The following is a 142,654-nucleotide window of genomic DNA, read 5'->3' on the forward strand; positions in this document are numbered from 1 at the left end:
ATATTCTTCTAGCTAAGAGATCCAAAGTCACAGACAGACAGGTAAGTCAGTTATGGACACAGTACGTTTGGAATAAAGGTGGGTAGGCGACCGGGGAACTAATTTGGAGGGTTTCTTTTCATAACCTGCTGAGCCCTGATAATTTCCCATGTGTAGATTCCAAAGAATGTTGCATTCTTCTCATCAGACTTGCAGACACCTGTGTAGGAAACTCCAGGGCAGTTTAGCTACATGAACTGCCCATTAGACCTGTTTTTTGAATTATAATTTAATTCCAACCCTCTGAAATATTTACCTAAAGCCAGCCTTGCCTTGCCTTGTTTTTCCCTAAATGTCTGGATCTGAGGCAAAATCCCCCTCCCCCATATGTGTCTCCTTTAGCTTGTGTGTATTTGGGGGAGAGGGAGGTCATCGTTCCAGTCCATAATCAAACATGGCTTTAAAAAAACAGCTATCGCTTTCGACCCTAGAAATCGAATTAAAATGAAATCACCAAGGCTATGCAAAATTGTGGACTCACCACAAGTATTGAAATGGCAAAGAGGACTTTTCTGCTGGGGGGTATACGTGAGGGTGGGGATTTCTTAAACTGCAACCAGGATCTTCATAATAAAAGCACCAAATTGTGAGATTGCACTTTTAATGGACTACCTCGCTTTAGCCAAGTTACCCTTTTTATTTTCACGAAGCCATCCTAATTTCTTTGCTTCCTGATACATTTTTAACGGCGCTATTTATATTGGTTATGTAATTGCTATCCTTTGAGTGGACAAGAAGGGCTGTCTCTTAGACTTGAAATTATGCGGTCATTTCAACAGGACTGCCAAGTCCACCCACCTCGGGAGAACTCGTCCGGTTTATGTTCCTCTCCACGTCTATAGTGCTGTTTCTCCATAGAGCTTAGATAGATAGACATACATTTTGCTTCACAATTATTGTAACTTTAAGTGCAATTTCCTGGAAGTTCCCTACTTTCTCTAGTTCTCTACTAACAGTGTTGAAAACCGTGAAAACGACCTGTTAGTGCAACGGGCTTATTTAAACAAATGAATCCATTAATTCTTAACTGTATTCCCCTCTGAAACTAACCTGAGGTTAGCAATTTGAATATTTTATTGAAATAAGAGCATAGTTTTGTATATTTCCCTGGACTGCCTTTGTCAATCAGCAGTTCTAATTCTTGGCAACGGAGAATTATTAGAAAGATTTAAACCTCTTTCAAAAGTATCCCTGGAATCAAGGTAACTGGATGAAAGTACTCGAAGCAAAACAAAAAACAAACGACCCCCCCACCACACACACACACAAAAAACTCCAACAACCCTGAAAACTGGTTATGTTGTAATCTTTCGAAGTTTTTTTGGTAGGTTAATGCCTGAAAGAAAAGGGTTTACACTATGATCCCTTGAGGCTATATGTGAAGCAACTAGACTAAACATTTAATTTGGTAAAGTTAAATGTGCATATACAGATTGGACTGCTCATTGGATCATAAAATAAGTTTTTTTAAAAAAAAACATTTTGGTATTCCATTATTTAATGGCAATCAACCTAATGTTTCCTATATTATGCTGTACCTGCTGCTAAATTACTTTTTAAGGCTTAGCCACTCTGCCAAAATACTCTACTACTAATTAAAGAACATTTCAACTGACTGAGTCAGTAACTTTGCAGCGTCTGCAGAGACCAATAAAGATTTAAAAATAAAGTTTGGGTTTTTTTTTTTCACACTGAGAGCTCGATCCTGCCAAGCACATGAAAGCCTTTACTCACGTGAGTTGTCTAAAGGATTGTTCATGTGACTAAAGTTACGTGCTGAATTTAAGGATTGGCGTTCACCATGACAATCAGTTTAACCCCAACTGCATTAAAAACTAGATTATGTGTGTTTAAATATGTCCCTTATTAGCCACAGAAACAAGGCTATTGACCTCTAATACATTAAAAACAAAGCAGCAAACAAAACCTGAAGCACGCTGCTGCGGAAATATAGTTTAGCGTTTGTGCCTTGCCACAGAGGAACACTTTTGGTTTTTATCTTCCTTACAAAGCGTTCACTTATATTTAGCACCTGCAGACAATAAGAGAAGTATTTTGAGAAAACTTTTAACTGTGAGGGAACCAGGTCCGTGGGGGTTTTTTTATATATATTTCTTAGTGTCTGAAAAATTCCTCTCCGCTGTTGGGAGACCTGATTCTGCTCTTAAGTACAAGGATCTATATCATGGAAAACAGAATTTGCTCCTACAGTTCGATTTGCTTAATTCTTCACATACTGGGGGGATGTGATCATGCTGTAATGACATATAAGGTGTGGGTCGGATTCTAGGGTTTTCTATCCAGAAAATGACTCAGTCTAGAAATGATTTTAGGCCCTGGAAACACATTCACTGACAGCTGTTTTTCAGTATGTTCAGGTGTATGCTGGACGGACCAAAATGATGTGTCGAATGGCTTCCTATTGAGTTCTTTGACTCACTTAAATGGACACCGTCGATTTTTTTTAAAAAATCGCTTTTCTCTGAATCATGTTGACTTTCTATCGTTGCACCTGTCTCCGAAAATGACTGAAAGAGATTAGATTGAGAATTTTTTTTTTAAATTGTGCCCATTTGACAGCAGCAACTTGTGTCAAGTCAGGTTCACTTTTCACAGTCAATTCCTCCTTTGTTTTGTGGGAAACTTTACCACAACAAGAGGTCAAATAGTATTCAATACAATCATAAATTGTTAACATGTAATTGTAAAACCACAGACAACTGGCAGGGGGATTCAGGAGCAGGTCTAATACCTGAAGCTACCTTTAGCTTTAAAAAAAAAATTGAGCATAAATTACAAATTGATGGTGTCTCTTTCAGTTTTGCAAGGATGATTATATTATATCTTATATATTATATTATATCTTTTTCCCCCTTAATTTTTTCCACCACTCTTTTATTCTAGTACATGCACACATTAAGGTGGGATATGACATCTTATACTGGATATGATTTTCACTGGTCCTTGGAGTTTTACATGTCCTGTGGACATTTCCAGCCAATCGCTTTCGCGTCTAAATTTCGGAGACGAAGGCTGTGTCGTTTCATTATCTCTGATCAGGGTTATTTCACTGCGCGCCTTGTATTAATTTGCTAATCGCCATGTATGATGCTGCGGCTTTAGTCTTTGAGTCTGCATTGTAAGACTGGTCCTCGCAAAATGTGATGCATTTGCTTAATTTATGTACGCCTGAACATCAGTGAACTACTAATATAATAAAGTGGGTTCCGCTGGTAATAAGAAAACTGTAAAACTACGCAGTTGTGTAATATAAAGGCTTCTGGTTTTAATTTCATTCCTGGGTTGCTATCTCATATAAAGCTGCTTGGGACTGGAAAATCTTGGTTATTCCATGCCTTACAGAAACTTTTTTTAAAAGCATAATTCAATTTCTTTTATCTGGGATTCACAACAGATACTTGGGTTCAGTGAAAAAGGAGCTAAAAGATTGTTACTGACAGTCTAAATTCAGGTACCTTCCTCTGAAGTTGGTTTACAGAGAACTAGTTTTTTTTTAAAGTGGACAAATTAGTTGCGTTTTCTGACTCTTTTAATGAATAGAAAATTATTCTTTCTTTCTTTCTTTCTTTCTTTCTTTCTTTCTTTCTTTCTTTCTTTCTTTCTTTCTTTCTTTCTTTCTTTCTTTCTTTCTTTCTTTCTTTCTTTCTTTCTTTCTTTCTTTCTTTCTTTCTTCATTTGCATCAAAACACAGTTACAAATGTTTGTCTTATACTTGGCAGAGGATTCAAAAGCTGCAGCTATAACTGGCAGCTGGCTGACTGCAAAGGGTGAAAAGGAAAAAAGAAGCCCTTATACTAAATACCGGACGCTGGAGCTGGGAAAGAAATTCTTCTTTATGTATTTGACCAGAGAGCGCCGCCTAGAGGTCAGACGAAGTGCCAGCTTCACAGATTAGACAAGTCAAAATCTGGTTCCACAACCGCAGAATGAAACTGAAAAAAAATGACCAAAGATAATTGGGTGCGACCAGAATTTAACAGCTCAGTTCTCATTGTGACAAGTGACTAAATAAAACCAACGCAAATCAATTTGTGGGGAAGAAAGGGAGGGGTAATATTTATTTTTTGTCTTTGTTACCGCTGCTGTAACAATGTTAAGGGGTTTCAAATATATATTTTATTATCTCTTAAACCATGTGGTTAAGAAATATTCCGACGTAGTGTTTTCTGTTTGTGATATATCCTTCAGGCTGAAGCATAGTTAAAAAGAACTCACTCTAAAGTAATAGCCCCACTGACATTTCTTTCGAATGGCGCTCCTACAATGCTAGACAGTAAGGGTTTTTAAGACAACTTTTTAATCTTATCCATTTAAATGCGATAAGCACCTTCCATATGTAACACATTCTGGCTGAAAATATTCCCCCACTCTTACAGAACTGATGACAAATACTCCCAGAGGCTAGTTCTGATGGATGGGAACCCTGACAAACAGCTGTTGTAACAATATTTTAATAAAACCATAGCGTGGTGCAGGTCTAAATAAAACATAATGAGAACTTGAGCGTCAAAAGCACATATATATATATGTATAATATATATATAATATATATATATTAAAAAAATAGATACAGACACAGATATACATATATTGATATATACGCATACACTTTCATTTTCCCTTGCCTATTAATTATTTTAGCAGGTATCTCTTGACGAGTGGAAGTTGTCCTATAGCTAAGATATCCATTAACTATATGAGAGCAGGAGCTGGTCTGTGACGCCTAAATTTAAAACCTTTTGAAGAACTTTCGCAACAGCCAGAAAGGGGGTGGGGGTGGGGGAATCCCATTACTTTAAAATGTTATTCCAGCTCAAGGATTAAACCCAATATATAGTTTATGAAGTTTTATTATGATTATTATTAAGCTTTCCATTATTTATTTTAAACCTGGTCGTGAAATTATATGGCACATGCAGTTTTGTACTTCACACTTATCTAGGTCGTTTTATTTATGTTTCAGTCTGTAATTTGATGGGGGGGGTGTATTTAATTTCCAAATTTGAGCAGTGAAAGCTCAATGATAAACATATTCTTTCAGTTTGTTGTTTTGTATAAGTGGAAGAGCTCTCAGTACCAATGTCACTCCAACGCTGGAAGCTTTGAAGAAGATAAATGAAAAATGTTTGAACTAGTGGTTTCAATTTTTTTAAAAAAATCTCTGTAGCAGATAGAATTCAATATAAGACGTTTTGACATGTGTGGGGCGTGGATTATTTGTCAATGAAACACAAATAAAGTTTGATAGCAGTATAGCCTTTTGACTTTTTTCCAGAGTTTGATTTAAACTTGAACCTGCCCCTCTCTGGTGCACTGTGAGTCATGACTGTGATCAAAAACGAAACGATACATTTGAAATAAAAAGTGTATCTTTGTTTTAAATCCCAGTCGATGCCAGAGAGGCTTACTAATATTTTTTCTATGCCTTGTAATTTTCAAAAAAAGGTCTAATATTGCACAAAAATAAAAATCTAGGCTGCTTGATATTCTGATCGTAAATTATTTCTCTTTTTATAATGTATGGTTGGATGGTGGTGTTGTGGTGTTTTCTTTTAAATCTGTGTTTTCTTTCTGTTCACCGCCTGATGTGATGTAAACTGTTTGAAGTTCAACAACATGGCTAAGTTTTATTGTATTTCCGGTACAATAGATTTATATACCACCCCGTCCAGTCTTTAAAGGCTTTGCAAATGAAATGAAGCTAAGTTATAGTCAAGTTTCAGGCTCCTCCCTGCATCTCTTGAACTCGGACTAGTTGTTGTGGTGGGTTTGGTTTGGTTTGGTTTTTCTTCTAATGAACTTTTAAACGCTAGGAAACTTGTACTTTAGAAACATGGCTATCTTTACTTTATTGTCTTTCGAGTGAGTTGATTTATTTATTTAACCCACTTATAGAAGAATACAACGCACGAGGTAAGACATTTAATTTATATTTTATGACACTTAAAAAAAGATGGCAGCGGGAAAACTGAAGTAGAAAATCTCAGTGTTATATATTTTAAAGGAATCTAAATTTAAATCCTTTCATGTTCTTGAAAAGTTCTAAAAGTCTTCTAAGAATTAAGGAAATCTCACAGAACCTTGAACCTCAGCAAAAACTCCTTTTGGGGCTGTTATCCAACCATCTTTCCTCACCCTCTCCTCAGCTTGCTAGGTCTAATTCTCCCCCTTTATAAAATTGGTAATTATTTTATATAATCACTGTAAACATATCATTTATATATTCAATGCAAAAAAGGATAAGTTCCTTAAGGTTGCTAGGTTATAGCTATAGAAGAGATGTGGCGATGCTCTTCCTATTGTTCCCATCGATTCAAACTTTTTGAAAAATTGGATTAAGTTATACTTACTTTTTGGGGTGTGGGAGAGAGAAAATGAATTATGATTTTTGATTTCCAGAATTCACTGGTTTTATGTTATTGTTATTGTCAGCAGGAAGTTGTCCAAATATTTGGCGGTTGTTGTTTTTTTAACAAAAATCAGATTTTTCAAAAAATATTTTCACACGGGAAAAGATGCTTTCATTTGCGTTTATTAAAATTTTTGTGCTCTATTTATAGCTGAGATAATCTTTTGTTTCTCAAACTCAATAGCATTTTACTGGTTCCTCTAGTCTATTTGTAAACTATTTGTAAACTCCTGCAGGAGAGATCCGTTCTAGACACTGTACATAGGAAATAATCTGAATGGATATTTCGTGAAATCGTAGGGGTTTTTTGTCTTTGAAAAGACCCTTTTGTTGCTTTTGTTTCCTAGCAACTGTTTTCTATTATAAAAGTTCAGATTGTAAGTGATGTCAAACAAAATGGCCGCCCGGGCGCCTTTCTTGGTAATTTTAGCCTTTGACCCAGGAAAGAACTAGAACTGCTCTGTGAATTAGGTAGTTTCATGTTGTTGGGGTTTTATTTTTAAACACAAGAACATAAAACTACCTGATTTACTCCAGTTATTCTCCTCGATTTTGTTTATTCAGGCAGTTGGATCAGAGGAAAATGATAGGTACGTTTATTTATTTATTTATTCCTTTATTTATTTATTTATTTGTCAACTCAAACCATATTAACGAATTTTTTAGTATCTAAGGGCTAAGCAAGTTGGCAACAGTCCCTGTTAGCTTTGCAAAAAATAAGAATAAAAATCAGGGATTATGCAGACAGGGGTTTGTTTGTTTTTTTCCTTCAAAATTCTGTTTCAATGCCGTTTTGCGAGAATGTATAATGACGCACAAAACAATTTAACGACTGATGAAGGGCTCCATCCTGCTCCTGCTAAATTCCGTGGGATCAGGATCCGTTCCCAACAGGAGACTTCTTAAAAATATATTCTATAATTCCTTTATGTATATAAAGGGAATGGAGGGTTTTTTTGTTTTTTTTTTGGAATAAGAAATCCACATCTATGCTTAAATTATAAAATATTAATTCAGGGAACACACTAAAACTCCCTCCAGGTTTCTTCAGTTGCCCCGAACTATTAAGTTATGTTCATTATAAACCCTATTGCAAAGATGCATACAAAGATGCATCTATTTCATTTATTTGAGCATAAGCTTTCGTGAGCTACAGCTCACTTCATCGGATGCTCACGAAGGCTTATGCTCAAATAAATTGGTTAGTCTCTAAGGTGCCACAAGTCCTCCTTTTCTTTTTACTGATACAGACTGACACGGCTGCTACTCTGAAACCTTTCTATTTCAGTTATTTATCAGACATAGTTTGAATGGTACTGTGCAATCGGTTGTCTCTTGAGATCTCCTGTTTCTTCTCTACCTACATTCGAAATAGACACGGTAGCTACAAAGTGAGTTTAACATAATATGGACTAAGAACAGATGCTACTTATGTACTCCACGTGCACATTGGTGTTTTTCTATACTGATAAATTAAAAATATTTTTACAGGTGGGTACACACGCGCCTCCGTGTGAGGCTGTAGATAATTTGTTTTCGGTTTAGTAGTAAAACAACCGTTTATCGTTTAACTTAAAAGATATGATCTTCAAATGAAGCTAACCAAGGATAATGCATGCAAAAGTATTTAAATACAAGCCTCCCACTGTGGTAGAAATATTGATGATCAAAGTTATTTCTCAGTAACCTAAAATATTCCACGTTAGTAGGCTCCTAAAAACTATATTTATACTGTGTAATGATATCAAAGAATGGAAATACCTTTCTGTATACCAGTTTCTGAAATGAGCATAAAAGTAAATATTATATCGTCTGGGGCGAGATTTTTTTTTTAAGTGTGCTTGCCTCACACTTTGAGTTTCGAATTACTAAAGATGGAGGGGATATCCAAGTTTAGAATATTATCTGCTATTTCTTCTGTAGCCGAAGGATTGCTGTGAATTCAGTTTATTCTAGGGTCGGAATGGTAAAAAACTGTTTTATAGCCTTTAACCAGGGGCATGCTTTATCCCTGCAACTGGTGATTGTTGTAGGCAATGTGCCCATCTTCCCTATTAAACTAGCAGCCATTCAGAAAAAAAAAAAAACGGGGGGGGGGGGCGGGAGGAAGTCAGCATAAAACTATTTGCATTCCATACTTGTAATAAGTTCTGTAAGTCTTTATAATAGAAACAAAGTGATATTTATGTTATCACCAGAACATCGCTCCGGAAATGAACAATCTTGCAAAGTTAATAATCAACGATTAGGTTATAGTATCCCCATAAGGCGAACACTAACCTGTCTTGTAAAGGCATGGCCTCCAGATTTTGATCTCACTTGCCCCAATGTAAAGACAGCAGCAGGGTTCATTGAAGCTAATGGAGTTACAGTGCTGTAACTGAGATCAGAATCCCCCCCCCCCGAACCCCCACGGTTGAAAACAGAACTGGGTCTATTTTCCAAAGGGCGGTGGGAAGGAAAAAGGGGAAACATCCTATATGTGAATTAAAAACTAGTTGCCATGATGCATCTGATTTGCCTGGCTTATATCTGAAGCGGTTTGTTTTCTTTTCATTCCAAATCAGAAGGATAAGAGCGACTTCACCTGGAGAAGCAGCGATGCTGGGATTGCTACAGAAAGCTCCGTATAATAACGGATTCGTTTGCAAAATAACATCAGCTCCTGCTCTGCACTCCCCCACCCCCGCCACACACACGAATGACAATGAACAACTCCTGTTAAATGCACCAAATTAACCCCAACATCTTATTCTTTCGCAGCGCTCCAGTCTACCTAAAATTCTCTCAACCCCATTCAGTATGAGTCTAAGCTGTTGGCAAAGTGCTGTAAAAATAGCTATTTGAAAGAATACCCCCCATCTCTCTCTCTCTCTCTCTCTCTCTCTCTCTCTCTCTCTCTCTCTCTCTCTCTTTTGGCAAGGTCTCATGCTATAGATTTTATTGAAGGAATTATTTAACGACCTAATTCTAGTGTGCTTTTCTTTTCCTTCTGTCCCTGGGTGGAAGCCACCGGCCTTCTCTCACTACCATGGCTTGTTAATTCCATTTCCCTCTTCCCCCTCCAATAATATGTTTGGGTCCCAATTCTATCCCAAGACCCGATTCGGATTCCACTAACCCAGCAGCCACTCTCCGGAAGTCAGTGGAGTTCCATGTGGGAAAATCCACATGCAGCCAGAAGAGACTCAGACCCCCACTTATTTCAAACAACTTATCATATTCTTTCAAAGGGCGAAAGCCACAATACTGGTTCAAAGCAACAATCCCACTTTTATTTTAATTTTCTTTCCCACAGCTTATCCTTTAAAAGGCACACAAGGTTTTACTGTACCAGGGGTCTAAATGCGTTATTAACTGCTAAGATTACAACCCTCGTTTCGGATAGTGTTTTTAGCCAGAGTAAAGTTTCGTTTCTTGTCCACATGTGTAAGTTGTTTTGCTTCTCTTCAGACCAGGATTTCCTCCCCCCCACCCCCCGCCACTCACCACTTGCGGATTTTGAACAGACGGCGGTATTCATACTCAGAGGCAACACAGGAAGTGGTAAAGGTAGATGCTTCTGCTTTTAGGCTACAGAAACTTATTTCACTTTTTGAAAGAAAGGTTTTACTCTTCAGGACCTTTTTGATTATTTTTATTTATTTATTTATTTATTTATTTATTTATTATTCGCCCTCCTCATGAGTTTTGCAAGTACCCCTGACTGAATTTCCTTTCATAACGTTTTAGACTCGTGTAAATGTAAACATTCTGTTTTGTGCTACTGTTTTATGCTGAGTTTTGAAGTCTGCTTCCTTTCTCTTTTTATTCCCTTTTAATCAGTTATTAGCTTGGTTGTTATGCTTTAACGCTGAATGTTCTTCCCAGCTGCCGAATGAACGCTAGGATATTTGGGATTTGGGGTTATCTTGGAATCTGGCCCTTCAATCGCTCGGTAGCTATGAAGTTCATTCCCAACTTTTATTCACTCCATCTTGCCCTTATGTACTGAAAAGAAAAACTGCATGACACAGTGAAATTCTCTTAAATGAAAGGATATGATACACATTGTGCACAGACGCCATATTGGCCTCTTGGCTCAGAACTCCTACAATCCTTACCCAATTCTGTTTTAAGATAAAACTATTGAGGTCAATGGGTTTTTTGCCCTAGAAAGGAATACCGGATCAAAGCTTTTGTGTCCGCAGAAGGGTTCCATCTTCTTCAAGTGGAAGATAAGGAAGAAAAATCTCATGGGAAAAGGTGCCATTTCTAATAACAGATTTTTTTCTTTAAAAAAAAGGGGGGAGGTAACTATGGTTTTGGTAAGAAATGGATCGTCTTTTTTTTTCTTGTGCCAGATCTTATAAATCAGTGAAATGTGACTGTTACACCGAGTTATAATCTTCGTATTTAAAACACACTTTATATTTGGCTGTTTTCAGCAGAGAACTATCAGCCCAAGTAGCTGATTGTTCAGGGTGAAATTTGGCAGATGTGTATTTCAATGGGAAGAGCTATTTAGAAATTATTTCTTTCCCCTCCCGTAAACAATAAATATTATTTATAAATAGCAGCTGGGTTCAAAAAAGCTTTGGCTTTCCAGTCCAAGCACAAAATATTTAGCATTTTTCCTCACAGCCAAAAGGACTTGGAAAGTTTGGCAGGGATGCTGAAAACAAAACTAAAAAAAGCGGCTATTCTAGATTTCTGGGAAATAACTATTCCCAGTTCCGCTTCCTGTATCCAGTTCATAAATGCACAGCTCTAAAATGAATCCATCTAGTACATAAATCAAGCAGAACTTGTACGTCATCTGTCCAAATATATCAAAGTTGCACCCGTGCAATTTACATTGAGAATCTCTAATACAGTCAATTTCTCTTTTGCTTTTCCTGGTCCAAGTTGTTTGCAAAGCACTGAACTTTTCATGCAGTTTCTGGTGTGTGTCGTTATTATTATCATCCAATTCTCTACAATGTACACCAAAGTACACACATAAAAGTGCATCTTCACAACAGATAGATTTGGTATTAAAATATAGCTGTGAAGAAGAATGCAGACCATCCTCCAACCCTCCTTCGGCCCCCCCCCCCAAAGGATACAAGAAGATGAAATATGGGTGATGCAAATTAAAAATAAACCATCGGACAAACAGAAACCTCCAAAGTAGCCAAAATAGATTCATTCTGCAGATCTCCTTGTGTGGTTTCCATTCACTAGGGATCCCAAGACCTTTGGATTCTGTTTCAGCGTTAGGCTCTTGGAATCTTTTTGGTTTTAATTTATATACTACAGAAAATTATATACTCAGCAGCTGACATGCTTCATAATTATTTATAGGAGGTGCACCAGGATTCTTCCAAGAATATATTTATTACAGGTAAGACATGCCCTATTTATCTTGCAACCCCAGAACAGGTGTTTGGCTTCAATTAATGTTCAATAGTTCCACACACACTTATTCACCATCACCACCACCACCGCCGTGGCTGTTTATCCATCATTTATATCATAAACACACTCCCACCAGCCAACCAAGTTTGAGGGCCACAATGCACTTAAATCTGTCCACTCCTTTTCAAGCTATCATAACATTTGGAGAGTTCCTCCGAATCCGTTATGAGAGAGATTGAGTTTTGAAAATCATTCCTGTAAGGCAATACAGCTGAGAAAGATGACAAAGTACTCAGCAAGCTCGTATTTCACTTTTAATAACATCGGGGTATTTTCATTTCGGAGCCTTTCCGACTCTTAGGGAAGTTTTAAAAAAAGTTAGAAAACGCAAGGATTACCCAAGGCGTTTTACACAAATCCTTTTTGTTACTGGTACACACTGGAGATTGTTCCTTAAGGAGCCCGGTCCCGCACACTTACCCAAGAGAGTAACTATGATTATGAGGAGCCCCATGGAACTTAGTGGGTCAGAATTCTGTTCTTCCATCGATTTATATCCAATTGGAAATGGAGTTACTTTGGATTTACCCTGATGTAAGTGAGGGTAGAATCTGAACCAGTTGGACTCCTCACCTGTGCAAATGTATTCCCGGCACTATTTCAAGACCCCAGACCAGTGGATATGAACATATCATAGAAGGGTCTGCAAACCGTGAAAGAAACAGCACTTTTGTTGTTATTGCCAGATGTATGTATAGATGTGATTAAAAATACTAAATACAGGATTGAATATTTACAATCCTTACACACCCACCACCCCGATTTATTTTAGAGAAGAGCCTATTTACTAACAAGAACTCATCTAGAAGAAGACACATCCAGGAGATTTAGACATATGTCATTCTACACATTCTATAGCTCACTTGCTTACATAAGACACATTTTGTGGGAATTAAGGGAAAATGCAGAAGGCTTGGGGATTGGCTTTTAAGTGCCTTTAACATTTTCCACTAGTAAAATGCCTCTGTCTTAGAGATATTTCACACACATTATGTGTTATATCTCTATCTATATAGTAAGAGAGAGAGAGGAGAAAGATTTGGTTTGCTTTCTCTTAACTGGAAGATGGTTACTTAACACCCAATATCTGATTATTAGTAAACTCCTAAAGACATATCAAATATACATCAGAGTACACTTAGAAAATATTCTTAATGGGTAATATTTTGAGCAAGTTATATTCGATTAACTTTAAAAAGAATTCTGTGTTAGGAGAAGAACTCTAGAGAGATACAAGGAGGCAAATCCGTCCAGACTGTATATAGCTCAGCTGAAGACCGGGGATAATTTTGCACATAGTCACAGCAGAATTTAACCAGCATTTAAAATCTTAGTGTAACCCTCTTGGAAAGAATGCATCTGCCATAATTTGGCTGGACGGACGCTGTTTCCTCTACGGTCCAGACTAGTTAGTAGCTGTATCTCGTTTAAAGCCTGTTACTCGTTTCCTGAGCTATTAGCAAAAAGAAATCCACCCCGTTTTAAAAAATCATGTTTACATACAAGTGGATTTTTTTTCATACATGCATATATGTGAATGTGGGAGTGGGGTAGGTGGCGAGCCATAAGCTGCAGTCTACAATGTGAAAGCCTCCTTCCCTCCACCCCCCCTTTTCTTTTCCACAGGCAATAAATTCAAGGCTATAAAAATCAAAGAAAGCTAATGTAAGTGTTATTAAACTATTTAACCGTCACAAGTGTAACGCATTCTGTAACAAAGCAGGATCCGTGCCACACTGTATTTTACTAGCCTTGTAAAGTTAAAGGAAGGCTCCTAGTTTCAAGCGGTATATGCGACTATTTCAGCCCTAGCAACGCAATCCTGGGGTTACACTGGTGAAGTACCGAGACATGCATTCTTACTTTTTCCGTTTTAGACAAACCCATCTATAGACAATGGAGGTATTATGGTCCGCCCGGCAAAATTATGATGTCAGATACATTACAATGACATCTGAAATTTCAAATCTACTCCGGTTATTTTCCTGTGTTAAGAATCCAAGTTTTGACCCATTCCAGAAGGGTGAACGCTTTATAACCACAGCGCCTTCCCTCGTTTAACAATGCATCAACGTCTCTCTCTAATAACTAACTTTTTGGCCGAATTGTACCACATTCTCCGGCTTGTTACAATTGCACTTGGGCAACTGAATGGCAAAGATTTGCTTTCGTTTCTATTCCCCGCCAGACGATGGTTATTAAAGCTAGAGAGATCCGCGTGTTGTGTCTCTCTCCCGCCCCCCGCCCCTTATGTTTCAGAAGCAAATCTATGAAGGCGTATTAGCCCCTCACTGTATGTTTCGTGGCTTTCTAAACTACTGACGCTTTGCAACATTGCATAAACATAAAACAATCCATCCTTGATATGGAATGCAAGGGCGAATGACAGCGCTGCTCAGCCCCCTCGCCTTCGATTGATTTACGCCTCCACGGACGCTTTATCAGGCGCTCGAAAAAAGTTTGACCAATCATTTTGCTAGGAGCTCACAACACAGCAGCCCAACTGTACTTTGTTGGCTAGGAAGTTGGAGAAGGGGGTAGAGTACAAATCTAGATCTGTCCTATCTCTCTCTCTCTATATTTTTTCCCTTCATTGAACCGTGCTTTGTATGATGTCTGAGAATGTCCATTTCTGGGACGCTTAGCAATTATTATGTCGACTCTATTATAAGTCATGACAGTGAAGACTCGCCTTCAGCTAAATTTTCAACTGGGCAATATACAAGTTCCAGGCAAGCTGGACATAATGATCATCTAGAATTCCCCTCTTGTAGTTTCCAGCCAAAACCTCCAGTTTTCAGCGCCTCCTGGACTCCTCTGAATCCACATTCTTCTGGTACCCTTCCTTCGGTCTATCATCCATATATTCAACATCAAAGCGTCCCTTCTGATAGCAGGTATCTACGAAGCTGGCTGGATCCAGTGCCCAGAACAGAGAACATACCCGGGCAGGGATCAGTTAAATCAGAGCCTCTGCTGGGGCACCCCGGGGAAGTCCATAAACAAGGAGCACAGGAGTACAATTTAGAAACTTCTGCTGGAAGGGAGGCGATCGTTTCCAATCAAAGGCCCAGCTTCGAGGACAATAAAGTTTGTGAAGGAAGCGAGGACAAAGACAGGCCAGATCAAAGTAAGTTATAAAAGTGAGGAAGTAAACAGTATAAAAGCTGAGGCGGTGCAATAAAACGGGACAATGCAAAGCAAAGTTAAAATCATGTCTGAAAGAAAATCTCTCAGATTACTGGTGCCAACCTAAAGGACAGGAGGTGGTGGTGGTGGAAAGAGGTGGTGGTGGGGAAGAGAATGGCATTGCTTTGATTAAAACTCCTTACGCAGTGTGGAGTCCAGGGCAAATGCAAAAAGCTTGATCAAGCCTTCCTCTTTGCTGGCATGCATTCTTTCCAGACTCATTCAAAGCTCCAAAACTGTCGCTTTTCCTAGCAAAGGGTGATGTTTGTGGGGAGGGGAAAAAAACCGTAAATATTGGGAGGAAAGGGAATGGAGGATGAAAAATGGAATAAAACCGGGGGAGGGGGTGAGAAAAGAAAAAGGTGGAAGAGTTCACGTGGAGAAGTAAACAGCAACAATGTCTATTTCATGCTAGCTGCTCTTATTTACCTTGAGAGATCCAAAGCTGACGGTCTGCCTCGTTGTTTCATCTGTCAAGTTGCCTCTTTTTTGCTTGTTTATGAAATGTAGGGTATGAATACTTCAGAGCCACGCTTCCAAACAGGAAAGGGGGTCTGAACTTAAGTCTTTATTTGTACTGAAGCAGATTGGTGACCTGTTAAACCAAATCCTGTGTCTCTTTCGTGAATTGTTTTCTGCAACGTGGAGCAAACGCTTGCATTTATAATACGTACATATATGTATAAAGCTGCACTTTTAGATGGACACCCACACAGCTTTAGACACAAAACAAGGACATTCGAGCAAAATATCACGCGTGTCAGCTTCTCGCTAGCTCGTGCTTCTTTATTGTACCTGAAAGGTAAAACAGGGCTCTTCTCAGTCTAGAAAGAGGAGGGTGAAACCAGTCAAGATTCAGTCCCGTTATAAATATTTTGCATGGAATGCACACGTTTTTAAAACGAACTTGACAGCCCAATTCATAGTGTATCCAGGAGCAATATTCGCCGAAGGAATAACTCTCCAGCATGTTTAGAATGTGTAATTACACATTGATTTCTCCCCCCTCTTAAATTATCTTTATTTTATTTATTTTTGCAACGTGTAACGGGTATTGCAATTGCAACTACGTGATTCCAAATAAAAATATACATTTTCTTGGTGTGCAGTGGTGGCGTTATGTCCATCATTTAACTTACCCCGTGCACAAAAAGAAAGTCCTAGTCTATTGTACTGGGCAGAGATCCAGAACAAACTGCGAGTGAGGTGAATGATTTGGGAGAATTAACAGAGCCAGGCTCGGTGCTCAATGTCCCTGAAACGGAATAAATACGAATCTTGTCCAGGACAGCGTTGTGAAGGTGCAGGTATCCACGCTAATAGGCTACTCTGTGGTTTCTACAGTATGTGGTTAAGACGCAAATTGTGTTTTAAATAACAGTTTGATTTTGGCGGATGTTGATAGAATGCCAGCAAAAAAATCTGTAACAGGACTGGAAGAGGGAGCTGATTTTCAGAGAGCATTCCCACCACTCTCACTGGCTGTTTCATTTTATTTTTAATATTACATAATAAGGAAGCTCGTGCCACCACAAGATTTTCATTTATTTGTTGGATTTTAAAAGAACGACCTGCCCCAAAAATCATTTCTCATTGGCTTTGCTGGGTTAAAGCATTGTGTAGAGTCACTAGATCAACCTATTCTTCCTGTATAAAATGTCATGTTTTTTTCCAAGAAGATCTTTTATGAAGAAGAGCCTCTCCGTTGCCATTAAAAGATAGGTAGCAGGACTAACGGTATCAATTATTAACAGCTTTCTTCCTCTTTAATATTTAATTCTGCATATTAGATCAAGTCAATTCCACTAAGGAAATAGCCGTGCAAATTTGTAAGATGCAGTACTTACAGTGGGAGATTAACAGGATTATTTTTAAAATATTCAATACATTTCCTTTTACGTAGAGGAAACATTGTGTTGGTCTGTGCGTGTTTTTTTAAAAATATAATGCTCCATTTAATTTATGTTCAGGTTTATGACTTTATCTATAATTTCAGAAGAGGCAAAGGAAGTAAAACAGAAGACTGTGATCTGGGTCATAATCTTTTCATTTTATTCCCCCAAGTTAGTTCAATGTTTACATGTAATTAGTAAAACTGTGCAAAGCATTTCTCCCCCAAAAAATATTTCAGCACACCTTCTTGGTGACAAATTCACCAGCATACCTTTGGCACCTAAAGCTAGTGTGCTGTTAATGCAAATGATCTGGGATACTGTACTCATCAGACTTTATTTCTGATCTTTGTTCCAAAATCTTTTTGTCTCCACCTTGATTCGATGAAATTATTGGAAAGTGTTTATAAAATGTTCTTCTTTCCAATGCCACGTTAAGCGGGGAGGGGGATGGTGTGTATGTAACTTTGCTCTTTTCTATTGCATTACTTACATTTATAATACAACTGCAAATGCAATTGTGTTTCTGGATAACATTGACCAGAGCCCACCGAAGGGAGGTTTATTAGGATTATTGCTTGGCACTTAACAAAAATAGGCATGATTTACTGATGCCTTATTCAGAAGTAATCTATGTATTTTCTTAAGTACAATGCAGATAGGAATGGATATAGTCCTATGTATACACACATATCTGCAAAATATGCCTATAGATGCCTAAATTACTCTCTGTCCATCTACATACACGCGTGTGTGTGTGGATTTAGGCACATGTACACATACATGCATCTATACACGTATAGGTCCCGATCCTGCAGACACTTTAGGGCGTGCTTAATCCTGCTACCTTGGAAAACAATGGGGCCACTGCAGGTGGTCAAGCTGAGCACGTGCGTAATTGTTTGCAGGATCGGGATCCTATACATCAACCATACTCCCAGGTGGGTGGATATACTTTTGTCAACGTATATGCTTTTCAAGTAGCCTTTTCCTGGTACCTCATAACTCAGTGGGCATTTATTCATCTATATAAATTTGGTGGTATTATTGATTAAGACCATTCTGAGAAAAGAACAGGATACAGACTATTGACCTTACTGCTTGTCTTTCAGCCAACCCAGCGGCCAACTGGCTCCATGCCCGCTCCTCCAGAAAAAAAAGATGCCCTTACACCAAATACCAGACCCTGGAGCTAGAGAAGGAGTTTTTGTTCAATATGTACCTCACCAGGGACCGTAGACACGAAGTGGCCAGACTCCTCAACCTGAGTGAAAGACAAGTCAAAATCTGGTTTCAGAACCGAAGGATGAAAATGAAGAAAATGAACAAGGAACAGGGCAAAGAATAAGATACAGGAGGCAAATACCATGCTCTGTCTCCCAGCTTCCTCTATATTTATGGGTGATAGCTTCCGAACTATACTAATGAAGACACATAAAACATGGGGAGGGGGGATTTGGTTCCACCTTTGCAAGCCGGAAGTTTATAATTTTTTTCGTATTGTTGCCAGTTAGAAAGCTACTAATGTGAAGGTGAAAATCCTGATTTAGGACACGTGCTGAGTTTTGTTTCTGTTCCTTGTTGTGGTTTTTTTCCCCCCATACAGTGTAGACATGCCAGGTCCCTAGCCTGTGTTGCCGTCAGGATACGATGCCTTTATTTTCTAAATGAAAGACAAACAAACAAAAATTCCAACAACCACCACTACCTTGTCATAAATAAACATAGTCTATGCCCACGACACATCCCATTGTCTTTCTGTAATCACGTTACATGATTGTGTCTCTTAACCGATCCCCACATACATAAATTGAAGTGGCAAAGAAACCAGACCATTTACTAGAAGGCAGACACTTTCTTAAAATTCGAGTTTAATTGCATACAACACACCATTTTCAATTCACCAACTTTATACCGGTGTATTCAGATTAATGACAGTCAAATATCCCACTGCGCCTCTGTTTTAGTTTTTAAATTGTTTTAATCGCTCCGTGGTGGTTGAGTGACTTTGACCAGAGAATTTAGTATAATCTTAGAAATAATCTTCCCAACCTGGTAGTTTTATACGGGATCATTTGAAAAGTCTATCAGAATAAAAGTGTTAATTGTTTAGAAAAAAACAAAAACAAAAACAAAAACAAAAAACCCAAACAAAAAACAACCCCCCACAAACAAACAAAAAGAAAAAAGAAAAACAAAAAAAGACAAAAAAGACCCCCCCCCTTCCAACTTATTTCTAACTTTTAGAGGGAAAATGACATTTTTCTAGTTAAAAACAAACAGAAAACAACAACAACAACAAAAAAAACCCTACCTAAGTAGATCTATAAGAGAAGGTAAACTTGTGTTCTTAGTGTTAGAGTATTTATAATTTATTGTGAAATGAATTTTCCTAAAGAATTAGATTGTTTCAGAGGTAAAGTGCCACGGCTGTTGGTTGTACATTTCTTTCCCCTGATATTTCAGATAAGAAGTTTATACTTGAATATTTCCTTCTGATCTGTTAGAAAGGAGTTAGTCACGTTTTACACTGATACCTTGTTTACATTACACTCTAATACGTGCTGTTGCATTTCCACACGAAAAAGAACACTGTTACTGGTTGAGTGACATAAAAGAATTGTGATTGTCTTGTGGTTGGCTTTTGTGTGTGTGTGTGTGTGTGTGCATTTAACGTAACAAATATGTATCCTAATTGTTTACAAAAGAGGTCTCATTTCATGCTGGAAGGAATTGAATTCTCATCTAAAAGCTCTCTTGGAGGTTTCTCTATACCCGTCCAACCACGACTGTGATTCCTTTATCGCTCTGTAAGATTTAACTTTTGGGAGGGGGGTGGGGGGTGGGAAGGGGGGAAATAAGGGTGGGAGAGGAGCGGGAGGGAGATAGGGAGGTGGGGGAGTAACTTTAGTACAAGTTGACTATATGGTGGGTATTGTAAAATGTGTCTGTGATTGTGTTTCTGTGGACGTTGACGCTTGTTTTGTTTCCAATGTTGCTTTTTGAGTATACGTTGAGATCTTCAATTGTTACTTTTCAAAGAATGCTGAAGAAGATCAAAATAAACCTACCTTTTTTTTTTTCGTGTGCACATTTGTATACCAAGCTACCAAAAGTCTTTCTAGGAATAACACAGTGTATGGTGGCAAGTTTTAATGACAAAAAAAAATGTAAAAGGAGAAAAAAGAAATATATTTCTGGTGATGTGTGAGCAGAACAATACAATTCTAATTTCATAGACAAGAAAACTGCTTGTACTTTTAGGAAAAGATTTTTATACTACTAGAGATTCGAGAGGGATATTTTTCATCTTCGGAGCCTGCGCCTGCTTTTCAGATTATCTGAAGATCAGAGGCAATAGCGGCGCTGTTCTGTACACTGCAATTTACACAAGTTTAGTTTTCTCCCATTTTTAAAAGAAAGGTTTCAGTCGACTAGAAACCAGATCTGAAAATGTTGAAGGCCAATCTTCAGATGCTTGTTAAGCCTCGACTTTCTCATGTAAAACTTTCCAACTTTAACTGCTGAAGAGCGTCAGTGTGTTAAATCTAACCTAAACTTCACATTGTATGGAAATTTTCCTTCTCAAAAGAAATTCAAAAAAACCAGGATTTCCCCCCATTTTGAGCTGAAAAAAAAAGGGGAAAGGATCATTGGGTTTACTTTCAAAATCATCTGAATTGAAAAGCAAGGATTGGGCCTGTTAAAGTTTGAGGTTCTGTATATTATATTTTGTTTTCTCTCTCTCTCTCTCTCTTCATTTAAAGAAGGACAAATGAATCTAAAGTCTAGTTTTAACGAACTGAATATACTGCCTAAATCTGGCATATGGTTCCATACTGTTCCAAGACAGGCTTATCTAAACACTTACTATTTATAAACAAACAAACGATCAAATAATACCCATAACTTAATTCACTTGTTCAATCTACTGGAGTCTAGGATATAACATCTCTTTTCACTTTCCTTAGCATTGTGGTGATGAGCGGATATCTTTAAGGCAACAATGAAATAAGCTTTTTAAATATGGTAAAAAATGTTACTTCGTTTTAGTAGAGGATTTTGTTTTTTTAAAGAACAAATTGTTGGAAACCCTGTTTTCTGTTGCACAAGCCCAAATGTATTTTCCACAGATGTTTAATGCTCCAGAATAAAAATCGATTTTAGAACAACAATACCTATTTCTCATTGTGTTATACTGCTTCATCTAAAATTTTAGAAATATTTTCAGTGTGTTTTCCTGAGTTCTATAGTGGCTCGTTAAGTGTATTATAAAGATCAATTTTTTGCCAGTGTAGGTGCGGGAAAAGTGTCCATAGAAGAAATGAAATTTATTCATTTCCAGTGTAGTAAGTGTTTCCTGGCTTCTACTCTAACCTACTCCGTTTCTAAATCAATTTTGCAAAGTATTTCTGAGACCTTCCTTCTTGGGTTAGATGCACCGTTATTTTAAATCTAGATAGGCTACAATGGCCATAAGGTGAGTGGGGAATTTTAAAAAATTCTTTGCAAACGAAATAAAATATTCCCACCTATGGTAGGAATGACCAGAATATATAACATAGGATTCCTTTTCCCCAGGGCTTGATCAGTAACTCCTGATTTAGAAGTCGTTTTACACTTTATGTCTCATGCAGAAACATAAGTGCCTGGAAAGTAAAACAAACAAAAAAAATTAGACCCTAAAGTTCAGATCAGCAGGAAACAATGAGAAATACAGTCAAGAGTCTCTTTCCCCTAATTTTGTTAACATAAAGAAAGAGTGCTCTAAAAGGCAACATTTTACTTTAAAAAGATGGGGGGGGAAATCCTCTTTCTATGGGGTAGCCCAAAGAAAACAAAATAAGTTAAAAGATTTTTGGAGCTTACTGGAGAAAGAGAGGAAGGGAAGTAACTTGTCATAAAAAAATACGTGCAGTGTGCTGCAATAAAAGAATATGACCGCTATAAAACTTTACAGGGTATAAATTTCTGAAGGTTAAAGAACTAAACGGCTGTAAAGCAAACAGTGCAAGAAAACTTTCAGGAGCTCCTAAATTACTACAATGACTTGAGGATGTGGGGAAACCCAACACGTAAATACTCTTCTTTCAGCCTCAATCACATACAAAGTTTTTGTTTAAGGGATTTTTTAAAGGGGTGGAGGTGGGGGGAAGGGAGTATGTTAATTTATTCTTCTTTATTCTTTTCTTGCAGATGCCGTGAAAATCCAGCACTCTGGATGCTTCCCTTTGTTCTTTCTTTCTTAGCAATTCCAGGCTGCCAGAATCCCGAGCCATAAACTCACAACAACAACAACACACATACACACACACACACACATACACAGAAGTTCTGGCGAGACGTCTGGGCTTGGGAAGCTCTTTATCTGTTTACAGCCCTAGCCTTCCCCCTCCAGAGGAGAATGCCCAATTGTTTAGTCTCGGAATTGGAAACAATAGTGGTTTTCAGAAGCAAACCCGTTTTCCCTGCTTTATTGCTACTAAAAAGACTGGATGGTAGGAATAGTTTGCAGAAAACTCTGGGGCTTGCTTTTACTTTTTTATAACCACCTATCCGCAAAATGTCAAGAACGGTTTCCCGATTTCCATGCTTCACCCCTCCCTCAACAAATAAGTTTTCTCTCTCCCCCCACCCTCCCCGCGCCTCCATCCCTCCACCTTTCCCCTACTCTGTTTTTATTGGATTCATCTGTTTGTGTGGCTAGGGGGATTTTTAATTCGGATGGTCGCTAGATGGCGATGTTGCTCCATGTTAAAAATCGCAGACGAGCCCGTTCCTCAGCATTAAGGCTATTTAATAACACCTTGATTTCATTAGAAACAACAAACTGGGTATTGCAGAAGAGTATGAATAATCCTGAGAGATAAAATATAGGGTTAATTATAGCTACTTTGCCGATTTTACAGGCCACATCTATTTTTTCCTGCGTGTGTAAATTATATGAGATTCAAAAGAAGGTAAATCTGGGAATCCGGATGCTAGCAGGATTTGGGATGAAACACGCATCTGTTTTAAACGTCCATCTGAAAAACTGCTATTTTGTCTTCTACGCCGTTAGTTCGGTTTGTTATACGCCAACATTTTAATTATGCTAAAATCTAAGATTTACATGTTCAGAAATGAAAAAGAATGAATCAAAGATTTCGCGGGGAGGGGGGAGCGTGTTTTTTGCTTTTAAAAATGCTTGTACAGTCCTTTCTCATTTGTTTATTTAAAATTGTTTACACTCATAGACACCAAATAATGTCTCCATAACACATGTTTTACGGCTCTTGAAGCACTGTGTATGCTTGTATTTTTGCCCAGCGGTTCCATTACATTGCTGATTGCTTGCTCAACTGGCGTCCATAGGTATTTAAGAAAATATAAGAAAGGAGCCTAACCACAGTATAAAGTTAATCAAAAATAGTAAATTTACCGTGCTGAAATACTTAGAAAGATTCCACTGGTCTAGCAACAACAACGATATAAAGTTTTGTATCTGTAAATTCATTTTCATTCTGATCTTTCCCCCCTCCAAATTATGAATCAATAATTGTTAAAATATAGTCACACACATATAGGTAAGGAAGAAGCAAAACAAGGCAATACAATAATACAATTTTAACATAAGATTTCTTTTAAACTTTTGTATCAAAACATTCTCTGGATAAATGCTTCTCTTCACAGATACAACAAATGTATGACTTTTCAGTATATAATTTTCTGGAACGGAATATAACAAAATTAAAAGGATACACCACTGAAAGCAATAGTTTCCCATGCAGAATTTAATATGTTGTTTACAAATCTAAAATTTAAATAGCTCTAAATTGTATTTAAATATGCTAAAAACCCAAATACATATTTAAACAGAAATACCTGTAAAATTAATAGAAGTCCATTTTATACACTCAATAAAATGCAAAATAATGAAAAGTTATGGTTTCCGTAGTATGCTTTTTTTCTATGTTATTTCTTAATAAATCTTTTCTCTACTGGGTATTTATAAATTATCCTCTCTCTCTCTCTCTCTTTTTCTTTTTCTTATAATAGAAACATTTTCCTTTCATCAGGAATCACTAGTACAGTATATGAATGATTTAAGGTCAGCCATTGATTTCTGATGCATTGATGAGTTAGTACCACATGATGACCATAAAATTCTACTGCACTTGATAGAAATGCTAACTTCCAAGAACAACTGAATTGTCTCCTTCTCTGTCTCTCTCTATACCAACATCTGAGTTTATAATATGTTTTATTTTATATAAATCTATACAGACACACAAGAACGTAAGTTCCTTTCTGAAAATACTTTTGTCTTTTTATTTGGTTTTTATTTGTTTGTTTGTTACTGAAAGTAATCATCCTAATTTTTCTAAAAACACACACACACACAAAACCCTGAGATGTTTTGCTGTTTACTCAGGTGAACCATCTATCTATCTATCTATCTATCTATCTATCTATCTATCTATCTATCTACCTATCTATCTATCTATCTATCTATCTATCTATCTATCTATCTATGATAAAAACAATCTGTACTCAATCTATAGTAAAATTGTCTAGAAAAATAAAATCTTAACTTATCTTTTAGGGGAGAAGAAAATCTTAATTTTGCTTCTGCAAACACTCCAACATCAATAATTACTTCAAAAGGATTTTGGAATAGGATGAAATTATCCCTATGAAAAATAGAGGAAAAGAAATACTAAGGATGGTTTAAAACTTTTATTCTCTGATCCTAACTTTCTTTCTTTCTTTCTTTCTTTCTTTCTTTCTTTCTTTCTTTCTTTCTTTCTTTCTTTCTTTCTTTCTTTCTTTCTTTCTTTCTTTCTTTCTTTCTTTCTTTCTTTCTTTCGTAAAATGTTTCTGCTGTCCGTCTTTAATGTAGGTTTTTAAGCAAAACAATAGAAAGAGTGACTCTCTAGCAGGAACATTTTTAACTTTTTCTTATTAGCGTTTTGGAAGCAGATGATTGAAAATTGTCCCCCAGTTTGAGGTTGGGCACGAAATAATGTTTTATTCACCTTTTGTGTGTAAGTATAAGGTAGTTGGATGGAACGGAAAGCAATTTATGTGTAGGCAGGGCGGAAAGAAAGATACAGAAGTGTCTCTTTACGTCCCATTGAAGGTTGAAAGATTGAAAAATATAGCTGGAAGTATATAGGGGGTGTAAGGAGAGAGGGTGTTAGGGACACTGAGAAGCGTTTAAGTTGGGAGGGTTTTGTGTAGTTATTATCTGAAATATGTTACAGAAATATTTGCTGACTGCCATAAATGAATTTCAAAATCTACCCCCTGTGTGTTTATATTGTGGAAAACTGCAGTGTTGGCATGTTAGGGGTAACTTTGCTCGGCTGTTACCAAATGTCAATAAAATACAAAGTCTTGCTACCTCATTCCCCCCCATCCCACCCCCTCTTCTTCCCAGCTTCCGTAAGCACCATGTTAAAAAAAAATTAAAAGTTGAAGTTGGAGGGGAGTGGAGATGGGGGAACCAGCATCAGTTAATGTCCATAAAGGTTCTGGTTTGGATGTGATAAGCGAAACAATTCTTTAGGTTGCCATCATGCCCAGCGACATCTTTAACAAATCCTCTCCGGTGGGAGGGAGGGGGAGATGGGATGGGGGGGGGGTAGCGGGGAGCCACAAAAAGTCAATGTTGTATATGAAAAAACTGTCATCATTTTAATTCAATATTGACACCCCAACATCTTGCAATAATGAGAAAGGTTCCAATCGAAACCTCTGTTTTATAGCAGTAGAGGAAGGAACTCATAAAACCCTACCAGCTTTTATGTAGTGCGGTATAAACAACAACAACATCCCTGGCTTTATGGCGTTTTATAGTTGGTTAAACAGTTTACAGCCTTTTGGGGGGGCTATTACAAACGCAATTCCCTTCATGGGATAGTTAAACCTTTATCAATAATAAGGAAATTGATCATTAAAATGTTAAATATGACTACCTCGTTTGTTTTAAAATATGTTTAGGATAAGAAGCTGTATGATTTGATAACTTGTATTAAAATACCAATTACATTTATAGGACCTTTTAAAACTGGTAGCAATTAAATCCTGTTCTTTTACAGTTTTCCAAAGCGACCCTGACATTTAAAAAGGCTAAAACTGCCTCGTTAAAATTTTGAAATTAACGACTGAGCGCGCCTCTCTTTGATTTTCCAGCACTCCCCAAAAATCAATCTTTTGGGTGGTCTAGGTATTTGATTTGTTGTGAGGCGAGAGATATCTCATTAATGTAGGTAGTTAAACATATTTAATCCGTATATTCACCCCACCTCTCTCCCTCTCTCTCTCTCGCTCTCTCTCTCTCCCTCCCTCTCTGGCTTTTCCTTCTTTATTCCCTCACACTCTTCTTTTCACAATCATGCAGTGCAGAGTCCGTGTGGAGTAAGGAGAAGCCAATAGGATGAGGTTTTGGTAATAGATGCAAATGATCATGAAAAGACACTGCAAAATATGAAACAACTCATTTGCGCCGAAGTAAATCACTGAAAACTGTTTATGAACTGGCATCTCTTCTTGGAAATGTAAAGCGAGAACTCTATAAGTGGCGATTTTTTTAGGGGGGGGGGGAGCAGGAATTCAATATCATGCAGGCTTAGAGTTTTGATTATATCCTCCTTTTATATTCCTGGAAATCACAAACTGTTGTTGCTTAGCATCTTAGCTCTTTCTGCGCTAATAGATTCCCGTGGTTTTTTTTTTAAAAAAAAATTAAAATGAGCTCTTATTTTGTCAATTCACTGTTCTCCAAATACAAAACCGGGGACTCTCTGCGCCCCAACTACTATGACTGTGGCTTTGCTCAGGATCTTGGAGGTAGACCCACAGTTGTGTATGGACCCAGCACGGGTGGTACCTTCCAGCATCCGACCCAAATTCAGGAGTTCTACCACGGAGCATCCTCTCTCTCCAGCTCCCCTTACCAACAGAATCCCTGCGCTGTAGCGTGCCATGGGGACCCAAGCAACTTCTATGGATACGACCCATTGCAAAGACAGAGCCTGTTCAGTGCCCAGGAATCGGACTTGGTGCAGTACACGGATTGCAAGCTAGCTTCCAGCGGCCTGGGGGAAGAGGCGGAGAATTCAGAGCAGAGTCCTTCTCCGACACAGCTTTTCCCTTGGATGCGACCGCAAGGTGAGGCGAAATAGAAAGGGCAGAGAGGAGGCATTTCCTGAGCCCATAAAGTATCCCCTTTCCACAGTGACTTTTTACTGCTTTATGGGGGTAAACTTTTGCACTTGTAAATTGCTTTATAGTTTAATTACCCTGAAGGAGACCTTTTTCTTCTCCTTGTGGAGAGCTGGGCTTTCAATGTGGGGCGCTTCCCCTAAAGTTTATTGCACTTTTATAGCCTGAAAGCGCCTTCATTTGAGGGTGTTTTTGTGTTTTGTTTTGTTCTGGTTTTGGTTTTCGCCCGGGGTCTAGCTATACACTATGCTTTGACTACAAAGGAGTGGGGAGAGATTTTTTTTTTTTTGCAAGTGAACCCATTTTTGCTAGCCCCGCTCTGGGAGAGTGGGTTGTGTGATTTTTCCACCCCCACACGCTTTCCTTGAGAGTTATCCCCCCCACACACACCTTTGTAATGTTATAGAAGAGTAGGGTCTGTCTCTGTGTTTGTTTCCTGCCTTTGCTTCTGTGTCTCCTCTCTCCTTTCCTCCCCGCCCCCCCTTCGCTTTCTATTCCGGAGCCTGGTTTATGTATCTTTCAACCTCCTTCTCTTCTCCCCCAACCTTTGCCACCCCCCAGCAGCCGCTGGACGCAGACGGGGGAGGCAGACCTACAGCCGCTACCAAACCCTGGAGCTGGAGAAGGAATTTCTCTTTAATCCCTACCTGACCCGCAAACGGAGGATCGAGGTGTCGCACGCCCTGGGACTGACAGAAAGGCAGGTCAAAATCTGGTTCCAGAACAGAAGGATGAAATGGAAAAAGGAAAACAACAAAGACAAGTTTCCCAGCAGCAAATGCGAGCAGGAAGAACTGGAAAAACAGAAAATGGAAAGAGCCCAGGAGGTGGATGAGGAAGGGGACGGACAGAAGGGGGACAAGAAATAAGATTTTTAAGAACTGAGAGGCAAGCACTAAGGGTCTGATGGGATCCTGACTCTTACATTAATGGCAGTTAATGTAAGGGGGGGGAGGGGAAACAATGCATAGAAAAGAGGGGGGAAACCCTTTTATTGCTGTAAAACAATATAGCTGTAAGCACCCACTTTCCCTGATTGTCCTTTGGTACAATGAACAGTATGCAAAAGAGATCCGGAGGTCTTTCTAGCCTTTCGCCAGTTATTAACTAGTGGTAGTGTATCGCAATAGCTTATGTAAAACATGACTGTGAATTTTCTCTCTCTCTCTCGCTCTCTTCTTTGCTGGGGGGTTGGTTAACTCTGCTTTCAATGCTATAGGAGTTTATGTGAAATTATATTGTGCACTTTTGAACCCTCCTCCTTTTTGTTGTGGTTAACTGTATGTACTGGAGGTAGCTATTGAAACGGACATCCCGACAACATGAAACTGCCTATTTATGCTGTAGTTATCTCTCCTATTCTGTCTCTCCCTCTCTTTTATGATTATTATTTCGTCACTTTCCTTGCTTCTGTTCTTGGGGTTTGGTTTGGGGGTTTGTTTGTTTGTTTTTTTTTGTTTTTTGTTTTTGTTTTTTTACAATTTTGTGTCTCTTCCAAAAGGCTTTTCTTCTTCTTCTTCTTCTTCTTCTTCTTCTCCTCTCTCCTTTAGTTAGCATGCGCACAGTGGAGCAAGTTGTAAAGTGATCCTTAGGTTTACTGTGAAAAAGAATGTATACTGTATACGTGAATTACTTTATGGGGGAACTAATGATATATTTTGTTGTTCTTTCATCACTTTGTTCTATTGTCTAAACCTGGAAGCGGCGGAAGAAAGTTACAATAAAGTTTACAAGCGAGAATCCCGTGACATCATTCTTTTACTCTGCTTCATTTCCTCCAGGACTACTTTGATAGAAAGGAAATAAAAGTCAATTGTGTCAGAATTGCAGACCTTGCAGTCAAAGGAGTGCTTACCCTGTAGCGAGACTGAAGAGTTTAGGTTGCTATTAAGGCTGGAGGAGGCAGAGGCTGAATTGGCTCGCAGGGTTTTTCTTCTTTGGAAGTGTGTGGGGCGGGGGGATGGATTGTTTTGCTGTTGTTTTTTAACAGTTCATATATGTTGACAGATTAGGTGGCTGTGTGGAAATCCTTCCTCAAGGTAAATATTTCTTTCATTGCTTACTCCCAGTTTCCCCAAGATGAATCCCAATCACTCAGAAATGAATCACTCCCCCCCCCCATCCCCTAATCTGTTTGCAGAATTGTCAGTTATGCAATTGAGTGGCTGACATGCTAACCCTTCCTGCTTTGCCTGATATCTTCCACCATGGAACTACTGAAGTGTGTGTGCTTGAGGTTTATTTTCCCTTTCAACAGAACCTTGGAAAGGCGGAACAGCGAAAATCTGAGATGCAGATCAATCATTATCCTCTCATTTCTCAGTAAGGCTTTGATTTAAAAACGAGAAGGGGAGAGAGAGAGAGAGAGACAGGTTACTTTTTGGAAGATCTCCCTGCTTCCCCAGCAGAAAGCTAAGCAGCCAGCTGGTAACGCTTTACTTATAGTTGTAATTGGCTGCCCTAGAACCGCTGACAAGCTAAACAAGGGATCTGTATAGTCTTTATTTTTCGCAACAAGGAAAGCAAATGCCAGCTCAATGCGCAGCTCAACGCCCGTGGCACGAGAATGAATTAAATATACGGCCGAATAGCTCTTTTTATTTTTTTTTTACAAAAACCCTAAAGTATTAGGTATCAATGAGGCATTTGTCTTTTCGGGGCTACAGATAAGGGGGTGGGGGGAAGGGTGTACAGGCTCCTGAAAAACTACGACAAAGACAGTGGAAATCTTATGGGGCGAAGGAAGGAATTTTAGACAGAATCAATAAAGGAATAAAGAGAGCCCCGTTCATTTATTTCTCCCAGCAAAGAGAGAGAGAGAAAGATGCTGTTTTATAACCAAAGTGTTTCTAGCCTCCCTCCCCCCCCCTTCGTCTCAGTTGAAAACTGATTACAGGTTGCTTATCGACTCCAGCACAATTCCGCCCCATTCTCGCATAGATCTTGGAGGGTTTATATCACATCCATTATTTATCATATTTTATAAATCCAGCCATACTCTAGTTCTTTTTTTTTTTTCCACATTACCAGGAGCCAGTGGGGAAGCTGGCTGCTGATTGGAGCGGGCAAAATCACGTGCCCCGGAGTCACATGGTCAGGGAGGAAAAAGGGGGTCCTTTTTGGTGTAAATCTGGACTCTAATTCCGTAATATATCACGGTACCTCGTAAAACCGACACTAAAACGTCCCGGCCTACAAATCACGCGGCCAAATTATGAGTTCATTGTATTATGCGAATGCTTTATTTTCTAAATATCAAGCCGCAAGTTCAGTTTTCCCATCCGGCGTCTTTCCTGAGCAAACTTCGTGCGCTTTTGCCTCCAATACCCAGCGAACGGGGTATGGATCCGGTTCCAGCGCCTCGTTTGCTACCAGCATGCCTGGGCTCTACGCCAATGGGAGTAGCATGCACCCCCAAACCTCCAGCATGTATTCCACCAGCTACGGCCTGGAAACCAGTTCTTTCAACATGCACTGTTCTCCGTTTGAGCAAAACCTCTCGATGATGTGCCCGGGAGACGCCTCCAAGCAGACTTGCAGCAAAACGGATCAGAGGGACTCAGACTTGCAAAGCGAGAGCAACTTCCGGATCTATCCCTGGATGAGGAGTACAGGTAAGTCAAAAGCCTCCTTAAAGAAAGTCGCCGGGGGGGGGGGATGTAAATTATTTTATGGCGTGCGGGAGGGGTGGGGGGGGAAATGAGGGGAGGGGAGGGGGGAATTGTCCCCAACTCCTTTTATGACGTTTCGCCGAAAAGGAAACGCTCTTTCGCTCTCTCTCTGCCTTCGAGAGGGAGAGAGAGACACCCCCCACCCCACCCCCATAAACCCATCCTTTTAGCTTTAAATATTTATTAGAGCGGCTGGTGCTGCGTGTATGCGATGCAAAAGGCAGTTTGTCTTAGCGAGGAAAGGCAGGGCTGCAAAATCATAACCATTAGCTAATTGTCCCCATACTTAACTCTATTTTTTTAAAATGTTTTTGTTTGCTTGTTCCTAAAGAAACTCCGTACAGGCGGCTCGCAGGGTTTTTTTTTTTTTTAAAATAAAATTAATTAATTAATTTTGCTGGCTTGTTTAAGATTGCTAGAGCGCTAATTACCAGACCCTTAGCATAACGTCCCAGACAGCGCAATTAAGCCCTGAATGTGACCATTCGTCTAATAGAAACGGCAACACATAATTCCAGTTTGCAATTCAATCCCTGCTTTCAAAATTGTGAAATTGCGGAAGGGGAATAAATAAATAAATAAAGAGATGCGGGTCTCGTGTAAATAACGCAGCGGCTAGAATCACTGATTAATCAGGGTCGGCGTGTTTATGCTTTTTCATGGCCTATTGGAGAAGCTCTGGATAAGGTGCTGATCAGCGGTAATGGACCCTGCATTGGACTTATTAGACAAAGTGCCTACACCAGGTTCCAAAAGTTGTTAGACCCACATGATGCTGTCAGAGTGATGAACAAACGCTGGCCGTGGAACTGTGGGTTCTGTTTCCTCGCCACAAGATAAGGGGAGAGGGACATGATCTCATGAAGTGAAGCTGCCTACTTAGCATATGTATTTAAAATACAAATCTGTATAATGCACCCATCCCGGCTGGCATACGTATATTTCATTCACAAACACGCGTCCTCTCAGCATATTAGTGTCAATTAACATTTAATAAATATCCTTATTCATTGCAAGAGATAGTGTTCTGACATACCCTTGGTTTCCCAATAAACTGAATTCATTTCAATAATTAAGAAATGCACTGGTTATAAGGCGTGAAAACGCTGGCCTGTCTCTCTCTCTCTCTCTCTTTTTGTTGGACGAAATCATTTCTAATTCTTATCTGGTCTTTCTGAGACCACTACCTAGCAAACTGAAATATTAATATCTCGTTTTCACTCTAAAGGCAGGTTTTTAAAGAAGGATTGCTGCCGCATTGAAAGCAGTGTGGAACATGTGAGCTCATTTCGATGCTACTAAAAGCTCTGACTTTCCTATGATTTGCCAGATTGCAACTTGATAGCCTCCTGAGTGATGAGTTAACTTTAAGCCAGATAGTTTGAACGTGTCTTGGTAGGAAACTTCAGGGGAGAACAAACTCCTGCCCAATGTATGTGCCAGTTGAAGGAAGCCCAATGCAGGCGATTGAGCAAGCAAGAGTTTACCCTATACTTATTTGTGGTCAGTATTTTCCATTACCTGCTCCATAATTCATTCACTTTTACAGCTGATGTATCAAAGACCAAATATTTCTGGTTGTGAACACTTCATCTCTGCCTTTCGATTTAAGGATTCCCCACTCCTTCTTTCTAAAATGTGCCACAGGATAACAACAAGGCTAGGGAGGATTTTGAAGTCGTGCGAATATGCTGGATTCCTGCGAAGACAAGCCCTCCAAGAGGCATATTTTGTGGTTTGCAGTGCCTAAAACTAAAACACTACCTGCTCCTAGAGATCCCCCACCACCACCACCTTTGCCCACCGTGTAATTGCGTTTGTGGAATTTCATCCGCGATGGGAAGATAGTATAGCAATTCCCCATTCAGCAACAGTTTATGGCTCTTTCCTCAACAGATTTTACAACCCACATTCCACAGAATTGCACATTTTACTTCCTTGCCCCTTTTACAGCTCGCCTGGCCGTTTTCCTTTTCCTTTCTTTAATAAGTCTTTTCTTCCTTACCTCCCCCCCCCCAAAAAAAAAGTCCACTGGAATGTTTTGGATGGATGTCGAGGGCTTGTATTGGCCATCCTGGGTATCAACTGAATAGAAACCACAAACATCATGATGCTGCATAATTATTTCCAATTGAATTCCAGCAAATGGCACGAAAATGTGCTCTGGTTTCATTCCAGTCCCCTTTCACAGACAACTAAATAGTTGCGGGTAATGCCGGATGACTGCCGAGTCTTTGTTTCAGCCTGTTCCCATGTAGATAAAAATATCCTCTTCAAAAACCTCTGGTTATGCAGCCCCATCTTTCTGACAGATTTTTAAAAAAATACCCCACTTTCATCTGGGGAAGTAACATTATCCATGTCAACCACTGCCTGCCCCTTGCCAGTAGACCAGAGCAATGTAATATAGAAAATATTCCGTTAAATAATTAAGACCATTGCGCAGCTTACAAACAGGGCTAAATGATGACAGCTTTAACAGAGGACAAATAATTGAAATGGTATATTTAGCAGAGGCTTCTATCTAGCTATGGAAAGTATTTATTAATGTATTTATTCCCTGGTTAATGGGAAATTTCTTAGGTTAAAAATAAAAACAAATGCTTTAATATGAAAGTGGTAGCAAACTTGTTGAAGTTCTCTCCCACACAAACACAATCTGAAAATAGGTAACACTTCCCCCTGCTCCCCAGATAAGAAAAATAATTAAATATGCGATGGGTGTGTGTGTGTGTTCTATTAGAATGTTATATTCTTCCAAAAATACAAGGATCGGATTCTAAGTTGTCAGCGCTCTTTTGAGGAAACAACTGGGGATCTGCCGTTGGTGTATTACATAGCTAGGCTATTATGGACAATATCTGGAATATGTTTAAAGAAAAAAACAACCAAACAACCAAACAAACAAAAAGGCAACCCAACAGCTACCCAGAGTTCATTTGATTCTAATTTATTGTTTCACAGGGACTGACAGGAAAAGAGGACGTCAGACCTACACCAGGTACCAAACCCTGGAGCTGGAGAAAGAATTCCACTATAACCGCTATTTGACCAGAAGAAGACGCATCGAAATCGCTCATGCTTTGTGCCTGACAGAGAGGCAGATCAAAATCTGGTTCCAGAACAGACGCATGAAGTGGAAAAAAGAAAATAAAACCGCATGCACCAGTTCAAATAGCCAGGAAAAACCAGACGCTGAAGATGATGAAGAAGAATGAAAGGGATGGGTTTGGGTGAAGGGGACTTTAGTCCAGAAAGCTAATCCAGGAAACGTGAAACCTAAACATAAAGGACTATATATATATATATATATATAAAATAAATGAAATCAAAATAAAAACAAGCCTAAGAATGGTGCATTCTGTTTCCTGATACTGAAAAAAAAATACTACCTATGTTAGTCTCTTTTTTTTTTGTACAATAGAATGGATAATAATATCTACCTATTAAATGTGGCTTTAGAGTCAGATAGACACATTTTTCTATGTGAGTCTTCATACAGTACAAGTATTTGTAAATCTCCCTGTTTGTATTTCCTTGTGTACTTTTTTGGTATGAAGTAATGTGGCCGTGTTAGCACCTTTAATTAGAAAATGTGATCTGAAAGTATGAAGGGAAATTATACATAGCGTATATAGTACTCTGTACATAATATGAATTATGATGATCGCTTGTTCTGTTGTAACCTCTGTGGTTCTTTTCTGGTTGCGATGCTGTTTTTGTCTGTGTATATTTTTACCTGGACCACTTCCTTGTTCAAGTCATTAGAAAAAATGAATTAATATTGTGCTGAGTAAAGCGGTGTATATCAAGGTAGACGATTATTTAATAGCAGCGAGTTTCTTTTTCCTGGTTTGTGATTATTATTCTTCAAAATAATAATAATAAAAACACCCACCAATAGTCTAAAACTGTGTTCAGTTCATTGCACTTTTCTTATGTGTTTGCATTATTAGAATTCAGTTGTTTATTTCTGGATATAAAGAAAATATCCCCTTTAATTTCCCCTGATAGGTCATCTTATTCGGACCAGATAATTTTCAGCATAACAGTCGTATTTAACATTTTAATGACATTTCTACAAATGTTAAGACTTTAAAACATTTAGCGAAATAAAACTCATAGTCGGGTATAAAAAAACAATTGCCAAGAATATGGATTTGCAGATTTCACTCTTTTCCCTTCCTCCAAATATCTTCAGAGATTATTCTACTGGGAAAAAAGACGGGAAAGGTAAAAGCAGAGAAGCAAGAAACAATAAAAAAAAAACCCTATTTCTATATTATATATTGATTCTTGTGACTAATCTGACCCTTTCCCTAGGACACAAGATATTTTGCTATGGTTTGGGGTTTGTTGTTCCCCCCTTTCGATTGCTTTATCGTGGATTGTAAGTATTTCATTAGCACGGCATAATGTTTAACATCAAAACACACATAAAATAAATGAAACCAATTAAACTCAGGAAAATCAACAATGCAAAACAACGGTAACTAATTTTAAGCACTTGCGAGCATCTCTCTCTCGCTCTCGCTCTCTCTCTCCCTCTCCCTCTTTTTAACATTTCCAGTGTACGCAATAAAGGAACGTATTCTTCAAGTAGGAGATGTACGCAGTTCTAGAAATGTGTGTGTAATAGGAATACGAATATAGCAGACCGCGTGGAATTAGGTGTAGCTGTTAAATGGCTTCTTTCTTTCTTTCTTTCTCACGGAAGCTGAAAACATTTAATAAAATATCTTTCTTTCATTTTATCCCCAATACACAACACTTGATTTCCACTTATTAATACAGTGGGATGCCGAAATAAGAATATTAAATCTTTTAGATAAAATAATGTAACACATTACTAAAAAAAAAAATCACGGTGTTAGGCCACTTACTATATGGATCATATATTATGGCGTTTACACAGAAATCCCACTTGATCAGAGAATAAAAGGTGAAAACTAAATGTTCCCTTATCAAATCCCCCCATTGTCATGTGTTTTCATACACACTCTTTCCAGAGCGAAAACTGGGTTCCAGAAAATTCCTATTGCTCGTGAAAGGTGTCTTGCTGTATTGGGCCAGATCTATTGTCCCTGGGACATGTACCTCTACAGCGACGGGCATCTCTGAATTAAGGATTTTTTTAAAAAATCTTTATTATGCTCAATCTATTGAAGCACATCTTATCAGCGTAGTAGCAAATCTTACAGCCCGCCCGTGATTTCCACACACGAAAATTACCTAGTGTCAGGATTTCCAATTAACGTTCTGAGTGCGTGGTGTGTTGGATCCTAAATACGTAGTGACACATAAATACATAGGGTTAGATTACGTTCTAGATACAGACAGCATTTCTCTTTCAATATATTTGCATTTCTCTATTTCCAAATTCTCCGACGCCCGCAATGGTTCATTTTCTGTTTTAGCAGAAGGATTCACAATTACACAGCTAAATAAGGTTAAAATAAAACCCGCTGCTTGAACATCGCCTGTCCTTTAAAAATCTTTTTTTAGCCTTCTGTGTAAGGTCTGATTCTGGCACCTCCATTAAATCCCCCACCAGGGAAAAAAAGAAAAAAAAAGATCTTTGCATATTCTTATATTTTTGTTTAAAAAATAAAAGATGGCGTCTAAGAAAAAGACTGCCGGTAAAGCAGTCATGAAGAAATGCAATAAATTCCTTGTTGTTTTATGAAAATTTACAACTTTGTGATAGAACTTTATGAGTGGCTGGGTTCTGGGATTGGCCAGAGCCGGTCATGTGGACTGCTAACCGTGAACATGAACTTTTTATGATTTCCCATGTGGTTATATTGCACCATTCTTTTGGCCGCTGTACCTTGGGTCGGATCAGTGTCCTCTATAGGGCTCTTGCTTCTTTACATTGTTTTACTTTCGTGTATAAACTCGAAAGGGCTAAAAGGGGGAGGAGGTGGTGGAGGGGGGTAAACACAAGACACACGCACTCTCACCCCCCAAAAGAGAGCGAGAGAGACTTAAAAGGTTTTTTTATTTTAATTCCTGTGTTAATTTGCCTGCTGATTTTGGAGTCTCAGTAGTAATGGAGGGGAAGTGGAGATTCTGTACCGAGTGGAGGCTGATATTTTTCAAGGAGGGAAGTTACTCCATTTTCTGTGCAAATGACAGCAATGCAAGAAGCTATCACAAGTCAGAGAGACAATCGACGGCTATCAGGTTGGGACAATATTTGTCAGCTAAAAGATAAACAAACGCTACTTGCTTAAAAAAAAAAACTTATACCACAGAAATGGACGTCAAAAGGTAAGGGAATAATATATGTTTCTCTTCATTTGATTATTTTTTTTTTTGCTTTGAGAAAATGCAATTATAAAACTCCCTCTCTCCTCCCCCACCCCAAGAAAGAAAGAAAGATTAACAGAGACAGTAAGACAGCAATATCACCTGGATATACTGTCTTAGATATCTGACTTGGAAACAAGGCTGCTGTGGTCTTCGGTGACGGGGTCTTTTAGATATTGCCTTAAAAAAAAACTAGCCAAACCCTACTTGGTTTGTTGCCTGGGATATGTTTTATTTTTTACCCCTCCCGAGCAGAATTATCTTGCCATTTTGCCTGTCTTCAGGCGAGCCCAGTAATTTGGCGAAGTTTGCATTGAAGCCAGTTGGGTTTTGTTTTGCTCTCCGGGGTCATTATTACGTGGGTGGTTTCTTCAAAGAGGGCAGTCCACCACAGTCCTGTAGAATAAGGTTCTGGAAACTAGAAAACATAATAAGAATAAGAGCAACTACAGGGCTGCAACGTTATGATTACGTTTATTTTTAAAGTGAAAGTTCCAAATGAACGAGGATGCTGGGAGGGAATGAGGATGGGTGGGTTTCATTGCGTTCTGCAATGCTCCTGCAAATGTAACTCGTCTGTGGAGCTGTAAATCCCTAAATATCGTTTATTGTTTATTTCTGTCTTCCTTTTCCTCCGCTTGCTACCGTGCGGTGTGAAAACATCCTTGTATTTGAATAGCTTCTCCTCTGAACGAAATGGTTGCTTTGGTTTTAAGAAAATACTTCTTCGGTGAGGCACGTCATTTTGAATGTTCCTTTTCATTATTGCAGGACTTAAAAAAAAAAAAGACACATGGCTCCTGTTTTCTGATGCTTTTCAAATAACACAGTATCCGAGGTTTATGCATGGCAAGGGATATTGATTAAGGAAGGCACCAATGAGTTAACCATTAAAAATAGATGACAAGGCGACTTATATCACCCGGCTTGACTATTCCTGCATATTGTAGGGGCAAGAGTAAATGATAGCAACGGTGGAAATAGCAAACAAAAATTAATTTTCAAAAGATATTTTTGAAGGAGCTGTTACGTGTTGATACATAACAGGGGAAAATAAAAGCCAGTTGACGGGCTTTTCCTTTTAAGTCCATAAATGTTATAGAATCCGTGGTTACTGCTGTTCTTTAAAAATAAAAGGGGGGAAAATGATTATTTCATTTAATTTAAATAACATAATTCCAGAATCTATGTCTGCTGATGTTTTTAAATGCTGTGTGAGAAACCACTTGTAGAACCCAGGAGATAAATGTCACTCCAAGTAAGTCTTTTTAATCACTTTACCCCGGGCACCCTCTAATGTCTGATTGTCTATGAAATCTAAATGTTTTCGCTAGACCATAGATAAGTTGCTAATTAAGGAATTCCTGTAGTTTAAACATCACCTAGCTGTTTATTTTTAAAAACGGAAGGTCTATTTCTCTTTATGTCTTTTCTGTTATAAATTGCTTTCCAGCCCATTTTATGCGGTCTGCTGCCATCTACCGTCCAATGCAAGAAAACTTCGGTTTGCTTAAATATTTCTCGGTGATTAATATCCCTTGAAACTGGTTAACAAATTCCATTTTCTACATTTTTGTTCGAGTAGTGGTTTATAAATGCATTGCACGTTTGTATATCTCCTGGAAATGGAACAAATGTGACCTCCCATTTGGTACAGGAACCTCAGACCAGATCCATTTTTATTCTGAGGCCTGCTACATTGCCGAGGATTTCAAGTTATATAAGTTCATTATCTATACGTTATCTATTATGTAGTACAAAACCAAAAGAGGAAAGAAAGCTGGTTATTTCTTGACAGCACACACAGCAAGTGAGCTTGTGAAATGAGAGCCATAATTAGATGAGGAGACAAGAAGGCAGGAGATTTGAGCTAATTATGAAGTCAATGAACTATTTATTTGTTTGTTCGCTTATTGTTTCGAATGATCATTTTGGAGTGGTCTGTAAAAGGTAGGTCTAGTGGTGTGCACTACACTGAGGTGATGGTTGGGGCAGGGAGCAGAGGGTGAGAGCCTAAGAGGAATCCCTTTTAAGATACAGTAGGCTTTGAACGGACAATGCAAGCCTGTTATTTTAAAAGCTCTCTCTCTCTCTCTTTCTCCCTCGTTTTCTCCTACTACCACACAGTTTCCTGGCAACTGTTTATGTCTAGACTAGGGACATTCCCCTATATGAAAGTGAGATGCCCAGAGACTATGTTAAAATAAATAAAAAGTTTCTCCTTTTGACTAATAACAGCCATGATTAACTTGTTCCATTCTGTAACTGCTCACACTCTGTAGCATTCTCCAAGCAACCTACATGCTTCATGCTTTGATTTCTCTTCCACCCGTTTCTGTTCCCCTATTTTTAGTTTCCCTAGCAAGATTTCTTTCCCCTTACCCCTCCCAGGGTTTCCTTTAGCGGAAATAAGGTAATATGGATACATTTTTTACTACCCCAAGGTCCTTCCCGCAACCCCTCCTCTCACTTTTTTTTTTGTTAATTATTAGCTGCACTGTTTAATGGAACAATGGTAGATTATTATTGCTTCTTTTCAAAGATCCCATTAACGAGGTTATTATGCACTGCACGGGAAGTCAGGTAAATTAAACTTAAATTGCTGGAAATTAAGTTTCAAATGGTTATGTGCGGATGGAGAGAGAATTATTTTTTAAACACCTTCAGGGGTCATTGTTTTAAATATGCCAACAATGTAGAAAAAAATCCTTATGCCGTTTTTCTAATAGGAATTTGAGTGAGGTTGTATATTACAAGAGCAATCTCCTCCTCTGTTAATAGCTTTATATGTCTAAATACAGTAACAAGGCTTTTCAAGTGTTGTCTTAGTGTTAGCTTGACTTTATGGCTGCAATAAGTCCCCTGATTGGGAAGGTCCTGCTGTGTTGTCACTTCAGAAGGCTTGAGAATCCCAACTCGACAGGAAAAAAAAGCGACCCGTTTTTTACTGGGACCAGCTCCTCTTAACTTTCCACAAAGTTCTTAACTAGCTTAGCTTTTATACAAGCAATTCTCTGTTCTGTTTGCATTTCAAAATATTTGTGCGCTGTTTGAATCCCCTCATTTATCTGCCTCTCTCTCTGCTTTGTGGAGTTGGCATTTGCTAGCAGAAGAGCAAAAATGGAGAAAAAAGCCCAGCCAGCACTCTCTGAGCCAGAGAGCTGCGAATGTACATGCTGTAAATAAATCCCTTTAATCTTTATTTATACCCTGCCAGTCGAGTTATGTCAATCAGTAGGGAAAGATGGATTCTCAGTGCTAAATGAAACATTTTATTCCTCCTTATGTTGTCTCTTGCAACTACACCGACTAGTGGTTTCTTTTCTTTTTAATAAAACCAAAGACTTCTTAAGTAAACGAGGCCCAGTTCTGAATGAAAATATGCAAAGAAAATACAGTGGAAGACACAGTGACCACACTGCAAGCTGTATCAGCAACCGATATGTTAAGGTCTCTATGTTCCACTCCCCATGCCTGGTTGCCTTTAGAAACATCCTTAGGCAAAATATTTTCCATAAGAAACCCCGCATAGATTTATCTTAAAAGTTTAGCAAGCAACTCAGGGTATAGCCCAAGCATCTTTCTAAACAAAATTAAGATACCTTTTGAAAAAAGCTATTCAGATGATATCAGAGACCAACTTGACACTAAACACACAATTCTAGCTAGTGATCGAATGCATTCTGAATACTCTGCCGCATGTTACAGATGGTAAACTTGCCATCTTGCAGGTCTGAGTATATGGATGATGGACACTTTAAGATCTATATATTTTTTTCCAAAATGGAACAAAAGCTTAATTCAGGTTTTATACCAAGTTTTCTTCTTTTATATTTCTACCACTAAAAGTCTATAAATATTAAGTGAAGCGCTATCTTCCTTTAGCAGGGCGCGTCATATTATTCCAGCCTAAATAACACCTCTAAATAATCAACAATAAGCAATTAGCGCGAGGCGAGTTTCAATTAGTGAATTTTATTTTTTTTCTTTCACAATAAAAATAAAAATTACTACAGACAAAAGGTAGGTAGCCTTAGCCACAAGCATGCTAAATTGAGCTGTGTTTCATAGAAACGCTACATCACCATGTGTGGGGGAAACAGTCTTTAAACATGCTTAGGGAAGAACATTTTCACAACTATCATCATTAAAAAGAAGTAAAGAAAACGTTTTCAGCGATTTTACTCACTCATTTAATTATCAGGAATTCATACTTCATAGCCCAGATTCCGCATGCTGTGCAAATCATCCCAGATGTTCCTGATTTTACTCTTACATAAATTTTGCGTAACTTTCTAATCAAATGCCTGAGCGTTTGCCTCCTGCAAAGCAACTAACTTCATTGTGTTCAATGGAGGTTGTTTTTTTCTCCCCAATAGACAGTCAAGTTTCTCTTTTAATCTCATGTTCCCATGCCAATAAAACAGATCTGCGTAGGTTTGGGTCCATTCCATACACAAAGGAAAACTCTGTAAGAACAAATATAATAGATATCAGTCAGAAAGGAGGGGAGAAAAACTACTTCCTTTACATGTTATTTCCTTGAATTATAAAGATTACGCTGAGTCGAGTGCCCATTGCAGTGATGGCATGAAGTAGGCTTAGCTTTACAGCTGTAAACATGTTTAAAATAAATTAGCTCCTAATAAGATAACAGTTTCCTAAATACTTAACCCCCATCAGGGAGAATAGGCATTGGAAGTTCTGCAGTGATCATGTAATTATGTGTAATTCTAGACCAGGAGCATACACAAACGTGTATTCATACATACAGGTGTGTACCTTGTGTGGTGTATAAAATTCACTGCATATGATAGACAGGTAGATACATAGTGGGGTGTGTATGGGGATAGATAGATAGATAGATTAGATAGAAGTTTAGAAATGCACCTTAAACCAATCAATTTTCAATTTTATTGTTGAGGAAGTTTCTGAAGGATATGACAATTTCCCACAGCTAAAATGCATAGCAAAATATTTAAATCCAACCAGATCTTCCGCGTACAGAAATCTGAAGAGGAGGTGACTAGCCATTGAGAAACACACCTACAGCTAATGAATAAAAGCAGAAACATGAGCCACCAGCCCAGACCAAACTCATTTCATTTGGTCTTTCGCCCCAGTTTGAGAAAAAAAAACCCGGAATTTCGAGGTTATTCCTAAAGAGGTTTAAACTTTTTTTAAAAAAAAATAGGGACCTCGTAGTGGGGCCAGACACAAATGGAAAGGGTGATAAAATATGAAAGCAGGATCATCGCTCACCTTATAGGCAATAGACACGCCAAACAACAGCCTTTAAAAAAAAAAATCTTGATCAGTGACAATCAATAAAGACACTTCTTGACCGTAACCGAATGCTGCCTTTAACTGCAAAGGGTCGCACAAAGATTTGGTATTAACAATAAAACGCAAGAGGGCACAATTCGGTACATATATCTATATCTCTGTAAGTATTTAGTCCGGAATAAAGGTAATACTTCAATTCCCATCCATCTCATAGATTTGTAGCTCTTTCACAAAATAAATACGAAGCATAGAATTTGATGAGGCAGGCGAATGATACTTTAAAAGGAAGCCTCTTCTCTGTCAATCTATGATAATTAGATAACCATGAGAAATAAGTTACCAACATTGACTTCTCTTCTCTCCCCCCACCCCCGCCACCACAAACACACTTCCCATCCTAAACCCAGGCTAATTAAACAAATGAGACCTATTTACCCCACCCTCAATAACACCCCTCCCCCCAAAAAAACACCTAAAAGTTTTTTTTATGTAAAATAAAATATCCTAGCAATATTACCCGAATGGTCTGCAATCAATAACAGGCACCAGGGGTTAAACTTTTCAGAATAAAGGGATTTAACTTTTTTCTCTGTGTGTATATATCTTTATATCCATATCTATCGCTCTGTCTGTGTGTGTGTGTGTGTTTGGTCTATTTTTTAATTATTGTTTTAAAGACTCCAAACGTTTGGGGATTTATCTTTCTCAGATAATACGTATTTGGTTAAGGGGGTGAGTTTTGTTGTTTAAAAGCGAGGAAAAAGAGGGGCTGGGTGGTTTGTTCTGGGGGTCCCCAGTGCAATGCAAGCCCCTCATGGGTGCTATTTTGTAATCTCAGACTCTTGCTATTGGTCAGTCCATGATCAGATGGTTCTATTTCCTTGTGTCCCTCGCTGGCACCCAGCCATCCCCCTTCAGCTAAAACCCAATCTCCGATATACTACTAATAGCTAAACCACTTGGACTATAAAACACAACAAATCATAAAGCCAGGAAAGGACGGCTGCCTCCTCCCAATGAGTTCTTATTTTGTCAACTCTACCTTCCCGGTGAGCCTGGCTGCTGGGCAGGAGCCCTTCCTGGGACAAATCCCGTTATATGCCTCAGGATATGCGGATCCTTTAAGACACTACCCCGCTACCTATGGAGCCACTAGCGTCCAAGATAAGGGTTATCCCTCCTCTTCTTATTACCAGCAAGCTAACGGAGCTTACAGCCGGACCACAGCCTGTGACTATGGGTCAGCTGGTTTTTACAGAGAGAAGGACCCTGTCTGTGCCACCTCAAACCTAGATGACCAGGTTCAGTTTGCCCCAGATCAGCGGAAGACAGACTGCGCACAGAACAAAACTGTTTTCGGGGAAAGCGACGACCAGAAGTGCTCCACTCCCGTCTACCCCTGGATGCAGCGGATGAACTCTTGCAATAGTGAGTTACTCTTTTTTTTTAAATCTCTCTTTATTTATTTATTTCCTCTCCCCACCCCACCCCACCCCCCTTCCCCCTTTTCTTCTTTGCAAAAGAAACAGGAAAAGCTTAGTTGAGATCCAGCTTCCAGCCGGACGAGTCAGGCAAAGTACGAGACTCAAAGTTGTTTCTGACACAACCCCAAACTTTATGGCAGTCTTTTTCCTCTATCCCAGTTCTTTAGCCAGATCCTTTAAGAAGAAGAGAGAAAAAAAAAACAACAAGTTTGTGCCATACTTAGAGAGGCACGTATCTTCTTTCTTTTTGCACGCTCTAATTCGTATGTCACTCAGTTACAATGATTTATCTATCTCTGTGTCTTCTACACATACAGAGAGATATCTATTCACAAAAAAAGGACAGGATGACTTCACACACCCCCACCCCCACACACCCACCCTTTCTGGAGTTAAATAATGTAAAAGTCTTTAAATATTTGAAAGGCGAGAACTACATTTTTAATGAAACTCACCCATAATGAAAAGTCTGCCTGGAGAGATTTTTTCTCTCTGTGATGTATAGCTGGTTTAAGTGCTATCTCTTCAATCAGAAAGAAAGAAAGAAAGAAAGAAAGAAAGAAAGAAAGAAAGAAAGAAAGAAAGAAAGAAAGAAAGAAGTCATAGTGCTTCCATGTTTACATTCATTATTTGTTGCCTTTTAAGTTCCAAATTGATGTCCATTAGTGCAGGGACATGAAGTGTTGTATCCCCTTTAATGCACAGAGTTTGTCTAGATCGATACACTTCATTATTGCTTAAATGCCCAGATCTATTACTGCTGCCGGTAGGGAGGAAAAATTGAAAGGTGTGGGGAGGAGGGGGGGCACCTTGAGATTTTACATAATGGAATAAGACAGATCTAGCAATCTCTTCAAAGCACGGTCCTGGACTATCTGGCAAGTTCTGCATTAACCCTCCTGCCCAGGTGCCCGTGGAACTTTCTTGCCTTGAGCTAAGCAGCAGGAAGAAGCAGCAGGCATTGCAGAAACCCAAGACAAATTAGCAACTCTTTCCAAGGCGAACTAGCAAGTCAGGAGGTTTGCTAGAGGGCTGGCTTTGCCAAAGAAAGGAGTCTTGGGCACTTTGGCTAGATGATTTTTGGTTGGTAAAAGTATTTAGCGGGGAAGGCAAAGGAAGCAAAAGACCACACCACCCCTAAACACACACCCTTGATTAGAGTGCTAAGTGGCCGGCTCCCTGGCATTATTACGCACCTCTTAACTAGAATAAACCTTTGGGTATTTTCTCCCCCCCTCCTTTCCTTGCCTAACAGGTTCATCTTTCGGGCCAAGTGGCAGGAGAGGCCGTCAAACCTACACCCGCTACCAAACCCTGGAACTGGAGAAGGAGTTCCACTTTAACCGCTACTTGACCAGGCGCCGCCGGATCGAAATCGCACACGCACTTTGCCTAACAGAACGCCAGATCAAAATCTGGTTCCAGAACCGGAGGATGAAATGGAAAAAGGAAAATAAACTGCTCAACTCCACGCAGCTGAGCGCGGAGGAGGAGGAGGAGAAAGCAACGGAGTGAAAGTATTATTTAAGAGAAAGAGAGAATATCCCAACAGTTGGAGGAGATAGAGGGTGGAGGGGGGGGGAAAGGGTTGGAGTGGAAGAGAAAATGCACCCCAAGTGGTGCACGCTTTGTAAAATAACCGAGACGGTTTGAAGGTGGCGAGCCACCACCATAAATTTGCACCGTTGGACTCGTATTCCGTTAATCTGTCGTGTCAAAAAAAAAAAACAAAAAACAAAAAAAACAAAATACCAGGCTTCTAGTTGAGTTATTTCCCCTTTCTATTCCTCCAAATATAATATAAAATAAAATAATAATAATAATTTGGAACTCTTACCTGTGTTTCTACCCTTGGTGTCACTGTTAGTAACCCGCTAACACTTGTATTTAATGGAGGTGCTGCAATATATGTCATTTTTGGTGTTAATTGTCTTAATTTTGTAAAATGTTTCATGCACGATCGACTTATAGATTCCCCCTTCCCCGGTTGCTTTTCTTTTGGTAAATTAATCAGACCCTGGGCTCTTCGTAATTAGTTTCATTTTTTAAAGAGAAAACCTACTGAAGGAACAAGCGCTACCTAAAAGGATGCAAAAGCAACAACAAGAAAAAATATATTTTATTAATTTTTGTACGTGTTGTGATTGTAGTTTGTCTTAGGTATGGCCATGGAATACTCTAATAAAAGCAAAGTATTCGGACTCATCCACACCCCTTTGGTATTATTATCGTTATTATTATTCCTGTCTATGAAAATATGCCATTCATGTGGAGCTGAGGGGTTGTTAGCAAAGCAGGCGCTGCTGCTGTCTGCGTGTGACACTCTCTTCTAATCAGCAAGGACAAGCACCCATGCAGGATACGGAAGTTACAGTTGAGAGATAAATCTGCTTTTCCCCCTTTTTGCCTAATCTTAAATGCAGGACCTTTCACCAGCGATATCTCCGAGCTGACATTCTGCTTTAAGATCGCTCTTGTTTATTGTTACAGTCAAAAGAGTTATGAGGAAAAGCTCTCCATATACATAATAAATCAAAGAAAGAGGCAAAAATATGCTCTCGTCTATCTACCAAAGATACATAACGTTTGTCTAGCATCTTTCAAACATCTGGTCCCTTATTTCACTTTCCAAAATCAGGGAGATGTGCATTGTAGACATGTACATGTGGTAGGTTTCAGACTTGTTTTGTTTTTAAATTATTTTTAGTTGCAACTTTTTTCACTCCACGACGATGGGAATTATTTAAGCAGGAAAAAACAAACAAACCCCGGTAAGCTAAGTACAGTTAGATTGTTTCATGTATATGTACACACACCCACACACACCTTTCAGATGGCTCTCTTTACAGTGTCATTGGACTCGGAGGCTGTGAAGCTGGGCGTTATGTCTCTTCTGCGCTAAAGAACTAAGAGGTGTCTTGTAGTTGCAATGAAGTAAACTTTTCTTTGATTTTTTTTATTAAAAAAAGGAACCAAAAGAAGTCCTTTTCTTCTTGGGATCAGCAGATTTACAACAAAAACTTGCTCAGCTCAATGCTAATAAAATGTCTGAAGCTTCAGGAGAGAAAACATGCCTTTAAAAAGAACTACTCCTTTCCCCCCACCCACCCAAAAATACCTATGTATGGATGCATTCCCTCATGTCACAAGCTGTTTTAATGCCAGTCACTTTTAAAATCAATTCATGCAGAAGCTCCAAAGCTGTAGGACATTTACTATTATTGCCACTCTTTTCATTGCCTGTAATTATTATAATTATATGTCAGTTTCAATATGGCGCATAATTTCCAAGGAGTTGCAGACAAGCACTTGAAATTCCTAAACTGCCTGGGGAAAAAATAGCAGCCTTGCACAAAGCAAAACCCTGGTCAAATTTCAGGTTTTCAGGGCTACCTAATATTTCTTGCAGGTTTGCCTATGGGGGAGGAAGGGGGGTAGAACAATGTTCTATTTAAAGGGAGTGTGTGTGCGGGGGGCTATTCATGATCAAGAATATCTTAAAAGCAACATTGTCAACCAGTTTCAACGGCTGATCTCCCTTCCCGTCTCTTTTTTCCACACATACAACCCCCCCCCTCCAGAATTACAAGGTGTTACTGTGTATTTGATAATATGATGAGAAGGTGAAGAAAGCCAAACTTTCATTGTGCCAATGAAAATAAATAAATTAAATAAATAAAGCACACATGGTTTTCTTTCAGCAGGCTCCGGTTTTTCTCCATACACCCCCCCTCCCCAAGATATGCAAACACAGAACCTCCAGTTCCAAAGGTGACTTATCGTCCCCCTTCACACCCCCCCCCCACCCACCAATGCCATTATTATAACAGAGTGGCGATCATTTAATGAAGATAACAACCCCCATGCAAAGAGCACACCACGAAAACAGATTCCCGGGATGAAAATGGGGTATTTGCGCATTTTTTTAAAAAAAGTATTAATATACGAAGAGTGCAAATTGCCAAAAAATTACTTTTTTTTTTTAATGAAGGGTGGGTAGCCACCCTCCATGCCTGCTAAGTCACCGTGTCCCCAGTAGGTGGCGCAGTCCGCCAACATGGAGCCATCTCTCTCTCTCACGGATTTTTTTTTTCTTTTTTTTTTTGAAGCCTTGCATTGACTTGGGCCTAACGATTCTCAGATCGTCATTATTTGTAACCATAGAGCATGAATTACCTCTTGAGGTCATCAGTGAGAATTTACGACTGGTCAACAAAAGCACGTGATTACCAAACGCACCCCCACCCCCCATATTTGGCCGCATACATAGCAAAAACGAAGTACAGTGCATTGCTATAATTCATTAATACATCATAAATCGTCAAGCACAGGGTTATAACGACCACGAGCCACAAATCAAGCCCTCCAAAATAACCCAAATGAGCTCTTACTTTGTAAACTCGTTCTCAGGGCGCTATCCAAATGGCCCCGACTATCAGTTGCTAAATTATGGGACCAGCAGTTCTATGAACGGTTCGTACAGAGATTCAAGCACCATGCATTCCAGCTCTTATGGCTACAACTACAATGGGATGGACCTTAGCATCAACCGCTCAGCCTCCTCTAGCCACTTTGGGGCTGGGGGAGAAAGCTCCCGCAGCTTCCCTTCGCCCGCTCAGGAGAGCAGGTTTAGGCAAGCGTCTAGCTGTTCCTTGTCCTCTCCCGAGTCCCTGCCCTGCTCCAACGGCGACAACCATGGAGGCAAACCCGCCCCGTCCCCCTCCGACCAGGCTACTTCTGCCAGCACCAACACAAATTTCACAGAAATAGACGAGACCAGCGCGTCTTCGGGAACCGAAGAGGGCACCCAAATAAACAGCAACATTATTCCCAGGGCACAGGCTGAGCCCGTCGCTACATCCACAGCAGCCACAGAAGGGCAGACACCACAGATATTCCCGTGGATGAGGAAGCTTCACATTAGCCATGGTACAGCTGCTTTTTTTATTTTCTCCCTCCCCCCCTTTTCTTTCCCCTCCCTTCTTCTTTTTTTCTTCCTTCCTTTCTTCCCCTGGCTTTATTTGAAGGCGCCTGCTAAGTAATCCAGCTATTTATCGCGTTTTATTTATTTATCTGATCGTTGATTTAAAACAGAAAACTGCCTTTGATGCTTGTTGGGGGGGGGGGGGTGATTTGTAACCCCTGCCGCTAAATGTGAGGTTATTTAATATATATATAGAGAGAGAAAAAAAAGGTAATTTAAAACTGCGGGGGTATTTGCGGATGGGGGAGGGAAAGTGGGGGGGAGGGTGAGGAAAAGGAAAGGAAAGAACTGATCATTAAAACAGGCTCTCTATGCACAGATGGGGCTCCCAATTCTTTATTTTTACGTTTGGTGTGTGTATTCTTGACAATCTGCTCATTACAAAATAAAAACCAGGAGTAGATCCATTGCACCGGGAACAGGGGTTTTTTTGTTTGTTTGTTTGTTTTGTTTTGTCTTTTTAAGGACAATATTTAACAGATCCAAGCACACAAACGTAGGAGGAATTATTAGGTTTTAGTCTGCGAGGTTAAATTGTGAATACTGAATTGTATATGCCGGAACTGGGCGATGGAGGGAGGGGGATCTTACACGTGGGGGAGGGGATGTTATTTTGAAATTACCAAGTGAACGTTCGTGATTGTCCGGGGAAGGTTAATAATTTGCTTTTTTTTTTTTTTTAATAAAAATCAAACCAAACACCAATGTTGTCCGTATTATCCAGACATGACTGGACCAGACGGTAAAAGGGCAAGAACCGCCTATACTCGCTACCAGACCCTAGAATTGGAAAAGGAATTTCACTTCAATAGATATCTCACCCGCAGGAGGAGAATAGAAATCGCCCATGCTCTGTGCCTCTCCGAAAGGCAAATTAAAATCTGGTTCCAAAACAGAAGAATGAAGTGGAAGAAAGATAATAAACTGAAAAGCATGAGTGTAGCCTCCGCGGGCAGCGCCTTCCAGCCATAAATTATAGAAAAGGAATATCAAGGAAAGAAAGAAGAAGGCGAAGAAAGGGGGGGTGGGGAGGGAGAAACAGCTGCAGATTTTAGTTTCAGAGTACTGTACAGGAAGGCACCTTTTTTCGGCATGTTGTTGATATTTTAAACAACTCCTATGGTACTGTTATCCCAGGACTGCGTTCCTGCTGTGTTTTAATTTTATTTTTTAATTATTATTATTATTAATTTTTTTAAAAAAAATTCCAGATGCTCCTCCACGCTCTTGATGTTCTTATAAATGTTTGTGACAGTGCTCTCTTGATGCTTTCTGGAAAGCTAGCATGTTTCATGTGAGCCCTTTAAATGTTATAACTTATTTATAAATTGATAACAGACACGGTGGTTTGTTTGGGGTTTGGGGTTTGTTTTTTTGTATCTGAGTTTACAGCTATTGGGCGGGAGGGGGGAATTTATTCTCTGCCTAAGCTAAAGTCGGGATTCCTGCGCTAAAATAGCAGGGGGGGGGGAATCAAAAAACTGTAAAGAAAAAAATAAAAAGCAAAAAAGCTCTTGTATCTTTTTGTCTTAAAAATTGTCGAATCTGTGGTTTAGTTCAAATGTAAGGCCATGCTTTCTAGTCCCAGGCTAATTCTGAGACGTGTTCTTAGACGTGGGTAAGCTTCACTATTAAAAAAAATGTATAAAATTGGACCAACCATAAAGTGTTCCAATGTCTGTAAATACTAGGAATATTTCTGATGTGATTAATAGACAGTTGGTAGTGGGCAGAGTGAATGCAGTGTTATGTGTAAAATGGCATCTGTCATGTCTAGCTGCCTGTTAGTATTTTGCCAATAAGCTTTTTGTATTTGTTTTGTAGCTTTAATTCAAGTCAAATAAACATTTCTCCTATTCACAAAGGCTCCCATTCGTATTTTCTACACAACGCTTGAGTCTTAACGCTGAGAGTTCGCAGTGCATTCTAAACACGACTGGCATTGCTGTGTTAGGAGCATTTGAGAAACACTACGCACTCTTCGCTCTCCTGCATAGCACTTTGGAAACTCTCAGAAGCCAAAAAATGCAAAGTTCACATAATAGAATCTCATTGCTGAGGAGGAAAGCAAATGCTTTCTACAGAGGAAATGCAACCTGTCAAGTTTCCAAACTTTGTTTTGTCAAAAAATAAAAATAAAAAAATACCAAATATCAAATAATGCAGGCTGTTTTAAAGTAGCTTAAGTTACAATAACAAGATATAAATGTTTTGCAAAATATATTTATGTGCATTTGAGGAACGGGCCTATATTACTTTTTGAAAAATAAAGAGATAGATCTATCTATCTATCTATCTATCTATCTATCTATCTATCTATCTATTCATGCGCTCGCTAATCTATAAACACCCCTCCACCCCTCACCCTCAATCTCATGAGCATACTGTTTTTATATCCTACTTTCTGGCTCAACATGTAAATAACAGTTCTGTAACTACTGATAGTCACTACAAAGCTTCCTTTTCGCTGCAAATAATTTAACATAATCAAAGGTGGTAAATGTTTCTGTTTTGCTATCCAGGGTTTCTTACAAGGCACAAGATACTTCAGTTAAAGTCTCTCTGTTGGCAAAATGCGACTGACATATTTATAATATAGTTCAGATTTTTGCTCGTATTAAGTAAAGTTGGATCTTATAAACTTACCAAACTTAATCTCCCACTGTTTAGGTACTTCTTAAGTGATTTTGAGAAGAATGTGAGGTGGACTGTCAGATCCAAAACCATTTGCTCGCCTTCCCTTGATATATAGCTCTCTCTATATATATTTTTACCAATAGCAAACTATACCAAAAGTAGGTATGACATTTAGATGTCAAATGGATAGGGTTTTATCTAGAAGTTAGATCGTAAAAATCGCCCAGACCTCAGACAGATACCCCTCACTGGCTCTCAAAAGTCACGTGAGGTCCATAAAGTTAGTTTTATGGTTTTGGGGAGTTGACAATGTACAATATATTTCACATTCTCTAGAATGTTAAGTGACACTTTAACTGCTTGGTTTGGCTTGTAAGGGGCAGAAATGGGTGAGCACTTTTCCAGATGAGATAAACCCTTGCAATTGCTGGTATCATAACTTTCCTGGTCCAGTGTTCAGTCCAGAGGACCAATAGTTTGGGCTCCTGAAAGTAAGTCCTTCTGAAATATTATCTGATTAAACTATTTTAAGGGTTATATTGCTAAAGATTGAGCGGGATGAAGGAGGAGGATCTCTCTCTCTCTCTCTCTTTCTCTCTCTCTCTCTCTCTCTCTCCAAAGCTTTATTTCTCACTCTGAAAAGTCCAAATTCTTACACTCCCTAGATTTGACGTTTCATTAGGTCTCAGGAAAGCTCTGAGGCCCATATGCAAGCAACGTAAACTTTGTGGAACGAGGGGAAATAGAATTCCTTAAAGATTAATTACGATTGCATTGCAAAAGCCATCCAATCTTTGCCTAGGGGCATATGTACTTCAGACAAACTTTGTTTTATTCTTAGCCACGTCAATAGAGAGTCAGTTATTGGAGGTTGCGTTGGTGAGTTTTATACTGATCACAGTCACTAGCAAATATGGGCCAAGCTTTGGCATTTCAAGGCTCCTGTTGTACGTTTACATTCTTGGTTTCATTCACACCCTTTAAGAATTTTAGTTCTTTTTTCACCCTGAGTTGCAAGGAAAATTTTTAGCCTTTTTCTTGGCCTGGGTATAGACCAAAATATTCGTTCTAGGCGTTTTTTCTTTCTGTAGACAGTATCCTAATAGTTCCCTGGTTTGTTTGTACAATATGTGGACACTGGATTACTGTCCTTATGTCTTTCTTCAGTATGCCTTTAAGTGACTACAAAAATAATACAAATCAAAAAATCAAGCATGCTGCTGTTTGCATAAAGGGGGTGGATTCGATTAACTTTAAAGCCTATATGTGTCAAGTATATGTATTCCTAAGGTATTGTTTCTGCTTTTATAAAGAAGGGACAGTTCTAAAAAAACCCACCCTCATTAAAACAGCTTTTTCTTTGAGAAAATAAGCAAGTTATCAGAGAAGGGTGAAAAAGAGATGCACTGAGTATTTACCAGGGCTGGGACATCAGCTAGCGGTGGCAAAGTCCTGGTGAGGTGTCTATTTTCCTTTACGTTTGTAAGGCTAGAGCCCAAAACGCCTGTCACAAAGTCGCGTTCAGGAATCTTAACATGAAACACTCTGTTCAATTGCATCGAGCCTCGCTAAATTTAGACTGAAAAGATTTTTAACTAACGGGTTTTCCCACCCCAATCAGAATGATTTTTTTTTTTTACCAGCACAAACAAATCCTCTGAGAGCTGAGGGCTGCTTTTTTAATTATTTTTTTGAACTCTAGGGATTTACATTTACACTGGGGGGAAAGATTCTATATTTGCCCGCTCACATCTGTAATTCTGTTCCTGTATCTTTAAAAAGCTTAAAAGAAAATATACTGAGAAGAGGGATTTTTTCCCCTTGGATCCCAGAATGCTGCAGCAGCCACTAAACGTTCCATTTCCCCTCTTAAGCCGTTTTTTTTTTTGTTTTTTTTTTTAATGGTAGAGCAACATTTGGTGGACACATGTCCGTCTCTTTCACACAGAGCAAAAGAACGCCACCATTTTGCGCAGTTTGGGATAGTTTTTCCTTCCTTGGGCTGTTTTTCCTGTCCTGGTCCATGTGTCTGATGTTATCTTTATTGGCACAATGTCAACTTCTAGATTCTATCTGACCCAATTGACTGACTATCCTAGAACTCCTGACTAATATTCTGATACAAAATCAAAATTCTGGCAAGGGAGACTTGGGTGATTGGGGGTGGGAGAGTGATAGGTAGTTGAGTCACTTTAATTTTAACATCCTAAACTGATTATCTAACCGAGTCTATGCTTCTTTATAAGTTCATAATAAAGACATTTGCTGGCTTCTAGACACTTGAATGGAATTGGTCTAAAGTGTGAAGTTTGCAACCAACACACCACAAATTACAGAAATCTTGCCTACACAGCAAGATAAATATTTACTGAAGGTAAATAGGGTGTAGGTATGATGGGGTGGTACCAAATTACAGACCTGAACATTCTTTAGCCATCTGGTTTCTACTGATGTTAAGAAATAATGTTGACTGATGCAATTGTTACCAGCAAGCTAGGTGCGTATTGTCATTCACCTACGGTAGTACCTGAATGACAATGTAACTGCAAGGAAATATATATTTGACAATGACAATGTAACTGCAGGGGAATATATATATCTCCAAAATTTTTATTCTATCTATCTATCTATCTATCTATCTATCTATCTATCTATCTATCTATCTATCTATCTATCTATCTATCTATCTACATTTGGATTAATGTCATATTCCCATATCCTGATTCAAAAGGCAAAAAGGTTACACATTAGGGTTTCAGTATTTGTATATTATCCCAGTCAAACTTTCCTTTAAAATCAGGTCTAATGACCCAAAGCATATAATATATCAACTTAAACTACCACCATTTTTAATTACATGGAATATGCAACGTGTTAATGGGATGGAAAGAACAATCAAAGAGAGATAGGATACATAGAAAGTCCATCTTCACTTAGAAATGCAGACTGAGCCCCAGGTCGGTTTATTCTTTCTGCATAATCTTCCATATCATTACACTGATATTAAGAAGTTTATTTAGCACAGGTTAAAGCAGAATGGAAACAATGCTTGTATGATTTCCATTTTTATCCCAGTCAGTCTTTGCTACAGTAGCAGGTAACCCCATTTATCTCAGGAATCTCAACCTTTTACAAAAGTTTGTAGTAGGTATGGGACTGGGCCTTATTACATCACCTAAGCATGTTTGAGAAATTATATTCCTGTCATATTAAAATCATGTCCCCTTCTTCTGCACTTTAAAAATTCCTGCTTTCTACCTATATTGCTTTCTCTGTCTCTTACAGGCTGGGTTTATTTGTGTAGTTCTAGTCTCCCCAGCTTCCTGTGTGGCTAATGTGTACAACTGGCTACGACTTTATAGCAAGGAAGGATTCACAGGCTCAGAATCTCCCCCCCCCCCCCCAGCGGCCCTGCGTCCTTAAAAAAACCACCTCCCTTTGCTGGTGAACTGAGGAAGTATAAGGAGAGGAAACAGGAAAACAGAGCTCTGACCGTTCAGATTGGCGAGGGTTTCCATTGCATTTTTCATCCTTTCCCTCCCTTTAATGGTATGCATCAGACAGTGGAACAATTAGTTCTTCAGCAGCTGTAAAAGATAGAATAAATATGAGATATTTTAATACTCTGTGTGTGTGTGTGTGTGTGTGTGTATTTCTCATGGAAATGACAACTGATTTGAAAACAAAACAGCCCATTTATTTTTTTTAAACTTCCCTTGAGGTTCTTTCTTTCTATCTATCTATCTATCTATCTATCTATCTATCTATCTATCTATCTATCTATCTATCTATCTATCTATCTATCTATCTATCTATCTAGAATCTGGTTTAAAAAACTATATATGGAGGTAGTATGCTTGCCAGGAAATAAATATTTGTCTGTTTCACCAACAACATACAGGATCAGACCCACAACCCACTGATTCAGTGAATCCAGTTGGGCCTATAAGGAGCCCAGTAATTTACCACATCGACTGGAAATGCTAACCTAAAAATGGGCAGGTGGGCCTACATTTTGTTTTTTTGATGGGCAGCTTTAGAATTTCTTTCCACTCATGAAGGATCTCAACTTAATTGGGTAAACAAAGTAAAAGTGTTTCCTGCTCTTGAAATAAAACTGTTCCTCATATATGGGAGACTAGTGGAGGAACCAGTACATGATAATATATCTGTACCAGTGTCCCTCTTCTGAGAGGGCAATGTTGAACATCTATATTAATTAACATAGCCGTCCCCCCTATGCATACCCTCTCAAAAGTGACTTTTTGGACATAGAGGGGATGTTCAGAATTCTATGCTTCTACATTCTCTGTATAAACAACATAGACAGTCAGACAACCCTTATCTCAGAAAGTATCTGCTCTATCCACTCAGCAGATCAATCAGCTATTTAAAAGAGACATGTCAAAGAAAAAATAGACAATAAAGTGAAAATTCAATATTAAAATATCCTGCTAACCTTCTGGCTTTGGTTAAGCAATAAGCAGAAGACCCTGGTAGAAACAGCACTCATTAGATGTACAGATAGATATAGCAATAGAAACCGTTCAGACAAAAGGCAATTCAATATCACTGTGTCCTTTCCAGACTACCTAGAGTATCATGGCATAGGAGGCTTGATTGCTTTAAAACAACAACAACAACCAAGCAAATTCTAAACTAAAAGTTCGGTATGGCTTTTTAGCATTTTCCTGTGGACGTTTTTTATTTGGATGTAAAACGAAAATAATAGGGATGAAACCATTTTATTTCACCCCTTGTTTAAAAAAGCCAACAAACTTAGAAACCAAACAAAACTTACCCAAGGTAACCTAGTTACAGATGTGTATGAGGTCTTATTTTATTCAACAAAAAGTGATTAAAATCTGTTAAAGGGTTTAATTAAGAGAATTAAATGAAAAGGAAGGGGGCACAAATGAGTTGGAAAAAAGCAAAGCTATTCTAAACGATTAAATCGCCATTTTAACAGTATAATGGGGTTTGCATACTGAAAAGAGAAATCAGAGCTCATATCTCATCAATAATTCATAGGAACCCGGGATCATTCTGAGGTCAGCAGACTAGCTTCCATCTAGGAGCGCTAAGACACCCTATCAAAATACAATAGTTATATCTCCCACGTACACTGGGGTCTGCAGGTCACAGGTTTAAGAACAACCTAAACTGCTTTTCTGAAAGAAAAATAAAAGCCCGAGAAGAACTCGCGAATCAAATTTATTGGTTGTTAATACCAAAAAGGTTTTGAAAAGAGCCATCAAATTGGAGATGGTCATATTGCTCCCATCTAGCAAGAGCAACAGTAACAAATGTGACAAATGCATTTTTTGGCAAGCCAACGGGTCATTTTGCAACACACGACCCCAAATTCTCCCTCTCTTTATTAAAAAAAAGAGAAGGTTGGAATAATATTGTTTTCTATCTATCTGGGCAAAGATAATCTGGAAGGGAGAGGGATGAGTAGCTGTAATTTACTGATTCTTTTTTTTGAAAAAAAAAAGATTTTCTGTTTGTTTGTAATAGTCTTGCGAATCATCCCAACCTATGCACAAATAACCCTATATCTGAGGGTTTCACATCACTGTTTGACAGGAAACCAATCCCCTTTCGTGAAAGCACTCTCCAGAAAATGCAACAATAGAATTTCAATTGCAGAAAAATTTCTCGTGTCCTCCCCCCATTTAAAAATAAATTTAATTATTATTATTAGTTAGAACTGAACGTAGCTAAGTAACATAATTATTTAAAATTCACGTGATAAAAGATCGTTCCGCAATTAGGAAACCCAAGAATTGTTGAAGTGATTTCTTTCCGTTTGTGTCTTCGTCGGGGGGGGGGTCTCTGTCAACTCATGGATTTAATTTAAGAATAAAACTTTCCTTAAGAATACTGGAAAGTTCTGATTATTTATCTCGAATATCTGACTGACCCTCTATCATCTTTTCTCCCCTCGTGTTAAATAAATGGCAGTTTAAAGGGGGCACAGAAAACTTAGCTAGAGAGGTGTCTACCCTGTGCAGTTTTTCCATGTTCGCTTAGCCTAACTAGCTTAAAAAAGAAACTATTTTGACAGGAAGCGTTGAAAGAGTAAGACTGTAGGAGTTTTCTTTTCTCTCTCCCTCTCTTTTGATGTATGTCAATTTAACATATATAGAGATACATACATATATTAGCCCTTCATGTCAAAACAAATCACAGCATATTTTTTAAAAAAGGGAAGATGTAGTTAGCTTAGTGGCAAATTATTTTTTAAAAAAGATCTTTAATTTAAAACAGTAGAAATCGGAGGGGAAATGATTTGGGAAGAAAATCTGGGAAATCTTTGAGCCTGTAACGTCCCCAAGCAACCAGCAGAGCTCGCTTCAGACCAAGTTCACAGTCATGACAGGGTCTCTCTGAGTTGCTCGCTATAGTAGCTAAAGCTTGGCTTTTGGTCTCTGTCGGTTCTTTTTTGTGCCACAGCCCCCCTCCTCCCCGCCCCAACACCTCCCCACACAAACGTATCTCTCAGACCTCCAGTCCCCCACAGATAACCAAAAGCTCCTCTAATCACCCAGTCCTCCAGCGCGGGGAAAAAAAAAATTAGAACAGGCTAATTACTGCAGTCAACAACTCACCTAGTCAACAACTCACCTATTTGACATCCCATTAGGCAAATAAAACAGAAATAATTCAAAATGAGATGAATCCAGCTGTGGTTTAAGGGACTTTTTTTTCCTCTTGTTCTTCTAAACACACAGAGATAAAAGAAAAGTGTAAAGGGGGAAAAAAAAAACGGACAGCCTATGAACCTGGTGACTTGATGTGGAGAAACACGTCTAATGTTTGCAAAGCCTGGACATTTTGTCCCCCCTTGACAAAGAAGGAACCCAGAAATGTTAAGAGGGTTTTAAAAACAGGGAAATCTGTACAGCTTTACTTTCTGAGGACGTAGAAGGTGACTATGGTCTTTGGGGGGCTTGTTAGTACAGCATTATAGCTCAAGGGGTCAAAAAGTTGAGGGTCAAAAGTTTACGCTGTGCGTGACTCAGTCTTGTGTATAGCCTGATAGACTGGATGTCAGTGTTTAAAAAAAAAGGGTAGTGGTTTGGCGAAGGGGGTAGGGTGGAGAGAGGAAGGATCCTTTTCTTATGGGCAGAGATGAGAGAAAATGATAGCGAGGTAAGAGAGAGAAGGGTAACAAGCTGCCAACCTAGAGAGAGAGAGAGGGTGTGGGGTTTAACAATTCGGAATGGAAGCCGGTAGAAAATAAGGTGGATTTATTTGGTTGGGTCTCCAGTGAGGAAATGTGCAGTGACTTCTAAATACTTTGTTTAAAAAGATAACCTTTGAAACACCATATAGAATCTAATTAAAAGAATACAAGGGCAAAATACATGTATTAAATCCAATTACATGGAAGTCCCTATAGGATATTAACATGAGCTGTTATGCATACATATATATATTACTTTAGAATGAAAACTCTTTTATATATATATGAGCTGTTATGCGTATATATAAATGTATATATATGACTTGAGAATGAATATTCTTATATATATTTATAAACTTTTATTCTATCGTCACGTATATATTATATAGAAACAAATACATTAAGAATGTTCATTTTACAATCATTTTCATCATTTTAACCTCCAGACTGAATGTTCTAACACTTTAAATATATACTAATGAAAATACTGTTTACAAAAGATCTAAAGGACAAAATCAACATTATTGATAGTATATACAATAAGTGTTGGCAGTTACACCTCAATTGTATATAATCCACAATGCCGCCTGCTATACACAATAAATAGGGTGATAGTTAACAAAATATTAAATGCACATTAAGGCTTTTTGGAAAAGTATCCATTATGCCCTTTAGTCCAGTTTAACGATCTCATTTTGCTCTTCCCTAGACTTTCCTTCTGAATTTGAATTAAATGTGTTATATTTATTGCTAGAAATGTGAATCCATTCTGGCCAGTTGCAACAGTTTAATGAACTGATTTAATAAATATTTCCCTTGGCATTTAACAGTTATTTCAACATTCACTGCTGTACTTCGCATCTCCAAACTTCAAATATTATTTTTATCAAGGCTGGGGGTGCAGAAAGCTACTTTTCAATAATAGCGTCTAAAGCAAACATTTGAAGCTATGCCGACTCTTAAAAAAACATCGCAAATTCGCTTTTGTTCTCGTTTTTAAAAATCTGCAGTGACTAAATACTTATTACAAGCATCATTTTTCTTGGAAAAATAGAGGGAGAGAGAATGTTAGAATCCTGGGAAAGGCATCTTGGATAACCCATTTGCTTTGCCGATTTGAGTATGTTCATACAGTGGGTGAAATTCGAGAGAATGTAAAGCGTTTTGTTTCGCGTGATAAGGCGGGGTTTAATTAATTACCACGAATTTGCTTGGTATTTATAAAATATCACTATATAAGAGCTACCGTTTAGTGCTAACTTGGGCCATCCATCTTTTCGCTCTTGTAATTATTATACTTATCTCTGTAGAACAGTCATTTCAACTCCAGGTTTATACAACAGGTAATGGATAACAACTGCCAGTTGTTGTCGGGATATTAACACAAGCAGGTATAATTTCAAGGCAATCCTAATAATCATAACAACGTTTAACTTTCATTTTAGGAATGCAAATCTCTACTGTTCTCTGGAAGATTCACTTGAAGTAACAAGTTTTTTTTTTTAAAAAAAAAAACCAAGCCAAACCAAACCAAAAAAACAAGGAGAGGAAAGGAACATATTATTTGCAAGGATATTTCTAGTTTATCTACCTTGTTTTCCCCCGTTGCACCGTGTCTGAGTGTGTGAATTTGTATATAACATAAAAGAAGTCGAAATAAAATTAAAGAAGGTGATTTCTACAAAAACAATAGATTAAAGGTGCTTCTAATCCCAATTTACTTTTCAAATTACTTGTTCTGTCATTGGAACAAGCAGGATGCTACATTTAGAGTGTGTGTGGATAGATAGATAGATAGATAGATAGATAGATAGATAGATAGATAGATAGATAGATAGATAGATAGATAGACAGACAGACAGGACTGTAAACTCCCTGCAGGCGGCTTTAAAAAAATGTATGTAGCCTATATGACTCAGGTATCCTAGAGATTATTAATCTTTATCCCCCTAGTAATGCATACTACAGCCATAATTTCTATTTGGGTATTTAAAGGATAGTGGGAAATGTTGCACTTCTGTCTTTCAAGTACAGATCTTTGTAAATTGCTGTAAAGCGTTTAAAATAAAATGATCAGAAAACAGACGATTTAAACCTTCAGTGAATCGTTTGCCTATAGAGGAAAAACAGGGGTGAGCTGTTTTCCGTCTAAACTTACACTCACTCGATTTTTTTATTATTAATATTTAACTGTGATCTAGATCAAGTTTCCTTTTATTAAAAGTCCCATCCTATAGAATCATCTCAGACCTTCATGGCTTCGCGTTATGTGGAGGAAGTCCCTGCTTACTACGAGACACCAAAACGTTGATGCTTTCGATAGCAAAGAAAGCAGGGGCGGCAGTCATAATTACTGGATGACTAGGACTCCTTCAAAAAAAAATCTTCAAAGGGAAATTTACAAACACAATGGTGTGCGCTCAGCTCTCTTGGAATTTCAAGCAATCGAGGAAAGGTCTGAATAAAATTCTTTGCCCTGCCATTTTTCTCCAAAGTAATGACCTGGGTAAAATTCAATATGACCGAGAGAACTATGCAAGCGTATTATAGACCAGTGGGAGCGGCCCCCGGAGTGGGGTGAAACTCAGGTCAGAGCGTCTAACAAATATTAAAATGTTCGAGAGACTCGGGACACGCCTAGCTGTTTAACAAAGACTGACAAAGTATGCGATTAATACGAAAACTTGCGGGTTTCCAAACCCCAAATACTCAGAAGGGCCTATCGTTTGCTCCCTGCCAGTAGCAGGGTTTTGTTTGCCTTTAAAGACAATGCTGGGGGAGGCGGGGGGGGGGGTGCGAAAGAGGGGTTCTTATCGAGAAATAATCCCTGTCCAGGGGGAAGATAGCAGAGAGGAACTCGGCTCTCGGGGTTGGGGGTTCTTTTATTTGTTTCTTTTGTGCCCGGGAAAGCGTTACGAACTTTTGTGGGAGCTTCCTCAAACGGTATAGGAGACTGTTTTCAGCTGGGGAAGAGGAGGAGGGGGGCTTTTATTTTATTTTTTTAAAGGTACGTGTTGTTGCGCTTTCTTTTTGCTTTTTTTTTTTTTTTTTTTTTGGCGTTGCACCTAGAGAGAGAGTGGGAACGGGCAGGAAAAGGGGTGGCTTTCAGAGGTCAGACACTCAACCTGTAGAACTGAAAGGTAAGAAAAGCCTCGGGTGCAATCAGGGGGACAAGAGGTGTGGGGGTGGGGGGAGGAGAGATCGTGTACCAGTCTAGATGTCTTCTTTATCATTTTTCCCCCAAGGTAGGAGGCTATTGATGGGGTGGGGCAGAAAACGGGCTGTTTAGGCAGGGAATTAAGGATGCAGCTGGGGGGGGATTTTGCCTTGGCAGGTGTCTCACCACTTCAGCGATCCTCTCCTTTTAAGCTCCTTCTCTCGGAGCCTTTTTTATGGTCTTAATGGTTCCAGCCCTCCCTCCCTCCTGCTTTCCTTTTATTGTACAATATAAATAAACAGTGAGGCGGCAGGCCGACCGTCGAAAGGGAGAGAGGTAGGTTTGGATGGCGGCTAAGCGGCTTCCCCCCCTTTGAAATGGAGAGAGAACATTGGCTAGATCTATCTTTCTAAACTTCCGAAACGTTAGACGTTTTTATGAGCGGAATAGAAAGTGTGAAAAAAAACTGCAGGCGTGTGTGTGTGTGTTGGGGGGAGTGCGGGGCAGTATCCTTGGCTTTTTAATTCGGGATCTGTTGTGTGAGACTTCTGGAAAAAAAAAAGATTTCTGGCAAACACTAGGGGTGCTGGTGCTGCTAAAACCCCTTTGTCTGTCATTGCAAAGGAAAATTAAAACGGCATGTTTTGGGGAGGGGGCGGTAAGGGAGCCGGGTATCAATCCAGAATAGGCCCTACCTAGCTGTGTATGTTTAAGGTGTAGGGTGTACCGGTGTTGGTGAGGATATTACTGCTGTTGGGGAAATTAACAAAAGGACGGGGGCAGATGGAACCGAAATATAAAAGTGTAGTCCGGCTGGACTGGTTTGGCAGAATTGGTTTATTATCGTTTCAGTCTTTACCTGGTTCTAGCAGATTTCATTTGGATTCTTATGTACTTAGAGCACACTTTCTAGAAGGCGGTCTATTTCAGAATCACTGTCTGTTCCCCAGTACACTTGAGGGGTCTGAGGCATTTATGCAGGCTTGGGACCTCCTTGTCCGGTGTGAAAGGCATTATAAAGCAACCCGCGAGATCTGCTTGGTGTGCAAGAAACTTTTTGGGAGTGTTAGACGCTGGGGAGATTGCAAAGGGTAGATTTTGCCAGTTGTCGTTGAGAAGGGCTCTCGATTGCATTACCTTGCGAGCGATACAGTCGACTTACCTTTAAGCAGCCGGAAAATCTTAACGCCTGATGTGTCCCAAGCAAAGCGGTGTTCATTCATTCTCTGCCATTACAAGGTCTTTTTCTTTCTTTTTTTTTTTTTAAAGCAGTGCTATTTGAAATACGTTTCGATTTGAGGGGAGGGGGAAAACAGTATTTCCAGCCAATGAAGGGGGAAATGTAGCATCTTTATGGCATCTTCTGTGGCTGGGTGCTGTTAAAATATGATTAAATCGGAAATATTCGAACAGAAACGTGTGTTGCTCCCTTCTGATCTTTTTTGGGTGGGTTTGGGGTGGAGGAGACTGTTATACTTTTAATCTCTGGAGCTACTGGAATTTTAAACGAAGTGTCAACACGATGTTATTCTCATTCGCTCCGAATCAAGGTTCATTAGCTAGACAGTATGAATATTTTATTGCTTTCGGAAATGAAACTCCTTTGATCTTTTTCTCGGGTTATAAAAAGAATTGCCTGTCATAAAAAAAAAAAGAAAGAAAAAGAATATCGTCCCATCTGCCTTCACATTCTGTATTTATTTTCCTCTGTTTCTCTCCCCCCACCCCCCGTAATTTACTTTTATAACAAAAAAACTTTGGATGACCTTCAGAAACTCAACAACAACAAAAATTTTGAAATGTTTGTCTCTGTTGATCAGTGGATGATATTGAAACAACCACATTTGGAGTGAACATTAACTATTACATTTACATTTGAAATGAATGATAATTTGGGACTCTACTTATGTTTTTAGATATAGTCCAGGACTCATTTTTTTTGGGGGGGGGGACGACGACATAATGCTAAACTAATGTTCAGTGTATCCATGAATAGGGAGGAACGTACTGTATTACTTTGGTAGCCTAACAATTACTAGCTCTGTATTTCGAATGGGTGAATTTCATTATTTGTGTTTCCTTTGGAAAGTGGAAATTTTAACCATATTTATCCATAGTTTAATTCTTTTAGTGACACATCTCTTGTATTAAAAACAATAATACTAATAATAAATTAAATCGAAGAGAATGATTACAGTTAAGTGAAGTTAGAAGATTTCTGACCAAGAAAGATGCATCTGTCTTCTATATGTACCCTGTAGATCCGAATTTGTGTAAAGGAAGTTGTGTCACAAATTCGTATCTAGGGGAATATGTAGTTGACACAAACACTACAGTCATTCTCCCTGAAGAAAAAAAAAAAACCTAAATAACAGGATGAAAAGAAGCTTTGGCCAGAAGATCGTTTTATAACTGAAAAGAAATATTGGGGGATTTACCTAAACTCCCAACTCTAGTACTCCTGTGGCAAACTTTATCACCTCGTTGTAATAAAAATCTGAGCTGCTAGGGGTGTCAGAAGTCTTACATCACTGAAACTCAGGAGGGAAAACTCTGTTGCTTTAATCTGTATAATTGCTTAAAATACACTAGGTATAAATAATCCAGCCAAACGCTGCCCTGTTTCCTGATTTTTATGAAGGGATTATTAGGTGCTTCGATTTTAAAGACCCGTCCAAATGTTGCTTTTTTAATCATGTTTATTACAATGTGGGAGAAGGGAACAGCACCGAGGCTAGTTAATTTTATCTTTAATTGTCCATAAAGCCCTTTATTTCGTGTTCAGGGGAAGGGCTCTCTTCCACCCATGGCTGGAAAATGGTCAATCGGATCCCGAAGCTAAATGTGATTTAGGAGCCCCGGTACCCCGAATTAGCTGATGGATTTTCTATCGACCCAGAACAAGTCCTATTTATCTCTGCCAGTATCGCAGCGCATAGTCGCTACTCAACCCGCTTCATATCACCGCCATTAAGACCGAAATTTAAACACCAGCCAGAGGGATCTCAATGTATCATCTGCCAGGGCATTCATTTTGATCCGGAGCGGACTTCCCTCCCCATCCTCCCCCATATTACTGAAAATAATCTTTTTTTTTTTTTCTGTAACACACAACTAACCCAAGACACACCTACTGGAGGGAGTGGGGTTTTGTTATCCCGAGGGATTAAGTGGTGACATTAGGGGTTTAGAGCCTGAGATGCTAATCCGGGTAAGTAACATTGTGCAGGAGCAAGACATTTCACCCTTGCTGAAAATATGTAAATATTGGTGATTTAAAAAAAAAAATCCTACAGGAGTAAGAATGCCCCTGTGTGAGCATATTTCCTTATCCGGGAATCGCAGGGAACCTCGCCATTGGCCGCCGGTGTCACATGGATTCCTAACTTTGTTCACTTGACAGTATGTAGGAGGGTTTTACGAAACAGGAAAACGAGTAGGGGGGGATAGGAATAAATTTTAGTATTTGTGTGTGTGTGTGTGTGTGTGGTGTGTGTGCAATTCAAAGAAATTAATGGCCATGAGTTCGTTTTTGATCAACTCCAACTATGTGGATCCCAAGTTCCCACCCTGCGAAGAATATTCTCAGAATGATTACCTTCCCAATCACTCTCCGGGATATTACAGCAGCCAGAGGCGAGAGACCACTTTCCAACATGAGGCGATGTACCAGCCACGGTCAGCCTGCAACGAGCCGCCCTACCCAGCTTGTCAGGGCTCCGGCCACCAGCCAGCGGTGCTATCCCCAAGGGGTCACGTTCATCCTTCTGCCGGACTTCAGAGCCACCTCTCAGAGGCAAATCACCACTGTGAGTCGGTCACCCCCAGCCCTCCTCCACCCTCCTGTAGCCAAAACTCTATGAACCAAAGCCCATCTCATTCTTCTTGCAAAGAGCCAGTAGTTTATCCCTGGATGAAAAAAGTCCATGTAAGCACGGGTAAGTGAACTAAAGTGGCTTTTGCTTTATACTAACTAGCACCTCAAAGTCTTGTGGAAAGCCTATTGCACCAGTTGTAAAATAACCATTCGTGGAGATTTACGATCGCCTGTTTGCAGAGCAGTATAATTACATCCTCCATAAATTTTTATGGCTCTACTTGGCCAAGTGCCTTTGAAGTCTCTGTTACCATCCTCCTCCAATTTCTTGCAGGGTACTTTTTTATGGTTGTTGAATCTTCGTAAGTTAAGTTTTATGTTTTTGTAATTTGTATTTAAGTGGTGGGTTGAGTAAACTTTTACTATGTTTCCTCTCTCTCTCTCTCTCTCTCTCTCTCTCTCTCTCTCTCTCTCTCTCTCTCTCTCCGTGTTATTACAAAGAGAGGGTGTATGTATGGGGGGGATTTTATGGATTTTAAAGAGCATAGATGGTGTGTGTGTGTATATATATATGTATATAATATACTTGCACCATCTATGTTATCGAGGAGAGTATGTAAAATATATCTAGGGAAGTTTAAAACACATATAGACATGGATGTACGTCATGCAATCAGGCTGGAGAGAGGGGGTTGGAGATGGGTTAAGTGTATATTTTTGGAAGATCGTGGTGCATCTTTCTGCTTCGAGTAGTCTGCCAGCAAAACAGCGTGTGACACTTAAAAAAATTAAAAGGGCAGCTCAGTAATTCTTTTTTCTCTTCTTCCCCACTCCCCTCTTTGTGTTTGTTCAGTAAACCCCAGTTGCACAGGAGGGGAACCGAAGCGCTCCCGGACAGCTTATACCAGGCAGCAAGTCCTGGAACTGGAGAAAGAATTCCACTATAATCGCTATCTCACGCGGAGGCGCAGAGTAGAAATTGCCCATTCTCTTTGCCTGTCCGAGCGCCAGATCAAAATATGGTTCCAGAACAGGAGGATGAAATGGAAAAAAGATCATAAATTACCCAATACCAAGATCAGGTCTAATTCTTCCAACTCTTCTGCAAGCCTGCAGATACAAGGAGGGTCTCAGAACCGAGCCAATGCACCAGCCACTGGCCTATAACTGTTTCTTGTGTGTGTGTGTGTGTGTGTGAGAGAGAGAGAGAGAGAGAGAGAGAGAGTGAGAGTGTGTAGGAGACACATGATAATTTTTTTATGTTCCAAGGGGCGTAACGGGGGCATACTCTTTATTTATAGAAAAGGAGGGAAACTCAGCTACAAAACAAACAAACAAACAACAGAGATGTGCTTTTGTGCTCCCTCCCATTAAAAGAAGGCTGTGGATAGTAGTTTTCAAATTTGGCTAAGATGAATCCTTGTTTCATCTTTAATCACGCCAAACTCTGCCCCATTTGTCATGTTTACTCTCCCGTACAAAGGATGGACCTTATGCTTGCTATTACCTCGACAACCAGTGTTCACTTTAATAAATGAGGCTCAGTTTCTTCAAGAGGAACTGAATTTTCTTTTCTTTTCTTTTCTTTTGTTGCCTACCAGCCCCAAAGCGAAAGTTTCTGTTCAGATCCCCAAGGGCATAGCAATTCTGGCAACGGTAACACAGCCCTACAGACCAAAAACAAACAAACAAACAACAACAACCCCAACTCCATGCGGTATGAGGACCGGGGGGGACTGAATAGATGTTGAGTATCGTAACGATCAGGGTCATATAGCTGGAGAACGAAGAGATTGGCACAATTTAAAACAAACCGAGTGAAATTTGGGGTGGGGGTGGGGCTGGGAAGGAGACCAACATAATGGAGACTTATGTAAGAAACCCCCTGCCACTTTTGAGTCCAGCAGGTTAATTACCTCACTTGTAAATCTTGGGGGGGGACACAACGTAATTAGTTTAGAAACTTGATGATCAAGTAATGCCACCTGAATTTAAACGTTCGTCAAAAGGGGTGTGGGAAGGGAGGGCTCTTTGTAAAAAGGATGCTTCTCCACTAAGATTCAGTCCATTTTTGTACTGAGAATGTGAATAAAAAATGGAAGCTGGGGATCCCCTTCTTTCTTGATGGAAAAGGGGTTATGAACTTCGAACAGATTTATTTTTTTCTTTCCATGTTCTATAGTACTTGACATTCCGAGCTGATGTGATTTCAAAGAACTTTTGGGATCTTCGTTTCCCCCTTCCAGTTGTTCATTTGAATTACCTCCTATTGTTCTTTGTGATATTCATGATAACTTGTACATAGCAGAAGGAAAGCAAGTAGAAATAAAATTTTCGTTGTGACTATAACCCGTGTGTGTTTAAAAAAATAAGTTTTTTTTTTAAATTTAAAATGTTTGTTAGTTTTATAAGGATTTCTGTCAATTGCACCTCGCTAATGAAAACAAAATGTGTTTGACTATAGGGTATCTCAGTCTTAAGTACTGCTAAGCCTTACATATTGTGATTTATTTATTCTATGCACATATTAATATGGTTGTATGATATGTTCACAAACTGGTTTCAACTGTGTTGGGTCATTAAAGCGCTACATTGTATTAAGGAATTAAAGCAGCTGTGTATTCCTCAGGAGAGGCTACTTCATTTTAAAAAAATCTCCTTCTCCAAGGTATTTAATGCATTAATGAGTATAATTTTTGCACAGATGTTTCTCGGTGTTTGCAGGTTTTCTGTGTATTTTTATATTACAAAGGAGCTGGCTACTGCAATAGCTCAAACCCTGACAAGCAAATAGATAATCAAGAAGACAAATGGCTTCTTTTGTGAGCCACAGCTCTTGTATTAATTTTCATTTTCTTGCTCATAGAAAGTATCGAAAATACTGTTCAGGGCGAAATAACATTCCAGTTCTAAGTCACATTTAAAAAAAAGAAGAAGAAGAAGAAGAAAGGGGTGGGGTGGGCTTGTGGGAAGGAGGCCTCTAGACCATACAAAGAAAATCATAATTTTCTGAATCATTCCCTATAAGAAAATGGTTTTCGCTTATTTATGAGATTTTATGAATTTGTCTCGGCCTCTAAGTCATGATTAAAATACCCCACCACGTTATTAAGAACAAAGACCTGGCTTGGGATATTTAAAGTGGTAGAATGGCTGTTTCTGTTCTTAGGGTACTCAGCAATTTAACTCAGACCTTGCAAACAAACTGCTTTCAAAAGTTGTTCCTTCCCCCCACACCTCAATAAATCGCCCATTACGTCTTTTACTCTGTTGACTTTGTAACAGTTTGTAAGAAATATGTATATGGTCATGTGACACAGAGCCGCTGCACGTCTTGTGTTGGAAAAACGGAGTTGTGTATGTATTTGATTAACTTTTGCCCCTTTAAAGGCAAAAAGAGCAAACCTTCCGAGTTTTTATTTCGATGAGGGGTGGTCGGGACTGCACTTATTTTGATGGCTGATTTCCCTCCCCACCTTCGATCTGCTTCCTATGTAAAGGCGATGCAATTTTCAGATAGAGGCTATGCTCTTAAGGGTACCAAAACAGTTCTTAAAAAGCATATGCTGTTAGGAATGCAACTTCTATAGAACTAAATCAAAGCTGGAAAGTATGAATAGAATTGAAGGGGGAGAAAAGAAGATTTCTATAGGACCTAAAAGTTCACAGCCATTATAAGCAGACAGAAGCCAAGAAAAATGCGAGAATTATACAGAAAATCATTAATCACTTCTTTTCTTTAAATACTTATCCTTTCCCCATTGTTATTCAACAGCAAATCTCCGCAGACCGTCTGTTGGGAAAAAAGTACCCGGAGTCCTACAAAAATCTTCAAGGGGAATAATAACAATAAAAAAATCTGGATCATAAAGTTGAAAACTTTTATTTATTTATTTTTTTTTTTTTTGGAAAACAAAACGGAACAAACAACAACTCTCACTTGGGAAGAAACCACTCAAACCATGAATACCATCTATTGGGCGTTGGAAAAAGGATGTGGGAATGCACAAGGTAAAAGAACCGACTGCTTGGCATGCATTTTTGATCGTTTTATTGCCTCTTTTCAAGAGTAAGTTTTTTGGGGGGGGGCACATGAATCCTTTACGGGATTTTCCTCGGTTTCCTCATTTTATTTTGTCTGAGGGGGAGAGAGAAAAGAAAGATATTAAATGGATTACATATAAAGGGGATGCTAAAAACCCGTATTTTTCCATTTTATGGTGTGAATCCTATAGAGTTTGGCTTTGCTCGGATAATTTTTTTATCTCATGGAATACAGAGGAAAAGCAGATAGCTCAGACATTGGCCTTTTTGTGACCAAGACAGCCTTGCTATTTCAAATTATATTCCTCCATGTTCTATTTTGCCTTCTTGAAGCTTTGCAACCTAAATTAAAGGGCTTTGTACAAACGTCACGTGCGACTATGGAAAGATCAGTCTGGTAGATGATTTCTTTTTTCGTGTGTCAGATGTTCCTTGGAGGAATAATTGTGTTCGAATCCTTTAGCCAAATCAGACTTTTTGAGTTTCTCGTTTCTGCTTAGAAAAGTTGTTTTGTGGAAGGGTTTGGCCTTTAGAGACCGTGTTTGCGTGAGCCGCGCTTGTCTGATTGCTGTTTGTTTCAAGACTTTTTGCATTTTACTGGGGAGGCTGAAAGGCAAAATAAACAAATAAATTGAGGCAAAATTCTGAGCTGCCGAGCACAGATCGCATAGAGGGTTCACCCAAAGGACACGTTTTCTAACTGATTAGCTGAGTATTATAGCCAAGGATTGACCTCTCAAACCCCTTGACCTTTCCAAGACTGGACATTGTGCTGTGTAACATTTCCAGCGTCGAACTGGACGGGGGCTAAGGCAAACTTTGCACCTCCGGAAAGAATCTTTTAAACCACGCGTGTTCATGGTTGTTTCTTAATGTTGCCATTGCTGGGCCAGCGCGGGGAATGCAGAGGAAAGGCGTCCCAGAACGATCGGATTTTTTGTGTTTGGTTGTTTGGCTTTTAATGTCTTAGTCATTCTATATTCAATCTGGTCACAATGCATTGTTTCTCTTCCTGGCTTTGGGTTTCATCTCAAAGCACAGAGGGTCTCCACTGTAAAAGACAAAGGGCAGCTGAGTTTTTTAGAGTCGGGAAGCTTGCGGTCAGTGCAAGGGGAAAGATCTCTGGGCTGGCTCGGCCACTTGGGTTTGTTTTGTTTTGTTTACCTCTCAGGAGAGGGCTTTCTAAAAAGGATCCTTACACTACCCCAGCCAAACGCCTCTCACTTTTCCTCAAACCTCAGCTATCTTCTCCCTTCCAGAAAATCCTTTGTTTCGGAGCGTCTCCTCTCCCACCCCCCGCTTTTCCTCCCCCCGCTCCTAGCCCACAACACTCTCAAAAGCCCTTCACAGCTCGTCTGTATCTGCTAAAGGGGTGTGATATTTGCTGATGCAGTCAGGGATTTCTTTTTGATGGTGGTGGAGGGGAGGGGAGGGGGGCTACAGGAGGGCAGGCGGTAAGGGTGGTTATCGGTGAATGTTGTTGAAACCACCTCGCTCCTTTGCAAATTGTGGCCTTCGGTGGCTCACGGTGGCCCTTAGTCCTGATAGCGAGGAACACTTATATTGACACGGGGCAGCGTTTACACAGTCACTCCGGGGTTTGATGAATTCTAAATGGCGAAGGATGAAGAACTGTTTTCGGAGTGACGGGCTAAGGGCTCCGTCAGACATTTGGTAGCCCTCTCCCGACCTTGCTGGCCACCTAGAATCGTTTCAATACATGAGTTGACGCCCGCTACCTTTGTTTATATCGGCGCGGTGCTCAGTGACTTAGGGGCGACTCCGCTTCATAGCTGTGTCAGGGGAACCCCGGGAAACAAAGCATGAACGACTCATCGTTTTAAAGGTATTAAAGCCACATATCCAGCCAGAGACAGGCCAGGTGTCTTTTGGAGTCTCCGTTTAGATCTCGATATGACACCTGATGGTTCGACTCATCGCTCTGAGATTTTACTCTTCCGACCTAGTTCCTGGTGGAAGAATGTAAATATTTTTAATCAGCATGAGTCTGAAAGGTGTCTCCTTGGGACATGGCCTTTTTGTCCCATGCACTTCTTTGTTCGCTCCGCCTGCGTCTTGAAATCGAAGCCGGACCAAAAGTCTATTGCATCGAACCAACTGGAATAGCTTGTCTAGTTGCCATTATGATCTGAGATTTATTTATTTGGAAGCCAGACCAAATATTTATACATATACATGGATACAGGGCATTTAAATCTATCTATCTATCTATCTATCTATCTATCTATCTATCTATCTATCTATCTATCTATCTATCTATCTATCTATCTATCTATCTATCTATTATTAAAATACAACGCGCGAGATTGTCTCTGTATAATATAAATATACCTGGGGAAAAGTATTTATATACAAATACTTTCAAACACACACCGGGAAAATTTTTATGTTATAGGTGTCTAGGTGTATCGACACCTTGTTGCAGTGTTCGGGTTCCTTCAAATGTTCCTCTTTGAGTAAGGACCTGGGTGGTGGGAGCAGTTTGGGAGTTTCTCTGCCTGAACACCTTCCCCCTGACAGATTTATGATCTCCAATAAAACTGGCGTGTTTAAATTCGTAAATCAATCTCCCCTTCTCACTATATAAACGCTCATTTTATCTCTCGAAAGAAAGCTGCTTTGATGATAGCCCCTCAGAGGCTGAGGGTGCTGTTTATGGCCGCATTTCCTATTCTTTGAACTTTTAGCGAAAGTTGCTCTTCTTAGAAAAAAAGGCAGCCGGATTTTTCCTTTTTTGTTTGTTTATTTTGGGGCAAGCAACATTCGGATGAGGGATAGTTTGTTTGTTTGTTTTTTTAAGGGATCCACTGAAGGAAAGTGTGTGGCTTTTCAGTTTACCCCCTCCTACTCTGATAATATCCCAAATTGAAAAATCATCTAATTTAAGGGGTGAAGGAAGTTTGCTTTATTAGGTAACTGCTCCTCTATCAACATACAGTGACACCGAAAGGATGTTTTAAAAAGAGAGAATACATTCACTTTTCCTTTTCTGTGTTCCTCTCTCTCTGTATTACACCTTCACCCAGAATTTTTAGCCGAAGGTTTTGGGTTTTTTTTAAGAAATTTCACACAATAAGGTCTATGCTTTAAAAACAAGTGTGAAGCTTTTCCAGGCAATTTGCTCCCGTATTCATTTCCTGAAGCTTTAAACAGCCCTTTCAGCCATCACAACCACTTCAAAATGTTGCCTGGATTGAACGCTGGGTTTGAATTTTCTCACCTTTTATTAATTAGTTTTTAAACTGTATTCTTTCAGGTAGCTGCTTTCCTAGAGAGTGGATTATTAAACGCCGGACAACTCTCGCTAAACCTCCATGTCTATCTTTATTTTATCTGTGTTTAGAGGTATTCCCAGGCTTGCAAGAGTAGAACTTTATAGTCAAACGCATTCCACCTTGCCTGTTACTCCAGGTCTCACACGGTTCTATTGTTTAATCTTCAGTGGCTCCTTATGCCCTGTATCCATTCCATTGTTTGAGGAGGTGAGACCGTCATCATAGAATCATAGAACCATAGAATATTAGGGTTGGAAGGGACCTCAGGAGGTCATCTAGTCCAACCCCCTGCTCAAAGCAGGACCAATCCCCAATTTTTGCCCCAGATCCCAAATGGCCCCCTGAAGGATTGAACTCACAACCCCATCCTTAGCACCTGAAATGGGATGAGGGACCCCTACGCTAGATTTGTAAAAAAATCTTAGCTTCCTTGCAGGGCTGAAAGAAAACCAGTGTCGTAGCTATGTCTGTACATCCGTGTGCCTGTGTCTATGTGAACATATGTAAGTATGTTGCTACATACAGACGTGTGCACATTGTTTTGTGTCAGTGAGGCATTGCCTGCTTGGGATTTGGTCCATAGGCAGCTTCTTGTACATTCACTATAAGCAGCTTCCTTTGTTGGCCAGGATTCCGTTTTGGGGCATCTCAGCTCAGAGCCAAAACTGACTTCAAAAATGCAATAAAGACTCACAAAACAATAACAGCAGAAGCTCTTGCCCTGTATCCTAATGGGAAATTCTTAAAAAAAAAAAAAAATTTGGATCCATGAGCATAAATATCCTCAGAGGACTTTGGAGCCTAAAACTGTTGTTCTAGTCAGTGTAATAAAATGTCAGGGAGAAAAGCATTATGTGCCTAGCAGGGCAAAGAGGCATCAGGATTGGGGAAAGTGTTTAAATATTCTAAACTTCGAGGGGAGTGGGGGTGGACACCCTAACGTTGCGTCCTTTACCAGACATATGTATATTACTGTATATTGTGCTGTGTATACACTCATCCCACGTTCACACGCCTGTGCAAGTATGCATATGTGTTTATAGAAATAACTAGGTAGCCAGAATATCTCTGTAGATCTAGAATGTTACATTCAATTCTAAACTTATTTTTTGGGGGGGGGGATAAACACTGTTCCAGTGGAAGGTCACAGTGGTCCTTTGAGTATGAAACTGAGAGACCCCCTTCCCCCTTCCAGATCACGTGATTCATTAAATAATTAATGCAGAGGTTGCAGAATAGATATGTATTCGTCAGGAACATCGCAGACATGGTCTCCTTGTGTCTGACGTGAAATTCAACTGTCCTTTAAAAAACAAGCCTATAGCAGAGGGGGGGGAAAAGAGAGAGAGAGAGAGAAAGGGAGAGAGAGAGAGAGGGAGAGAGAGAGAAAAGAGTCTTCAATAAAACAATTCTCAGGAAGAAAGAAGCCACGCCGAGGGTTGGATTGTTGTGAGTAGCAGGGTCTTCCCAATTCCTAGCGTGTCTATATGTCCATGTAAATTTATTGTTTGTTATTAATGTTATTGTCGTAAAATGTGACAAATAGCCGTCTTCATTTCCTCCCATTTCTCTTCACATGGTGGTATGTGTGTTAATACCCATCGAGGCATTTCATTGATATTTTTAGGAATATTCCTTTCTCTCCCTCTCTCTCTCTCTCTCCTCACAACCTTTCTCCCTCTCTCTCTTTTTGAAACCCCCTTTCTTGATTTATTACAATAAGCATGTCAGCAGCAGTGTGGCTGCCATTGTGTGTGTGCGTGTGTGTGTTTGTGAGAGAGTTGTGTTGTTTATGGCGGTGTCCAAGATAAATCATTTCTCAAGTGAAAATGATGTGCAAGCGATGATATTTTAGAGCGAGAATTTCTCTCTGCTCCACTCCCTGGAGTTGATTATTTCAGACGATTTACAGTAATAGATCAGCAGCTAATATGAAAGCTCTATAGCTGGGGGTCTTAAATTACAGCATCTGTGATTACCAATTAAGGAGAGATTTGTATAAATTTGGTAAACCGGGAACGCCTCATTGGCATATAAACCTAGTAAAAGACCAGGACCTTAATATAAAAATTACTGCTAGGAGTCTTGTATTGCAGCATCACTTTACTAGCTATTCCTCATTTTTTCACCATCTTGTCCCCTCTCCCTCTCTAATAAGGACTTTATTGCACCATAAACACAGGTTGTTGAGGCGTGTTTATGCTTGTTTGAGGCTTTTTTAATTTATTTTGGTTTGGTTTGGGATTTTTTTGTTTGTTTTTTAAGCCTGGATGTGTCCCATTGTATGCCAGCTGATCAGGGGGAAAAATCAAATAAATTACTAAATTTGAAAATGAAAATCAAATTGCTGCAGGGAGTCAAAATGTAAGGCTGCCTCTTAAATAGGGATAGCGTTTGATCACAAGCAGAGAATGAAGTTACTTTGTCAGTGGAGGACAAAACAATAGGTGAGCTTCCTTGCCTTCCAAACTAACGACACGGGTTCTAAGCTAATGGAGCGATGTTATGGGTTTCGTTCCGAAACCTGAGCATTTTACCCATTTATAATTACCAAAGACTGTTAACAAAAAGGAAGCGAATCCGTCCCCAAATAATTCCTTATTCTTTTTAGGCAAAGAGGAAATAGTTTGCACCGATTCATTGCTGCAAGATCTTGCTATGACAGGTAGGTAGGTAGGTAAATAATGTCCTTAGGATAAAAGTTTCAGGAGTTTAGATAACAAAGGACATTTTGTTAGGAACGAAGAGCCTGCTTTCTGTGATTTAGACTGGTGTAAATTCGAAGTAAACCTATTGAGGGCAATGGAATTACACGGATTTAAAACTAGTACATGAGAGCAGAAGCTTGCCCTACTTCCTCAAGAAACTAAAATAGGCATAGCTTGCCAACAGATGTTAGCTTTTCACTGGCACTTGATATATAGTATATATATGAACTATAATAAGTAAATCCCTTTCAACCAATTGAGGCAGCGCAGTAAAGTTAAGACTTTGGGGAGCAGATTATTCTCCTAAAGAGCAGAGTTGATGGGTAAAAGACATAAAGTTACCTGTTTAAAAAGCAAGAGTGTATATCAATGAGAATTTGCATCCTTGATAGAAAATGGAACGGTCAGAAGTCAACCACTTACAATTTCCATTTTAAAACTTGACCAAATAGGTTAAAACCGTGAGTGTTGAAAGGGAAGGAGGAAGCGGGAAATAGCATTTTTAAATATGTAACATGCAAGGAGTCAGTAAAACAGACAACAGGGTTGAAGATTAAATGTTCACACCGGATTCTCAAAAAAGACTCCAACCACATTTTCCGCGCTTCCTTTAGCCCCCGTGAGCCAAGTTTAACACCGTCATGAGGGGTGATATTTAACTCTGTCTGCTAGGGTAAACCTTTATGTAGTAAAATTAGAGGAACTCAGCGACTTTCATTAAATATTAAGGGAGATCCGGGGACGGTGAACAAGCCAGGAATGCAACATCATTCTTTGTCAGGCATATATTAATTTAAATCGTTGGCTTCCAATTGATTTTGACCACTTGTTTTTTAGGTCTTAGGTTTTTTAGGTGTTAGATTCTGAGCATGAAAAATTAGCCCACTGAGGAAGGCTCCTGTAGTTACGAAGTTGGAAGGAGCGAAAATATTAATTTCGCTCTCATTATCGTTATTATTACGGCTCCTTTGCTGTCATTAAAGCTTCAGACAGTGCACCACACATAACTCTATCGTCCAGCCCCATGCATTAGTCGCATTAAAGGGGAGTATAAATCAATAGTAGGGGGGTTATTCGGTTCTGGTTCCAGACGCCATTGTACAAAAGTCCCCCTTAAATAAGTCAGATGTCAGGAAGAGCTTCAGGTCCCGCAGGATGTTGAATCGGACAAGGTGGCAAACATTTATGCTTTTGACACCCTTGGCTATAATGAATCCCATTTCCCCATTCACCTGGCACCATATACTCTCCGAATCCATTACTGATATCGCTATCTCTATCCCTAGCCTTCTGATTTAAGGTGGGGGAGGGGGGAAGATGCCTATTTCAGATAACACTTACATTTCTGCCTTGCCTTTCCAGCTGGTTTCTAGCAGGGTGGGGCAGAATTGTGATTTATATGATGCAAAGATTTTGGCTTGAGATAAGCCTGGCTGTAGGATCTATTCTTATTGGTAATGTTGCCTCAGATCTTCTTCGCTTCTATACTTAGATTTTTATCAATGAGCCCTTTAAATAAACAAGGCGAAAGTTTCACAGTGCTCTTTCTTTCTTTCTTTCTTTCTTTCTTTCTTTCTTTCTTTCTTTCTTTCTTTCTTTCTTTCTTTCTTTCTTTCTTTCTTTCTTTCTTTCTTTCTTCTAGAAATTTGCCACCGTTGTATCAAGCTGATATTTACCAAGAACGGTTTCTTTCTGCCTGGAGCCTTCTCAATAACTAGTCTCTGTGTTTTTCTCTCTCTCTCTGTCCCTCCGATGGCTACCTATTATTTAGCATCGGATGACGTAATACAATGAAAAGGGTTTCGTTTTGTCCAGATTTGGGCAACCAAAAGAGCTCTCATTGTTCCCTTTGGTTGGTCAAACAACAACAGCAAAAACTCCTCTTACCCAGCCATGATCTTTGTAACTCCCTGCCATACCTACCTCATTAAATCACACATATTTTCCCATTTGTGTTCATTATTGGTTTATTTATCGATTAGGTAATATAACTTCGGTGATTAGCTCTCTCCTACGGACTAAAACTATGTGTAAATCGTTAAAAAATGTTGTCTATATTTCTTTATTAACTCGGTTAAACTGAATGCATCAGGAAGCAGCGGGTGTAATATTCTTCCTTGTGTTATAGTTATAAACGATATGAATAATATTTAAAATACTTGATGAGCTATTGATCTTGTCATTAAAATAGTTCAGGTTATTATTGTTTCGCTCATTTCTTTGCAATAAGCTGTTCTTCTTGTCTACCACCGTTTCAGAAAAGTTTGATCCACCAGCATGAAGAATCAATATTTACCTTATCATATGCCATCTCCAAAGGCAACATTTCTCCCCCCATCACACCCACCCTCCCGTACATATACACACACCATTTCTTTCCCAGAGAGGCAGCTATTAAGGTGGAAAATATAAGTCCTTAGTTCATAATTTATTGCAGGCTGTAAGAGAGTGTTCTGTAAGATCAAAGAATTATGGAAGGATAGAACTCTTTGGAACTGCTATGTAAGGAGGCCGGTAGCTAATACAGAACAGGGTAATACCTGCAGTCAGTACATAAGCTTGTAGACTCAACAGATGAGGTCTCAAGTATATGAACAATGCATTTCCAGTATACAGTATTATAACTCTTATTCCTTATACACTGTCCAATTTCTGTTTTAAAATACATAAGATTCAGGAATCATTCATGGGCCATCCATTTATTCCGGTTGATCACTTCAAAACAAAAGGATTTAAAAAGAGGTTAATATTACATTGTAAATGCAAGATGACCATTGTTGGTTAAAATAACTGGCCCCTACACCAATAACTGTGGCCCTGTCAAAGGGAGTGAATTATTTTAACAAATCGTATTGTCTAAAAGAAGAAAAAGAAACAACAAACGGATAAACATACATGCAGAGGTGAAAAAAGCAATTAATGTCCGAAATAAGTATACGCTATACAGGCCTTAAAAACTGCCGATGACCCATAGCGCACTCCCTTGCAACTTGGCTGATACATTTCTGTTTAAAAAGGGATTGGGACGAGATTTATTTGGAGCAAAGACAAAGGGAAAGGAGACCCTGGTTTTCTGTTAAATAGGCAAAAGGTTGGATATAATGATGGTGTCCTTTGAAGTTCCGGGTGGTTTTTCTTTTGCTGGGGGTGGGGTGGGGGGCTAATAACCACATTTCAACACTTGACTGCGATAAACCAAATCAGGTGCTATTTCAGAAAATCAGAGCCATAAATCAGAAGGGTTTGATTCCTTTTTATTTAAAGACAGAGAGGGGTTAACTAAAGAATTTTTGTTCAATAGCATTGAATATTTTGGGTTAAATCCGATACCTCGACCCTTCTTGGCAGAAAGATCTCGAGATCGGAAGAGAAGGCGACAAAAAATAGGGTAACAGTCTCTCCATGCTCGCACCAATGAGCTCAACAGGAGTTTCTGAAGGGAGACTCTGGCAAGTCAAATGGCCAGCTGTGTCATGACATTTTAATAGGCAACTTTTGTCCTTTCCTGAAAATCAACCCAGGCCTTTCCATTCTCAATAGCCGTAACACATCAACACTCAGTGATCCCCAAGAGCCGGATCCAAAGCCCACTGAAGTCAATGGATGTTTTCCCATTCGGTCCACGGGAGTGACTCCATTAGGCCAATAGGACATCAGTGATGGAAGGCTCAGAATCTCCCTGATTAAAAACAACACAAAACAATCGGTAAGGAGACTTTCCCCCTCTCTCCCGCCCCCTCCCCCCCCCGTTTTGGTGTGCCAAAGCCAGGCGATGGCAAACCTTACCCCTCTCATCCTTCAGATAGATTTTTGTTCACTCTTCAATTTTAGGCGAGGTTAAAAATACCCTACAGGATCATGTCCATTGACTCCTATTACTTCGCAGCCTCTGTGATTAAACTTAAAAGTCTGATAGGCTGAGTTGCAATTCACAAATATTGAACAGGATCGCAATGACCCCCAAAAAGTGCCGAATGTAACGCTTAACTTTTTTTTTTTTTTTTTTGGTCGAGACATATGGAATCAATTTTGAATCTTGACATTGAAGACTGGCCAATTCCTACTGGCCTCTAAAACCAGAATCCAGTTGGTTCTCCTCTCTCCGGCACCTCTTGTCACTCAGTATTATGCCCGTCTTGCAACATTTTAAGTCTTTATAAAGAGAAATAGCTTTTCAGAGAGGTGCCAGGGATTCCTCCCCCCCCCCCACAACGGGGAAAATAAGTACAAGACCCGCACTCCCCCACCCCTCCCACTATCTCTGGGCATTCTGGAAAGGGGTCTCCATCCTTGCAACACTTAACGCGGTTTTGGAAGGTTTTTCTTCAGTCAAGGCAGTTCCGTTCGAAACGAGTGAGTCCAAAAATTAAAGCATCTTTGAGGGGGGTGGGGGTTGGAGGGAGGAAGGGAGAAGAAATCCGTCCGACAAAGCTGTCAGCAAGATCCACTGGGGTACAATAAAGTAGTTTCTTTTCTTCTCTTTAATTTGCTTGCTTCAGTTCAGATACTTGCAGCAGCCGATTTCCCCCCTTCTCTCCTTCTTCCTGAAGTCCTTGGTGGAGAGCTAACACAGGTAAGAGGTAAAGGGGGGGGGTGGAAATTGATGCAACTTTGCCTTTCCGTACTCTAAGAATTCCAGCGCTCTGAGATAGAATTAATGGCTCCCAAAGCTTTGACAGGCCAGAGACTTCTCCATTGGTCAACGTGAACTATAGCTGACTTTCCCTAGTCTCAAATTAAGACTGATCTTTCCGAAACATAGCCAGGGAAGTTGAAGATGAGCAAGAAAAAAAAAAGAAAAGAAAAGAAAAGAAAAAGGGAAAAGTTGCGTGATTCATACCTAGACGGGATACAGAAGCTTTCTTTAAAGTCCGTGTTTCCCAGCTAGGTTTCCCTGTGACACATTTGTTAAAGCGTTAGCACCTCTCCGCTGTTTGGAAAAAAACTACAAACGCCGCTTTGGAAAAGCGGAGTGTTAAACTGAAGAATGTATGTGAGCGTGATTTATGGCCCTCAGAAGTTTTGTTTACTTGGAGCAGCTCCTAATTGCAACTCTTTTCCTGGAAGCCCATGTCTTCTAAAAATTCCACGATGCTGATAGTGGGTTCCCTCTCCACCCCCCTCAAATTCTGCTTTTATTTGCCAGATGTGATTAACAAACATCTGGCCAATTTACTTGTTTTCCCCGATAGCTGACCAATTAATTTTGGTGGCATGGGTAAGTATGCGAGCCTTCAACATTTTAGATAAGAACAATGTTTTATTATGAATCCCACCAGCTAAAATGTTTTCAGACCATGAAAGGAGCTCCAAATCTGCTCGGGGTTTTGGAGAATCCACAATAAAGATTTATTTTTTATATGTAATTTCTTCAATGAGCTCCATTTTAAAAGGAGGGGCAGGAAAACGACTCATGTTGTAATATATGACACAATATTTACGAGTGCTGTTTCGTCACTCATTCTGGGGCTAGGAGTCGGAAGAATTGGTCTCTTTGTTAAGGCCCGATGTGTATTTTAAGAGTGAGTTGCAACACAACGAAGTTTATGCGGAAGACAGGAAGACAAATAGGATTAAATTTGAAGTTCACTTTTTTTAATGTGCTCCCTGTTCAATTTGGCTGGTGTTTGTTTGTATCCTTTTGTACTCTGAAAATAACTCAGTTCCTGGGACAATTTGTTAGTTAGAAAAAATGCCCCCATACCTTGTAAAACCGCAAAAGTTTAGACTCAATGTCTAATATTTCCCGAGGCAAACTAGTGTATATTGGCAGAGAGCTACACAAGCGCCGGATTTTTTGCTGAAAATTGCCTTGCATTAAATTTCCTCAGATCCAGAATTATCTTTACTCGCCTCCAGCGAAATTTGAAATGTTTTTTTTTACCAAGCGCTTGGTCTGTTGGCGAATAAAATCTGAGGGGAACCACAAGGCCCTAAATGACAGTAATTTAATTGATTTTATCATAAATCATCAACTCCGCGAAGAACCAAAGTTTTCATTGAAGTAAATTGATATTAATGGACGATTTTTGAAATTCCAACTCTCTCTCTCTCTCGAGTTGGAATAGATTTTTGGTGCGCCTGTATCTCTTGGTTTGGATTTCATTCTCGCCACCACTCTCACGACAAACTCATTATACATTTTGGGGACCTTATTTTTCTTGCTTTTGTAAGGATCAAATCTTAATGAGGCAGCCGGCCAATGTTCAAGCACAGAAACACCACCGATCGGATTAGTCTCGGTAGATGGTCCATCAGAAGAGAAATATTTTTTTTCAGAGAGTCGTCCTTAAAGTATGGTTTTGTCTGGACAGCGTGTGTGTGTGGGTGTGATTATAGCGAGATCCAGTGGCCCTACATTTGTGTTAAACATCACTGGGAAGGACATTGTTGCATTCCAAATCACACATTCATTTCATTGCTAAGCATGCACGAGCTAGAGGAGATTTTAAAACAGAACTATGATCTCGGGTGCTGAGTTCCATCTAAGTATCCCCCACAATAACGACACTGAAACCCTGTTAAACATTGTTGTTCCGAATTCTTTCTCCTCTCATTAAAAATTAACTATTTACTGCACTAAGAGACTGTTATGGGTGATAGCCTTTTGATATGTTGATGAATATGAGAGACCAAAGACCCTTACAATATTACAGTATTTTAGCACTGCCAGTTATGGATTGATCTATCTATATGGATCACTGGTCATGCTATGTGTATATACACACACACACATATATATATATGCAAATTCATGTGTACATCTACATGCTATGTGTCTACTATGTGTGCTTGTATAGTGTATTTGCAGTGTATAATAAATACACTACACAATGAGAATGTAAAATAAAAATATGTTCTCATTGTATCTAATTATACAACATCTATAGAATGCTATACATGTGTATTTGTAGTATACAATAAAAAATTATAACAAGAGATTGCAAAAGGAAAATATATTCTCATTGTATCTAGTTAGACAACACACTCTACAAACACGTAGAGACCCAGAAATATGATTCCTGAACATAACTCTTTCTCTCTCTCTCTTCTCTCTGACATTCCTCCCTCAGAAATTATTACCTATCTGTATGTGACATCAAATGAAGGCAGGTAAAATGGACCCCTTGTGCATCCCTCCTTCCCACCCATCCCCCGCCCCGCATCACGCTTCTTTCTTTTCTTGCTTTCTTTTTTTTTATTCAGAGAAATGTAGCTATAAAGTAACGGAATGCCTTCATTTTATAACAGAAACTGACCAGTCAATAGATATTGGATGCTATCCAGGAATCCTTTCGAGAGGAAAAAATATATATATATCCTCATTTTTCCTCCAGATTTTTTATTTTTTTTTAAAGTGACTTAAAATCTGGCTAGCCCATAAGCAGATCACGGGGGCAGCCAGTGTAGAATCTACCGCCGTGGAACACGCGTCCTCTTTCCAGGGGTCGAGAAAGGCTTTAACTGTAAATCCACTCGGCTAAGAGAGGGAGCGTGGGGGGTTAAACTGCTCCAGCAGCCACCCCGGCCCACAACGTCTCTCTCTAGTAAAGTGCAGGAGCAGGTTATCAGCAGCAGATTCAAAGCTGAGGTCTTCGGAGATTGTGGCTGCTGTCGCTCGGAGCGGAGCAATCATCTTCCTTCAGCCATCCTCTTTCTTTCTTTCTTTCTTTCTTTCTTTCTTTCTTTCTTTCTTTCTTTCTTTCTTTCTTTCTTTCTTTCTTTCTTTCTTTCTTTCTTTCTTCTCCTCTAGTTCCTTCCACCTCTTCTGACATTTGGCTCGGAGCTGAGACTTTGCAAGCTTGTGGTTTTGGTGAAGACTTCGCACCTCCGTTTTCCTCCTCTGCTTAGAGGACCGAACAACAACAACAAAAAAAGCAAAACAAAATATCTGAAGGGAGTGACTGGGGAGGTGGGAAAAAAGAAAGCGACTGCTGGCAACTAAGTTTAGAGAATTCACTGGAAAGGGGGGGACATGCTGTGTGCGGGGGGGAGAAGTTCATTTAACAATTCTGTATAAAATGGGTAAAAGGTTGACGTCTACCAGTCACGTGAGCGCATAATTCAAGTCATTATTTTGGCATTTAGAAGGGGGGGGAGTATATGTGGGAGAGGGCTTCTGTCCTCCCTAGTCTCGCTGGTCACTGGCTTCCTAAATATCTATTTACAGCACTCTGGTACCCAAACCCTTCCCCCACTCCGAGAGGGAAAAAAAATTACAGTACAGCAACATGTGTGGGTGAAAGACTTTTGGCGACCAGAGAATTTATAGAAGAGGAGAGGGCTTCAGGGGGTGGGGGAAAGAAACAGCCAGGAATAGTGGGCGCCCTGGTTTTGTTGTTGTTTTGCATTTAGGAGGTAATTCAAAAGCACTTCCGCCGATTGATCATTAACCCGGTGAGTTATTACTCTTGTAAGCAAAGGTCATGGAGAGAAAGAGGGCTAATCTCTCAAAGACACCGTACACTCCGTTTCATTTTGATTTCTTATCCGGAGCTGGCTTCTGTTTAGACTTTTTGTGTGTGTATGAGACAGAGACAGAGAGAGAAAGAGAGAGAGAGAGTGCCCTTTTCGAGTGTCCCTAATCCATCCCTCCTCAACCTCAGCATTCCTACCCCTCACCTTCTTAAGAGAGGAGACGGGTTGGCCTCCATAATTCGGATATTGACATCCTGTTACAAAGTAAACAAAAAGAAAGGGAAGGGGATAGTGACCAGTCTTGCAATCTATCTATCTATCTATCTATCTATCTATCTATCTATCTATCTATCTATCTATCTATCTATCTATCTATCTATCTAGAGAGAAAGATAAATGTTCCTATTAAGATTATACTGCCTAATTTGAGAATACCCATAATTCACCACTAATATCTTTTAATAATGGTACATAATGCATGAGCCTATTGTTGGCAGTGAGGTAAAGAGGGGAGGAGTGGAGGGTAGTGATTTTATTTTTAATCCGGGTCTCGCAAAAAGTAGCAAAAACCCCTTTTGCTGGCGTCACTAAAAATCTTTCTCGGAGCCTTTATTTATTTTGTTTCTGTTTTCTCCCTGCCTTCTCTAGTCACGCCAAAAAATGCGACTTTCCTCCTCTCTCCACCTCCTTTTGTTCATCCCCCACCTCCACTCCCCCTTTCTTCCAGGCCTTAATGTGGGTGGAACTTTTATAGAGTCATATTGGGTGCGCTGGGCTTCATACGACATAAAGGGCGGTGGGGTTTTCTTTATCTTTATTGATAATCTACAGAGGGAATTAAAAACCCAAGTTAACGTGGTAAGGCTGTGATGTAAATGGAAGATAGCCAATGTTGTGTATTAAAGTGTGTGTGTGTGTGTGTGTGTGTGTAATAATCATCATCATCATCATCATAAATTATGGCTATAGGCCGCAGACCAGAGAGAGGTCAGCATGATGTGTGATTTATGTTCCAGGAATGTTGTCACGAGAAAGATAGAGGTGCGGGAGGAACATTTGATTTGAGATTAATAACATCAACAGACAGAACGGAAACAAGATTATTAAAGCGAGGGAATGTTTCCCAAAACGAAAATAATTTTAAATGAGTTTTCTCCCCCGCCCCCCTCTTTCTTTCTGAATCAAATCGTGTCAAGGTTTCAGTGATAAATCTCCGACTAGTTTTAAAGAGGTTTAAGCTGGTGTCGTTAATCCTTTTATCGAATAACTTTTGTGTAAATGTTACCTACATATAACATAAAATATCTGCTTTTTTTTTAATGGGGATCATTCAAGACAGTGAACAAATTGGCTACATAGGAAAAGATGTGCTGTAAATATTTAAGCTTCTGTTGTCTTCCAGTAAAATCGTCTGGAGGTTTCCACAAGGCTTTCATACCGCCTTACCTAATTAACTCGATACATTTCATTTTTAAAATGCACTTAACCCGGAATTACCAACCGCCTTTAACTAAAAACAATAAAAGGAGGCAAATGATGGGTTGCAGAACAGCTCACTTTTTTTTTATTAGTATTTATTTAAAACCAAAATTCACCAACAGGAAAAATACGTTTGCATTTCACTACAGCTAATTTCTACCGATAACTATTCTAATGCAAAGCTTGAACAGGCACAACTGGTAAATAATCTCCTTCAGAGACGGTTTCCAATGAGCAAGTGGCATCCAAATGTTTGAGAACCATAGAAATGAGAAATGCTAGACATTTACAAGTGAGCTAATACTAAAATATCTGAGAGGGCCATAATGAGGTTGCAAGAATTGTCTTGAAACTGCTTCAGATATGAGTCCAGTTATTTTTAAAAAATACTTATCTGAATGTCTGCCTGATACCAATCCTTCATCTTGATGATACTTATGTCTGTGTGTGTGTGTATATATATATACACACAGAGAGAGACACACATATATAAAACAACTTTTGGAAAGTGCTAAAAACTTGATGAAATGTCTCCTTTAGTTACATTGTTGAGAAAATGCCTCACATAGAACAATGGATATTTTTGTATTTAATTTTTGTCCATTAGACACTTTTTCCCACCATTACCACTGGAAGAGTTCTCTGTGTAATAAGTCCGATTTCCCATACCGTTGTGATGGAAGTTTTATCACTTTTCTGTTTTACAGTTCTCTTTCTTTCTCAAACCGCTGCGCTGCCTCATTTGTGTTGGACCAGACAACGGAGAATTGGTGAGTGTTATTAAACACGATGCCTGGCCATTAAAAAATGAACTTCTTAGAACCAGAAACCACTCTTTTTTTTAAAAAAAAAAAAAACTTGTTTAGTTTTTAGTTAGAGCCAACTTGTTTTCTTTTCACCACATTTATAATGACGATTATTGCCTTAACTTTTCTGTGAAGTGTTTTCGTTTTGCTACTGGCTTGTCTTTAAATTTTATGGTTTATGGTTATAATTTTGGGTGGACATTTTAAATGGAAAATGTTTTCTGTATTCCCTTTGAAAGGAAGTCTAAAATGACGAGGATAGCAAAATTTGGCTGACCTTGTAATGCAGTCACTTTTTAAAACAACAAAAAACTGCAACAAAAAGTAGAAGCGGAAATACAAGGTGATATGGAGCCTAATATCTACTTACAAGACACTCAGTGTATAGAAATGCAGCTATGATTTTATTATTTTTTTATTCTCCAGTTATTTAAAAAAGGAACCCAAAATTGGTACTTCAGAAAAAGTTCTTTGCAGAGTTCACGGCACCTCTGATGTTCTAGGTCTTCGAGCACAAGTCCATGAGGTCCCATTTGCGACAGTCTGTTGACTATTGCAGGGTCTTTTAAAAAGAATAATCCGTGAATCCTATTCGTGTCTCCTCCATGCCGCTCTGTAGCCCTGGTGTTCCAAAATAGACGCCCGCCTGCAGTTGAAGATGTGTGTCCCAGTCCCAGTCCATAAAAAGTTAGAAGGGAAAAAAAAATTCTCAGAGACGATATTTCAGTTACACGGTGGAACCCTCTCAAGACACAGGTTTGAAAATTGATGTTAGAACAATAGGTGGAAACACTATGCCCCCTAGTAAGCCTGCAGCCAGCACCTTGAAAGTCTTTTCCACCAGACGCATCCCGAAAGTAAGTTGTTGCAAAAGTAAACTCTTTATGTAGCCCCATTTTCAATGGACACTCAACAGAAGGTGCGAAAGAGTGATGCAAACGGCACAAGTGGACACACCTTCCAAGCGGGATCCAAAGAGCTTTCGTGTCAACCCCTTCCCTTCTCTGCCTACAGTTAAATTTTCCAGTCAGCACTTAACCCAAAGGCGGTGTGGGCAAGAATTAAAGGCGAGGAAGATCATTGCAATCTGGAACAATAACAGCAGGGGAAAGAAAAAAAAAAAAAGTGCAGACACCTACATTCTTTGCCCTGTCTTCCTCCCACGCTCCCTTTGCAACGCTTCCTTTCCCTGCACCTTCATCAAAACTCATCGGGGAAAGTTTCCTTGTGCGCGCTCCAGGAGTCATAACTCTTGCCCAGCTATAGCAGCAGCGTCTGGCATCATCATCTTCACCATCATATTAATACAAATCTTTATGGTTCAACCCCTCCCGGACTTTGCCTTTCCTATGTGATTTTACTCTCTCTCGCCCTTTAGAAATGCAAATTCCACCTCCTCCCGTCCACCAACCTGCAGTAGGTGGGGAATAGTGTAGCCACCAGCCAGAGAACTTTGACACGCAGACTTAATATTAAAGTTCCCCACGGCTGTAGGCTTTGAGTTGCATCAACACAACGGATTCTTCCTTTTGTCACCCTCTCCTCCCTCCCCCCACCGGTCTCCACTCCCTTTAAAACAAATAATCAGTCCCTGGCTGGCTGATCACCCCCCCTTCTCCCCCCCCCCCCGAAAAGTATATTTCATAATTATTCCATATTAGGGACTCTTAACAGGAGACAAATCCAGTTGGAGGGAGAGACAAAATATATGCACCAGTTATTGAAAGAAAGACGATTCTAACTGTGGGTGGGAAGGGGGGGGGAGGAGTATGCCTATGTTGAAAGGGTTTATTAACATAAATTGACACCTAATTGTTAAACACGTGAATCAAAGGAAAGCTTTGCTATCTTTCTGTCTAGGCCTCGGTCCACCACGTCTGCAATTAGCATAATTTTTCACTAGTGACGCTGTTTGGAAGGCTGTTGGCTTTGCCCAGCGCTCCAAAGCAAATCTTTAATTTTTTTTTTAAATACCACCTAGCTTTATTTCACACACACACACCCCTTCCCCACCCCGCATCCCCTCCACCCTGGCTCATTATTATTACTGTTATTATTTTTAATCCTAGCCCAACCTTGCCTAGTTAAAGGTTTCGCGTTCAGCTTTTCTTTCTTTCCTTTTTTTCCCTCCTTCCCTTCTTCCCCTCTGCCGTGGCCATTGTTATCAGTGAGCAGGGCGTACCAGTCTATAGGGCAACTAGAATCTCAGGGTTTGTCCATTCAAAGCCCTGAGCTTTTCTACACATCTTGGAAGCTGTAAAGCATCTTGCTTTTTTTTTTTTTTTTTCTTCCCCAAACGAACAGAGGGAGAGAGAGAGAGAGAGAGAGAGAGAGAGAGAGAATTTGAGCAGCCGTAACCGAAGGCTACCCTGGCTTAGCCCCCCATCCTTTGGCTTTATTACTGGATTTCTCTCTCTCTTTTTTTTTTCCACGCACACTCACACACTTCTATCTATCTCTATATATTCCTTTAACATTTTTTTAAAGGAAGAGGGTGCAATTCCTTGCTTATTGATTGCTTTGCTGCTGGATGTGAACATACATTATGTCTGCCTGTGCTTTGCTCGTCAGAGACTAAGGTAAGCTGGACTCAAATAGGCTATCACTTTGTGAATGGCGGAGTCTATGTCCCAATGATTTATGACCATATGACTCCAATCTCGGTTCAAGAAGAGTTCACAAGCTTTAAGCTTCCTTCCACGCAGCGACTGTTTTGCAGCCCTCATCCAGGGGCCTTTCTTTCCCCCCTGCTTTTCAACTGGGGGGTTCTGCTTGGGGGTGATGATGCGGGGGGGGGGAAGGGAAATTTTAGGAATGTGTCTCTATTTTCCAGGCATATTCACCGCAAGGCAGTCGCTGGAATTTGAGGTGCCTCTCAGCGCCAGCCTATTGTTAAGAGGCATGTCGATAGCGTTCTTATTTTAAACTAAAAACGGGTTTATTCTTTCTTTTGCTCTGTCTGTGAAATATACCTTAGGCGGGGGCGGGGAGGAATGAGCTGCTCTTCTTCCTGAACAGAGTCAGGTAGTGAATTTAGGATTTCCAACATGGAGGGAATCGCTTTAAAGGGAAATAAATAGGCTTAGATCTGTTCCCATCCTCTCACCCAATCTTCCTATGAACCTTTTGACTTAGATCCCTTTTCCTTCTCCATCTCGGTATTTCACTGGCATTTTTTTTCAATCACCTCTAAATCTTTCGCCGTAAAAGTTCTTGTGTTGTGTCTTTAATGTTGTTATCCTTCGCAAAGTGAAACTTGGAAGATGGGGAAACATACTAGACTTGATCCTGCGGTAGTTAATTGGAACATGATATAATCTAATATTTATTATTCTGCCTGAGATTTTTTTAAAAAAAACACGCACACAGACAATTCCTTGGAGTAAATAATTAGGATTCCGGCCGTCTTCGGGAAGATAAATGACCGGCATTTGCGAGGCGTTGAGAGATGAGCTACAAAAGCAAATCTCTTCTGTTGAAGCTCCAAACCAGATAGCTTCGGTTTTTTGGGTGGAGAAGGCGGTACGATTATTGTATGTATTTTTTTAAAATCACCGCTGTTCTTTTTAGCTGCTTTTGATAAGCCCCTCGGGCATTTAAAAGAGAAAAAAGAAGAAGAAAAAGAAGATTAAAAAATAAGAAGAAGAAGAAGAAAGAAAGCAGTGTAAAACAGGAAGGCCTGGGAGAGATTCCCACCTTTTTGTACTCCTCCTCAATTTCAGCCACCCTATTCATAATATATGTACTGCTGGTTGTTAATTAATTCACAGCTCTTCAGCTGGGGTAGAGGAGTATACTTTTTAATATTTATCATGACTAGGAAATAAAACCCGAGTACTCCCTCCAATAATTCTCCGCAAAATTATTCCAGACTCTTTGTCGACAAAATAAATAAATAATATAGCTCTGTGGAAGCTATCGCACCGATTTGGGAGTGGAGAAGTTGATGTATAAAAGCTAAATCAATCTTACATGTGTATATTGGCGGAGAGTGTGTTGTCTGAAGTGCAGTTTGACATAACCACAAACACACAAAAGTCGGGGGAGGAAAAATCCGAGTGTTATTTATTGTAGAGCTGTGCATTGTGTTAAAGCTTTAGTATTTGAAAACATCTCATTAGACTTTATTTACATGCAGTTTATTTTTTAAAAGTGATAAAAATTAAATTTTAAAAATGGCGATAAATATCAAATCCATCCTCGCATAATGTGCATAGTAATGGGGAAAATCCACCGGGTTTTTAAAATAAGTTTGCTGCTTGGTTGATCCCCAGATACCAAATTATTTTCTGATCAGTGTCCATTCTTCTTGGTTTTTTTCCCCCATCCCATGAAGAGAAAGTTCATACTTTGGGCAAAAGGAGGTAGTAAAGGCTGGTTTTTCCGGTTTTCTGGAACTTTTGGGCTTGGATTGGAAAGCAAACCTAAACAGAAGGGTGGTGGGGGGGAATGATGAAAAGTCAAAGGGATAGAAAGCTAGAACCAAATGGCCTGGTGACAAAATTGTTTTTTAAAAAAACACAGACACACACAATGAAACTGGGTTTGGAAGCAATTCTTTTCAATGGCAGTTCCAGACTCAAGATTTTAGAGAAATGGGGGTGAAGAGTGAAAAGGTACTTGTCCTAAACACAATAGACAAATAGGCCAAAGGAAAAACGTTTTGTTTTATTAAATGGATGCCCCAATATCTGTTGAAAATATTTTCTCCAGAATTGCAAAGACAACGTGTGTTATTGTGGAAGCAGCAAATAAAGCTAAATGAGTCAAGAGACCCTTACCTTGATAAAATATAGAGACTATTTGCCATTCTTGGTTTAAAATCAAAGACTCTGTGAGGCAGTCCTACAATAAAGCAACAAAACTTTGTAGTATCTGATCCTCCAAACTTTCGTTTCTGGGCACATCGTAACCTTCTTTCTTTTATTCTTGGGAACTGCTTATTGTATTGACTGGATTAGGATGTGGGGTAAAAAGGCATGAATTATATTCGGTTCATGTTTGTGGATAGCAGTGATCCATTCTATGTTCTTGTTCTTATTATATTAATGTGTGTGTGTTTATGCCTATGTATGCATATGAAATCACCAGTGCTTAGACATATTTAGACATACACGGTGCAATGCTGTTCATAAAAATGCATTGACTTTAAAAAATAAACTTTAAAATAGTTGATAAGCCTTGGGAGGAGGAACACAGGACAAATCTGTTCAAAGCATCTGTTAGCCCTGTTCTGTAGGACCCTATTCATGTCATGTGCTTTTCACGACCTAAGATGGATTCATAGCCAGGCCACTATCATTGTGTGTTTCTTCTAACCTTTCAGGTCAGCTTCCAATAGACAACTGGAAACGGATTGTCACGTGACCTTGGGGTGCCAATGTTCTTCCATAGGGGTCTCAAGACCCTGGTAGTCGGTAAAAATATTTTTTGGGAATCCCAGAGATGCAGAAAACAACATACTACGACAGTTCGACGCTGTTTGGAGGTTATTCCTACCAGGGTGCTAATGGGTTTGGTTATGATGGCCCTCAACAGCCTTTCCAGCCTTCTTCTCACGTGGAGAATGACTACCAGAGGTCTGCCTGCTCCCTCCAATCTCTTGGCAACACTGCCCCACATGCAAAAAGTAAAGACCTGAATGGAAGCTGCATGCGTCCGAGTTTGCCCCGGGAGAATCATCAAGCCCCACCTGTCTCACCACCCCCAAACTCCGTCACCAACCGCAACAGTAGCAACAGCGATAGCCAGTCAGGGAGCAGTAAAACTGCCCCCAGCAAATCAAATCTCAGTTCAAACGCAACTCTCACCAAACAGATTTTCCCCTGGATGAAAGAATCGAGACAAAACTCCAAACAGAAAAACAGTTCCCCTACCACAGGTATAATGTTCTGCTTTTGTAACCCTCCACTTCCCTAAACAGCGAGGTAATGAAGCCACCAGCCTGAATGCTCTTGTCTGAAAGTGGAAAGATACATGCATTGAAAATACTGCTATGGTTGGCGGAGCCAAGCCATTCAACCTCTATTCAAGCAAACCTCCTGGTGATTTCAATGGGAGTTTGGCCTGAATAAAGCCCACTGGATTTGGCCCATTATGAAGATTTAGCTGTGTACACTTGATTTATGTATTTATTTATTTTAAATGCCATAATATTGTAGTAAAATGCACCAAATAAATTGTACATAGCTAAAGGTGGCTGAAGCATTGAATGCATGTAGTTACTAATAAATGCATATGGATATCCATTGCAGCATATTTATCAGTAGTAAAGAAATTCCACAGGATATTACTTATCCATCTATTTATTGATCAACAGATAGATAGATACATAGATAGATAGATAGATAGATAGATAAAAGAACACCATGGAATTGCTCTTTTATATATAATATAATAATATATAGTTGCCCATACATACACATAAACAGATATGCACGTGTCTGTTTATTATATAAGTGTGTGTGTGTTTTAATATAGTATTTGTGTTATATATGCATATATATTCTATAAGGGCAATTATATATATGCATGTACACTGAAGGCACAAATGCATGTGTGCCCCTATGCGCCCATGTGTGTTATCACCTATATTAAATACACACCCACATTTATACAAAACACATACACATGCCTGTGAGGTATAAAATATACACACATGAAAACGCAATACACACATTGCTGGCATCCGTGGTTATATTAATTTGCTTTTCAAAACACTGCCCCCTGCCAAATTTTATTGTCTCGAAATTATCTACTGAAAATAATCGACTCCTAAATAAATGGCCCTGGAATCCTTTTCTGCGTGACATGATCAAATTTTCATAAAGCAGGGGCAGCTTTGGAGAACAGAACTCTTAATAAATGACATGATTATAGAGTGCAAGCTAATGTGAACGGTGGGGGGGGGGAGGGATGGTTGAAATCCGCCTGCCTGTTACAGGATTTATTAGGGAACGGTACATTCAATTTCTGCATGTAAGTAATTATCTTTTATTTCATTTCGGGCCGGTAGAAAGCTGCAGCGGCGAGAGAAGCCCTCCGGGGTCTTCTGCCTCCAAACGAGCCCGGACTGCCTACACGAGCGCACAGCTGGTGGAGCTGGAGAAGGAGTTCCACTTCAACCGCTACCTTTGCAGGCCCCGCCGGGTGGAGATGGCCAATCTGCTCAACCTCAGCGAAAGGCAGATCAAGATCTGGTTCCAGAACCGGAGGATGAAGTATAAGAAAGATCAGAAGTCGAAAGGCATGGGGTCTTCTTCCGGGGGGCCCTCCCCAACCGGCAGCCCGCCCCAGCCCATGCAATCCTCGGCAGGATTTATGAATGCCTTGCACACCATGACTAGTAACTACGAGGACCCATCGCCTCCTTCCTTCAATAAACCCCACCAGAATGCCTATGCCATGTCCACTAACTACCAAAACCCCATCAAAGGGTGCCCCGCCCAACAAAAGTACGCCAACACGGCGCCGGAGTACGACCCCCACATATTACAGGGCAATGGGAGCACGTATGGGACTCCCAATATGCCAGGCAGCCCTGTATACGTTGGAAGCAGCTACGGGGATTCTATGCCTGCTCCGGGCCCCTCCCTTTACGGCCTCAGTCACCTGCCACACCACCAGTCTGCCAGCATGGACTACAACGGCGCTCCACAGATGCCAGCCAGCCAGCACCACGGACCCTGTGAGACCCATCCAACTTACACAGAGCTTTCCACGCACCACGCCTCTTCTCAGGGCCGAATCCAAGAGGCGCCCAAACTCACCCACCTGTGATAGGGTGGGGGGCAGGGTGGGTTGTGGGAGAGCAGGACAGACTGGGGAAGAAGTTGGGGAGCACTGAAGTGAGGGAGTGAATCTGCAGTGGGACCTGGTTCAGAAACATTTGTGTTGCACCCTTAAGATATTTATTTGGTGGCCTGTCCTGTTAGCCCTTCAAGTGGAGAAATTTCCTGTTTTTTCCTGAAGATTCATTTTATTTATTTGCAAGATGCAGCTCTCAAATCTAATCTAATCTAATCTAATCTAATCTATCTCCGTACACACCCCACTATCTCTCTCTCTCTCTCTGTCTAAACTCTAGATAGATATACCTTCTAATGCTTCAACACAAATGCTTTTGAATATATATCTGGGGTAGTTTTATGGAAATCTAGCAAAATACAAAACCAAAAGAACCTGATATATTTAAAGAAGGTACAAATAAGTACAAAGATTCCTCTGACATTGATAATGACAGCATATTGTCAACCCACCAAATCTATACAGTTGGCCTATCAATAACAGATACATTTTTTAATCTAAATAGATTCACAGAAAACTGCACTCTCCAAATCTCCCCCCAAAGAATCTTACCTTTTTCTTTCCAGTCTAACTCTTGAGATGAAGAACATCTTTTTTGCTGAGTAATTCCTCCCCTCACCCCATTAGCTGAAAATATACATATCTGCCAAGACTTGGAAATAGTACCTTTCTTCCTCCTCCTCTTCACAGGCTCCCCAACTAGGCTGAAGAGTTGCAAAGGTTCTGGAAATAAATTTCTGCAACAAAGCTGATTTTTATATATTTTTTTTTAAAGAGGCCAAAGAGAGGAAGAGAAAGTTGACAGGTCTGGATATTTTTAACCTTTGCCTCTTACGAAGTGAAGTCTCCATTCGGTTACGCTTTTTCGTTTAGGGTTCATTAACAAAAAAGCAATCTTAAGACTTAGAAATCCTACATTTTGTTCCTCCTTCTCTCTTGACTTAACGTGAAAACAGGGTATTTTTGAACAAACGGTGTGTCCTCCAAAAGAAGCAGAAGTGAATGGACCTTTGGTATTTGCTAATGCTTTCTTGTCTGGACATCTTTGTTGCACTTAGAGTTTACATTGAATGGGTATAAAACAACTTTGAAGGGCGTTCGTCCACTCAATCCTGACGTCTTTCAAAAGCTGTGTGTTCTGGTGAACATTCATATATATATTTATTGGTTATAGCCAGTTTAAAATATTTTTCCTTTTTTTGTATTATTTATCCCCAACATCATGTATTTATATGAGAAAAAGAATCAAATTGTACTTTTTTAGTATTTACTTGTTATAAAGGACATTGTGTTTCCTTGTCATTGTACAACAAGCTTATTTTAGTTATTGTAATTTAGGAAGACCAGTAGTTTTATGTTACCCTCGTACTTATGAATAATGTAATTAGTTCTACTGGAGGCATGAGAGCAGAACCAGACTGTAATTGTATAGTCCTGAATTAGAAGAACTATAGCTAATCCCCCCTCCCCGTCACCCCTCCTCTTTGGAGATCTTTCTTTGTTCCTACAGTAGTAATTTCATTTCCTTGCTTAAGGGGTTGTCTGTTGAACAATTCTTGAATAAACTTTCTGTTATCAATTTGGATCTTGTCCTATTAGTCGGATCTAAAAGCAAAAATAACATAAAGACGAAGTAGTCAAAACACAAGCTTAAATATCCCAGAGACTAAAGACAGATAGCTAGATACCTATAGTCTCTCCTCCATGGCGCACCCCTCAGGTTATAATCCTATTTGTTTTAGAGCGCAGGTTATAAACCGTTGACACGTTCCTAGACCACAATATTTAATTAAAAAGTTAATAGCTAGTCTCTATTTCCCTCACCTCACCCCACCCATTCGCCCCTTGGAAGCCTGTTTAAAATTCTCCCAAGCAGACTAAAGTTCACAGTCCTCTTCTGAGGTTACAAAGAGAGGAGATCACGTGTCATCCGAACGACACAGCCATTGGGCCTAAAATGAAAACAAAGGAAAATGATTAATCACAAAAAGGCAAAGAGGAATTTTAATACTGAAGTGAAATTAAATCACTGGAGAAGCGGAAGAATAAAACCTTGGTGCTGGGAGAGAGATGCTGTGATAGGGTTAAACTGCTAGTGAAAGGTAAAGGGAGGAGGGAGGGAAAGATGTATGCAGAAGCAAAAGCAAATATAAGATAATGCTGTGGATAATTTGTCTTTTATGCTCCAGAGCCTTAAGAAAACTTGTTTTATAAGCGGTGTGGGTCAATAAAAGTTTTATGATGCTGGAACTGGATATAAACTGTCTGTCAAACACAAAATGCCCCATTTGCATTGCTGTAACAAATAAGCAAGGAGAAAGCTCTGAGAGGGAAGGTGATACTCCTAACACTGTTCTTGGGGGAGGGGGAGAGGGGGGGAGATCAAAAGGCACTGAATACTAACATCATTTCGGTTGGAAACAATGGCTTAAATTTATTAATTAGCGGCGTGTCCTGCCTGTATGTACAGTCTTCTTGATTAGACCACACACACGCACACTTTGTGTATGTGTATGTATATATGGTTGAATGAAGACTTTACAATGAGCAATGATTTTCAGTTCATTTTATCTTTGATTTCTTTTTAATAAACGAAAGGCCGGGTTAGTCATTCCAGCCTTTGTGCAATCATAAATAATAATTAACCAAATAAGCAAAAAAGAAAGGAAGAAGAAGAAGAAACTTGTTTTTCTACACAGGACTGTAACTGGATAATATCCAGCCATGCAAGAAGCAATTTAAGATTCAGTGATACTACAATTTAAAAGCATGGAAGCTTTGACTGAGATCAGATCAAATAACAATATTCAAGGTTTTAGGGGCTTCCCCCGAGTATAGTTTTCTCGGAGATGTCACTGAATCTAAAAGAGTGGGCGCCATATTGTTCGATTTGGTGTCACGAAATGCTCCTAACTAGTTTCAAAATAAGTGAAAGTGAATCCAGCAGCAGAACGAAAGACCCAAGTCACATTTCAGGGTTCAGACAGATGTTGTTTCTTTTGTCCGTCCCACCCCCACCCCTGAAGCGTCCCATGTTCTCAGTTTTGATTTTGCACATGACAGTATTAAATAAGAAGACTTGTCTTTGCCTTAAAAAAAAACTTTGCGTTTGCCTTTAATGTTCAGTATACATATAATGTATTGTTATCTAACAAAAGAAAAGAAAGAAAGAAAGAAAGAAAGAAAGAAAGAAAGAAAGAAAGAAAGAAAGAAAGAAAGAAAGAAAGAAAGAAAGAAAGAAAGAAAGAAAGAAAGAAAGAAAGAAAGAAGACTTTCCCCTCCAAATAGGGAATGGAAATTTAATATCTGATCACTCCCTGTGAAATAAAGAGCAAGAAATGTTCCCCCAAAAGGTTTTATGGCTGTAACTTTAGTGTTAATAAGGAAGAAGAAAAAAATGAAAGAAGCTATAGTCACTTTCCAAGTTATTTCAGCATATCCCACACCTCTTATAAACCAATCTGTCTCCCAGGCAGTAGAGAATACTGTCCTGTTTTATTATTACAACTAAGATTCAAATAAAGCCAGATTTTAAATTGTTTTGATTCTGATCTCTGTTCTGATTTGCTAATTGGTTTTGTTTGTTTGTTTCTTTGGGTTTACCTTTTATCCCCTGATCTCAGCAGAAATCCAATCAAATAGAGATGAACGTTTTGGGGAAATACTCTCCCAAACTTTAAGCCCATGTCCGCGTTCCAGCCATCTAATTTCCCACTGTTTTATTTTATTTTATTTTATTTTATTTTATTTTATTTTATTTTTTGCTGCCCTGCAATTCGGCTTGGCTGTAGATTTCTGGGTTTCTCTGTAAATGCTTACCACCCACACGGATGTTTGAAGGGACAAAAGTTTCTAGGCTTTGCTGCCTGCCTGCCGTTTGCCAGCCCTTCTTTCCGAGAAGATGCGGGAAAATAGATCTTGAACCAACAAACTAAAAACCTTCTAAGCTTTCAGAATGTTTTATTTTTTGGTCTTCTTTTCCCAGAATTGTTCATTGTCTAATCTTTCTTATTTTGCTCTTCTCTAGGTTAAAGTTTTCGAATAATTCCTCTCACAATAACTCAAAAAAGCCAACTTTCTTTGGTAAGTTGGTTAAGGCCCAACTGTCAAAAGGCTTTCGAACAAAAGATTGATCGTTTCTCTCTCTCTCTCTCTCTTTTTCTTTTTTGGTTTGTGTGAAGCTGCTGGCTTTAAAAGAAAAATCTTACTGGGAAATGACTTTTAATTTAATTATTTGTTTTCTAAACTATTAAAGAGGAGCTGTTTAGCGACAATTCATTTGATTTCAAAGATATCAGTGACCTTAAAACACGTTTTTCCTCTTGCAGCGAAGTTTAAAGCGCACTCACTTAGGAGTGGGGGATTAAGGTACTTTAACAAGCTAAGATTTTTCTCCTCAACTTTTAATGCTTGCTTTATGACTTTGAAGGATCTAAAAAGTTCTTAAGAACATCTAACTGCCCCCCAAATAAACCTCTGAATTCAGCTTTCATACTGACCTGAACTTTTTTAAAAAAATCCCAACTGCAGATATTGGTAAATCTGAAATTCCAATTTGCCTCACTGATTAGGTTTAGCCTTCCCTGGCTGTTAATGAAGACTGCCTCTGCCTTGATTTAGGAAACTTGTTTTCTATTCCTATTTCAATCCGTTGTCAAAACTTTAAAAAGAGTAATGAGTTTGCTTCTTAACTGCTCCTGTCTTCCAGAATGTGCTCATCAGCCACTGTATTCCCAGGCAGGGAAAGAGTTAAAAAGGCAACTCCTACCTTCATTCCCACCCTTCCCTGCCTTACAGGCATCTCCACTGTTGCAGCATAGAGGTTACCCTAATTAAATGCCAGAGCCCAAGTCCTTCTAAAAGGGGGGGAGGGGGGGAAAGGGATGTTTCCTAAGGACCATTTTTATTTTAATCTATTAAAGAAAATAATGCTTTCTGTTTTCCAGCAGGCCCCGCCTGCCATTGGCCAAGGCTGGTCATGTGACCAGGAATTTGGCTGCATTTTCGCCCCAGTCTCCAGTTTAATAGAGCAAGGTCCCCATACGCCTGTATTATCAGCAATATAACAATTATAAAAGCCCGAGAATCGTCATCATAACCATAACAATAAAAAAAACTGGGGCCCTAAGATTTCCTCCCTCCTCCTTCTCCTCGTCCCCCTCCCTCTGCCACTGGGCCCTGGAAAAGCCATGAATTTTGAATTGGAGAGGGAGATCGGGTTTATAAATAGCCAGCCTTCGCTCGCAGAGTGCCTGGCGTCTCTTCCCGCTGTCCTGGAGACATTTCAAACTTCATCAATCAAGGACTCGACATTAATTCCACCTCCTTTTGAGCAAACCCTCCTCAGCCTGAATCCTTGTTCCAGCAACCAGGCGAGACCAAGAAGCCAAGAAAGAGCAACTCATGGCCTGGCCCAGCAGCGCCCAATCCAGTTTGGCCCTTTGGCTGCAGAATTCCCCTGGATGAAAGAGAAGAAATCAGCCAAGAAAGCTACTCAGACTCCATCCTCCTCTTCCTCTTCGCCATCCTCTTCCTCCTTCCCGGGATCTGCAGCTGGATCTCCTGCAGGTTTGTACAATGCAGGGGCGAGGGGGATGGGGGGTGTTTATTGGGATTGGATTCAGACAATAAACATGTTGGCATCATTTCGCCCCTCACCTGCCCCCCCCCGCCCCATCCATCCATCCATCCCTGAAACGGTGTTACGCAATAAAATACATCGCAGCGATATGCAGCCTTATTTTTTGGTGTGCCCCCCCCACTCCAGTGCAAATCAAAGAGGGAATCATAGCCGGTTCTGCAATTATCTTTCCGAGGGAATAAGCCTACAAGATTCCGTCTGAATTGGAAGCCAAATTCTAACATGTCAGGGCTCGATTTTCCTATTATTCCCGAAATTCTAGAATTTTTTCCCCCTCCTTTTTACAGCCTGCTGGGGGGGGGGAGAAGAGAGATTTGCTGGCGCTTTTGTGTGTGTGCAGGAGGTGAAGGAGGGGGACAGAGACCGAATTTCCCTCATCGGTATCCATTAGGAACATGCAAAATAAATAAATAATAATAATAATAGAAGAAGAAGAAGCCATAGATAGCAAAATAAAGCAACAGTCCTTTAAACGTGTTCTCAATAAAATAATCTTGGGTTATATTTTTTTTCCTGGGGGCCCAAAGGACAGAACCTTTCTCGGTGTGTTGGGAGTTCTTTCTTTCTTTCTTTCTTTCTTTCTTTCTTTCTTTCTTTCTTTCTTTCTTTCTTTCTTTCTTTCTTTCTTTCTTTCTTTCTTTCTTTCTTTCTCTTTTTTTTAAAAAAAACCAACACCAAACACATTATTTCGGTCAATTATAACACAACGACAACGTGTGAAACGGGCGGTATTTTCCGGTGTCGACTGGGTCCTCCCCCCCAGAAAAGGTTTGGAGTTTCCAAACTGTTGGCAACAAATGTACCAGGGGGACGAAATATCCCCCTTCCATTGGGGGCGGGAGGGGCAGGGATATTTTTTTCCCTTGGGGTGGGAGGATTGGGGGAGTGAAACGTTTTCTTTGGGGTAGGGGAAGGGAGCATGAGAGTGATTTGGGAGGATGGTAAATTCTGTTTTCTCCTGTGGGAGCTTAATTCTGCCCCTTGGTTAGCACCGGGCACCGTTCTGCCCTGCCCTGGAACGGGAAGCGAATGGATGTAGCTCGTTCATCACGGTGGCTGTTCCAACCCTCTCTCTCTCTTTTTCCCCCCCTCGTCCCCTTGTAAATGGGCGGTTGTGTGTGTGTGTTGTGAAGACACCCAGGGGCTCCCAGAGACCAGCGCGGGCGGCTCCCGGCGGCTCCGGACTGCCTACACCAACACCCAGCTCCTGGAGCTGGAGAAGGAATTCCACTTCAACAAGTATCTGTGCCGGCCCCGGCGGGTGGAGATCGCGGCGCTGCTGGACCTGACCGAGAGGCAGGTCAAGGTGTGGTTCCAGAACCGCCGGATGAAACACAAGAGGCAGACCCAGCACCAAGAGCCCTCCGACGGGGACCTCGGCTACCCCAACCTGGAGGAATGCAGCGACGAGGCGGACGAGAACTCTCCGTTTGGCCAAGCCCTGGAGACCCCCTGCCCTTTTCAAACCAAAAACCAGGCGAGCCAGGAGCCGCCCAGCGCTCAGCAGCTGCCCCGGAGCCCCGGCTACCCAACGCCCACCGCAGAGCCAGGGTCCATAATGGAGCCGAGCAGGGCAGCGGACAGCGTGGACAATGCCTTCCCGGAGAGGCAGGAGTCTCCTTTGTTGCCAGATCTGAGCATCTTCGCGACAGATTCCAGCCTCCAGGGCTCCCTGCAGAGCCCCGTCCACTTCTCGGAGGAAGACCTGGACTTTTTTACAAACACATTGTGTACTATAGACCTGCAGCATCTGAATTTCCAATAACCAGTCCCACCAGGGTCTATCTGCCTTGGCTGTGTCGCCCCTTCCACACGCACCTCCACCGGCTCCCCACTTGACACCAGAATATTTCTATAATGTGGCCATGTGCTTTCTCACACCCCTTCTCCCCTCGCCCCCTTTCAAGTTCGTTCTAATGTGGAAGCTAGATCATAAGAATGGCCCATCCTTTAAATAGTTATTCCCATAGTCCCAAATAACAGGATCCTCCTATGTGTTTACTAAATTCAGATATTTAATTATACTTTTATTCTTTCGTATTTATTTAAAAGAAATACACAAGCAACCCCCCCCCTCGCCCCTCACAACCCCCCACCCCCGAGAGAAAACATTTGTAAATCCTTCAAGTGACTTTCTCAGGAATCCGAACGAAACTTTTAGATTTCTTAATAAAAATAAATAATAATAATTAAAAAAAAACCCGGAGGAATTTTGTTTCCTCTTTTTTAAGTTTTAGATGTAGACTATTTATTCAAATCCTTTAATAGTAAATGGCAAATTATTTATTGTACATTATTTTCATAGATTAAATAAATGTCTTTATAAAATTAAAACAATGTGTTATCATTTTTATGTCTCGTCTTTAAGAACCTTGTTCATTTCCCCTCTGAAGTTAGAACCTTCCCTTTCTTTCTTTGCAACTATCTACTGGTTTTTATTATCTTGTGTAGACAGGGAGGATAAGAAGAAGAAATGTGACCTCATAAATCACATTTTTTCATAGAAAGCAGGTCTCAATCAGGAATACTGTATTCATTAAACTTCCTTGTTCGGTTTCCCTGCGCTAGTTTTTTGCTCAAAGAATAAAGACCTTCGCTGTGAATTTTAACATATTCATTCTTTAAACACCCCATTCCTACTCTTGGAGCAAAAATATTGTTAGATAAAAATCGTCTGACCTAAAATGTAAATTCAAAGTTTAAAATCTCAGCTCTACACATTACTTTCAAAACCACCCCTCAGTCCTGAGAACACCTACGTCCGGCGCACGCTGGTTAGAAACGTTTGCTGTTTAGAAGTTTGTTATAAATATTTCCCGTCTCCCGTGAGTGTTAACACCACGCAAATGACAATCCAGAAAGACAAAAGGCAGCCTCTTGATTTTTCCAATCCTCCATTTCTCATCCCCTGAAGCAAAAAATTACCAATTAAAACTGCCCCATGGTACACAAGGGGTGGGGGGAGAGAATAAATACTGTCTAGTTTCAAGAAATACTCCATGGGTGCACCCTGACTACCATATTTGTAGCCAGCAGTTAAATGGTATAAAGGAAAGAAGGGGGGAGACATTAAATTTAAAAGTGGGAGAGTGAAGGGCGGCGGGGGGCGGGGGGGAACACGCCAGAAAAAAACAGGACTAATAAATCTGGGGTGATTTCGATAGCCATTTGTGCCGGTCTGCCCCGGCTCGCGCGTCCTTGTAGGAAAGCTTTCCTCCAACAAGTAATTTTAAACACAAAACTCATATATCAAAAGGGGGTGGGGGCTTGTTATGAATGAAAAGGGGTCAGCGGAGGAATCAATCGCGGTGACACAAAAAAAATAAATCATATTACGTCTTTGCTAAGTCATCGGTGTTTCCCCAGACACGGCAGAAATTTGGTAGGCGTTCAAGTCGAGTTTGTGTGAAAGTAGCATCGAAACCCAGAAGACTGGGAGGCGGGGGAGAGCGTGGGAGTGGGAAGGGGGAATAGAAGGGGGCTCTTCTTTCTTCCTGGGCTGCTTAAAATGGCGCAGGAATCTGTGGCCAGACAAGGAAAACAGGCAGCCATGATAGAAGCTATATTTATACTGGGCAATTTCTGAGGAGCTAAGGGAGGAGGGTGGGAGTCTAGGGAGGTTAAATGATCCCTTCTGTCCACGCAGTTGTACTATAGGGGAAGATGGATTTTTCACACACACACACACACACACAAACACACTCGTTGATACAACAAAGAGCGAACATTCTACCCCACCGGGTGTCTCTTTTGGATGAAGATTTAAGATTTTGTTCAGCCTTCATTTTGCTACTGGAATTCACATATCAGAAAGATGCAGTAAGACATGTCATTGTCACCTCCCACTGCTTTTCTGGGGGGTGGGTGGTTAAGAACTTCAAATTTAGCCAACCTTCAAACAGTTGGGTACAAAAGACACATGTTTTGAAATTGCTCTTGGAAAAATCCCAGACATTTCTGTCAATTACAGCAGGGAATTCTGCTTTCAAGTCTACGCGTTTTAGTCTTAATACGGATAGTATTTCGCTTTTGCAGAACAAATGCTCAGATATATATTCAAACGAAAACGCTGCTCCTGCGGGACTGAAAATGTTTATGTTGAAAATCGAAATATATTGCAATTCAAATAATCGACTAACTCTTACTCAACAAATGCATATACATAAAAAACACTGACCCTACAATTAATGCCAGGAGCATCCTCTTCTAGAAGTCAAACATTTCCCAACCCAGCATGTGCACGCCTCTTTTACTAACCACTCTTGTCCGCTCTGAAAGTCCTGAAGTCCCGACAGACCGCGCCTTTCCAAAGTACCACAGAAGGCTATTCATTATCGTTAAGTTTATTTAATATCTCTAGCTTCTGGAACACACTCAAGTACAATGCAGGCAGTGCCAGACGCTGTTTATCAAAGGGCCATTTGTTCCAATGCCTCACATATATCCCCCCCCCGCCCCAGCTCCCCAGCCCGCAATCCTGCATACAGTCGTGCAGGGGAATATTAAGGAATTGGTTATACCTAGTCAATATCAACTGAGCTTAGGGAGGAAAAATGGATACATCCAACATATAGAGTAACTTTCCCTATTTTAAAAAAAAACACTACAAGCATTTTGCGCAGGGAAACACACACACACACACACACACACTTTCCCCCATTAGTTCAGCCATTTTCAGTGCAGGAGGTAACACGTTTCTCTGGATCTTTTATGTGCCCTTCCCCATTTGCCTCTCCCGAGAAGGTTGCTCCCCATGCAACGTGCGATCTCCAAGCAACTCAATCATTCAGCTGGGAGGAGGGTAGAATAAGGGACATCTTGTGCTGGGGAGGCGGTCTCTCCCCGGGGTTACGTTTTGGCGGTGATGGCTATGGTCTTTCCAATAGATGCCAGGGAGGAGGGGATGCGGGGCTGTGGAGGAGAGAAGGGAGTTCTACGGGCTGGCCAATGTAAATACTGACACCTTATCCATACAAATCTCTAACAATGGCCCTTCTGCAGATCATAATGACTTCTCAAAGTTGCTGCAGGTCTAGAAAACATGCCAGTCACAGTCACAAATCAATTCTACACCCGCGGAAAGTGACTTAATCAATGGGCCCTCGCCAGTTATTATCCTCGTTCACAGCCACCCTTCTTATTTGTCCTAATTAGCAAGACAGAAATGTCGGAGGAAAGAAGGGGAATATTCAATAAAATCTAAGTTATTGAATGACTGTAAGACTTCATCGTTAGTTCAGCCATTCTTTACCTTCTTCAAAATGTCAAACAAACGGAGAATGTGTTTTTTGAAACCTTACCCTTCTGTTCTCTGCAACTGGAGGGCATCTATTAAGCAAATCCTGCCCCTGATCGTTGTCAAAACACTGCAGCGGACTAGCGATTATTAACCTAGAAATATGCAGATGAGATGCGCTCACACGTGTTGTAATGATGAGAAAGTAATATCTATCTGGTGCTGATCTAGTCTGGGCATATGTTTCCTAAAGAGCTACTTGAGGCCCTGAAGATCTTGAGCTAGCGACTATGGTCATGGGAAGGACCAGGGGACAATGCCCCTGGAAACAAAATATGGACTGAACGGCGCATCCCAGGGCGCGGTTATGTGTTGCCACAAGAAGAACAAGGCGAGCCCATTGCCTTATCTTGGGAAATCATCCCAAAGTTCCTCTAAACGGTTGATCCCGGAATCTGAACAAAGCCTAGAAAATCTCTCAAGAGCAGATCACTTCTCTCATGTTATTTAGTTTGCATGGAGTCTGTCTCCAAATAGCCATATCATTACGCATCTATATTTGTATGCAATACAATGCCAATCTGTGCTGTGACATCTGCGTGCAATCCTGGACACAATGCCGCATTGTTTTAAATTGCGTCGGGAGTGTCTAGCATCTCCATTTCGTCCTCTCGACTGTGCCACGGTCACACAGGAATAAACCATCAGGGTTTGCCCACGGCTCCAGTAGTTTAAGCCCTGTGCGCTCCTTAGCAGTCAACAGCCATTAAATCCCTTTCCACAGCTGCACCGTTTTCATGTCATGCACCGTTATGACCAACCCAACCGTTTGCTTTTTCCTCTCTTTGATACTTTCCTACCAGACCACGAGAATAGGAAAGGAGATTGTATCTGAGCCAAACAAACTCTTTAAAGTAACGATGTGATAGGGCAGGTAAATCCCTGTTGAATCTGTCTTGCAATTCTGGATGGATCCATTATTACCTTTTCCTCCCAAAGAAAATATCCGTATTACAGGTCTGGTTTCAAGACAAACAAGCTCACAGGAGGACCCTGTTCTGCAAGGTGCTGAGCGCTAGTGTAAATCGCACTGAAACCAAGGGGTGTTAAATTCAGGGGCAAATTGGCCTCCCCTTACACATATTGGTGAGTAGTCCCATTGAGGTCCAGCCGAAGGGACTAATTCATGTTCTGAGGAAGCGCTTACCAATGAGTGTAAGGGTTGCACAATTATTAATTATTATCACTATTCTAGTACTACCTGGGGACTCCATGGTACTGGGCACTGAACAAACACATAGTAAGATGCCCTATGCTCCTGCCCCTAAGCGTTTTACAATTTACTAGAGGGAGGGGAAACAGAGGCAGGGAAAGAAGAAGTGAGTCGCCAAAGGTCACCCAGAACGTCAGTGTCAGAGGAGAGACTAGAAGGTCTCCAGAGTCCCAATCCTGGTCTCTCCACGGGACTACAGTCTAGTCCCGAAGGAGGGATGCATGGCTCGGCCCGAGTATCAGAGTCTCTCCCACAGGTTGTAAATAGAAACCATTGACCCAGATACCTATCTACTCCCCTCGCCACTTAACTGTCACCCAGCTGGAAAGTTTTAAAGGCGCCTGACTAGATCCGGGTGCAATTTAAACCGAATTTTTGGCAGCTGTTCTGAGTCCTCGGATTTTCAGTTCTGAAAAAGTATCCAGGCTCACAACCGAAGGATGGAGCTGGATCAAGCAGCTAACGGAGAAGAGCTTTTCATCGGCATGGCTTGACACTTTTTCTTGAAAGGTAAATGCATACCCACTCACCTCTGGCTCAGATCTTCCACTCCGTAACTTGTAGCTCCTAATATCGACAGCGGGAGCTATATTTAATTGTTTGAAGCCTGCCCTTAGGCAATTCAATCCACAGTTAGGCTTCTCCCCCCACCCCCGGACTGTTGAGCACCTGTAACTCCCATTAACTTAGCATCTTTGACAATGAGGGCATTTGTATGTAGGTACCTGAGTATGGATTTATATGCGTAACTCCAGTCTCCTGGGGCCAAATTATCTGCTGGTGAAAACAAGCGAAACTGCAGCGACCTCAGTGGAGAGTTGTGTCCATTTACCCCAGCAGCGCAGCTGCAAGGAAATATCAACACAGAGAATGGAGTTACAATTATTGATCCATCACCCCAAACACGGTCTCTCTTGAAATCCCCTGGTCTGAATTAATACCCAGCCTACACTTGCTGCTTTATGGAGCACAACGGGTAACAATTAAAATGTATCTTCTTCTTCACTCACAACACAATGGCATCAATTTTTAACGGGTAGGGTAATTGACCACTGGCGGATGTGTCCGAGTCTCCATCACTGGCCATTTTTATATCAAGATCGGATTTTTTTTAAGATCGTCTCTAGCTCAAAACCGAAAGACTTTGGGGACGTGCTTTGGCCTGTGTTATAGGGGAAGTCAGACTAAATACCACAATGGCCCGTTCTAGTGTTGGGATCTATGAACAGCGGTGCTCAGAGGTTCCCTCCAATATTTCTTTGGATCACCGCCTCTGAAGTTGTTCCCCCGCCCTCCTTTTGGACCCAAATATCACAAACAGAGGACGTGATGTAAAAATCACCGACAAAATACCTAACTCTAAAAAAAGGCCAAATCAAATATTTTTGTACAGATGTCTGAAAGCCGCTCAAGTGTTCCTTATTAATCAAATAATGGAGAAGCCCGGCGTGATGTCTCCTGGGGGAGGGGGAACAAACTTTCTCGGCTAACCCTTATATTGAGCTTCAAAATAGAAGAGTCTGTCTAAGTGCCCTGGAACCTTGGAAATGTTTAACTTTCGATGGCAGAGCCTCTTTCAAATGGATACCTTTAGAAGACCCGCTCCACTTCCCTTAAGATCTCGCCACAAAGGACTTGGCTATAGATCTTTCTTTCTCTCCGGTATCAAATATGTCAACCAAACTGTTTAAAACCAAGCAATCTCTCACGAAAGAACTCGAAACCTTCCCTTTTCATATCAGCGCACCACTAGGTTTCATGGGACCCCCTTTTTGTGCCTACGGAATGTCCTGTTAGAAAAAAGATTTCTTGTAAGAGCTCCCATAAAGCCTGGGCAAACATAGGGATGGCCGGGGATAACTATATGGTTCTCCCTGGCTGGATTTCTTTCCTACACCGTTACAGGGCAGCTGCTGAGGTTGTTTACAACAAGGGAAACCAACCCAATGAATAATCACAGATGAACTGTCCTGGAGGCTGCTGTAGGAACTCCCCTGCCTCTTCCTGCGCGCCCATAGTATGATATTACGCAGTTATATCCTTGCGAGTGTGTTTCTGGCCCGGGGGGGGATGCGTGTGGTAGAGGGAGTGGACGCCCCTGAAGAACTCTGCTTTGGTCAGTGCTGGAGACGGACCACTGGCGTGTGCTAAGGGAAACCCCCAAGACCAGTCGCCTCATATAAAGCCTATATTTAGGATGAGTTCAGTAGCCCCTGAAAAAACAAGAGACCCGCAGGCCAGGATTGATAAATGAGGAGTACACACTTCAGCTCCGGGGGGGGGGGGAGCTCCTCCTCTGTGCAATATTCAACGCTTACAGGCGGGGTGGGGGGGAACAGAAAGGATCTACCTCAGGGAAAAGGGCTGGAGTCTAGGCCAGCAATTAACACGCTGGTTCCTGTCACGGCCCCTAATCCGGGCTAGCAACCGAAGTACAATTCTCCTGGTCAGTTTAGACTCTCTCCCCTCCCCCGCACCCGAACGGAAGAATGAAAACGGCCCTTCCCCCATCCTCTAAAATCCCCAGCTAATTTTTGTTGTCGTTGTTTGTTGTAATCCCACCCCGTGAAAGCCAGCGGCATCTGAAAGTCTCTGTCGGTTGTTGTGCTTTAGGGGATAGGACTCATGACAGATGAAGCAATAAATATGGTATCATAGAATTAATTAAGATCATATAATATAACGAAGCAATAAATATCATGAAAGGGTAATGACTAATTAAGTATTTGGGGGGAGAAAAGTGGGGAGGGGGACCGGAGGTTTGATGGAATAAACCACGTTGGCTCATCGCTTTCCCCGGATGGGATCCCACTCTTCTGTTGCTTCAGCAAGTTCTGGAGCCTCTCTTCTCTCAAGAAGAAGCTGCCCATAATATGACCGGCAATCACCAGAGAGTTGTAGTTACCCATGATCGGATGTCTCCTTTCTCTGATGGATCTGACGATCTGTCCTGAAGTGGGGCCCTCTTTACGTTCTCCACTGGGGAAAATAAAAAGAAGCAAAATGTAAAATAATCATAAATGGTGAGAGGATCTGGAAAGGGAAAGAGAGGTAGGATCTCAAGTCGCGTTGAGAGTCAGGTAGGCGATTCGGAAAGCCCCACTCTGTCACTGCATGGGATCCATGGACCTCGATTTGGAGTTGAGCTGCAGGCATGGCTGCCATTTGGTGGAAAGCATACGCCACTTTTTGCTCGCAATGGGGATGAGATTTTGATACGCTTGTACGGACTAGCACCTTCCTTCACGAGTCAATGGGATCCCACGTGAAGTTGGAGGGGTGCAACTAAACTGGAGTTATAGTATGAAGAACTGGCCCCTGGGGAAGGTGCTTTTTCACTGTAGCAACAAACAAAATAAACGCTTATGACAGGGCTATTTTAACCCCAGCGCCTTTGATCTCACCATTAGCCCCAGATAGCTATCCGGGACGTTGTGACTACTTGGCACCTGGGTTCCAGAGAGCAGATAAGAAGAAAGCGAAGTGATGGGTCCTTGTGGGGGTGACAGTGCCTTGGGTAACAGAGTGGAGCAGATGGCGAGCGGCCAGAGTTCCAAAAGGGGGGGGGAAGAGGGGGTGGGGGGAAATGAAGATGCAACATCCACTTAAAGAAAATAACCCTCCCCCCCCCCACACACACACAACACCTCACCTTCTTTGCCTTGATTTGAGAATAACCTCCATAAGAAAAGACCTTTCCAGATTGGCTTTGCCTCTGATTCCAGTCAGTTATATTTCCTGTCCCTGTTATATTCACCTTTGCTGAAGGAGCAAGAATGTGGGTTGATTAATATTAAATGCTTTTTCTTTTGTGTCCAGGGCCGGAAGTGTTATACTATAAATGACCATTGCTTGGTCGCAGTAAAAGGGCATTTTAGTGTCTTCTCTTAACCTGCCATCGCGACCAAACTCTTGAAAAGTCCAACTCTCAGAGCTGATACTTGGCTTGGTTTTCACTAAGGGAGGTTTCATAGGAAGGGGTTACCGACTACAGCCTGTCTTCCCCTCCACATGGCTGCAATAGTGAGATATCCTTGAGGCAACCTGGGAAACCCCAGAGTGTTTCTATATTTTAAATGAAATAAAACGCACTCTATTTTAGCGCTGGAATGAGATCATTGAAAATGATCAGAGCAGTTCTGTAAAACCGGTTCAGTGATGGAATACGCTGGTTCTTTTAAAAAAAAAATCCAGGAGTGATCTATTTTAAGTATTATTTAAATATGATACATTTATTTCCTCTTCCTCCTCACCCCTCACTCCCAAATAAGTGCTATATAATATAGAAAACCACTCCTGGCTTTAAATTAAAAATGCATCTCATTTACAAAACGAATCAAGTGTTAATTATCTTGGGTTTTGATCATTAGTTTGCATACGTGTTATTCAGAAGTCGGATGTTCTAAACACCACAGAACATGAGTAACTCAAAGAAGCTGCCTGGTACCTTATTATGAATAATATTCACGAACCAAAAGCTGGTGATGTAGGAAACTTTTTCATAAGCCCGTTAGTGAACCAGGAGAAATGTAACTGGCTAAAACATTTCATTTGTCTTTGGAGGCTTTAAAGGGAAAGGGACCCTGCTCTAGTCACATCTATCCCTGTTTCTTAACAAAACTGTCCCTGTGTCCAAAAGTGTTGCATCAGCCAAATCTCTGGACTAAAGAACTTGTATATATATGTCTTAAAGTGAACTTTTGGCCTACAAAACTCCTGATACTTCTTAAGGGCTGAGTAACCAGTAAATATCCTGACAAGTAACAAATGACTGTGGGCGTCATATTGTTAGATGCTCTTGTCTCCCCTGTGCTAACAAGTAAATAAATGTTGCCTACCTCTGTTTCCATTATAGTAACAGTGGAGGGGTAAGTCTGACTTCAGTTTCTTTCTCTTTGTACCTACCCACAATTTGGGCGGTGCCACAAGAAGACCTTAATATAATAAATTAATCAGAAACAGACCAAATGATGTTTGTAACTGAAAAAAAAAACCTGGAATTTATTAAACACTTTAAAAAGAAACTTCTCTTTTTCTATGATTAGATAGATAGATATTTTTAATCCCATTCTTCATTTTCCTATACTGTGTACTGTGGTGTTTCTCCAACAAAGACATTCTGTCTTTCAAACTTTATTTCATCAGCTCATTAGAATATTGATTGAATTAAATAGCTTTTACCCACACTGGTTCTAGACACAAAGCTAGTGTAGCAAGATGAAAGTACAGATGGGTTTGGTTTGGTTAGGTTTTTTTAGCCTTTTCATCCAAGCAAATTCCAAACTCGTTCGTGCCACTTTGCAGAGAAAGTTTTAAAATGAAGAAAAGAGCATATTTATAATTGAAAAAGCAGTGAAACCTCCCTACCTTTGTCTCTGTCTGTCTCTGTCTCAGATGGAACTGGGGTTGGGGAAAAAACCTTCTTTTTATTGGGGGGGGGGTTCTGATGAAGTTGGTTACATCTTATAATTTGGGGCCTTTTTAACACTTAAAACAGTCTTGAATAATTCTAACTCTCTCCTCCCCCCCCACCCCCCAACCCCTTCTCTCTTTTAAAGTCTTTGAGGAAAGATTTTGACATATACGTGTTGTTATCAGATTGATGGGCAGGGTTTGATTGAAGTTCCTTTGTCATGCAAATGCCAGGGGCTTGATGGATGAGCGCAGATATCTGACAAACTTCAGGAGGTCTTTGCTCATTGGATTAGTGGCGAACCACGTGGTCCCACCCCCCACTCCCACAACCCCCCCCCACCCCTTTTCGGAAGGCTCTGGGGGTTCGAAGGCTAGCGATCCATGGATGGAAGTTTTACGGCTTTGACATACTATCTAAAGGTTGTAGGGCAGGCGAAATCCCCCCAAAACAGGTTGACCCTCCTCCATCACTGGCAGATGGACAATACTAGGATGAACTCCTTCTTAGAGTATGCAATTTGTAACCGTGGGACGAGCGCCTACTCACCCAAGGGCTACCATCATTTAGAGCAAGGGACAACCTCCTTTCCTGCTTGCTCAGGTACACCCACCAGTGACAGTTATAACGGAGACGGACGCTTTGTAGTAGCAGGGAGCGCTACCGTGCCCAGCCACCCTGCCCAGCCGAACCCAAGCTACCATCACCCCCACCCTTCAGGGCTTGGCCTCCCCTTCTCGGGCTCTGCATCAGCAGGGTACCCGCCCCAAGCCTGCAATCCCAGCTACGGGCATCACCAGTTCTACCTCAGCCAGCAGGAAACGGATGGCCTGTATTTCCAGTCACCAGGGTACTCCGCCCCCGCCGGATCTCACCTCGGTTCTGGGTCAGACGGCTACTGCCCCTCAGGCTCTGGACAGTATCAACACCACCCCTATGGCCAGGATCAGCAAGGCTACTTGCAGGGGGCTTACAGCCACCTTTCGTCTGCTGTAACCCAGGACAAAGATCACGCCTGCCCATCTGAGCTATGCCCCACCGCCAGCCTCGCACAGACCTTCGACTGGATGAAAGTGAAGAGGAACCCTCCCAAAACAGGTGAGTTGGACAACTCGGTGATCGTTTTATTTTAAAGTGTGTGTGTGTGTGTAGAGAGAGAGAGAGGGAGGTGGGGGAAGAAATCTTTTGTGGGTTGGCTATGGGAGAGATCTTCCCCCCCCCCCCCAAGTCACAAGGAAGGAGATAAACAGCTCAAGGGAGAATGGAACAGAGGAACATCATGACTGCAGTAGAGGTGGACAGAGGTCCTGAGAGCTGCGCCTTCTGCTGTAAGGATGCAGGGCTGCTGAATTTCTGTGCGAGGCCCAGGGCGATTTAAATCTTGCCTTAAGTAGGAAATGATAGTGGCTTCCTGTCCCTCCAAATTTTTTTCCCTTCCACTCCCCTATTGTTCAGCTTCCTTCCCTTGAACCCCCCCCCTTAAATCCCAACCTCCTTCCCTCCCCCACCCACCTTGACAGTTCCATGAAAGTTTTCCGCGAAACAGTGACTTGTAAAAACGGACTATTTGGAAGGGAGCAGGTGAGCCGTTCATCTCAGAAGGGAGCCTTCCGGTGCTGTAGGGACCCGTGCAGGTACAAGAAAGCACCCGGGCCCTGCCGTGGATGGAGCAAAGGGCCAGAAACTGGCCCAGATGCTTAAGTGGTGAGTGTGTGTGTGTGTGTGTGGGGGGGTGATGGATGGCTGGAGAGAGAGCGGGAGAAGAGCCTCGCTTGTCATGTGTCGACCCTCCCCACTGCTTTAACGCGTTACGCTTTGCTGCTGCTTCCTGTGTGCGTTTGCTCATTAACAGCTAAAGTGTCGGAATATGGACTGGTCGGGCCGCCAAATGCCATCCGGACCAACTTCACCACCAAGCAGCTGACGGAGCTGGAGAAGGAGTTTCACTTTAATAAGTACCTCACCCGGGCCAGGCGAGTGGAGATCGCCGCCACCTTGGAACTCAACGAAACCCAGGTGAAGATCTGGTTCCAGAACCGGAGGATGAAGCAGAAAAAGCGGGAGAAGGAAGGCCTGGCCCCCGCTCCTGCCCCCAGGGTGGCCAAGGAAGTGAGCGAAGCCTCGGACCAGTCCAATTTCACCTCACCTGAGGCCTCTCCCAACTCCGTTTCCTCCTGAAAGGGTCCCTTCAAGGCTGTCTCCTTGCAAACGAAGCCAAGGCACACAGATGGAGGAGCGCGTACCCAGACCATATACACCCTCCACACTTTCGTACACACACTCCAGCCCGCCCAGGCTGGCCCACACCCCACTCCATTGACTGGTGCCCCGTTGCCGGAGTTGTGATGGTTACACTCCTGCTTCCATTTCTCTGTCCTTCGCTCTTAATTTATGAGACCGTCCTGTAGGAATAGTTCACTCCAAAAAGGAGGGGCTGGCTGGGTCTTTAACCTACATTCCTGGCAAGACCCATTTGTCTCAGGGACGTTTCCACCCCAAGTTTGGGGATTGCACTTTCAACCAGAGAAATTCTTGAAACGAATTTAGTTATTTCCATTCCAAAAAACAGTGTGCACAGACTTTGGGCTGCAAGAATTCGTTGCTTAATGTAACCTTTTCCCCCGTGTCCTTTCTTCCCACAGGATTGTAAAAAGTTATGTTTTCCCCACCCCGGCTTTTAAACTTTGTATATCTTGGAGTGAGACCTACCCTATTAATAAGCCAGAGGCCTTTGAGAAAAGAACACAACCCTTCCCTCATCACTTTGCACTATCGCGGCTTTCCATGCTGTTCCAATGCTTTGTTTTACTTTTTATTTGAACGTGGTTTGTATGCTGCCAGCCACACAAAAAATAATTGAGGAAAAGTTTGACCTCCGGGTACTTTTCGAGGGTGAGTTAGGGAGTATGCATGCTTCGTGCAACCAGGCTGCAGAGTGGAACCTTGTAAGATTTTGGGTCGTTCAGTTACATTGCTGGATTCAAATGGTATTTATTGTCTATTGCGATAGCCTTAACTCTTAAAGGAAAGTAGCATCTCCCCGTTTCTCTGAGCCCGATAGAAACGCTATTTAACAATGGAAAATACAGTGTAATTATATTCCACCCCTCCCCCAACAAACTTTTGCATAGACCAAAATTGAGAACGTGGACATTTTTTGTTTGTTTTGTTTTAAGGAGAAAATTACATCGAAAAAAAGCTTATCGGGATTTCCCCTCCCCTCCCCCTTCCCTGTATTTTGACATGAAACTACCTCATTCTAATAAAGTTTAATTTTTCATAGTCTAGTCCTCTTGATTGTTAGTTACGTGGAAATATCTCACACCCAGCCAGGTGGAAGGTTTCTTAACGCCGCTAAACCTTTCCAGAGACAGGTCCGATCCTGCTGCCTTTGTAGATCAAATGACAAATCTCCCCTTGGCTTCGACAGATGCAGGATCGGGCCAGTAGACACCCCTTTTACCGCTTCTAAGGGCCAAACTTAAAGCTGGTGTATAGGGGAACTGCAGAGCGGATGGCTTAACTTCAGTGGAGGCGTTTGGCATCAAGCAATCAGTTTCTCCTGCGGTCACCTAGAACTAGTGATTTAAAAAAAACCCCAACACGTTGTATTTAATCAGTGAACGATCTTTAAAATGATAGAAATGTATCACAGACACACACACACACTAATTTAAGCACACACATTTCAGGAACTATAGGGTACCCACGTTCTTGAAATAGAAGCATCGACTGGCATGAACTTGGGGGCGGGTGTCATATTTACATAAAGAAGGTTTCTGGATTATTGAAAACATGCTTTAAAGGGGATCCAGTGGCCTCAGAAGTAAAAGTCAAGAGGGATATTTCCCCCTTCCCCCGCACGCCCCCAAATGGGGACACCGAATGAGGACCGATTGCTCTCCGAATGAAAAGCAGACATAACTATGCACCATCTTTGGGGGCTGGAGCCGGATTCCACAAGGCGATGGCACATTCCCCCCTTGACTTCACTGGGCGCGGGATCGGACACTTTATTCTATAATCTTAAGACTTTTGGAGGAAAAGAGGTTGGTGGGGGTGGAGGTAGGGGTGGGGGAGGGGGAAGGGGACTTTTAGCTCTGACCTTTTTACCTCGAAACGCCTCTGGGATTTCTAAACAAGTAAACAGAGAGGCTGCCAGGAGAATCTATTGTTCTGATCTCAGTTGAAATTTGCAAACCCTGTTTTTTTTGTGGGGGGGGGGAGGAGAGGGGAAGCAACTTACCAAAGTACCTGTTGTAAATTAAATGTACGGATTTGCCTATATCGATGTCTTAAACGCTGCTCAATGCTGTTTTAAAGAAGTGGGCCCAAGTCATCTGAGGGAACTTCCCCTAGCCGTGTAACCATCCTCTTCTCCCCTTTCTAATCGGGATCGTCAGGAATACATCTTGCATGGGCTCTAAAGAAGGTGACTGGAGGTGCAGTTAGTCTAGGGACAGGGCTGGGAGAAGGAATACAATAGCTTAAAAGAGAAGGCTTTTTGCTAAAAGTAATAACTTGCGTGTCATCTCCTTTGACAGGGGAAAGCAAGCAAGCAAGCTAGCTGGATGCTTTGATAACTCATTTGACTGAAGGAAACTTTCTTTGAAAGTGTCCAATTAAAGCCGGGTTTTACTCCTCATAACGTTCGGGCATTTCCACCAGGGAGAATTCTCATGTCTCTTGCATCTGTTTCTAATCGAAGATGTAATGGGATGGGTCCCATTTGCCCACAAGGCTGACAGGTGAGAATGGACGTTAGCCGTTTCCACTGGAGCAGAGTTTGGCAAGCCCGGGGTGGGATGGGGTCCTGCCCAGGACGGGAAGGCTGATGGAGCTGAGCAGAAAGGACAGGAGGTTACTGATATGTCAGGATGTCGGGCACAACAAAAGCCTAGAAAGCTCGCATTTAAAACTCAAAGGCAGACCCCGGAAGAGGCCGCAGCGCCTGTGTTGATGTGTCCTTACATATGTAAACCCCTTCCGACCTATTTCCATTTATGAGAGGGTTCGTTTCATCTTCCCCCCACCCCCCAATTTCGTCCTTCATTCTCACACTGGCTTCAAAAAAATCACCACACACTTTCTTTCCGGTTTTTTCTCAGATTTCTTCACACTTCCTCTTGTTTTTCTGGAAGTTAACTGACAGAAACTCAGGGCTGTGAACTAGAAAACATGGCAAAAATACCAGCTTGGTGAATTGGAAGGAAGGAAGGAAGGAAGGAAGGAAGGAAGGAAGGAAGGAAGGAAGGAAGAAGAAAGAAAGAAAGTCTGTATCTCATAGATATATACAGATCTATCTATCTATCTATATATATACACACAGACATGCATATATGTGTACATGCTATTATATATATTAAATTACATACATCTCATATAAATACATGTTTATAGATAAACACACATTGCATGTATATCTATACATATATGTATAGATTTATCTTATCTGTATTTGTACATACATTTATGTGTATAGTTGTGTTTGATATATGTGTATGCATATGATTGACAGATATACAAAGATGTGTATTAATCTATCTATATATACACTCACATATCTCACATCTATCTATTTATCTGTGGAGCATCTGGTATGATATTTTTGTGAGCAGGAAAATCACTCCAGGGTCAATGCAAACATATATATGTAACATATAAGCACACACATCTCTCTCTCTCTGTCTGTCTATCTACATAATGGAGATTTATTCTTTTAATATCCCAAAGGAAGAGGACATTTCCCAGTTTAGAAATTCTTGTAAATTATTTATGACAATAGCCTTGTTTGAGATACGTCTCTTCTGCGAGAGGAGGAGATGTTAGGCAAGGATATTGAACAGACTCCTGTCTTCTAGCCATGCTCACAGATAACAGAGCTGGAGAGAAGGCCAGGACTCCTGGCCCTTCTTGGCAGATATTTCAGGGCCATGTGTTCCTTACCCCTTGGTGTGAAATTTTTCTTCTCTCCCTAAAGCGTTTGTTCTCACAATATAAGCCTTTTGATCTCAGAAGAGCACATTCTATTTAAAAAAAAAAAAAAGAAACCAGAAGATTTTCTTACTTTCAACTCCATTTTGTTCTGTTATTAACTTTCTCCCCAGAGCTGATGGGGGCTGGAGGTGTGGACGCCCTCTGAAGCTCACTACCATGTCTGGGGAAATGACCGTGGGTCTGGAAAGAGACATATCTTTCCTAATGCAAAGCCTCTGATGCCCTTCAAATGAGGAGAAGATGAAAGTTGTGAGCAGTTTCATGTTTATCCAGCCCTCATATTTCACACAGCAAGAACAAGCAGGGAAGAAAAGGGGGGGAGAGGGTAGCAGCTAGAAGGGACACAAATTCTTTCTTTGAAAAAGAGGCCTTTTTCATTATTTCCTGAAGGAAATCAGAGCTGGTCTCTAGTTGAATTTCACTTTGTGTAACATGATTCAGCAACACCCTGATTCAGCAAGGAGCCCATCTGTAAGAATCTGAGTAACCATCCTTATTCAGCAAAGCGCTTAAGCATGTGTTTAATTTAACTTGAAGTATGCCACTGAAATCAATGGACTGCCCAGGTTCTTACAGTTAACTCTGTGCTCTGATAAATATGGGTGGAGTTACATGATCATTGAGTCAAGGTGGGTGAGGTAATAGCTTTTATTGGACCAACTTCAGCTGGTGAGAGAAAGAGAGAAACTTTGGAGCTTACACAGAGATCTTCTTCAGGTCTGGGAAACTAACTAGCTCTCTAATATCCTGGGACTAATAGGGCTACCACAACACTGCCTACATGCTCAAAGGTAAGCATCTGCCTAAGTGCTTTGCTGAATTGAGGCCTAAAGCAGCCCACTTATTTTTCCTTAATGCTTTTAATACAAACAGGTTCAAGTCACACTAAGAAAATAATACAGAGTATGGTGGACCATGCAAGGAACCTGAAGGCTCCAAGTGAGACCAGTTTGAAGGAATGTGCAACCATCCCCAGTTCCCCAGATCTTGATTGTGAGGCAAATTCTGATACCATCACTCATGTTGGATAGCACCTTAGGTAGTTGGTAATACGTTAGGTAGTTGGCTAGATCCTGGAGTAAACTGGGCTCCCTGAAGGAGCACTGGAACAACTTTTATAGTGGGGTTACTGAGAGCCATTCAAGCAAAATGTAAACCCTTTATAGAATGGAAACCACTTCAAGCCATGGGGTGTGGCAGCACTCACAGCATGCCTCGGTCCAGCACCTATGGCTCACTGGTGTACCTGAGCAGATCCTTTTGCAGAATTTAGCCCCATGTCCACAGGTAGTCTCACTTACATTTACATTGAACAGCATCTTACTGAAGTATCAAAACCTCTCCCATTCATGTTAAATCAATCAACCATTCAATGAATAAACAAGTTGTATTGTGATTGGGCCTAGGGACTGCAATCAAAGATCATTGTCCTATTGTGCTTGGCACTGTACACTTATTACTAAAAAGATGGTCCCTGCCATCAAGGAGTTTACGGTTTTACCTGTGGTAAAACTTTCAGGACAGGGACCTTGGCCCATATGTCATAAACCCTGGGTGTAAGCTTGGGGGCCTCTTGATCTGCAGTCAAATGCTCTACTATGGAGCTATACGTCCTAACCATATTTAAAGTGAAATGACCACTCTTCAGTGACCCCTACCAGCTCCTTAGCCTTCCCCACCCAAAAACAAAAGAAAAAAGCCCTACAGCTGATCATTTTCAAGGTTGCTTCACTCTTTGAAGCAGGTGAGATGAAGCAGGTGAGATGAAGCCCAGGGAGTCAGCTCAGGAGGAGGGGACAAAACTGAAGAAGTATACAAAACATCCCCTTACTTTTCAGAGGCCTCACCTATCCTTTCAGTTTACATGGTCTGACAGCTTCAATTCAACCCCAGCCTTCAAGTGGACTTGTTCAATATTTACTCAGGCTGATAGGTTTGCCCAGAGCTTGCCTCCATCAGCCTTGCCCTGCCTGCTCCCCTTCCCCTCAGGGCCAGGTTCACAGAAAGTTCAGCCTGAAATGAATTCACCAAAGGATGGGCCCAGGCTGTCCTGAGGACCAGAGATGAGGTCAAGCCTAGGTCTCTGTGCCCCACTAGAGCCTTGCAAGGCCCAGCACTCAGCACTCCAGGCAAAAGGTCTGCTTTGAAAAATTATTTTGGGTTAAAAAAGAAAAGCACTGGCTGGTAAGAAGAGAACACCAAGCATAGCTGGGGTTGGCTTTCAGTGCACAGAGCAGAGGTCAAGCCTTCAGGGAAGGCGAGAATAGTTCATGAACATTAACCATGCCTGGAAGTCGGTATGATACAGGAGGTGTAATCTTGCAAACTTAATAAAACATATCTATTTCCGTGGGAGGAAAAGGGGAATTTTATTTTATTTTTTTTTAATTTCAAACCAGAGTTGATTTCAAGCAGAATATTTTCTTGAAAGGTAATACAACTTTGTGTCATGACAAATTTCAATGCTTGTCAATTTTTTTATAAAATCTTTTGGTATTAAGAAATGTTCTGGACAACAAATCAAACTTGGTGTGTATAAAAATAAAAAAGAGATAGGAGGAGCATTTCTGGTCTGTTCAGAACCTCATGGTTTTGTGGGGCCAAATTTTCCAAAGAGCTCAAGTATAAAATTTTCAAAAGTACCTATGCCCAAGCCTCACTAACTGGGGTCCCTCTGCTGGGGTTGGAGGCCCACTCCCAGGTGCAGAAGAGACATACCCTTGGGGTCCTATTTTCAGAAGTCACTTAGGCTTTTTTAGGAGCCTAAGTCCTCTTGATCTGGAAGGATAGTGAGGAGCCTAGGTGCCTGAGCTAATTTTGAAAATGGGACTTAGATGCTTTTGAAAATTTTAACACAAGGCCAAATTTTCAAAAAGGCCGCTTGCATAGTGACCCTTGGGTCTAAATTTTCAGAAGAGCTCAGAAGAGTATCCTGAGCTGTTTTGAAAATGTGGCTACTCATTTTGAGGCTTAAATGGGGTACAGTGTAGGCAGAAATCATGAAGGTTAGACACTGGTGCCAAGATGAACTTTGGATCATACCCATCTTGGAAGTTGGGAATTCACTGAGAAATTTTATTCCACAAGAGAGCTCCATCTAAGGGGGGGGGGGGAAAGAGGGAAAAGATAAAATAAAATAACGTAAGCAACAATACAACCACAGACACTGACCACTGTGAGGCCATTATCCCCTCCCCCACCCCCAAAAAGGGGGAAAAGTTGCTATTGGATTCCACTACAGGACCCTTCCATTAAGCTAGTGTAAGTTAAGAGGACGAAGTAGAGAAACTGGAAACAATTTGCTCTGGAACTGAGGACTGGGTGATGCTGCCATGGTCACTGTGTGTGCCTTTTGGGGGGCTCTGCTTTTCAACTGGAAAGTTTTACAGTTCTTGATAGCTTGGTTGTTGGCGGGGGCGGGGGAGAGGACATACCTATTTTTTGTGCTGCATACATTGCTGTGTGAGGTGGGAAGCCATAGGTAGTTAGGAAATGGTTTTTGTTTTTTTGCCAAGGGCCTGATCCAAAATCTAATGACTTGAGTGGACAGTAGACCAGAGGGCAGTCACCTTGGGGCAAACTGAAGGTGCAGCAGTAAATGTGGAGTTTAGATAACACTTTCCAAGGAGAAGGACAGACATGGGCTGTGCAATATTTCCACAATTTGCCTTGATCCATGACTCCATTCCTTCAGTAGGGCTCACAGCTGTCTACTGGGGGGGAGTTTAAGGGACAGAGAGACCCATCTGTCCTGCTGCCCCCTCCAGCCTCCCCTTTTCAAGCTGATGCCCTGGATAAAACCATCTTGTGTGGTGAGCCTGGTCAAACACCCAGTTAAAAAGAAGTCACCTGCCAGTCCTGGTTGGAGGAAACTCTTCTGCTAATGGCTTCTGGAAGGGAGATTTAATCATGCCCATCTCACCTGGGCTCCTATAGGTAAGGGGGGGGGACCTTTTAGAAGCACCAGGAACAAATATTTGGAGCCAGGGGGAAATAGAACCGAGAAGTATAATCAAACAAGAGACCGCCTATTCCTACTTATTGGCAAGGCCTTTGCTTGGAGGAGCCACACCTATGGTACTTCCCTATCTTTTCAACACCTGCACAGACCATCTCCAGGGAGTGGGCCTGTGTGTGTGGACCCCAGGCTCTTTTCTTTAGGGCTGTCCAGTTCAATGAGATTATAGGCGAAGGGTTTTTAGTTTTAACGTCTCTTCGAACCTCGCACACTAGGAAGGGGAAAGGCTCTTTGTTAAAAAACGGCCATAAAGCTAATCCGAAGTGACACCGCAGACTTGTTTACGGCTATACAACCGCTGCGGTTATCAGGCTTCTGTTGGTTTAAACAACTGGCTTGATGCACTTTGAGGGCAGAAAAAGGGTCCCCCCATGTTTCAGAGGGGTAGCAGTGTTAGTCTGTATCCAAAAATACACAATCCCCAGGTTGCTCTGCTCCCGGCTCCTTCAGGCTTGGGATCCCCTGCGTTTCCTTTCCACGATTCGTTAGCGGGTTCCTATAATCGCCAAAAGAGTCTTTCTCCCCTTCCAGAGCCTCATTTGGCTCGAAATAACAAGAACACATTCAGAAGAAACATTTAACAATCGAAAAGAGAACTGAAACCAACCATCAGAGATAAAAAGCCGATGTTTTCTATTTTAGACGCCCCGAATTAACCCCCCAAAATACAAATGAAAGGCGTCTTCCTCTTCAGTAAGAAACAAGACGCTAAAATATAAAATTTTGCCTTTTTATTTCTAATAATTGGTTTCAGTTCGTTCCTTTGGTTAGCGACGGGATACGAATCAGGAAGGAGAAGAAGAGTTTCCCTGAGTATGACTTTTATCCCTGGCAGGATCTTCCCCCTCAAACAGAAAGGGGATTTAAATCATTATTTAATTAATGAGGCAGAAAGGGGGGAGGGGCTATTAACCAATTTCAAGTTGCTGTTGATTTGCTTTGATTATCGATTGCTCTGCTAGAACAAGAAACATCCCAAAATACCCCCGAGTATTAGAGTGAAAAGGTTTCCATTTCTAAAGTTTGGTTTCCAGTTAATTCTTTTTCTTAGCTCCTTCTACACAAATAATGCGTCAAATCCTCAACGATTTATTATATTCTGTAGTATACAACCTACTATCGCCCGAAACAAAAACCCTATTAATTTATTATGGACAAGGGTGGAAGACAACTGCCTTATCAAATTCACGTTTGTTTGCCATGGACTGATCCGATGTATTTCGTGTTTAAATTCTGATGGAATGGAAGACAAAGAAAATATTGTTCTCTAAATAGCAGGAGATTTGGGGTTTGGCTTTCCAAAAAAACCCAATACTCATGAATCCTTCTGATGAAAACAGTTTTGCTCTGACTGCAAATATCTTCGGCGACTGCTTCCGAAGTCTGAACGAGTTTGTGTGTGAACGAAGATGTGTTTGAACAGGATGCTAAAAGGGCTGAAACTCTTTTCAAGTCCTCAAAAAAGAACAGGAGGACTTGTGGCACCCTAGAGCCTAACAAATTTATTTGAGCATCAGCTTTCGTGAGCTACAGCCCACTTCATGGGATGCATGCAGTGGAAGCCTTTTTTCTAGGAAACAATTTTTTTTTTAAAAAAAACCCAACAACCTAAATTTACCAACAAATGAATAAATCATAAATAATAATAACTCCTGGTGATAGAAACACACTAATTTTATCACTTTATTTCATATGAAAATGTGCCGGTGCATTAAATGTAGTAATTTTGGCTCCTGAACAGATCAGTCTAAAAATCAAACTTTTAAGTCCTAGTGAAGAAAGTTGGATATTTGACTCCTATATTACAGCATCACAGAGTGGCTATTTACTCTGCCTCTGGGCAGTTGCAAAGAGTTTTAATTCTATACAGTATGTTCTCAGCACGTGATTTTGTGTCTTCAAACTGCTCACGTTCCTCTTCTGTTTACAGGCTTGAACCGGCCCTTTTAAAGTGTCAGGTGTATTTGGTTTGCTCCCCCAGCTGTACATAACTCATGCTTGAATGTACTGACACTAAATTATATGCCCAGTTTTCAGTTATTTTTATTTTTAAAAAGCAAAGAGAATTACGTGGCTATATTTTGAAGAAGGAAAAAATCTTTCCCCCACTGAAATGGATGGGTTTTTTTTCTCCCCCTGTCACTTTCCCCTTTAATTTATTATTTTGTGCTATTTGAATGGGAAGATAATGTTGTTTTTTATCTATTAAAAATTGCCATGAGTTATTTCGTAATAGAAGATCAAAAGTCGTTGGGCCATTTGTCTTTCAGCGTTAGTTTGGGAGACGGGTGTGAATCTGTGAAGGAGGAGATATTTATTAGAATAATTTTCTGAGTTCCCTTTGTCCATTTTCTTTAGTGAAGGCTTTCCCCTTACCACCACGCCCCCTTTCTATTTTCTTATTTCTTTTATTATTAATTAATATTTCTGATTCATGGATTTGGCGAGGCTTCCCTGCAGCGGGTAGGAATATGCCAGCAAATGAAAGCCCCGCTTTGATGAATGAAGAGCTGGGCTGTAAATCAGTCCCCGGTGATACAAATTATTTTAATATGCCTCGCGAATGATTTATCGCGATTTTATGAAGCAGTGAGTTACGGTGCAAGACTTAATCGTGGAGCTCGGTTGTCTTGAGGGATGAAGGATCCTGGTAGGGGAGGGTGTTTTTTCAGGGTACATTACACATCCAGAGAGTTCACGGCAGGTTGCCAAGCGCAAGACACGCGCACCCAGCAAAAGCAGGTCGTCTTTGCTCGTTCCAGTGAGGACGCTCCCATCGGCACATTTGCAGCCTAGTCTTGGGCTCCTTTTCGCCATCCAGAAAACAAATGTTTGGCGCAAAAATACAGTTTCCCCTCCAAAGACCGCAGATAAGGGGAAGAAGCCAAGCAAAGGATAAGGCAAGGCTATCTACCCCTTTGAACATGCATTACTTTTTAGCATATGTAGAGACTAGAAGCTCCAAAAAACCACAGCCTCACTCTGCTAGGCACATATAACAAGAGGCGTGTCTCCCCTGTTGGGTTAGCTTGAGGTAGAACCCCAATGTTACCCCTGACCCCATTCCTGTCCACACAGAAAAATCTCTAGCCCAGGTTAGGCGGTACTTTAAACTCCAGATAGCTGGACCCTAACAGCCCCAGTTAGCACAACTCAACAGCTGCAAATCCAATCACCCTGTGTAGCTGGGGGGCTGTTGCGTGCAGCGCAACTGCTCTCACTCAAACCGGGCTAATGTTGCAGCGTGGAGGCAACAGGTGGCTTCAGTATTCCAGGTTGGAGGGGAGCCCTAGGCAATAGGGAGACATTGGCAATTAAACTGATAAGAGGAAATACTCCTCTCCCCCCCCACACACACGTGTAGACTGTGGAACTCATTGCCACAGGAAGTCATTGAGACCAAGAGCTTAGCAGCATTCAAGAGTGATCATTTGTTGACATGGAAAACAAGACTATCCAGTTATAAAAGTTAATACTTTTTTTTTTAAAGCATGTGTTTGAAGGGAGATAAAATCTTATATGTCAGGGTTTAAGCCAATCACTAATTATGGTGAGATTATGCCACATCTGCCCATTGTGTGGCTTCTTTCACCTTCCTCTGAAGCATCTGGGTCTGGCCACTGTCATATCTAGGATACCGGACAAGATGGACCATAGGTCTGATCCAGTCTGGCAGGTTCCTACTGGTCTGAGAAGCAACTAAAAGCGTCAAAGCTCTCTGTACTTCCAGATTGACAAGAAAGATTCGGGAGGATCATGGGCACAGCGGAAACATGATCAGAACCATGCAGAGACACAGGATGATCCAGTGGCCATCTGGATGGTAACCTGATTGGCTCCCAAGTGAGGAGTCAGGCTTGTTGGTTTTGTTTGTTTAAAAAGTTGTTTGTTTCCAGTGATTTTTAGAGAAATCTCCCCCTCTGTGGGCAGTCCCCAATCTAATGTGGAAAAGAAATCTACTTCCAAGACAGCCAGATTCCCACACCTCCTGGAGTTAGAGTTGGTCATAAATTTTGAACAAGGAGATAACCCAGAAAAAAAAAACAAAGACAAAACAAGAAGAAGAAGGGAATGGGGGAAGAGGGAATATGGCTCAAATTGCCTTCCCTTGTTCGTTTAATAACCTATTTTGCCTGAGTTTCCAGCTAGATTAAGGACCAAATTCAAATCCCCATAGAGAGAGGCAGTGTGGCTAGTGCTCTGGACTGGAACTCAGAAGACCTTGGCTCTACTTTCGGCTGAGCTACTCACTGGTTATATGGCCTTGGTTAAGTCACTTCCCCTCATTTACCCTTTCTCAGTTGTATATATTTAGACTGTAAACTCTTTGGGGGGCAGGGACTGTCTTACCGTGTGTGTATAACACCCAGAGCAATGGGGCTTTGATTGGTTAGTGTCTCTAGCTGCTACTGTAATTCGAATAACAACAACAGTCTTCTTGTTGACTTCTGGGGGAGTTGGCCCTAATTGAAAGGGTTGGGAGAGACAGTTTAAATGAGCCCTTGGCTCCTTCCTTCACCAATCCTGGTCTATTTCCCAACATTTCCCTTTGCAGCTGATGAGTATTATCAAGCCTTTAGCTCTGAGAATAGGTCTAAGTGTCAAGAGATCTGGGTTCTATTCCTGCCAGAGGCTGGGACTGGATGACGGGGCATGGATCACCCAACCATTGCCCTGAAGCATCTGGCACTGACCGCTGTCGGAAGACAGGATACTGGGCTAGATGGACCATTAGTCTGACTCAGTATGGCTGTTGTTATGGTCTCTTCCAGTGAATAAGCCCCATAAACTATGTCTCAGCTTTCCCACCTGTAAAATGGTGAGGATAATATTTACTGTCCTTTGGCATCTTGAGATCTAGCGATGAAAAGCACCATGTATGTGACTGACTAATATTCCTGAGGTGCCTCTCATCAGATCTTGTTCATTTAATACTCGGGCTTTGGCAAGAGGTGTCCACCTGCTGTGTTAAGTATTGTCCAGTCCCATACGAAATAAATCGAGTGCATTGTATTTACTGGTCCATGCGTTTCTGTCATCATCAGCAACTGACATAAATTAATTGCACACTCCCAGCTATGAAGGGTATGGTTAGAACCTCATCTGGCTTGGTTAACTGTCTCTATGTCCCTGGTGTGTTCATATTCCAAATGAAATATACTTGTATTAACTGCCTTTTGCAGTCATCAGCTCACCACCCTGAGAAATATTCAAAGCAGCAGAGAACAGAGGAATTTGTCACTAAGCAAACTCATTTGCTAGGTTGAAAGTATCTACTTAACTGGACTTATACACCCTCTTCCCCATTACCCCAGTAGCTGAGCACCTTAGCAGTGTCACTGAATGCATTTTCCACTGAATGCACCCGATGCAGTGAGCTGTAGCTCATGAAAGCTTATGCTCAAATAAATTGGTTAGTCTCTAAGGTGCCACAAGTCCTCCTTTTCTTTTTGCAAATACAGACTAACACGGCTGCTACTCTGAAACCTAAGCAGTGTCAGTTTCACTTCTTCATCATCACAACAGCCTAGAGTTTGGCTTTCCGCACCGCCTTGTAAACAGGAGTTTAAGATTCAAGTAATGAGACTGGATCTGTGTCAGCCACTCAGATATATGAACTTAACACTTTTTTCCCAGAGGTCAGCGGCATAGAGCTGGAGTCAATGGGGACTTTGCCTGTAGATTCAGAGCAGTATATCTGTGACTAGCTTTCCTCTTTCTCATTGAGTGAATGGAGGGTTTCTGAAAGGCGCCAGGCCCAGAGACTGAGCTTCCCTGTTTATTCCTAAAAACAGGGAGTGGCAGTGAACACTTCTCGCACCCTGCCCTGCAATGTGCCTTCAGCTCCTGATTTCTAGGAGTGGGAGCATCGATGATTCATTTGATCACTGGCCTCTCTGCCACATACTGCCAGTTTTGGTGACACAGACACATGACCCTAGTGAGTGTACGGAGACCTACCATGCTCATTTCATATAGGACATCAAACAACCACAAGAAAAAGTTAACTTTCAGTCACCACCAGCTGGATTCAAGCAGGTGATCGAGCAATGAAAGTCTTCATCCTATCATGCTACCCAGCTCTCTGAGACATCCTGTACGCCACCATATCTGATTTTTGGCTTCTTTTTTATGGCAGTGCTAATATGTAATGGGGGGGGAACATTCCAACAGGAGTTTATTTTTAAATATCCCAAATATGCTCTTTGTCTGGTAAATCCTAATGAGCAGAATGGATAGAGGTTCCTGAAAGCGTCACTTAATATTACTGCAAAGAGGAATTTAATAATTAATAATAAATCACATGCAGAGGCTCTCAGGAAGATAAAAATTCTCCTTGATCCAGAGATAGTAAGGAATCAGCAAGGGCTGCAGATAAAAGGATCGGGGAGAACAGAGGCAAATCCCTTGGATAACGAGAACAGTGCATTTCTCTCCTTCTCCATCACTTCCTTCTCATAGATATGTCATCTGTCTTGCGCTCATGGAGGTAAAGGAGCATCCTGTACAATACATTCCAGAAATGCAATGCTTTGAGATGTGCAATAGCCCAAAGAAAGGCAGGGGGTGTGCATTTCATAATGCTCCTAGGAGTCTCACCATCTTTCAATTTCTTATCAGTTTGGAAATACGAGGCATGAAGTCTCTACCACCACTGGGACCGAAAGGTTATCAGAGTGCAAATACCTGAGGCTGGAAAGCCATGTTTGAGAAAGAACAGATAACATTTTAAACATATTTATAGTTCCCATCCTTTCCAGCTTCCATACCTATTTCACCTGAACTTTCACAAGCAACAGTGTGCTTATAATAAACTGTTTTTATCAGTTTGATTATCTTGGAGCAAGAACTTTTGTTGGAAGGTGATAGTGACAGGACTGAGGATACCTACCTTTAGATGCAATTTTGCCTCCCTACAACCCCTTTCATCCTAGGATTTTAAAGAAATATGCAAACGTTAATTAACCAGCACGACAGCTCTGTGAAGTAGAGGCTTTATTATATGTGCTACAGATGGGGAAACTGAGGCAAACAGATGGGAAAGTGACTTGCCCTTTGCCACACAGCAAGTCAGTGGCAGAATCAGAAAGAGAACACAGGAGTCCTGGCTCCCAGAAATAACCACAAGACAATGTCACTTCTTAGCTAGATTTTTAGTTCATACTGTCAGTTTCCATTGGGAAGGGGAATTGATCAGTCTAGATAAACCGGTTTCTAAAGGGAAGAGAAGATGTCCCAGTCTGTTAAATGTAAACAAAAGCTAAAAAAGCTGAGAATAATTTCACACTAGAAGCAGGTACCAAATAGCATAGGCTGGATCTTCCAGAGAGAACTCTGTCTAAATGACACCTTCCATCTAAGATCCTGGGTGGGGAAATGGCTTGATATTAACAACTATATGATTACTTCAATTAAAAAAGACAAGTTTGCAAAGTCAAGGTGGTTTTGAAATGAACATTCAGTAGAATTTGGGGGATTTTTTTCAAGGTATTGGTCATGCCATTCTATGGCTGATAATGGCACTGGGTCAGAGGGAAGCCTCTGAATTTAGAATGACAGAGCACAGGCCTCCAAAGATTTGCTCCCACCAGCTGTAAGCAAATCCCATCTCATGCCTCTCAAGAACAGGAAGGTGGCAAGCATAGACAGGTGGCAACTGTGTATTCAGCATGTTGACCACCTTGGTTTAATGGGAGATACACTGATTGACACCAGCTGAGGATCTGGATAATTGAGATGGTGTATTCAGCATGCTGACCACCTTGGGTCAGACTGTCTGCCAGTGTAAATCAACATAGCTCTATTTATTTAATTGGAGATACACTGATTGACACCAGCTGAGGATCTGGACCATTGAGATGATGACCTATAACCCCTACATCGTGCATGGACCTCCTCTAACTTACACTGGGAGCCAGGCAGGGTGGTGGACAGCCCCAAAATATGGGGTGATCAAAGCTAGCTTAAACTCACCTCCGTCCCTTCTCTTCCCATCCTTGCACCAAGTGCAAGAATGGAGTAACCGAGACTCAGCCCCACAGGGGTTGGATTCGGATCTCACACTGGTGCAACTTCACTGATGTCATTTGCATAAACACTGATTTAACTGAGATGAGAACAAGGCCCATAGAATTCAGAGGAAGGAAAGACCTAGGCTGGATGCAACCTCATATCTCCCTGGGACCAGTGCAGAACTGGTCCTTACAGCATCTTCTCCACACCTGTGCCCTGCCAGCTTTTATCTGTCTCACAATATACATTTTAAAAGGTTCTGCATCAGTCCTTTATGTACAGTAAAGTGTCACCTCCATGGTTCTCCCCGCTCATGGCCTACTAGCCTTGCACAGGTGGGGAGAAAAGAAAATATACATTATCAGGAAAGGGCATCAAATATTTAGCTGCAGAGGTTTCTGAGAGAGTCGGGACTGTTTAGATATCACATGTTCTCCTGCCAGGTCAAATGAACCCACTGTTGAATAATGGCTCCCTTCCCTGAAGCACCTTTTGCCATCAGTGCATTATCACCGCTGCCCTTTAACTTTCTGGCTGGAGCAACAATAGTTCCCTTAATCCAGCATCTCAGCCTAAAGCTGTTTCAGCTGAGACAGAAGATTGTTTACAGAAGGCCTGCACCTGGTTTCTGTCTGGGCCACATTGGTGGGGATGAGTGATACTTCATTTATCTTGGCTTCATTTCACAGGCCGGCCTTGCTGTCACGGTGCTGTTGGTATCTGGACGTACAGCCTCCCGATAAGCATGCTTCACTCACTGGCAGAGCATCCTCCAGCCAATCAACAGGTGAGCTCTGGCCTGAGAGATACCACCCCCTCGCCCCCACACCATGCACTGTATGTCGCAGGGGCTAATGAGAGTTTATGCAAAAGGGTCAAGTGGTTCTTGTGTTCAAGGGGCCAAGAGATACTGAATATGGAGAGTGGGTGGTTTGTTTTTTTTTCTCCTTTCTAGCATAGAAAGTAGGCCAATGAGAACGACTGGAAATTGCTACTTTCTTGGGACCAAATTAATCCTGGTGTAACCCCAGTGGAGGGATGGATTTGGTCCTTTGGTTTTCAACTCATCAGCATCTCAGAGAGAGATGGGGAGGGGGGCTTGGATCACCGGATTTTTTAACATGAAAATCTGGAGTGGTTGTTCATGAAGGCAGACGAATAATAAAAATCCCTAGCTCTTACCATCAGTAGACCCGGAACAGCTTTGAAAAGGAGGTCATTATCATTAGCCTCATTTTACAGAGGGGGAAACTGAGGCACAGAGAGGCAAGATGACTTGCTTAAGATCACCCACCAGGCCAGAGGCAGAGCTGGGACTAGAACGCAGGTATCCTGAGTCCCAGTCTAGTGTTCTACCCCATTTTGATCAGTCTGAAGACAGATAAGTGGAAAGAGAAAGGGGAAACACACACGAAACCTAAGAATTATAAATTCTCATGCTTCAGATTGTAAACTGACCTCTGGCTAATGGGAGTCAGGAAGAAAGTTTTCCTATAGGGAGATTATTCCATAAATGCCACCATGGGGTTTCTTGCACCTTTCTCTGAAGCAGCTGGTACAGTGCATTATCAGAGACAGGATACAGGAATAGATGGGCCGTTGGTCTAATCCATTCTGGCAATTCCTATATTCCCACAACATCCTGAAACTCTTGCATCATTTCCAGCCAATCTTTGCTCCTGCTCCTGTCTTCGCTTTGTTGTAAGAACCCCTTACAACATGGGTGATCATTGGAAAACAAGAGTTAACATCCCCCAGTTTGTGCTGTATGTAGGATATCCTTTCTGGGGTGTAACATAGGCATAAACAGTGGGCGACCGTTTGTGTCTAAGAAAAACAAGTACAGTCATGTTTCAGAGGAGCAGCCGTGTTAGTCTGTAGTCGCAAAAAGAAAAGGAGGACTTGTGGCACCTTAGAGACTAACCAATTTATTTGAGCATAAGCTTTCGTGACTCTCGAAAGCTTATGCTCAAATAAATCACAAAAGCTTATGCTCAAATAAATTGGTTAGTCTCTAAGATGCCACCAGTACTCCTTTTCTTTTTGCGAGTACAGTCATGTAAACTTACGGGGCTTGATTTTGTCCTCCCCTTCTCTTGGCATCATGTACACCTCCTTAAAGCCAGCATCATGAGGATGCACCATGCTTCCAAATCAGAAAGCTTCACTCAAGCTGGTGTGATAACATTTGGCATCCAAGGAGGCACCATGTGACGGAGAATCAGGCTCAAGGACATTTATATGAATCAACCGGTATCTTAAATATACCTGCCTGTTTTGTCTTGTTGTTTTTCCCTTTTCCCACCAGTGCCCCTGGCTGTTGTGAAGTCAGCTGATGTTTTGAAAGTGGCAAGTGTCTGTTGTATTCCTTATAGAATCATAGAATATCAGGGTTGGAAGGGACCTCAGGAGGTCATCTAGTCCATCAAAGCAGGACCAATCCCCAATTTTTGCCCCAGATCCCTAAATGGCCCCCTCAAGGATTGAACTCACAACCCTGGGTTTAGCAGGCCAATGCTCAATGTTGACCTGGCAACATTTTATAGAGGGGGGGTGGAAATATGGATGAGAAGCGGGAAGGAAGTCCAGACTGTCTGCTTAGGTTTTCAAAAATAGGCACATAAGTAGACGCACAAGTGGTGTGAGTGCTGTAACATAGCCATCTTCCTGACTTGAAAATGCAAGCTCAGCTTGTCCTTAGGACACCCATGAGACAAGTCTGGGTGGTCTCAACCTAGTCTTCAGCAGGCATTCGTCACCTACGTCCACCTCACAGCGTAATGACCCAGTTGGACGTTGGGAAGGCTCTGCTCACATGAAGCTCATTCGAATAGCAGGGTCAGGATCGAGGTTCCCTCTAATTTTTGACAGGTCGTGTGAGCAAAAAAATTTCTTCTGTGCAAATTGCTGTGTGCGCGGTGTTTCACGTGTGCACAGGGTTTAGGATCTGTGTGCACACGTGCACAGCTTAGAGGGAACAGGGGTCAGGATTCAGGCACATTAGCAGAGAGGTGGGAAATGGGGGCTGGACTAGGCCAGCCGTGATGCTGCAGGTAAAGGGTGAGGCTCACAGTAAGAGCTGGGTGGGGCAGGCCTGGAATAGCACAAGGGGGCATTGCAGCTCTGGACTGACGTGCTAGAGGACCGGCAGTGTCAATTGTCGAGCTGCCTGGGGTCCTAGGACTATCGTAGGTTCAGCTTGAGTTGCATTTGTAACGTGGCGGGCAGGATCGAACCCGGGACCTCTGGAGCTAAATGCATGAGCCAAAAGCCACGCGGCCCTTAGCTAAGACTGTAGCAGCCTCGTTAATCTCTAAGTGGTCTCTGTGCCATTAGAGGGGACAGAGCACCCCACCCAGGAGGTGTGTGGGTTAAGCATTCGCAAGTGTAATGGTGGAGTTTGCAAAGATCACGTCTGTCCCCGCTTTTAGCACTAGAATCTATCATTTTTCTAAGTTGTTATCCCCATCTATTAATTATTTTTATAAAAGGCCAGGAGGATGAGCCACCCTAAAAATTAGAGTCCCTTCTCAAGCTTGACACAGCTGCTCAGAGGAACTCCAGCACCCACCGAGCCCCTCAAAGGCCCCAGCCAAGATGAAGAGACAACAGAAAGACCATTTCTGTATTTTAGGGTTTTATACCATTGCCCATCACTGCAGTGTGTGAATCAATAGCCACAGCCAAGGCCCGAGTGGGCTGTGGAATCTCCGATGCGTCTCTCTTTCTGGGCTCACAACTCTGCTTGGAGGAGGGGTTCTGATTTTTCTCTTAAAATATTAATTTTAATAATCGTTAAAGATATTAATTAATCGTTTTCATTTTTTTTTGTTTTGTTGGTAGACATTTTGGAGTGTCACCATTGTGAGTGTCATTCCTAGGGTATTTCTAAACCGGAGCTGGAGTGTAATTTCTAGCTGGGGTAGACACAGCCATGCAAACTCTCATCCAGCAAGTGCACTAGAAATGCAGTAGAGTGACCAGATGTCCCAATATTCGGGGCTTTATCTTGTATATGCAACTATTACCTCCCCCCCTCAAAAAAAAAAGTTTCCTGACTTTTCACACTTGCTATCTGGTCACCTTATGGTGTAACCTCAGCTACGCTGCTATTTTTTAGCATGTTAGCTCTATCAGAGCTAGCGTGGGTATGTCCAGCCGAGCTGGAAATGATGCTTGTCTAGCTCCAGAGCAGACATTCCCTTTGGCTGGAAAGGCTTTTGCAAAGAGGGAGGTTTTTGCGTGGTTTCCCGGAGACGGTCAGACGTTGGATTCGCCTCGTCTCCTCTGGACGTTTACCCCTTTCCGACCCTGATGGCCCGGCATGCTGACAGGATATAGAATTTGTTTTGGGAACACCTGACTCTGCAGACAAGGCGCAGACAAACAGCGACAGCCCCTCTTAATAAACGCAGCAACAGCTCCAGATAAACTGTCGCCACTTAGGTCACGCCCGGCTCCGGTCTCTCCCTGACAGGAAGTGTCTCAAAGTTTGTTGAAATCAGATTTCTCCCTCGCCCACCCCTTGAAAATAAAAGCCCGAGAGGCCATCCCTGCCTCATCCCACAAAGAAATAGAGGTGAAGAGGCAACTTCCACTAAGTGTATCCATGCAGCCTTAGGATTCACAGGCCCTGGCTGACCCAAACTGTGATATCTTTCAAACGACTCGTTTTTAAAGTGCAGGACAGCTCTGAAAAGTGACCCTGTAAAAATACCACAAGGGTTCCCGAGTTTGTTGCTTCTCACTGACATTCAAATCAGTGAAAAGATCCCCCGCCGCTGGCCCCCAAACTCCAGCGAGGGGGACAAACTCAAGCTGTGCCTTTCTGGCTTGTCCATAACCACCAGTGTACATTCTGCAGCAGGAATTTTAGTGTCTCTGGTTACCAGTCTCACCTACTATTGCAATTCCGATGCTCCTAATTAGCAATCGTGTTAAAGATGTAGGAGCTGGAAGAGAATCCAGCTCGCTTTCCCTTGGATGCATTATTTTTGCCAGTCTAAGAGGAGGAAAAAATTACCTGTTAAGTCAGCAGATATAACTATGAATATACCTAGGGGCCAAATGCATCTCCGGTATAACTCCACTGACTTCAGCAGTTATACCAGAGATTATTTTGGCCTATAGGGCAGAACCCTTGGGAAAGAAGATCTGCCTATTAATTAAACTATTTATTAATAGTAGGCTCTTATACTGCACCCATCACTGTGGCATGTGAGTGTTTAATACATTAAGCTATAAGCAAATATGGAAAGAGAGTTATTGTGTCCCAAGGAACTTGGAGATCCTTCCATTAAAGGCTTGATAATGTAATCTATAGGTATGAGCTTCATTGTTCATGTCTGGAATTTTTAAAGATGTGTAAGAGACAAAAATCTCTTTAAAAGTCTCAGCCCATGCATATCCACACAGCACAGGCCAAAGTGCCCAGAAATCTTTTTCCCAGCATGCTCTTTGTTCAGTGTCAAGATGAGTATCACCTGTTTTTATTTTTCCAGAGTTCTGTGTTGTACTTAGAGCTTAGGCTCTACTGTCTATGTGTTCTGTGTACAGAACCCAGACAAATGGGGTCCCGGTCCTTGGTTGGGTCTGCTATGTGCTACCACAGATTATAACAATAAACAATCACAATAACGGTCAGGAAATTTGGAGGTGAAGTCTCCAGACATTACAGGAACTACTGTGCATTCTGTTAAAGACACACACACACACACACACATGTTAAGATCTGACATTTTTGGACTCAAATCAAGGAAGCTGAGCTGACCACATTTAAAATCCTCATCTGCCCGAGGAGACTCAGCGACCGGTTCTCATTTACACTAGGGCCCCTTTATATAAATTACTTTTACACCCACTTCAAGGTACCTTTGCCTAGCCAGAGCAGCATAAAAGGGTCTTAGTATAAATGAAAATCAGACCATCAGTATGAACATTACTCTTGTCTGCAAATATTTGCCAAGCTTTTGGTCCCTTTAGAACATCTGCTGACAAGAGGAACTCAGGAAGCTAAGCAGTTAAGTGTATTATTATTATATGTTTTTTAGCCCCATCAAGGTTCTGCTAAGCTTCCCGGTGATGGTTAAGCTTGTTGGCCATCGAGTGCATTTCTTTCGGCATCACAAGGAAATGTGAAACTGAGCAGAGATTAAAGCGCGGGTGGATTTTAACAAAATGCAGGTCTTGGTTTACTGCAACCTGATGGAAATTCTCCAGAGCACTGGGCTTTTTTAGGTCAGTTTATTAAATACCTCAACTAATTCCACTTTTTTCTTTAAAGGGAACTTGCCCCGCTATTTCCCACTGTTCACCAGAGGACAATAGAGCTACACCAATTTACACCAGCACTGGATCTGCCCATCTGAAAGGCACAGTGGTCTCTCATGCTGTAACATGCACTTGAGAGCCATAACATTTTACTGTCTCTGATGAACTCTCAAGGGCCTAAAGCTTCTTGCACCTGTGTCCTGGTTGGTTTAGTCAGTGGTTCTTCTCCTCCTTGTATGGTTCTCCCTTCACTTTGCTTCTCCCGTCTCTGATGCACTGATGTTAGAGTGTTTGGGGCCAGCATCCCTTCTAGTCTTTGGTCTCCTCCTAGCAGGGCCAAGAAAGCCTTTGTGGCAGGGGCCCCCTGATAATACAAGGATAGGAGAAAGTCCCACCATCTCAATGGGGTTGCCTCTCTCCTGAAGGACAATCTTAACAGGATCAACCATAGGTTTTGTGCAAGACCCCAGGCTTTCTCTCCTTTGCCCCCTCTCCACCTCAGGCCCCAGAGCCACAGTTTGTCTGGACTCCATGCCCATCTTTTTAGCATGTAGAGAGCTGGGGGGTATTTTTACAGTGATTCTGCCTAATACCCGCCAGCTGCCTCCCTACCCTGCTTGCTACCTCCCTCCTGTTCCTCAGCTCTGCCACTGTGATTTGGCAAGCGTCTTAGTCTATGGAGAGGATGGGAGTATGGGCAGACAAAGGAGCCAGCTGCAATGCCCATCCCATGAGCTGGGTGGCTTTCCGGAGCACCTCCAGCTGGGCAAGAGACGAAATTACAAGGAAGGCAGGTATGTTACAGCAGGACAGCCCTTTAAACACTGGAAACAGGGCCTGTTCTGCTAAAATCTTGCTGGCCTTTTCCTTTTCCTCTTCATCTCACAACACAGCGCTCCTCAAGCCAGACAGTTAAGGCTGACCCTAGGTATGTGGCCTAGGCACTAACTCCAGGAATGCCAAGCGCAGGTCCTTGGGTGGTCCTACACTCCATATATGGCTGGGCCAGCCCTGCACCCCTGTTTTCATTAGCCACCCTCCAAGCCTAGACAACAGTTCAAAGAATCCCTGAATGTATTTGCAAGCAACACGGTGACGATGCAGCATTGTGGTATCAACATCTGGTGACTGTTTTGTGGTGACGCAAGCATGGTGGATACGCAAAGGCTAGGTTTTCTGGCATCCCCTCACACGAGCATTGTGAAACAGGCCCAATAATTTCAATAATTCACTTAAGCTCCAAGGCATACCTAAAGATGGATTATCCTGATCAAGCCCCTTTCTTTGCTCTGTGGCGTGGGTCCAAACTTAGAGCATTGCAAATGAGCGTTTGCAGCCCATGTCTCTTCTTCAGACCCTTACAGGTGGGATTATCCAAAGGTGCCCTAAAGACAACTGGAACAGCGGCGGTGGGATTCAGAAAAGTATTGAGGCACCTAACTCCCACTGACTCCCCCTGGGTGCCATACTCCCTTAAACTCTTTCGAGAATCCCAGCCACTGTGTGTTTCGACATCACCTCCTTCAGAAAAAACCAAGGGCTCTCAGGCATTCTTGCCCCCCCCCCCGCCCCGCCCCATCCTTCTGTCTGGGACAGAGATAATGCAAACCCAGACCTTGCTAGCGGGTGCAGAGCTGTCCAGAGGCCTTCAAAGCATGCACACTGTTTGAGGGAAACCCTTTTAGCTCCTGTCCAGAGAGGGTACACTGCTGCCAACGCCCCATTGCCAGTGATCTTGTCTCGCTTTTTGGCACAGTCACCCACGTGAGCTGCAGCAGGCCTCCCAGCAAGCTATAAATACTCTGCTAAGGCCAACCCCCCCCCCCCCAACCCATATCACCTGTAAATCTCCAGACGTGTTGAGTGAGACAGTGAAAAGAAGCATTAAATTAAACCAGAGAATGTATGTGTTGCTGCCAACGAGGGGCGAGCCCGTCTGTCAGTCCGTCTGCTGGGTGTCTCTCGCCTTTACAAATGTTTGCTGTGGATGTCCCCTAACAGCTTTCAATTCAGAAACGGAAATGAGGCAAGGGGTTCTGATTTTAAATGCCTCCAGCCTTTCAAGGGGTCGAAATCATGTCTCCCCATACTCCCTGCCGTGTGGGTGTCTAGGCAAAAGCACTTCTCCCCACGCTCCTGGCTCTGTGTGTGGAGGGGCGGGGGGGGGGGGGGCTTACACCATCTTTCCAAAGTTTAAAAAAAAAACCTCCACAACGCACAAGACATTTCAGAGGTGAAACTGACCAGCTGGCACTTGATTTATGAAGTGCTGAAAAACATCTCTGGAGCTGTCACTTATCTTAAAGCTCTCAGCCTCAATAAACAAAGAGCCCCTCCCTAATTCTAGTTACAGCAGAAATAGACCCCAAAGCCTAAGAGCCAACGTCGAAAGGAAGCATCCTCTGGACAGCCAGCCCACAGCTGCACCCTAGTGGATCCACACTTGCAGCCCAGGAGATCCGGCCAACCCAGGCCTTTCCTCCACCCGCCCGCAAGGAAAAAAAATCAAATCGAAAGCAGCAGAGCCATCTCAGCCGTTCTGAGGAATTGCAGATTAACAGCGTGATTCAAATGCTAGCAAGGAAACTTTGCCCTGTCACTAGGGTGACCAGACAGCGAGTGTGAAAAATCGGGACAGGGGTGGGGGGTAATAGGAGCCTATATAAGAAAAAGACCCAAAAATCGGGACTGTCCCTTTACAGTCGGGACATGTGGTCACCCTACCTGTCACTTTCATTGTATCCTATCCAAACAGCTTGGTTATTGGGTTTTTTTTTCTGTCCCCAGGACCTTGTTAATTTTGGCTGCTGTTTCTTTTTTTATTGCCCCTACCCTGGCTTCTTCTGACCTAGGGGAATTTCTGCTTCTATTTAGCATCAGTGCTATAGAAGTACAGAAGAAACTGAGTCTAACCTGATGGCTGGTTGTTCCCTAGGGTTTGGGGTGTTTTTAAAACTCATCTAATAGTTCCTGTAGTGTTGGGGTGAAAATCCACTCTAGAGGAATTCCACCAGCTATGCAGGAATAAATGGGATACGACGAGATGAGGGCAGCAGACTCTGTCAGTGACAGAATAGTTCTTTCTATAGTGGCCTTAATAAGAACCCCTTGAGATACATACAACTGAGGCAAATCTTCCAACACTGCGTCTGGGCCTGATTCTCCTCTTGCTTCTACCATCATAAACCAGGGGTAACTCCACTGAAATAAGGAGGCCAGGTCCTCACCTGGTGCCAATTGTCATAGCTCCATTGAAGTATCATGGAAAAGGGTCCATTGTACTCATCTAGTCTGATGTCCTGCATAACATACGACCTCTCTGAATTAATTTCAGGGAAGCATACTGGAGTTTAGCCTATAGTCTTCCCTACAAACTCACCACCTTTGACCAGCCCTTTCCTGTGTGAAGTTGATATGTCCCTGATAACATCTTATATAGTGCTTCTCACTCTTAGATCTCCAAGTGCTCTACAGAAGAGGTCAGTACTATTATCTCCATTTTACAGATGGGGAAATTGAGGCACAGAGCGGGGCATTGACTTGCCTCTGGCAGGCCAGAGCCAGGAATAGAACCCACATCTTCTGGGTTTCAGTCCAATAAGCAAACCCAATAGGACACACTGCCTCTCAATAATTCTGCAGGGGGAAGTTAAAAACCTCCTAGACAAATAACGGCAGAGCTGAAATCACACAGTAACAGATAATTCTGTAACAAGGTTGAGCATTTTGGGAGTCTCCTCGCTGCTTTGGATGGTCACAAGAGACAACACCATGTGCTTTGTAGAAAACTGGAACCTTCTCCCATGCATAGATGGATGACATATACTTTTTGATTATGATTTTTGTAGTTACTTATTTGTATCATATGGTTGCATAAAGTCCCTAATTAGATTCAGGGCCTTGTTGGGCCATATAAGACCCAGAGGAGCCTAACACCAGTTGCACATGATATTCCCCTGGAGAATGTGTATTAAAACAATGGGACCAAAGATTTTCTGCACTGTTGCTATCTGAGCTGATTGGAACCAGCGCCCCGAATGGGTAGACACTGGTTGGTTCAGGAGACGGGTAGTGAGATAAAAAGGGCCAGTCAGAAGATTGTCCCCCTCTGGGACATTGATTCAAGTCAGATCCAGGTTGGTAGTGAGTCCAAGTGATGACCATCTGACCTGTGTCAGATGAAATGAACCAGTGGTCTTAATCCAGTACATCGGTGTAAACAACGTAAACTCTTTGTGGCGATGCTCATCTTTGCTGACCACCTCAGCAGAGACACCAAGGATAGAACAGCCCCTGGAGGCTACTCTTTCACCCAGGGCTTAAGGTGAGGAATCTCTTCACTTTATAGTTGGAGTGCATTGGCAGGGTAGTACAAGTTTACATTGCCATTAAACTGCAGCTTTTCTGTGGTTGAGTAAAAATCTTCAGTCTCCAGTGCTGGGAATCCAGCCTCTTTTCTGGGAAGTAACTGCACTATTAAGCTGTTTAAAAAAAAAAAGATGGAAAGACAGATCATGCCCTGGAGCCATTCTTCAATGAGAGCCTTACCACCACACTGAATGATAGATAAACAGATCCATTACCTTAAAAGATACATGCAGGCTGGGGAATTGCCCCTAGATATTGTATAATGATCGCTATATGCCATCTTTTCCTGAGGCAGAAATACTGTGTTCTAGCAAACCTGTATTTCGGGTGTAAACTATCTGACAGCATCACTGGAATCTCTCAGTGCATCCCCATGCTCTCCTGTTACTGCTTAGTTTGAACACATTCTTATCCAAGCCTTCATGGTCCGCGTTTAGGGCCAGTCAGAAGATTTCTCTCCTCCCCCAGAAACACACGCCCCAACCTCCCACCCTGTAATTGCACTTTCTCCAAACTGTATGAGTTTCAGCTCTTTGGTCTATCAACATTGCTAAGACCTTCCAGGCCTTTGATCAATTTATAGCTTCTTTGTACCTTCTCCAGAATTTGTAAATCAGATAACTCAGTATCTAACAGATAAGTGAGTGAGACCAGATGAGCCAGACTCTCCAAGAAAGCACGAGAGACAGTCTTAGGGATCCCACATGCATGGAATCTGGATGCCTGGCTGCATCAGAAGATAATCAGTGGGTTTGATTTGTTTGTTTATTTGAACAAGAATTTTTTGTTCCAAGTATTTTCATTGATGAGCCACAATTGCATATGCGTTTGAGGGATGGGGACAAAGGGTATTTCGTAGATGTGGTGTATTTAAACTGTGTTAAAATTATAGGCTGTCATTTTCAATTTTGGGGTTTTTTCCTGGTCCTGCTTGCAGGCTAGGGGGCTCTGGAAGTGTGCAACCTGGGCCTAGCAGTCAATGTACAGACCGTCAGCTTAGAGCAACCTTCCAGAAAAAGTATTTATGTTTTTATCTAACTTCTCTGTGTGCATGGCGCAAACATCATAATGGATACAGAATAAACTCACACTGCTGCAGAATTTAGGGGCTCTTGTAGTGGACTTTGGTCCCGGGGTGCTGTGGGAGAAAGAAAGAAAGTCATTGGGATTCTGCAGAAGCCATTCTGTGCTCTTTCGATTGCGTCTTCCTGTAGTTGTTCATGGTCAAGTCTAGTCTACCTATTGTTGCTTAGAGGAGAGGAACAGACTGCTTCTCTTCATCCAGAGGAACCAGTTATCCTGGGCGTGGTAGAAACTGCCGCCAGCTGAAATCTGTGTTTGGCTTCTCCTCCAGTTGTGAGCCATCTGTAGTTATGACCAGGGCTGCCCAGAGAGGAGGACAAAATCGGTCATTTGCCCCAGGCCCCCCCCCCATTTGACAGGGCCCCCTAACTGAGTGGCATTGTGACCTGATGAGCAGAGTTATGCCACTCAGGTTTGGCCTGGCCACCCCTCTGTCATGATGGAGGGGCGGCCAGGCCAAACGTGAATGGTGCTGTAACCCCGCACACCTGGTTGCAACTCCTGGCATAGGGATTAGGGCCCAGCCCCACGGGACAAGAGCCACCACTGAAGGGTAAGTGTGGGTGCCCATCCCCCACTCCTTGCAGGGTCTCCCATCAATGGTATTTTTGGAAGGGTGCGGGGGGGGGTGGCCCGTTTCAGATTTTTCCCAGGTCATCACTGATTTTGTATCTGCAATATCTTGATAGCACCAAGGGATGAGAAGTCCACAAGTCAGAGAAAGCCTATTTTCAGGCTGCTATCCAAGGACAGTGCAAGTAGATCAGACAAGGAGGGGAAGCTCGCTGCTTCCCATGGCCACGGGGACGGGCCTTGGAGTCACATGGGGATGCGTCATTCAGGTCTTTTTCTGGTGATGGGATGAGCCATGGGGGAGGGCGTGGGGATATGAGAAGAGATGTTTCTGAGAGGAACCCCTGCAGGGCCTGAGCCAGCCAAGCCAGAGTGCGTGGGGACATGCTGTGCACTAGGAAGGGGATGCCAGGGGAAGCCATCTACTTACTGCAGGGTTCCTCTGAAGCATCAGGTTCTGGATACTGTCAGAGA

The 142,654-nt window shown here is 41.3% G+C and overlaps 10 protein-coding genes and 1 long non-coding RNA gene across 17 annotated transcripts in view; 10 read left to right on the forward strand and 1 right to left on the reverse strand.

Moving 5' to 3' along the window:
• The window catches only part of LOC311513681 (homeobox protein Hox-A10b-like), a 6,370-nt gene extending 890 nt beyond the window's left edge, over positions 1-5,480 (forward strand). The window contains exon 2 of the mRNA XM_084615667.1: positions 3,780-5,480. Within this exon, the coding sequence (XP_084471793.1) occupies positions 3,780-3,955 (176 nt within the window). The 3' untranslated portion in view covers positions 3,956-5,480. The remainder of the gene's footprint in view (positions 1-3,779) is intronic.
• Positions 5,481-13,112: 7,632 nt separating this feature from the next.
• On the forward strand, positions 13,113-19,814 carry HOXB9 (homeobox B9). Its single transcript, XM_084615666.1, has 2 exons — positions 13,113-15,038; positions 18,102-19,814. The coding sequence occupies exons 1-2, from the start codon at positions 14,531-14,533 to the stop codon at positions 18,335-18,337; spliced, it is 744 nt and encodes a 247-aa protein (XP_084471792.1). The 5' UTR covers positions 13,113-14,530; the 3' UTR covers positions 18,338-19,814.
• A 6,520-nt stretch (positions 19,815-26,334) lies between these two features.
• HOXB8 (homeobox B8) lies at positions 26,335-28,930 on the forward strand. Of its 2 annotated transcripts, none has more exons than XM_084615509.1 (2): positions 26,335-27,144; positions 27,763-28,930. In XM_084615509.1, exons 1-2 carry the CDS (start codon positions 26,724-26,726, stop codon positions 28,065-28,067), a joined length of 726 nt encoding a protein of 241 aa, XP_084471635.1. In that variant the 5' UTR covers positions 26,335-26,723; the 3' UTR covers positions 28,068-28,930. The 2 variants fall into 2 exon arrangements, with proteins under 2 accessions (XP_084471635.1, XP_084471634.1); XM_084615508.1 differs by having other exon boundaries at positions 26,345-27,144; positions 27,760-28,930.
• Positions 28,931-30,283: 1,353 nt separating this feature from the next.
• Positions 30,284-34,739, forward strand: HOXB7 (homeobox B7). Its single transcript, XM_084615980.1, has 2 exons — positions 30,284-30,812; positions 33,834-34,739. The coding sequence occupies exons 1-2, from the start codon at positions 30,413-30,415 to the stop codon at positions 34,085-34,087; spliced, it is 654 nt and encodes a 217-aa protein (XP_084472106.1). The 5' UTR covers positions 30,284-30,412; the 3' UTR covers positions 34,088-34,739.
• A 1,958-nt stretch (positions 34,740-36,697) lies between these two features.
• On the forward strand, positions 36,698-95,878 carry HOXB3 (homeobox B3). 6 transcript variants are annotated; one of them, XM_084615580.1, is made up of 5 exons: positions 36,698-37,142; positions 69,514-69,749; positions 86,391-86,453; positions 91,816-92,370; positions 93,505-95,878. In XM_084615580.1, the coding sequence occupies exons 4-5, from the start codon at positions 91,935-91,937 to the stop codon at positions 94,266-94,268; spliced, it is 1,200 nt and encodes a 399-aa protein (XP_084471706.1). In that variant the 5' UTR covers positions 36,698-37,142; positions 69,514-69,749; positions 86,391-86,453; positions 91,816-91,934; the 3' UTR covers positions 94,269-95,878. The 6 variants fall into 6 exon arrangements, with proteins under 6 accessions (XP_084471706.1, XP_084471708.1, XP_084471709.1 ...); XM_084615582.1 differs by lacking the exon at positions 36,698-37,142 and adding an exon at positions 51,960-52,063; XM_084615583.1 differs by lacking the exon at positions 36,698-37,142 and adding an exon at positions 61,837-61,904.
• Positions 42,501-47,169, forward strand: HOXB6 (homeobox B6). Its single transcript, XM_084615589.1, has 2 exons — positions 42,501-43,895; positions 45,207-47,169. Exons 1-2 carry the CDS (start codon positions 43,484-43,486, stop codon positions 45,464-45,466), a joined length of 672 nt encoding a protein of 223 aa, XP_084471715.1. The 5' UTR covers positions 42,501-43,483; the 3' UTR covers positions 45,467-47,169.
• HOXB5 (homeobox B5) lies at positions 48,054-50,799 on the forward strand. The gene is made up of 2 exons (XM_084615727.1): positions 48,054-48,880; positions 49,660-50,799. Exons 1-2 carry the CDS (start codon positions 48,331-48,333, stop codon positions 49,905-49,907), a joined length of 798 nt encoding a protein of 265 aa, XP_084471853.1. The 5' UTR covers positions 48,054-48,330; the 3' UTR covers positions 49,908-50,799.
• HOXB4 (homeobox B4) lies at positions 65,185-68,366 on the forward strand. The gene is made up of 2 exons (XM_084615587.1): positions 65,185-65,859; positions 66,592-68,366. Exons 1-2 carry the CDS (start codon positions 65,436-65,438, stop codon positions 66,903-66,905), a joined length of 738 nt encoding a protein of 245 aa, XP_084471713.1. The 5' UTR covers positions 65,185-65,435; the 3' UTR covers positions 66,906-68,366.
• A 3,369-nt stretch (positions 95,879-99,247) lies between the features above and the next one.
• On the forward strand, positions 99,248-102,157 carry HOXB2 (homeobox B2). Its single transcript, XM_084615586.1, has 2 exons — positions 99,248-99,863; positions 101,070-102,157. The coding sequence occupies exons 1-2, from the start codon at positions 99,485-99,487 to the stop codon at positions 101,699-101,701; spliced, it is 1,011 nt and encodes a 336-aa protein (XP_084471712.1). The 5' UTR covers positions 99,248-99,484; the 3' UTR covers positions 101,702-102,157.
• A 3,078-nt stretch (positions 102,158-105,235) lies between these two features.
• On the reverse strand, positions 105,236-114,127 carry LOC311513911. Its single transcript, XR_014709798.1, has 4 exons — positions 114,005-114,127; positions 109,351-109,424; positions 107,171-107,290; positions 105,236-105,327 (listed from the first exon to the last, which is right to left on the reverse strand). It is a non-coding gene; the product is annotated as an uncharacterized lncRNA (long non-coding RNA).
• Positions 112,338-114,036, forward strand: HOXB1 (homeobox B1; the record flags this gene model as incomplete). Its single annotated transcript, XM_084616107.1, has 2 exons — positions 112,338-112,956; positions 113,711-114,036. The coding sequence occupies 2 exons, from the start codon at positions 112,338-112,340 to the stop codon at positions 114,034-114,036; spliced, it is 945 nt and encodes a 314-aa protein (XP_084472233.1).
• Positions 114,128-142,654: the final 28,527 nt, after the last annotated feature.

The sequence above is a fragment of the Lepidochelys olivacea genome, assembly GCF_965140295.1.
Source record: "Lepidochelys olivacea isolate rLepOli2 genome assembly, chromosome: 27".
NCBI classification, from domain to species: domain Eukaryota; kingdom Metazoa; phylum Chordata; order Testudines; family Cheloniidae; genus Lepidochelys; species Lepidochelys olivacea.

Bases quoted from the DNA above. Each gene is read 5' to 3' on its own strand.
- HOXB9 (XM_084615666.1), top strand. From the start codon at position 14,531: ATGTCCATTTCTGGGACGCTTAGCAATTATTATGTCGACTCTATTATA. The intron at 15,039-18,101 runs GTAAGTTATAAA...CTTGTCTTTCAG, and splicing joins CAAAGACAGGCCAGATCAAA to CCAACCCAGCGGCCAACTGG.
- HOXB8 (XM_084615508.1), top strand. From the start codon at position 26,724: ATGAGCTCTTATTTTGTCAATTCACTGTTCTCCAAATACAAAACCGGG. The intron at 27,145-27,759 runs GTGAGGCGAAAT...GCCACCCCCCAG, and splicing joins CCCTTGGATGCGACCGCAAG to CAGCCGCTGGACGCAGACGG.
- HOXB7 (XM_084615980.1), top strand. From the start codon at position 30,413: ATGAGTTCATTGTATTATGCGAATGCTTTATTTTCTAAATATCAAGCC. The intron at 30,813-33,833 runs GTAAGTCAAAAG...ATTGTTTCACAG, and splicing joins TCCCTGGATGAGGAGTACAG to GGACTGACAGGAAAAGAGGA.
- HOXB6 (XM_084615589.1), top strand. From the start codon at position 43,484: ATGAGTTCTTATTTTGTCAACTCTACCTTCCCGGTGAGCCTGGCTGCT. The intron at 43,896-45,206 runs GTGAGTTACTCT...CTTGCCTAACAG, and splicing joins GCGGATGAACTCTTGCAATA to GTTCATCTTTCGGGCCAAGT.
- HOXB5 (XM_084615727.1), top strand. From the start codon at position 48,331: ATGAGCTCTTACTTTGTAAACTCGTTCTCAGGGCGCTATCCAAATGGC. The intron at 48,881-49,659 runs GTACAGCTGCTT...CGTATTATCCAG, and splicing joins GAAGCTTCACATTAGCCATG to ACATGACTGGACCAGACGGT.
- HOXB4 (XM_084615587.1), top strand. From the start codon at position 65,436: ATGGCCATGAGTTCGTTTTTGATCAACTCCAACTATGTGGATCCCAAG. The intron at 65,860-66,591 runs GTAAGTGAACTA...GTGTTTGTTCAG, and splicing joins AAAAGTCCATGTAAGCACGG to TAAACCCCAGTTGCACAGGA.
- HOXB3 (XM_084615580.1), top strand. From the start codon at position 91,935: ATGCAGAAAACAACATACTACGACAGTTCGACGCTGTTTGGAGGTTAT. The intron at 92,371-93,504 runs GTATAATGTTCT...TCGGGCCGGTAG, and splicing joins AAACAGTTCCCCTACCACAG to AAAGCTGCAGCGGCGAGAGA.
- HOXB2 (XM_084615586.1), top strand. From the start codon at position 99,485: ATGAATTTTGAATTGGAGAGGGAGATCGGGTTTATAAATAGCCAGCCT. The intron at 99,864-101,069 runs GTTTGTACAATG...TGTGTTGTGAAG, and splicing joins TGCAGCTGGATCTCCTGCAG to ACACCCAGGGGCTCCCAGAG.